The sequence below is a fragment of the Sinohyriopsis cumingii genome, chromosome 4, assembly GCF_028554795.1.
Source record: "Sinohyriopsis cumingii isolate HCF-2022 chromosome 4, ASM2855479v2, whole genome shotgun sequence".
Taxonomy (NCBI): domain Eukaryota; kingdom Metazoa; phylum Mollusca; class Bivalvia; order Unionida; family Unionidae; genus Sinohyriopsis; species Sinohyriopsis cumingii.
The window spans coordinates 126,655,491-126,786,102 of record NC_142964.1 but is presented as its reverse complement, the minus strand read 5'-3'; the positions used below and the strand labels follow the sequence as shown (position 1 = coordinate 126,786,102).

The window sequence follows — 130,612 nt, the reverse complement described above, 5'->3', positions numbered from 1 at the left end:
AATTCAAATTTAAAAAGAAAAAAATACAGTGTATTGTATATTTTAGAGTGTGTTTACACTTCTCATTAGGCGTATGGTATGTTCAACTGTTCGTATTGATACTGATACGTGATAGCGGACCAAAACTTGATTATTCAAAACAACCATGAGGATTGTAATAAATGACAAATATTTATTTATCTGGTTTACGTATAATACTAATAAATATTATGATAACTAATCAGAAGTATAAGCTGTGTAAAACAGACGATGTTTCATAGACATAATTAGATGAGTCAAAGTGGCTGAACACACAACACTGTGTATCGTGGGCTTCAAAAAGTCTCTCCGTATAGCTACCATCCAAGATTTAACCCAATCTTTTTGGGACCAGGGAAAATGTATGACCCCCTCTGTTTGTGCACTGTAGGCATTATTATAATATGGAAATAGCTAACTACTTCGTGTAGCTTTCTTGATCTTATAATAGTTCCAACTGTTTACAAGAAACAGGCATTATGGCGAAAGTCTGTTTTAGTCCATACATAGTCAAACCAGTGCAAGGTAAATTTACAGCGCATAGCTCAAGAAGAAAATGACCTCTATTTGCATTTATTCAGTCAATTAGCCACAAGGAAATATATACATATACATATGTTACATAAATTCTTGATACATTTGGCACAGACAATAAAATTCAAATTTATCACTATTCAGTTAATATATGTATGCTTATATATGCACACACACACACATACACACACTATACATACAACAAATGGTGATACAGAGATGTATTGGATTTTTAACATAGCTTTAACATTTTAGTCACATTGCTATTATGTCTAGCACTGGGGGCATCATGCCGCAGACATGAAGCATGATGTCCCACCCAGTCACATTAACATGACACCAGGACAACCAGTCTTAACAATAACTTCTTAATCTTGAGAGACAAGCGAGGAAGATGCTAGTATCATTTTTATAAATCTTTGATATGACTCGGCAAGGTTCAAACCCGCGATAGCCTGCAGTTATGCCGCTGGATCAGTCAGAGACATTGGTAAAATGAAGATTCAGAGATATTAACAACCTGGGGATATATATGTATTAGTAACATGGAGATATCTAGATATTAGTAACATGAGGATACATATATATTAGTAACATGTGGATACATAGATATTATTTACATGGGGATATATATATATTAGTAACATGGGGATATCTAGATACATGTATTAGTAACATGGGGATGCATATATATTAGTAATATGGAATATGGGGATATTATGATATTAGTAACATGGGGATACATACATATATATATATATATATATATATATATATATATATATATATATATATATATATATATATATATATATATATATATATATATATATTAGTAACATGGGGATAGATCTCAGTAACATGGGCATACAGCGATATTAGTAACATGGGGATACAGAAATAGCAGTAAGATGACAATACAGAGATATTAGTAACATGGGGATACAGAGATATTATTAACATGGGGATACATTGACAATAATAACTTGGGGATATCTAGATATTAGCAACATGGGGATATCTAGATATTAGTAACATGGGGAAATGTAGATATTAGTAACATGGGGATATCTAGATATTAGTAACATGGGGAGATCTAGATATTAGTAACATGGGGATGTATGGATATTAGTAACATGGGGATACATAGATATTAGTAACACTAGGATATCTAGATATTAGTAACATGGGGATACATATATAATAGTAACATGGGGACACATATGTATTAGCAGCATGGGAATACAGAGCTATTATTAACATGGGGATACAGAGATATTATTAACATGGGGATATCTAGATATTAGTAGCATGGGGATATCTAGATATTAGTAGCATGGGGATACATAGATATTAGTAAAATGAGGATAGATAGATATTAGTAACATGGGGATAAAGAGATATTATTAACATGGGATACAGAAATAGCAGTAAGATGATGATACAGAGAAATTAGTAACTTGGGGATACAGAGATATTAGTAACATGGGGATACACACACTCACACACACACACACACACACACACACACACACACACACACACACATATATATATATATATATATATATATATATATATATATATATATATATATATATATATATATATATATATATATATATATATATATATTAGTAACATGGGGATATCTAGATATTAGGAACATGGGAATACATAGATATTAGTAACATGGATATACAGAGATATTATTAATATGGGGATACAGAGATATTAGTAACGTCGGGATGCATATATATTAGTAACATGGGGATATCTAGATATTAGTAACATGGGGATACATAGATGATAGTAACATAGGGATGTCTAGATATTAGTAACATGGGGATACAGGGATATTATTAACATGGAGATACAGAGATATTAGTAACATGGGGATATCTAGATATTAGTAACATGGGGATACATAGATTATGGTAACATGGGGATATCTAGATATTAGTAACATGGGGATGCATATATATTAGTAACATGGGGATACAGAGATATTAGTAACATGGGAATATCTAGATATTAGTAACATGATGATATCTAGATATTAGTAACATGGGGATACAGAGATATTAGTAACATGGGGATATCTAGATATTAGTAACATGGGGATACATATATATTAGTAACATGGGAATACATAAATATTAGTAAATGGGGATACATATATATTAGTAACATGGGGATACAGAGATATTAATAACATGGGGATACAGAAATAGCAGTAAGATGACGATACAGATGTATTAGTAACATGGGGATACAGAGGTATTAGTAATAGAGATAGTAGTCGAAAAAATTCAACATGAAAGGCCCTCTCATACTTTTGAATTGCTACTAAAATCCATACCTAAAGATATGACAATTTATATAAGTCTGAAATAATACCATGCTTATTGTAGACAAGTAAAATCAACACCACTTCTGTATAAGTATGAGTGTATGTGTGTAGTATCGATTGTTATTCGGTTCACTAATATTTGTACGTTTTTTATGTTTGTGACTCAAAGTTTATTAAATAGAACATGTAGATTAATTAACACAAGTTTTGAAATATCATGTCAAAGAATTTTAACGGACGATTACAATACACGCGCATACCGACACGTAACAGCATATATCTGGGTATCATGCAACAACCTGCACAAAATTATATTATTTTTAGACACCAACATAGTGAAACTAAATATTATCCACAATTCTATTTCCGAAGGCTTTCTTTGGTTTCTATTATTCACTATACAGTCAATTAGCATGTTTTTAAAACTCGCATTTTGCTTGCCCTTTGGGCAGACAAGGCAGCTGCCCAGGGCGGCAAATCTAAGGAGCATACAGATTTTTAAGTAAAAAAATCTAACTTTGTTATAAAATTTAAAAAAATATTTTCCTCAAAATAGTGAAAGAAAGGAATAACAGTTAAAATTTGGCCATTATTTAAAGGGATAAAGGCTTTTGAATGATCTGGTTTTAAGGTGTGTTACGGGCAGAGGGAGGGTGGGGGCAGTAGATTCATAAATCCGTCATAGAGTTGCATCTAGGGAATACCTACAATGATTGCCGTGCAACATAAAATGTTTTCTTCACAATCAGTCATGCATATGATAATTAGTCGTATAATTTAAAATTGTTGCCTTTGAGATTTCATTCCTGAAAAGTAATTTGTATCATCTGTTGCCCTGATTTTTTTAATCACATCAGAAAAAAGCCTACTGGGGTTTTGATCCCATTTCCGGGTCAATGAAAACATAGTTCTTGATCATATTTAATGCTTGCTTTACCTGTGCGCTTCCACCACACTGAATTAACAACCACAATAAAAGACATCTCAAAATAAAGAATGACTCCTTCCGCATCAATCCACGATAAAAGACAGCCCATGTCATAGTGACGTCACAGTGAGAAGTGCAACCAAACAACACCTCTAAATGGAGATGGGACTAGTTTTGCTCCACACCCAACCGGAAACATTTTATTGTGGTCTTACCCCATGTTTAACAGTCCAAGGATTTCAACTTGGAACATTTTCGGGAAAAATATTTTGAACATGTGAATAATGGAATAAAGAAAAATGTGATCCCTAGGCATTAATTTATGGCACATGTACAAAATAAATATCTGTTATAAAAATAAGGTGTCACATATTTAAATACTTAATATTTTTAACCAATTTAAAAAATATAAAGATCCCTTCCCTTTATGAAACTTACAGTTCATTAACTAGGGTGAAATATTCTTTCTGGGTATCTGTAAAAACTAATGATAACACCGTCACCCTACTCTCATATATACTAATGATAACACCGTCACCCTACTCTCATATATACTCGAATAACACCGTCACCCTACTCTCATATATACTCGAATAACACCGTCACCCTACTCTCATATATACTCGAATAACACCGTCACCCTACTCTCATATATACTCTAGAGTCAAAACGTTTGGAGAAGAAGGACATGGTATAAATTAAAATCACAACGTGGTGTGTGCTGCCCAAACATTTATATTTAAGTGAATTAAACATTTAACCCCCTACTGCGCTCTGACTGAGAATTGCATCACTTGTACTATTAAGGATTGTATGAAAAAAAAAAAAAAAAAAAAAAAAAAAAATAATGATCAATTGTAAGGGACCGCCTATTTAAACGTCTATAGGGTTTGGGGTGGTATTCTATTTAATAAAATTTATATTGTCAACTAGCGTGAAAAATATTAGCTCTGAATTATAATAAAATCTTATCATATTGATTATATTAGTTGAAAAAAATAAATTATCTTCAGCGAAAATTAAAATTAAAATTCCTGGCTCAAAACAAGCCCACACCCATCCACCCCGCAAATTAAATGGTCGGTCTCTAACACAGTATGAACTGAAATAATCATTTATCATTTCGTTCGTCTATACGTTCGCATGGACGTCCGAATATATTTAATGCAACCCCAAAAACTAATAAACCTACAGCCATCAATTATGTCAAGTTCTTATAGCTGAAAGTAGATTATTATAATTACAGTTAGTAGCAGAAATTGTTTTAAAGTAACCCTTTTATATCTTAAAACTTGGCCTTTTATTAACAACACTTTCCCCCCTTTTTAATTCTGGAATTAGCCTTTTATTGGCAAGAGTATTGTTTGCATAACTGAGGAGAAAGCTCAAATTCGGTATGGTTATTTCTGTGTACGTGCAGCTGCCTTTAATGGGGTTTCAAACCAAAACAACCATTTTTTAATATTTCACAGTTTGGTTTAACTGTTTGGACTTATACTTTCTGGATAAATATCTTGTTTACTTAAAACATACACGAGTTAGACAAACGAATCGTAGTATGCATGTTTCTATGGATAATGTGACCTATATATGTTTTCATGTGGTAATAGCCATTATCTTACTTATGATGACAATTTACTTCTTGACATATAAATCTATAAAAGCTTTCCGACTTAGAGAGAGAGAGAGAGAGATTATTTGGAAGCTGACATCACCACTGCAAGAAAACCTAAATTCATAGCTTTACTAAAATATATATTTTCGGTAGTAAAAACCTTATTAATACGCAGTCTGACTCTACGTGTATTATGTGCAATCAGGTCAACATAGTCTTGCACTTACATCGTAGTATATACACAGAAATACATTTATCTTGCAGTTTCCGACATTATTTTCTTCCGAGTAAAAGGCCACATTTTTAAAAGGATTCTGAGAATTTCATGATTGAAGGGAACAGTAACCAAGGTTTAATGACAATGTTTTGGCTGCCCCAAGATATTCCGGCTTCTAAGGATGTCGGCCATACAGAACTGTTGAAATACGTAATCATGAAAACATTTCCAAATGTGAGAATATCTTTTGTGAGAATTGATTACATCAAGGCGATGAGTATACATGGTATAAATATATATTTGTCAGATGATTCTAATTCAAGCACTGTCTACTTTGAAGCCATCAAAATGGTTATTGTTTGACAAGTATTTGAAAGACTTGGTACGTTTGGATGTTTGTAAAGATAGACTTTTAACGGTAACTCGATGATTTAAATCTGAATTAGCGAGGATGGCATTGTACGATTGTTTGTACCTGGAGGATCTATAGATCTTTTTTGGCTCTATATCAGCTCCAAGCTGGTATTCAGGACCAACTCAGTAAGTGCATTATTTCGTTGTCTCAGAATTATTTCTGTATGTCACTGATACCTTGACAGCAACGAGGAACAGACATTTAAGTCTTTTAATAACAAATGTGTCAAAATGTGTGCACAGCGCTTAAGGATTGTAAGGATGCTAATTTCTGTCGATCTATAACGAGCACATTGATTTGGGCCAGAGAACAATTAATTAGATTTATGGGGACAGGTGCTTATTAAATCGCTATAGTGTAATGATTTCTAATGTATGTATCGGGAGATGTAGTGATTCTTAATTAAGCCTTCTTTACTTAACCGTTAGACTACTAGAAAAGGGAAGGTTAACTTCGATTTTATATCGGAACTGTCAGAAGCTGAGTTTCTCCAGTTCTATTGTTTGGAAATCTAGAAGTCAGGCTGACTACAATTTTGACGTCTCGTTATAAAAGGCGGTATATATATTTAATCCTGATTGGTTACGCTAAATAAGGGGCATGGTTCAGACACGTAATTTATTGGGGTTAAATTGCCCTCATCGAAAAAAAAAATCTAGTCAGCCTGCTTTTTTCCTGCAAGAGTCCGAGTTTGAATTTGGAAGAAATTCTCTCGAAAAACATTGTGCAAAGGGACCGAATGTATGGAAAGTCAACGGACACAATTCTGGCGGTAGAAGCGAACAAAGCTTGAAAACACAAGGCATTTGCGTCAATCTCATGTAATTCATTGATACCAATATAATGATTTGCTTGAATTTAATTGTTTATATTAGCATAAATTTATTTGTTTAAATCCGTAGATCAGTTCTCTTGATATGAGTGTAACTGTGTTTGAGGTCGTCTATCTGAATTCGTACAATGATCTTCTTTATATAAGTTTGTCGAATTGTTTGAATTTGTCGTCTATATTGTTATAGGAATCTAAGAATTTCATGCATTACTTTAGTTGATATGAGTTACGAGAATCTGCGTGAACTCTCCGATCTTAACTGATTTCACGTATGATAATGACTTGAATGTGTGTATTCGCTGAAAATAACGTAGTTAAGACATGTAATGAATTCATTCATTTTGTGTAATTGAGACGAGAACGGAACTGTAATGTCTCGTGTAATGTTAATGGGAATCAGTGATGATATAGCCATTAGGAAGTACATTAATCTTATGAAACTGTTTGTTTATGGTCTGCCATGTTTAGCTTGACCAGATGGCCTTTGGTATCTGTTTGACTTCCGATAGAACGATATCTGACATGAGAGAAGAGCAACGATCTGCTCCCAGTAGGACAACCTACAGAAAATTTAGGTTGCTTCTCTGTTGCTGTTTTTTTTTAAGGGGAAATAGCTCCACGGACGTATCTACTGAAGTATCCACTTACGTATCCAACTACCCACCAAAGGTTTGAGGGCCGAAAAGAGGCCAGACAGTAGCGGGGTTGGAAAAGGGAAAAAGCGAAAGGACTTAGAGGAACCACCACGGTGAAGTTGGAGTGGACTGGAATAAGCAGGTTATGAATTTGTACAAGTCAATCACTTCGATCGTTCACTCGATTATATGATGAACTAATTCTATCATTTAAAACAGATCGGCTATTTATATAATTATATTTGTGTTTGAAATTCGGTGAAAGATTTATTTCAAAAAGAAGTGTATCTTCCTAATGTAATGTATTATCACAGTTGTTTATGTAATTGATTTTTTTTTAAAATTGTTTTTCCATGTACGGGGGCTCGTGTCATTCTGTTCTATATATCTGCTCAGATCTCTGTTTATTCCATCCATAAGTTTCACACCTTATTTTAATATTTACTCGATCCGGGCAACAATACCGAGGGCGATCACTCTCTAGATAACGATAGCCAAATAAAGTGGACACCTTGTAAGAAGATACAACCTCACAACACCACCACAAGTAACACCGCTACAAGGATATTGAACCGAAAATGGTGGTCAGACAAATCAATGGCAGAAAGTAGTTCCTACAGGCGATGCTTCTCATACGTGTCACATATACGCAAGAGCATGTGTGAGAGCCGAAGGAATATAAAAATAAACAGAAGAAATCATTTACCTGATTGCCAGCATTTGACGAGGCATAGCAGGTTTTCAAAAATTGTTGCACCGAATCTAACTGAAAATCAGTTTACAATCCTATCTTCACAAACCATGGCTTGCAATTTACAAAATAATAAAGAGATGATATGGTCAGTGGGAATTACTAAGTTTGTCAATAACTCTCAATAGAAAACCCTCAGTTTACGGCGATATTACTAAAAATGTTTGGTTAAATTTCTCATCTGAGCAGTTACTATCACAATGTGAAAATTCATTATGATATGCTACGACCATGTTATAATACCACAAAATTCATTATGATATGCTACGGCCATGTTATAATACCACAAAATTCATTATGATATGCTACGACCATGTTATAATACCACAAAATTCATTATGATATGCTACGGCCATGGTATAATACCACAAAATTCATTATGATATGCTGCGACCATGGTATAATACCACAAAATTCATTATGATATGCTACGACCATGGTATAATACCACAAAATTCATTATGATATGCTACGGACATGGTATAATACCACCAAATTCATTATGATATGCTACGACCATGGTATAATACCACAAAATTCATTATGATATGCTACGACCATGTTATAATACCACAAAATTCATTATGATATGCTACGGACATGGTATAATAACACCAAATTCATTATGATATGCTACGACCATGGTATAATACAACAAAATTCATTATGATATGCTACGGCCATAGTATAATACCACAAAATTCATTATGATATGCTACGACCATGGTATAATACCACAAAATGATTGAGTCGATGTTGAATGAGGCTCAAAAAGAAAAGGTGACAAAACGAAGCTTTTTGATAGGTTAAATACTGGATGAGCGAGTCGTTCACTATAATACCTTATTGATCAATCTAGTTAATGCCGATCCTGTTCACCATAATCTGGTAGCTCATTGTTTGGTCTTATTTAATTATGTTCCAGAGTTTAAAATTACGAATTACAGCCTGAAAATTAAATGAATCCATCTATGATTATGGCTTTAAAAAATTATACTTCACACTGGATGTGTACAGCTATAACAGTGTAATTCTCCAACTGCACTTTCGTAATAAAAATCCAGTGGAGACACAAATGGTTGCCAAGTATTACGGAAACCCAATATAATAAATTATCTTCATGGTGGTCACATGCCATTTACTTAACAATATCAGGAATAATTTTGAAAGTAGCAGTTTGAGGACCTTTATAAAAGACGTATCATTGTAGGTGGCGTTTTGATCATCTTAAAGATGTGGATAGCAACCTTAAGAAGTACAATCGTCTTCCCAGTTCATGACAGGCTGTCTAATGAACATGATTTTTCTCCAAATGAGCATCGTAAGATGAAAACAAACTTGCTTTTGAAACTATGAACTAGGGTATGCTGAATGTTATGCCTGCACCAAAAAAGTCTGCCTGAGGCAGTGCAGTAGAAACTAATGTCAGCAGTGAATCTTTTGAAGCATACAAGTTTCTTAGCTTCTTTCATTAGTGATAGTCGAATTGTGAAAGCTATAACATATGAAGTGTATGACTGGTATACGTCCTGGGAGAAGCAAGCTACAAATTAGACAGTTTCAAAAAGAGATGCCAAACTTAAATGACAATAGAAACTATAGAGCTTCTTGGTTTCAAGCAAGACAGATTCATGTCTTCAAGTTGTGTGTTTAGAAAATAAGTAAAAGGATTGTATCTTCCAGCACCAACAGTGACATTGCTGAAACTGTGCTCTGCGAAACAGAGGTCTATGTAGTTTCATTGTGTTAATACTAACCCAGCTTATAAATGCTATCGTGCATGGATAAATTGTACAGTGCTAGGACAAGCAACGATTTCACGCACATCGAATTCCATTGGAATGCATCCTGGATAGTATGCAGCTGCAAGGTCAGATAAACTGTCAATTGATGAACAGACCACGGAGTTGACATAATTTTTTCTACATGATGGGGATACAAACATTAAATAGCATCAACTCAGAGATTCCAAGGATTGCTGGAATCGCTTCAACATAAGTCCAGCAAAATAATCCCAGGGCACATTAAAAGTCCTAATGAAAATTATTCAGACCAAAATATGATGAACCAATAAATTGTTCCAGATGTCGTATAGATGAAAGGACTTGGCGTGTTTTTTTTAAAATCAATCAATAATATTTTGATTCAAGAGACCAAATTTCAAATAGTTTTCACATTAAATCCCAATTATGCATGTGGTGCAGAAAAGATGGAAAAAGAAATACTTATCCGCTGTATTAGGCAATAACGAGTAAGGACAGCAAGGATACAAAAGTTATTACATAACATAGGCAAAGTTAGTTTAAATATGATATACATATCATATCATCATCGGCAAAAGCGAACACACAATATTAATTAAGTAGACATAGCACTTATAAGGATTACCACTTTCTACTGAAATCCTTATATAGTTTATGTATATTTAATTTATGTTGTGTGTTCGCTTTTGCCCATAGTTATATGTTATGTATGTTATGTATATTTAATTTGTATTATGTGAGTGACCATTGTCCATAACTGAGGGTGGACGTTTTGGCCTACCTGACTAATGTCTTTTTTTCATAAATAACATATTATATAGCTTTTTTCTTTGATTGTAGATTATATTTTAAGAATATTATTATTATTTGCAGGTAAACATGTTTTCTAGGATTTGAGATCAAGACATTGGTTTACCCCTCACGAATTCCTGATGTACCCGATGTTTGCCATGTTCTTTACTAATTTTTTAGTAATAAACATGATCTTGTTTATGACTTGGAATGTGTGTTCTGGAAATGAACTTTTGACCCTGATCCTGGTCCTCGTATTGCGTTTTAAGTTTCATTACATGTCTGAAGTAAACAAAAATATATTATTCTTATCTTAACATCCGAAGCGAGTTCAGTCTTTTAGTTACGTTCATTTTTAATTTGAGATGATTTATTTATTTAAATTATCTACTGGAATTAAAAAGTGCTCATTAGTACTTTCGGATAAAATCAATACTTTTGAACTTTTGTGATATCATTTAGAGACATTCTGGATCATAGCATTGTAATACATCAAGACTGTTAGCACATCAACACAATTCAAGACTATTGGTACACCAGCACATTCAATATTGGAATTCCTCCAGAACGCCACTGCAATTCATTAAGAACACTCTGTACCTTTTTTTTACTTGTGACCGAAGTTTTATGAGTATTGGGGATTTAATTCACAATAATGTAATTTATTTATAAAAATTTCACTTTGTATTATAGTAACCTATATTATACGTTGACTTAAAAGCAAACAAAAATAACTTGTTGGTTTTCGCTCTTTTCTGTTAGTTAGTTTAAGACCATTGAGTCGTAACATAAGTCACTGGCCATTGGACACTAAGAATATTTTGGTTATATATAAAGGTAAATAAGATAAATGATTTTATGGCCCCACTAATTGTTGGCTTGGAAACATATTATATATCCCTCACGGATTCAACTTCTCCTTCGCATTAAAACAGGGGGAAATGGTAGGAAAGTACTGAAAATTAATTTACATTTTAAAAAAGAATTAATATTATTATACAAAAAACAAACCTTCTGAAGTTATCACTATACATCAAGACCATATTTTATTAATAAATATTTGTGTTTTGTTTAGATATGCAAAATCACTGGTTTACAAACAGGCCTTAAATGTTTAGTAACCTTTTTTCTTTTTTGATCCGAAAGTTAGGTAAAACTTCCATTCTTCTCACCCTTCCATAACAACAAATTTCTGAATATTTGGTCCATAGAAAAGGATATGATTAATACATCAGTAATCTTGACAAATGTAACTTTTGATAAAAGATAAGTATGAAGATTACTACAAATTAAAGTACATTATGATTGGTATTAATCTGATTAAATGAGTATTGAGTAGAATTTGTGTCTTGATCCCCACCTGATCCCAACACTCACCCCCACCTAAGATCCGTGTCCCAATATTATAAAGAGAAAACAATGTTCCTATCAGCACTCTCTCTCTCTCTCTCTCTCTCTCTCTATATATATATATATATATATATATATATATATATATATATATATATATATATATATATATATATATATATATATATATATATATATATGGGTCAACGCTCCTTATGTTGGGAAGGTTTTGTAAACCAGCCAGTGTGGTATAACTTGTATACCGTATATCAACGAAGTGAACAGATATTATTTTTTAGAAAAGCCATCCAGGGCCGGCGCCAGACCCGGCCAGACTATATGAGGCCCTAGGCAAAGTTAGATTCTGGCGCCCCCACCCCACCCCCGGAAAATATCAATTTCAAAATTTATAAACAATATTTTTGTTTCAAATATGCGCCCCCTGAAATCAGCGCCCTAGGCGGCTGCCTAGTTTGCCTATATGGTAGCGCCGGCCCTGAAGCCATCACCAAAGGATGAAACTAAAATGGATCAGAACCGTAATAAGCCTTGCACATCATACAATTCTGATGTGAAAGAGAATAAACATAATGTGAAGGATATCCTCTACAGATTCTGGCTTTGTATGTCTTGAGATGTTAATATTTCGTCCGTTGCAAACAGATTCGGTTTCGATAGATTTACTTGTGAATCCTGTATGCGCATGTATTCAAATATCAAACAGTTGGGCGTCATAAGAACTAGTTGTGAAAGTGTAGATGAATTTAGACCTTTTTTTAAATTATAAAATGCGTGTAGTGGTAATGGTCCCAATGTTTGCTTAGTTTGGCGCTTGCAACATAATAATATAAGTTGTATGAGAATTGATTAATATTTACAGTGCAGGGAATTTAGTTCATTTGTCATCAAGTATACGGTCCTGTCGAGGATGAAACCTACCACAGTAACCATAAAACAATTTGTCGGTAGCATGGTAACTTGGGAAAAATTCATGTACATACCCCAGTTTATTCGGCCATTTTCAAGAATGTTACTGCTAGTGAGAAAGCGTGCTTAATATGATGCAGGTGCTAGACATCTGTTATAGCTAACTTACGCCCTTTTTCTCGTGCTTATTTTGCCTGCTTCTCCAATATCAGTAAAGGTGTGGTGTACACAATTACACTAACCTCCAGCATTCATTGTTAACGATCAAATAATGTGGCGAACTTGTCCTAGTTCTCTTCTTTAATTGGTTCAGTACTGGAATTTGTATTATTCAATTGGACGCTGTTATATTTCTGGATGTGATACCTTTCGAAAAATCAGTTTAGACCTAATGCAATATAATGCACTATACGTAGGTTTTATTTTCCAGTAGATTTAACAAACCAAAGGATTTCGAAGACCAAATTGGAGTGTACAATAAAGTGTGTGAGACACTCGCTGTGCAATTCTAGAATCTATAAACTTAGTTTCCATGGAAAATGCTTTTGTCTCAAATTTTTTACTAATATCATCAGTACACTCAAGCCATTCTGATTAGATCGTCATTGATTTTAATTTCTGATAAACAATTTTAGATTAAAACGAAATATGAATGCTGCCTAAAGTTTAGGAATACAATATTTTGTCAACCAATCAAGAAGATGACTATTACGTTCATCGAGCTATCTAGTAATTGTGTATTTATAATAATAAAAAGATAAAGTCCCCAACTACATTTTCACACTTTAAAAGATTCGGAGTTCTGATGGCAGTGTCAAGTACTCTGTATATTACGTTGACCGGTATAACATCTTGTTTATCTGTATTCGGATGTTCCACGTTGATTGCAATGTACATTGTATATAAAGGTACGAGGACACCTGGACGTTTGTTGTTGGTCTATCTGTGTGTGGCTGATCTTCTAACAGCATTAGGAAATCTTCTTGGAATTACATGGTACTCCACAAGAGACTCATTGAGCGCACGCGCATCCATTGCATTTTGTTGCGTGCAGACGTCATTTACTATCTTCTCAAGTATCGCATCCTTTTCGTGGATGATGGTTATAGGGGTATGTCTGTACCTGAGCATAGTGCGAAAGAATCCGACTGTTATGCGGGAGTACGTAGCCGTATTTCACGTCATATCCTGGGGTCTTGGAGGTGAGGCAAACATAGCGTATATATTAAGATTGCTGTCTTTCTCTGTTGTAGCAATTTTGTCACACAACTTTAAAATGAACATCATTTTTGCAATTCATTTTCACACCAGCATAATGTGAATCATATATCACAAAACAAGATTTCATAAAATAACAAAATGATAGGATGTCATTTTGATGCCGATTATGTTACATTATTTGCATACATTTTGTCTTTCTTTATAGTACTTATGACAACTTGATTATAGATATTCAAAAAGATCAGTTTCAAAGCTCCAGCATAAATTAACTGTTCTATATCCCTAAATTGGTGAATATAAAGATGAAAAATACAAACCATAACACACCATTAATGAAGTTTTCCATTGCTATGGTGAATATAAAGATGAAAATTACAAACCACAACACATCATTAATGAAGTGTTCCATTGCTATGGTGAATATAAAGATGAAAATTACAAACCATAACACACTATTAATGAAGTTTTCCATTGCTATGGTGAATATAAAGATGAAAAATACAAACCATAACACACCATTAAAGAAGTTTTCCATTGCTATGTAAAAGTGTATATGTTTTGAGAACACAGCTAAAAGAGAACTCCGTAATCATGTCAGTATTCAACACATCGGGATAACGTTTGATGGTCATGTATTGAGTTTGTTGAAAGATTGCAAACTTTGTTTCTAACGGTATTTTGTACATGTATAATCTACTCTTAGAATCATATAGCGAAATATTTTGTTGTCATTTCTTCCCATTCATTGTGCAGTCACTGTTTCAAAATACATTGGAAACTAATTATAATAAGTGAGAAAAAACACAGTGATTGCTAACCTATCTCTTTCTCTCTCTCTCCCTCTCTCTCTCTCTCTCTCTCTCTTTAAATGAATATAGTTTCTAGGTAATGTAGTCCATATACCCATAATAATATGGTTGCATAAGACTTTTTCAATCAATTAACCCTGCGAAAGAAAAAGGGAAAGCAAGAAAGACACAGCTACCACCATTTTTATTTACCTTTATATTACCAATATTCATTATTTCTCAAATCTTCACTGTTTCTGAAAAGCGTAAATTAGTTTTGTGTACATAAACAAACATTCAACAATTTTCACAGAATATCTCTACAATATTATCTTGTATCCTTAAAGAACCGACTGTCTCAGCACAATTTGCAAAGTCATCAGTTAGTCAGTCATTTTACATGATCGATAGAGTCAAAAGCCATTTTAAAATAAAGTCTATAGACAATATAAGCAACCCACATTACAACCAAAATATTTTTGATCCATTGCTGAAGTTAGAAAATATAATCTATTGCTGAGTTATCTTAGCTGAATCATACTTGATCTTCTTCAATTATGTTATTAACTCCAGACCCTTAAAATACTGGTAATAATTTTATTCAAGATGTCAATGTGAGGGATACTTTTGTAATCGTTTGGGTCAACTGTTTAACGTTTGTCCGTGATTGTATGTTGTAATGATCAATAGTAAGCAACACATTACAGAACTAATTATGTCCATAATTCTAGATAATAATTTAGGACAATGATTTTTCCCTTGGACAAAAGGGTGATCTGCTTGATGTGTGTCAGGTTGATTCCCTAAAATTTAGGTAAATAAATCTGACCTTATGTGCAGTTTGGGATAATTTTCCATTAAGATGATTGAGATTTTTCAGAAACGTTTATTGCGACATAGGTCAAGTGGATGGGTATGTAAAAAAGGCTGTTTACATCAAAATTATTCATTCGCATTTTAACATCAGTCTAGCTGAATCACTTTTGGTTGTGTTCAGTTTTAATTTTGAGGGGATTTACTTATTTTAATTTTTCATTTGAATTACAAAGTGCTCATGGCTGATGGATTAAAATACTTTTCGGGTTATTTTGAATTCAGTCAAGGGCATTCTGGATTATGTAATTGTACTACATTAAGATCGTTGGCCCATCAGCTCATCAAAGACTATTGGCACATCAGCACATTGAATACTGGAATTCATTCAGAGCACTGTTTACTTTTGTACTTGTGATAGATCTTTTAGGACTATTTGGGATTAATTCACAATACTGTCATTTCCTTTTAACTTTTCGCTTTGTATTCTAAGGAAATAAGTTATTTGTTGAATTTTACTAAACTTGTTGGTTTTTCTTTTATCCGTCACTTGACTTATGACATATAGTCATAACACATCATATAACTGGTTGAATTGTGATACATGTCAATGATACATGGTACAGACTGATCAATCGCACGAGTCAAATAATGATTAAAATTAGATCGAAAATCAGAAAGTTCACTTTGTAAAGAATTCATAAGTCGTTCTTTTTATTTTCATTCCATCTGTAATTTCAACAATTTCATCACTATACCTTACAACAGATATACATGTCTTCTAATGTCGACAAATGGAAAATTGATCTCACATATGATCGGGAAGTGTACAGATTCAATCGGAACAATTGTTGAAGAGCCTGTTTAAGGTAGAAATAATCAGCACGCTAGCCCCATCATTCGCAATACATGTAAACTTTTCCCTCTCGATCTTGGTGCATTCTGTCCTTTATGATATTGATATGGATTGATTTACATGTATCAGTCAGTGCGGTAATGAATGAAGTACCAAACGAATTTTCCATTTTCTTTACGTATCAGTCTCATCTGGTAATGAATGAATTACCAAACGAATTTTCCATTTTCTTTACGTATCAGTCTCATCTGGTAATGAATGAATTACCAAACGAATTTTCCATTTTCTTTAAGTATCAGTCTCATCTGGCACATATAAAATGTTTTCTTGTAACATAAAATCATCACTTTGTCAAACGTTGTTAAGACTGCTTATTTGCTATTAATGACCCTGGCCAAAAAAGAGAAAAACACCAGGATACGAAGTTATCATTCGTACAGAACACTTTCTTTAAATAATTATATCCCTTCTTTTCAGTGTCAGTCGAATCATTTATCGAGACCTTTGTCGTGATAAACATGCAAAACAAAGATTCAAATCTTTATCTAAATCAAAATGATCTCCTTTAAAGTGAAGACATAAATGGTCTTCTTTTAATGTGGAGACAGACACAGTCCTGTCTCTTCTTTTTCTGAATAAATTGTTTTCATAATATTTTCTTCTACTTTACAAAAACAGTCACGCTTCCTTAATATCTGTCAAAGGCCTGTGTGTTTCCTTTTTCTTTAATAACGGTAGCGTATGCTTTTGAAAAGCCGTTGAATTGAGTTTCTGACTTGCCCCAAGTTGAACACAAAAAGAGAAACACTGATGTCAAATCTTGTGATACATGACAGAAAGTTAGTTTCAAATTTATTTTTAAACGAATCTTCAAATACACGTGGATATTTTGATTTCCCCACGTTGTGCGTGAGAACCAAGGCCAAAATCCTATTTGTGTATTGGTTACTGTGGTGTTCTCGTTGGCTGTTTCTAGCCAATGGCTGAACAATATTGTCCGTGGGCGTTCCGCTGTCATCACGTGAATAGAGGCGGTACATATAGCCTTGTGCACCGGAATTACAGCATAAAAGGAAAGAAAAATAATACCTTTCTCAAACTAGAAATCTACAAAAAAGCATCAGAACATACCTCAAATTTTGTCGTTCTCGTGCTTACTTATCCCATCAGTACTACCCCATTCACGCTTCTACCGTTTGAAGTAGCAGTAGTAGTAGTAGTAGTTTTCACTTGAATATTTGCACGGACGAAAAAGGCAAAAATCTCCGTACAATGAAACAAACTTAGCAGGTAAACGCATTTAAATTCAGGTAAATAGATACATTTCGTATAAATGTTAGACCAGAGTTCAAAGTATTTATGGAATACCTCACGACGACAAAAAATTTTAACATTTCCAAATTGAATATATAAGGTATTCGAACACTCTGTGGCTCTGAAAGAAATAACGGCCGCCCTGTTTCTAACCTCTCATTCATTTCAAAAAGCTTTGAAAAAGTTGTTTTACCCATCTCAACTGAATTCAGATAGTCTTTCTATCAATATACAGTCTGCATATCACTTTTGCTTTGGTAATGAAACTGACCTTCTGATAGTAGTCAAGGAACTTCTATCTGATATGGATAGTGGAAACATTAGTCTTCACCCTCCTTGACTTGTCTGCGGCATTTGACACAATCTACCACGGTATATTTCTTCACCGTCTCCATCATGTATTTTGGTATTCACGATGCAGCCTTACTACGGTTCAAGTCCTACTTAGTCTAAAGGAAACAAATTGTGTCCGTAAATGGAAAACATTCCAGTGCAGCCAATCTGTGTTTTTGATGTTCCATTAGGATCTGTTCTCAGCCCTGTTCTCTTTAGCATATACACTTGTCCGCTCTCAAGTGTCATAGATCGACATGCAGTGTCTCACCAATTGTGCCCTAATGACACTCAAATATACAAACCTAGATGACCCAACTGAAGGTTGAGGCTGCCATCCAAGGCGTAGAGAGGTACATTTCTGATATGAAGTCATGGATGACATGTAACAAGCTACAGATGAATGATGATAAAACCGAATCCATCATGATCACCGCTTTCACATTCACAAATTTTACCTCAGAAAATAAGTACCAGCGATACCATCATTACGAAGCCTAAGTGTCATTCCCGACAGTACGCTCTCATTACACCAACATGCAATTAATTTTTAATTATTGTCCGCAAGCTTTTGTTTTGTTTTTATTTAATGGTGTTTGTTTTTGTAACCTTGTCGTTGTTTTATGTATGTAATAGCGTAAAGCGGGTAGAGGTTCTAAACATTTGGCGCTGTGCTAAGTCCACATTATTATTATTATTATTATTATTATTATTATCGTGTGTGTGTCTGTGTGTGTGTGTGTGATTAGGATTTTTAACGTAACTTTAACAATTTATTCAGTCATATCGCTACGATGTCTGCATTGTGGCAGTTTATAGTGATGTCTAGCACAGGGGCATCATGCCGCAGACATGTAGCATGATGTCCCACCCAGTCACATTATCCTGACACCAGGCCGACCAGTCCTACCAATAACCTCTTAATGCTGAGCGCCAAGCGAGGCAGCTGTTAGTACCATTTTTGTAAGTCTTTGTAATGACTCGGCCGGGGTTCGAACCGAGGCGGACGCTCTAACCACTAGACCACCGGAGCGGTCATTTTTAATAGTAGTAGTAATAGTACATCTATAAGGCCCCCTATCTTAAGTGTCCTGGCCCTCCAAACATTAATTCGGCAATGACTGGGAGTTGTCGAAAAGCTTCTTATATTCTAAAAGTCTACATTGTACTGATTTGCATTCATATACATGATGTATTTACACTAATAAAGAATTCAACTGGGTCATGATAGTGAGGACGTGTTTGCGACAGACGCTAGAAACATAAACTTTACCTCAGGTGGTAGAGAGTTATACTCGTAATCCAAAAATCGCGGTTTCAGTACCAGCCTAGACCAGCCATAGTGTGTCCTTGGAAAAGGTACTTAACTTATATGTCCTCTGCAAGACAAGGCCAACAATGTGCTAAAAGCGCCTTTCTCTCACCCCCCCCCCCCCACACACACACTAAAGAAAAATGTCGCTACGAGAGGTATCACATTAGTTCTGCCAGTTTGAATCCTATTCAGAGAATGTATATTTCTATGACAAATGCCTTTTTTGATTTAGGCTGATTCTACATATTGAAATAACTAGAACGTATCCTAATTTTGTTTTACTCTCCATACTCTTATAGGTCTATGAAATCATTATGGTGTTTTGTTAGATATTAAGTTTATAAAGAGACATATTTTTAAAACCCATTATATAAATTTTTTATTTCTTGACCATTTCATTTCAGTCATTTTATGTCAGTAAATATATTTAAAAGAATACATTCAGTTAGTTATCACATTATCTTTTAAATCATTTAACATTGATTATATTCCATTACATTATCGGTTATTATTAAAATACATTGTTTTAAATAAATATATAATAATATTGTAAATAAATTCTTTAAATTTGCTATTGCATAATATATAATTAGTAAATGTTTGTTGTAACACGTTCAAAGAAATGTGTGTGTTTGTGTGTGTGTGTGAGAGAGAGAGAGAGTGGAAAAAGTTGTCAATCTGTGGGGCATTGAGTATGTAGGAAAGCTTGCCAGTAGTTTCCCGTGGATGGTGCTTCTTCCAGGTGTTTTCCTCGGTTCTTCCTCCACCAAATGTTATGCTGCCGTGTATAGCCTATTATGTGCTAAAAATGGCATTAAACCACATAACTACTAACACTAATTCAATAAAATAATATTTTTAAAATTACAGAGTCAAATAGAATCACAATAATTTTATACAGTCTCATCCTACAATAAACCATAGCAACCAAGATTTTGATGTTCACAGGAGTAACTTGTTTGCCATTCTAAAATGTAAACGCACTTTAGAGATTATTTACTTTATCTAAAAGTAATTAAGAATCTAACTTTGGACTCAGTCTATCCAATTACTGTTGTAATATCCGCTAGATAAACACTCCAGCTATCGGTTTACGTTATATGATTTCTCCAATCATGTGAGTTTTTTAGAATAGGATTGACTCTAGGCAATAAAGTATGTATGTATGTATGTATGTATGTATGTATGTATGTATGTATGTATGTATGCATGTATGTATGCATGTATGTATGTATGTATGTTTGTACATATATATTTTTATGTATGTATGTATGTATGTATGTATGTATGTATGTATAGGATTGAATGATACATCAGATCAATCATGGCTATAGTGTCAAGTAGAGGTTACGGAGTTAAAAAGGTAAAAGTGTCAAAAGCACTGTACTCATCAAGATATCGTGTTGCTTGCAAGGAGTTGAAAATAAAGCGAATTGAAAAAATTTACTGATACACACGCAAACATTTAAAATACGTTTGATTTAAAATGTGTTTTCTGTTTTTATATTGTTACAATATTATGCAGTTTGAGACTTGGTAAGAATAGTTTCTTTATTTATATGGTATTTTTACCGGTAAACTTTCCAACAAAATCATGAATACCACGAATTCATTATTTTGCTTCTTAGTAGGGGTCTGAAATAAATAAATAAATAAATAAAATAGTAAAAAAATAAATTAGTCGTCTATTTCGCCCTGGCACTGAAGAATTGAAATTAATATTTCAAAATTTGATTTTAAAAAATGTCTGAACAGTCAAGAGACTATTTTCTTTTATTTCAAGTATGTTTTTTTCTTCTTTTTTTCTTGACGATTAGAAACAAAATGTTGTGTTTAAACACGATTAAATCGTTTCTCGTATTCCGAAAAATGGTTTGACAGGTGCATGTATGTGGTGGATACAATTTCTCTCTCAAATACATCATCGTGTCCAACATCAATGATCCATAACACTGAACGTGTAACTTTCTGGTAAATCATCGTGTCCAATACCAACGATGCATACACTGAACTTATTTTGAAAGATACTACAATTTGGCCAAGGCTGATAGTCTCCTGCTCGTGACTGAAAAACTTTTAGACATATTTGCAAAATCTGGTACTAACAGAGTAAAACATAACAAGTTTTCTTTCTTCTATGCTTGTAAAGTTACGTTAGGCAGAACGGCAGATGAAAACTAGCTACGGTGAGGTATCTTAAGCAGAACATCAGGTGAAAAATAATCAAGGTCAGTTACATTAGGCTGAACGTCAAATGAAAATTAGCTAACAATTTGTCACGTTAGGCAGAGTGTCGCCTGAAAAGTATCCTGAGTCGGTTTTGTTAGGTAGAACGTCAGGTGATAACTTACATAAGGCAGTACGTTAGATGAAATTAGACAAAGCTGGTTACAGCAGGCAGAGCGTTAGGTGAAACCTAGCTTAAGTCGGTTAAATTAGACACAGAGTCAGATGAAAACTAGGTAGATCTGGTTACATCATTCATCACATCTAGTGATGGTTTAGGCACTCATTTCGGTTGGTGTTCTTCTCTTCACACTTCATTGTGTACATTGTATACAATGTTACGTTGCAAGTTCTTTTCAAGCCCCTGGTTTGGTATTGGTAAAATACTCGAGCACAGCTCCAGATACAATGTTGTGTTATCGTACTTTGGCATCACGTTGCAACAGGATAACTAACGTAATTTACTGCATTAGTGCTTAATCCTGTGTATTGCTGACATGACATCAGTTCTGGACTGGAATCGATCGCTTTTCATGACATAAAAAGTTATCGGCAGGAGTGTCTTCTTATAATTCCTTATCTCCATTCCAACTTAAATACTAAAATGCCCTTGACTTCTTTAACATCCGTTTCCACATCTTTGCCAGTAGTATATAGGGGCTGTTTAGCGACAATGAAAAATACATTACAGTGCCCCCCCCCCCCCGCCCCCGGCTGTTTGGCGACAACACTTTTTAGCACACCCTGGGAAAGTGAAGGCTTCCCTCCTTCTCCTATGACACACGTTTGGATGATGAGGCCTCCTTATTTCATTTTCCCAGTTTTCCGAAGGAAAGAAACGGTTACTTGACAGAGATTTTCAAGCTGAAAGGTCGGATTGAATTAATGGCTTATCATTACCTGGAAACTTTATTACCTTTTGAACCACAGTTCGTGTTCGAACACTGTTTCTTGGAATCCTGTCGTGTGTGCTAAAGATGAACTTCCTCATTGCAAACCTCAAGACCATCAAGTTTGTGTCATCAACACAGACGACAGTCATCTCCCAGGAACGCACTGGGTAGCCGTCTACTTTCCTAAAGAAGGTTGTGTGGAGTATTTTGATTCGTATGGATTGCCACCTTTGGAAGACGACATCACTGACTTATGAGAAGAAATGCCCAGATGACACACTTCAGTACTGTGAAATTACAAGGCACAGATTCCAGGGTGTGTGGACAATATTGTGTTTATTTTCTTCATCAACGCAGTCTTGGATATTCTTTAGGACATTTAGTGACTTATTTTGATCGTCACTCTTCTAGAAACGATGACAAAGTAGTTCGATGAGTTTGTGACCATTATGGTTATCTTTGGTCTTTAGCTAGGAAACGTAGTATCAATGGCCCAATGACTTCCATCAGTGGAAATCTAGCTTCATTTCACAACGTTGTCAACCTTGTTAAAAATAGATGTTTATTTGAAAAAATGATTGTTTATTTGAAGAAGAAGAAAAAAATTGTTGCTAGTTATTTGAATAAAATTCTTGTGTTTTGAAACAAATTGTGTCTGTCGTCTGTTTTCAATTTTTATCATGATACGTGCTCTTTGACTTCTCTCTATCCCTCACTTTAAAATCAACAATCATAGCATTCCAACTCTAAACATTGTAGGAATGTTTTCTATCGCGTCCGCGCTTGAACAATGTAAAGTGGTGTTAGGTATATTTGATGTATTTATATTTTATTTTATTTAATTGTTTGTAAGCTTTAAAATTTTATTTTTAATTTCATTATATGTCAAACTAACTTTGTTTTGCTTATTAGGAACTTGACATTTTTTCAGAAAATAGTTTGACATCGACTCTTCAGTTGCAAACACCTAAAACTGACCTAGTTCCCGAAGTTGATTTCAGAAATCACTGAGACAAGTAAACAACTTTTTATTGTTATCGTATTCTTTGAGTAAAATGATTGTTTTTTGTCAAGGTCATACTTGGACTACGTGCTTTTAGACGGAAATACCACTCGAAGATTCTAGAGAGTTGATCCTTATCTGGGAATCTGTTTTGCGTTTCAAGTATAATCTTTGTTTACAGAGATATTACTCATTTTGGTCTTCTAAACACTGGGACTTAAAAGAGTTTTCCTTGTTCTGTTATTTTGGAGTTATTTTTAATTTTCCTTTAGATTATTTAGATTCTAAAGAATAACTATTTTTCCTGGAAATATTTGAGTGCTCATACAGAATTTTTGGACAAAAACATTTATTTAAATTATTTTCGGAATTCAAACACTGGAATATTGTTTTCTGTGGTTCACAAAGGACTGTAATCGAAAGCACTATACTGACTACAGTACACGTCATCGCCTTCCATTTTTGGGTTTTTTCGTTGGAACTCGAATTTGAATTCATTAGAACATTTCATTCCTAGGACTTCTAAAATTTAATTCGCGGATTATTCTTGGACTATTTTTGGATTTGATTCTTAAAACTGTAAGTTCTTTTTTTTTCAATTTTTACAGTGTTTTTCCAGGGAAATAAATTGTTGTTAAATTTTCAAAGCTTGTTGTTTTCATGCTTTCTTTTGTTACTGTTTATTCGAGCATAAACAAGTAACATAAGAGTGGGGTAGTCTTCAGTCTGACCGTTCAATGTTGACTCATCCTCCTATGAAGATGTGTTCAAGATTAGCCAAGCTGAACGAAGCTTACGTGAATTTACATCTTGTCAGGCAAAAGCCTGATACCCAAACCTGAAGAGAGAATGTCAGAATGTTGTAAGTGACCGAAGACCTGATAGAAGAGCTCTTCAGAGAGGAAATCAAGAAGGAGAAAGAAGAATGGACGGAGAAGTGCAGACTTGAGAAACAGAGAGAGCAGAGAGAACAGCAGCAACAGCAACAATAACAGGAACCAGACAGAGGTTTTGTCGACTGCTGTGTAGACACGAAAGAGTTCTCCTTATTATGTTTCCGAAGAACCAGGCCCTATCATGTAGGAAAGCCTGAAGCCAGACGGCGATGCAAGATGGTCATAACTCCCCGTCCACAAATAAACGACCCTTTTCGAGGCTATCCCAATAATCTGGAAAAGAGATACTAATTCAATTGCCAATTGTATGTTAGTAAGTTTTAAAAAGTAGAAGTGTGTGTATAAGCACTTCGTTTCTTTGTTTTATGTAGGAAAACAGAAGTGTGTCTATAAGTACTTCGTTTCCGTAGCTTGTCAAAGAATAGTCTTGTGTGTTTTTGTTCGCAGTTGGTGATTGTAAGTAAACAAAAGTGGGTGAGTGTGTTTTTAGGTCAGCGCGTTCCATGTGTTAGGGTTGATGATATGGGTCTTGTATGTTTTGCTATCAGGGGATGTTTCCCTTTACGTCCGTGCATGACAAATATAAAAGGAAGCGCTCGTCAGTCTGGCTACCAGATTCGCGTTGAACAAGCAGCAGCACAACAGCGATGGAACACACTGCAGCATCAATAGGCGTAGAATCGAGAATTTTATCAGCCCATGCAGTTATCCCAACTCCAGCACTGAGGGCCATAAGAGCACTTGGTAAGAAACAAGCAACTAACTGGAGCATACGGGCAGGGAAAACCAGGACAACTCTATTACTGGTCTGGACTACCAATGACGAGGGTGAGGACCTATGTGTCGAAAATGAGCAAAGCTACTGTATGACCAAAAGGAAAAATAGCAGAAAGTACAAACAGAGAGGGAAAACTGACCAAAAGGTAACAGATAACCGCTGTGATACACCTGCTACTAACCAAGGCAATATACAAAAGCAGCAACACTCGACAAAGGCTCCCCTGAGAATTGAAACAGCAGTAACAACAGCTACAATATCAACCCAGACCATCGATCGGCAACAGAATGACGTGGAAACACAAACAGAGATACCCGCAAGTGATGCCACAACCCTAACTAATACTGAAACGAAAATCCAAGAACAAACACTGGATGAAACAGCTACTACCACTACCACGACAACATCGGAAGAAGAAACTACAGATGAGGAAAAAGAACAAGGAATGACGATTGAGCAATTCGCCGAACTCTGGGGACTAGAAGAAACTTTAGGTGACCCAAAAAAGGCCAAGAATTTTATCAGCACGATAAAATATATGGCATGGAGGTCGCTTAAACCAAGGAAAAAACCAAACACACAACAATGGCTCTTCGCTCAACGCATCCTGACTCATCACTACAACAAAGCCTACGTAGAAACACAACTTACCAGCCTAGTGGACTACGCTACGGCTCTAGCAAAATACTATGAATACGAGGCATTCCCTACCGAAGAGTATGAAGAGACTCACACAGCGGAAGAAACCTGGTACTATGAAAAAGACCGCAACACATTCAGGCTGCCGACCTGAATAAAATAGCCCTTTTAAGGGCTTAAAGAATGCCTATTACCAAGGGGTTTCATTTTGGCTTGGAACCCCGTTTCGACACAACTAGCTGAACTAATTTGATCCTTTATCACCGCTACTAAATACAACCAAAATTTACCTAACAATGACTTCAAAAAATCATTAACTTATTTTTTACTTTGAAAGTCGCTAAGACAGAACGCTAAACATCTAGGGAAAAAAGTAACGTGCACTTTGTACTAGAACATTGGCAAACTAAAGAAATAGAAAATAGGAAAATTTTGAAACTTGAACAATTCAACACAATTACAGAGGTGGCTAACACATTATTGGGAAATTATTTTTATCCATTAGCACAACTGGACTTGATTTGATAAATAAATAAATGCGACCTGGCGTTTTGGAGCGTAAACAACAGCAATGGCAAGACGTGGGAAGGACGACGGATTAACAACATGGATCTGATTGGGTATCAGCAAATACAATTTCAATCCTAAGGTAATTCATATAACTCAGATTGGAAAACGGATTGAAACTGGAAAAACTGGACCCGCAACTTTACGCGGACAGCTATGTTTGTTAACTCGATTCTGATTGGCGGTTGGATTTCAGTCCTAGGGCAAACTCATACATTGAAGCTTGATAAACGGATTGAAACAAAACGGATTGAAAACTGAAAAACTGGTCTAGCAACTTTGCGCGGGATAACCAGGAATGTAAACATGGTTCTGATTGGTAGTTAACTATGCTGGATATTAAACTAACAGGAGAACAATTGAATTGGGGAAACAAACTGCATTTAGCGGATTTGATTGGCATATAACTCAATAGACTATTCCTGTATATTGTAAAATTTAACAACTTGATTAATTATAATGTATACACTTAACTAATAGCGGTCTTAATCATATTTGGTTTCTTTAACCTTGCTTGGACAATTTTTTTCACTTTACCAAGTCCAGACTAATTAAAAAGTGCGGTCATCGCACAGTAAACACGGGATTGTAGTGGCTCTAATACCTACAACCGACCAATTAAGTAGCCTAGTCATTAGGCATTAACAAGACGCAAAAGCACTAGTTTGCGTAAGCGTCTATAATTTATATTCATTCAGTCTGGCTACTCATTCCATTCCATTTGGGCAGTGGACAGAGAAGAAGCAGGAGCGGCTTACCAGGAGCGTTGACTGGGAGGAAAATGCAGGAAAAACGTGCAGTAGGAACACAGAACAAAAAATGTGTCCATAGCACCAATTAATTACCAAACGATTAACATAATTCTGCTTGAGTACGAACTTTCACCAAATGCTGCTGATATAGAATTCACCGAAACTGACACAGAGAGACGGGAGGAAGCAGTCTACACGTGGAAGCCCACAGAAATGGAGTACAACCAGTGAAAGACGCACCACCAGAACCACGTCTGCTAGCCGGTGAAGACCAATATTAGCTGAACCGAAGAAAGATGTGGCACCATAGGATTTCAACGGGACGGCGTATCACTAGGTCAGCTTCTGAGAAAGGGAGATATAGCTCCAGGGACGCCATCGGAGAAACAAGATGTGGAAGCCCTCTTATACCGGAGCAGCTAACCAATTTTCCGATAGACACCTACACCATAATATCAGTCACTGAGAAGACCGAGGGATAAAAATATTACTACCATTGCCTTAATATACATGGTTTTCATTTGGCTGAAACTCGTTTTTGATAATATCTTTGTCTTTAAATCCTAATTTGATCTGTTTTGGTACCACCATCAAAATTGTATTATCTTATTTAGTGATTCAAACTATTTTTAAGTCATTTTGACTTTACTGAATGGTATTTAATTAGTATATCGAATGTACAATCTGTACACTAAATTCCAACTCTAGAATGACTCATTTTTCAAAATTTCTGACTCAATTAATTTTAATAATTGCACAGGTGGCTTACACATTATTTGTATATCATTGTCCTATTCCATAACTGGTCTCGATTTGAAATAAGTACGGGCTGGCGTTTTGGAGAGTACACACGGCCAGCTTACAGAGTCCCTTGCTTTCCTTGCCTCTCTTGGACATCGTACATTGACGGAGATGTTGATCTATTTCCACCCGTCAGAAATCAGGTGTCCTAATCTGACGTCATTGCTGCCGACGAATCGTAGCGGACGTTACATACTGCTTGGGTTGACACCTGGTGCGTTCAATCGCAAATGAATACCAACTTTTTATCATGAGTTCGTGTTGGGTTCATTCCCACTCATGACGGCCCTACATTCAGGTCGTTATGGACTAATTAGTCCCAAGACCTGGCGGCCAAATTAACAAGTGTTCCTTCAACACATAAATGCCTAGGGGATGAGTTACTAATTCCTTCCCCCAGGATCAATTAATAGGCCAGCTTTGCTGGCAAAAATCGCCAAACATGCCCTAACGGGCGAAATCGACGTTAATTTAATAAACTAACTAACAGTCTGGCTACCGATTCGAGGCAGTGGACGAATCAGGCAAAGAGAGACAAGAGGAAGCAGTCAACATGTAGCAGCTCACAAAAATTTAGGGCAGCCAGTGATACGACGCACCACCAGAACCATGTCTGCTAACCGGTGGAGAAAAATTATTAGCTGTACTGAAGAAAGACGTGGCACCATAGAAGTTTTAAGGGACGGCAGAACACATGGTAGTCTGCTAAAAAGAAAAGAGATGTAAGTCCAGTGACGCCAGTGATGAAACAAGCTATGGAAGCCCTCTTAAACCGGAGCAGACAACCAACTTTCCGGAAGATGCCTGTTCCTTAATAGCAGTCAAGTGAAGAACCTGGAAGCATAAAAGATTGCTATCATCGCCTGAATGTATACGGTTTTCATTTGGATGAAAACCGTTTTTGATAATATCAACAGTTTTATCCTCATATTTTATTATGAGTGATACAAACTATGCATAAGCCATTTTGTCTTCGCTGATTGGTATTTATCAGTTTATTGTATGTACACCTTGTACACAAAATTCTAACTAGTAATGAATCATTTTTGAATTTGTTTTAACTTAATTTATTTGATTAATTGCACAGATGGCTTACACATTATTGGTCTTTTTACTGAACTAGATTTGGTTAGTACGGGCTGGCGTTTCAGGGCTCTGTGTCGTTTGCGCCTGTTTCCGTGTACCTCTCCAACCTTGCCTCCACCGGACTTCTGTACCAAGACGGAGATATGGAACCATTTCCATCCTTCTAAACCTGGGTGTCCCATTGTGACGTCATAGTGGCGACTAATCGCTACTGGAGTCAGATATTACTTTGGTTGACACCCTGCTCAGTTGATGGCAGACTGAATTACTTTTTGTATACATTCAGGTCGTTAGGGACTAACATAGTCCTACGATCCGACAGCCTAATTAAACAGCTTTCTTTGAACACATAAATGCCTGGGGGAGGAGGTACTTATTCCTTCATCCAGGAGTAATTAAACAGCTTGCTGTGCAGGCATAAAACCGTCGTACATGCCCTAGTTGGGCGAAAACAACGTTAATTTAATTAGTCAGTCATACTGACAACCCATCGTTGACTCATCAACTGTGCAAAATGAGCAGACTCACCAAATTGCTTGAACTCCAAATGCACCTGGAGTATGCCAAGCGCCTCTCGGATGAGCTGGCCATGGAGGAGATCCAGGAAAGTGCCAGGTTTGAAGAAGAAGAGAAGGAGAAGAACAAGAAAGAAAGAAAAGGAAGAAAGGATCCTACCTCACCTCATGCTGGGACCATTGTGTGAGGTCAAGCCTGATGTGAGGACGCCTCCACAGTCAGTACCAGCACAACAGCCATGTCATCCACAGCCGCAACCTCTGCCACCAGTACCAAGAGCCGTGATCCCCCAGACGGAAAACTGCAAAAATGAAATTAGGAGGCCTTATCATCCAAGCGTGTGGCAATGGAGAAGTGGGGAAGCCTTCAATATCCCAGAGACGGAAGATTGGGGTGCTGAGGCCACTCACGCTGTCTCCGCACTCTCACTAGCTAAAGTCGATAGGGACAATGTCTGGAGCCGACGTTGTGTCTGTGACGCAAGACCAGGGAGGTGCCACCATTAAGAAAGGTGTATTTGGAGGTTAAAAAAAAGCTGCCCTTCTCAGGGCTAACTAAATCTCTAAAAAAGAGACTATTCAAGTTGCCAATTTCCGTGAGTGTGGAGTAGTGTGATTATACAAACTGACTCCTTTCCTGATATGTACATGAGTGTGTGTGTGTGTGTGTGTGTGTGTGATTCTGCGTTTGCACGAGTTATGTGGATAGTAGGTATTGTGATTTTTTCCTTTTCCTGTGTGTGGATAGTATGTTTGGGTTTTTTCCTCTTCCCGTGTGTGGATAGTATATTTTGGAGTTTGTATGAGTTAGCGTACGTTTGTGTGGATAGAAGATATTGAGGGTTTTTTCCCCTCTTACAGTGTGTGGATAGTATATTTTGGGTTTGTATGAGTTCATGTACGTTTGTGTGGATAGTAAATAATATGTGAAGTGAGTGTAAGGGATGTTTTCCTTCACGTCTGTGCTTGACAAATAGTCAAGCGGTCATCAGTCTGGCTACCCAGCATTGACTAGTCAATGCTTTTGGAAAATGGATTTGTTCAACAACTTGAAAGACATTTGGTACTGGATAGACATTTGGTACTGGATGGTGGATGCAGCCTATGTAGTGGAAAGGCTTGAACATCAATGGAGGTATCCAGTTACCAAAGGCTTTGTGACAAGTCAAGTGACCATCCTGAAAGTAGCCAGGGATCTGGTAAAATGCATGATAGATGAGGATGTAGAAAAGTTAAGAGGCTTCATTCAGCTTAAGTATGTGAGAGTGGGAACAGTGAAGCAGACTCTTGATAATGTAATCAAAGTGATGTGCTTTTTACAAGACATACTGAATTTCACAGAATGATCTTTTGTAAAATGGGGGCTAGATCAATTAAAAGAAAGAAGAAATGATGAGAAAAGTGCTAGAAGAAGAAGTGAAAAAGATTAAAGATAACTGGGCTAAAAAAAGTTTGGCCAAAGAGATAAGAAAAATAAAAGAGGACTTTGAAAAAATGAACCAAAACTGGATGAAGGTGCAGGAAAAATTTAGATCGATTGGACTTCCTGACTGGATATCAGACGATGAAAGAAGAAGAAGAAAGGAATCATAGAGACGGTGAGAAGATGATGGGAGAAGTGGATAATATAGAAGAAGAAACCCAAAGATCCTTTTCAGGGCCACTCATATGCCTCGAAAAGATATGCTTTCTTGCCTAACAAATTTTTTCTCGATTTTATAGTTTAGGTATGATAGATTGATGTTCATCAATCTATGTCTGTATGCTGTATGTGTTATATATGTCTATGTCCCGCCAGTCCTGTTCCCGCCAAGCGTTCTAGGTATTTTTCCCGCTATTTGGTCCGATTGAGGTCAGCCCCTTGCTACATTGTTACCAATCTTCAGTACCGTGACGTCACCTCACCTGTTCCATTCCTATTGTCTCCACTTTCCCTTGTCGCTATACAGGCCCAATATTCCCCATGTTCAATCCCCTTGTCGCTAAACAGCCCCATGGTGTGCTAAAAAGTGTTTTCGCCAAACAGCCGGGGGGGGGGGGAGCTGTAATATATTTTCCATTGTCGCTCAACAGCCCCCATATACTTTTACCGTTAAGAATATTTTTATTACAATTAATTAAATTCGTTCCGTATGGAATCATGCTCTGAGATTCTACATATTAAGATCTGCCAGTTTATGTACACACTCACAAAATACACGTAATGAAATTGTGTACAAAATCATTACCCACCAGTTCACCACTGCATCCACTAGCTGACCACTGCATCCAAACATTTTGTAAAACACTAATGCATGAGAATTAAATTGTTGTATAAAGGGCACAATTTGTCTGACAAAATCTATCTCCTATTTTTATTAACGAATTTTTAAAACGAAATGTACAGTTCATCAGGTTAATATCATCACTAAAGTTTAGCTTGACGGATAATGGCTATTCAATAGCCGTTACAGATTTCAAACTTCAGCGAAAATTGGTTTATTTTTCTCTTGTGATTTACCGACAATGTGAGTCAAACAAATTCGACGAGATCTAGATCACTCAGTATGACCGACTAAAGAAACATAAATGCTACTGAATCGGAATCTCATCATAGATACTAACCTTGACCCCAACGGTCGACCAGGCAATGAAATATTAACTTGAACGCGCTGTTGTTACTTTGAAATATGTCGTCTACGCTGACTAAAACAACAACAGGAACACTTAAAAAACATAATCAAGATAATTGTTTATAATTTGCATAAGAAGACTCAACATCTGGAAAGAAAAATATTTTCGGCAGACAAGACCTGGTATTTTCTGAGAAAAGAAATTTGTTTGCGCCATTTTGATATCAGTTCTAATTTAAGTTCTACCACAATCTGATTCGTTCGGACTTGTTGCCTATTAGTAGCCGTGCAAATATGTCACCATATGGTGAAGCTAATTGATATTTTTACAAAAGCTTGACGAGGGAAGCATATAAGTCAAGTATCCATCTATACAATTACAATTAATACCATGCCATACCATGCATGTGTTAATTTAATTTGTGCTGACTGATCGAACTTGTTCGATAATTAGATTCGATTAATATACATATAATTGCAAACCCTGATACAAAAGCGAACTTAAGGTTACGAATTTAATTTAATTTGTTTTTTCTTTTTAAATTCGTTCACTTGTACGTCTTCTGATGGAATATAGCTTTTTGCTAGATCGCATGACACGACATAATGGCATGGGTTCAGTTAAGTCCGTGTCTGATAAGAAACGAAATAAACATCAATATCCGCAGCAGAATCACACATTATTAATAATCTGGCATTGCAGACAATTAAAAAATCAAACAAAGTTTGGCTGCAGCTTATCTCTAAACAAATACATATAATAAATCGTGTAGTCTGACAAGTACTGGATATTTCAATAAATCAGATATTTTTAACAAAGATTGCTTCATCTGAATTGGTGACTTAGAGATTGGAAGTCCATAGAAAAATAATCTTGGACAAAAACTGAAGTATAATATCACCTAAAATGAATGGGATAATTGTACGCATGACTATATTCTGTACACGGTGGCAGGTGCGCTTGATTCATAAATTATGAGACGGAAGTTATGTAAGAGCGAATTGCTAAACAGTGGAATAGATGTAAAAACCGTGTGAAACTTGCTATGAATGCTGATCGTTCCATTGTGATGAAGCACAAAGTTATATAGACTGTGGTTAAGGAAAAGAAACTAGAACCAATACTGCTAGTGCATATGCGTCTCCAATTCGCATATGCACCTTTCTTTTTTTTCTTTGCTGGGCATTGTGCGACATATTACGTATCTTATTAATGAAGGTTTTGGTAGTCTTTTGTCGTTGACTTTTGTTATATTAAATCCTGATTAATATCCAAACGATAAGATGAAGACAATTGTACTTAATAACGGACACTGACTCACATTAAATTTTTTTAACACCGATCAGCACTTTGCTGAAAGGAAATATCTTATCGAAGGAAGATACCAGAAATTGAATTATCAGCACGAGAAGATGTACGGTTTATCCGAATACTTTTTAAAAAAACAAAATATAATTCCAGCTATAAACTGGAAACAAAGACAATGAAAAATCTGAATGACCTAGATTATGCCTACGCCATCTTAACTGCGGTTACTTCCGGTCTTTCCGTGATTGGAGGACTTTGTATCTGTTTCCTTTTCTACCTGTACAAAGATATCCGGACTCCAGGGAGGAAACTCCTTATGTTTCTGGCACTGGCAGATGTTGCCACTGCACTAGGAAACCTGCTTGGTGTCGTTTGGTATTTTTACAGGGACTCGCCCTTAATTAACAAGAATATGGACTATTGCAAGTTTCAGAGCGCGTGGACGATTTACTTCAGTAATGTTAGCTTCGCCTGGACAGTAATAATGGGAGTGTGTCTACTACAGGGTGTTGTCATGCAGAACCCCGGGTTTTCACCCACATATATGAAGCTGTTTCATATCGTCAGCTGGATACCGCCAGGTAACTTACTGTATCGTGATAATTATACAAAAAATAATTTAACAATTCTATTTTAGGAATTTCTCATTTCAACTTGAATGTTGACTGTCTGCTCTATGAAGTGTATTTATTCAAGTGTAAAATATCGTCTCTGTTACTCTGTAAAAAATGAAGTAACGTCTGACCCTTTGGCAAAATGACCATACCAATAATGACTCATACGCTGGATATGCTTTAGAGCTGACTGCATACGAAGGATACGCTTTGGAGTCGAATGCATACGTAGGATACGCTTTAGAGTCGAATGCATACGAAGGATACGCTTTAGAGTCGAATGCATACGTATGATACGCTTTAGAGTCAAATGCATACGAAGGATACGCTTTAGAGTCGAATGCATACGAAGGCTACGCTTTAGAGTTAAGAGTGCCATCTTATTTATGTCTCAGCTTTAATGAAGCTCAGACGAGACACATTTAAATTTCACTTTCGTCAAGCATAAGCTTATTCTGCATTTACCCGTACTACCGTACTAGGATGAAATATGGATTAAGGTGACGTTAATAACAGTAATTTTAAACCATCTTAAACTTGTTGCTAATTCACATAAACGTTTTCTTTTGTACAGGAAGCCTATCTTGTAGTTGTGATCCTCCATATACTATCAATTCGGACTGAGCGCTTCTTTTCTCTCGACTGCGCCCATTTACTACATCGCCAGTGCAGTTATATCCAATAGCAGGTTTATGAAATTTAGAGCGACTATCAGATCGCCCAATAGCAGGTTTATGAAATTTAGAGCGACTATCAGATCGCCCAATAGCAGGTTTATGAAATTTAGAGCGACTATCTGATCGCCCAGTGGTAGGTTTATGAAATTTAGAGCGACTAAATAGATCGCCCAATAGTAGGTTTATGAAATTGGAGTGACTACCAGATCGGTTTTTTTGGGATTGTGTCAGCTCTGGTCTATGGTGTACTAAAAGGGTCAAAACTACCGAAACCGTTCCAACGATTCTCAAGTATCGTTGCAACGTTACATTTTTTCAGTGCACTGGCAATTTAATATACTGTTGCAACTATATTCCCACTGTGTGACGGATTTGTTTTCTTTTCTGCAGCGTCATATTTAATCGTTACAACAGTTGATATTATCGTCGCATCGGTCATGTCACCACTGCAACGGTAATTTATATCGTCTCTACTTTAGAATTACCATATTAACTATAAAATACACCGTTGCAACAACAACAGAAATATTCCACGGCACCGATACTTGATTTTCGCTTCAACCTTAGGTGAACATCATTGCGGAGGTATGCAGATACCGTTGAAACGACAACAGTGTTTAAAATACTGTTGCAACAGTAGGTCTCATTATTGCAAAGGCAAACTTCACCTTTGAATAATAATAAAAAAAAATAGTTCTGAATCGGTAATTGCATAGCTTTGCATCGGTTATTGCATAACTTTGCACCTGTAATTATTTACCATTGCAATGGCATCGGCATATTGTACCCTTTTAATCCAAGCTGCACTGTATCAAAATGGTCATAACATTGGATACCATTGCGACGCTATACAAGTATCGTTACAACACATCCGATTACCATTTCAACGCTAAATTTTGGCAATATAACGGTAAATAGACACATATTGAACGTTGTTTAAGTGAAGGTTATCAAACTAAAACAAAGGAATAATAAAACGAATGTGATTTTAGAAGGGCTCACATATTTTCTATTTAAAAGTGAAGATTTAAGTTGGGAGAGAGAGAAAAAATATTATCTCTGACAAACTAATATTTTTTCTAATGTTTAATGCAAAGTATATAATCTAAGAGGCAACTCTGTAATTTATTAACTTACAAAATGGTACAAGTGTATTTATGTTTCTAAAAGCTGAAAATGCAATGATATAATTTTGTTTACTTTGTGTGCTAGTTATAACTCAAAATTTCAGATAAAAACGAAACTTGTTTTATTAAAAATTGCGCTCATCAATCAACGGTTTTATTCCTTTTGTGTCATGTATGTGTCAAGATGTGTATATTGGATTTGTCTTTTTACTGATGCAATTTAAAGTTACTTTCAAAATATTATTTTATTATTATTCAATTTTTATTACAGCACCGATTTTCACCATTTGTAAATCTCTTCCATGTTGGTTATAAAGGGCATACTTTGTGACTGGAGTCTTAGTTTCGTGAATCAATAGCGAGTCGCACATATTCAGAAAGGGCTTAAACGCCAATCCCTGTGTAATTCTAGTTAGTCCCAGGTATGATTCAGTATCATCACGCGGGGCATATTTTTACACCGTTCGTTCGTCCGGCCGTCTGTACTTTAACCATATCTCTTAAAACTCTTGGAGGAAATTCACACAGGATTGAGTGCTGCTGCCTTTGGGGCAACCATTTGAAGCTGTGTAAGCGGAAGACATTCTTGGCTCCAACCCCCGGAAAATCAAATGGGGTATAAAGGTCAGGCTACAAAATAATATCAGTTACCATAGTTACCATGCAGTCGTCAAATATTTTCTGAGTAAACTTTACAGCTAAAGTTATATCAGAAAAACACGTTATATATTTAGCAGATTTTCCATTATGATCCCTGGTCACTCGCTATCTAATGGTCGGGGCGAACATGGGGTGAGATATGGAGGTTGGATTGGAATATGCAATAAAAATCGTGTTAATTTTCAATGGCGCGATTTTGCAGTCACTCAAGTCTGGACGTGCGATTAACGATAGAAGGAGAATTTCGTTCACTCTGAAACACGCTGTAATAACCATGTGGGTGGCAATGGTCTTCAGATGTTGTATATTTCGTATTGAATAAATACAATCAATGATAACGCTTACTCCTTAACGGAAGCATACGTTTTTCAACAGAAATATACTAAGCAAATTGGAAATAAATATCAAATCACAGTCAGGCTCAGTACTGTTTGCCATGTGAGCAATATGAGGTACACTTGGATCTCTTCTGTGATAACAATATTTAGATTGCATCATTTTTCTGGAAAATGATAATTATGAATGTTTTAGTGCTTGAATGCTGAAATTTGAAGTGATTCCATTTTGTCTGATATAAGGCGACAAGCTGCATCTGTATTCCAATGTATGCACTTATATTGACAATTATAAATTTTGTATAGTTAAGGTTGAGATTTTCACCACTGTTTCTTTTTCTTCGTAAAATGTATAACTATATACTCTTGACGTGTCCAATCGTTTCTCTATAGCAAGACATTTTGCTATTTAATAGACCCCTTGTTACTCTACTGTCTGCAGGTATCGTCGTAATTGTTGCTCTGAGTATGGACGTTTTGGGGTACGACCAGGCTCTGGACCAGGCAAGCTGGTGTTGGATTGACCCCCGGGTTCCAAATGCCCTGTTCTGGCAATTCCTCACCGGAAAGTTCTGGGAAATCCTTGCCTACATCACAACTGTCATCCTGTACCTGACGGTCACGTGCTACCTCTGGAAACGGGTGAGTACAGACAATATTTGTCATCAGATTGTAGTTTCCTCTTTATGAACGATGATGGCTTGCATTAAAATTATAATACAACAATGCTCTCGGCTTATTCACGGCCTAAGTACTTATAGGTGACGATATGGCAAGTAAGGAACATGGGGGACCGGTCACTTTGGATGTTCTAGACATTTAACGTCTGAGGAAAATGAAAGAGGTATGTTATTTTTATTTCGTGCAAAATTCAAATCAGTTCAACTCATAATAGCTAAAATTCGAGTAATGATAGTTATGTCTTAAGTTTTCCTAGAAAATGCAAAGAAAACCATATTAAAAAATTAAATTATATTAAGAATTTTGTTGTTTTTACAATATTAGTGCCAGATGAATTTTTAGTTCTATTCTCAGCTGTTTTGCTCTTCAACTGAACTGTTTGAGAAACGCGAAAGCGGTATTTCTACACTTCGTCAAAACAAGGTAATTGGTTATAAATTCGCCGAAAACTTCCTGTTCTTTTTCTGTTAAATGGGAATTACTTTCTTTTAAACAGCAGCAGTGGATTGTTGTTGTGAAGATTACGATAATAGGCGAATAGTGTCTATACTTGTAAAGAAAAGAAGGAACCACAATGGGAAAAGAGGGATGAGGGTAAATATCGCCCACACAATATATTTTTAGCAATATTCTATAAACGTTTAAAGGAAAAATGTCTCAGACAATTAAATAGATCTGAATTTATGAAGAAATAAAAATGTTTTCGATCAAAACGCAAAATGTTTTCAACAAGTACGACATATTAGACTTTCAAAGTTGCAGTGAAACAGAGCAATATGACGCAACTTCATCGTAAAATGATTTCGACGTCATATTTCAAGGTACGTGTGTGTCTGTCCGTGTGTGAGTTAACAGAGGAAAGAATATACCAACGACGCAGACGGCTTTTACCACAAGTTGATCGCCATGATTGACGCTCAATCAGATACGCCTGGCTAAGCAACACACTCTAGTTTTATATAAAGTAACTCTATGGTATTCGCGCGGACAACCTGCAAGCTTAAAAAGTTCCTGTTTGGGGGGTGGGGTGGGGTGGAGTTGTTGTTTTTCAAACCAATTATATATACTGAGACAAATTGTTTGGAACTATTTAGATACATTAGCTGGTCAACGTAGAGATAAAAAGAATCTCAAATGGGTAATGATTTAATATTGAATTTATAAAACGAGTTTAATAATGTCCAGCTCTTGCGAGTTTCATAAATTTAATATTAAATCATTACCAATTTGAGATTTTTTTTATCACATAGCTTTTATTTCAGTGGAAATTTTTTCGATGGAAAGAAGAACGAATAATTTCGTTCATTCCGACAGACTTTGCACCTTTCATTTGTTGTGCGCAAAAAAAATGTCCCAAACAAAGTTAAACTAGTATTAACATTTAAAAGTAGATTATACTTTTCTTACAATCTATATGTCAAATAACAAGCGTCCTTCCTAATAAACAGAACATTTTGCACAAACAAAATGATTTTTCAACACAGAACGTCCGATTCGCGTGATGTCGCATTATTTGATGCAGTATCCTATTAGACTACAGTGGTCGATCCATGTTTACGTATACGCAAAGTCTACCGATTATGTGATAATATCCAAAATTGGATAGTAAATCGACAGAGAACTGAAGCGCTTACTTTAGCAGTGATGTGCAGAGTAGACACCGTGCAAAAACGACGCATCTCCGGAAATGAAGATCTAACAACGAAGTGCTTGAATGAAAATGGACAATTTTACGTTTTGCAACGACTAATGCTAACATATTTTATGAAGAATTTTACTAAGTTCAAATTACAGTCAAGACATATATTAAAATTACCGAGCAAGTAATCACCACCAACATAAAGGGGCCAAGTATTTAGAACTATTTGTTACATTCGTATCATATATACATGTCCGCCAAGCTGGTCAACGCAGGGATATCAACAAATGGATAGTAAATCGTCAGACCGCAGAGGCGCTTACGTCACGAGATGGTGCAAGGTGCGGAAATTTGGGGAAAATTGTAATGGCTTCCTCCATAGCAAACTAAAGCTTTTATTATTTCTTCCTTAACACGTAACAATTCACTTTACCTATTCAAATATACAAACTTCTTCCACTCATACGTGTGATTTAAAGCTTTAGACTAATGCAAAAAAAAAAAAAATATATTTTAAGACCTAAGAACTTAGTCCTTCCTTCAGCAGTCGCTATTTAAGAATGTGATTAGGTTAAGATTCCAAGTTTGCGCAAAATTTAACTTTCTTACACGTATGTTATGTGATTAAAGTTACTCCATTGCAGTGAATTCTTACTAAAATTGGGATTTACTTAATCTCCTATGATCCAAAAGTAAATGTTCTATCAGTGTAGCTGGTAATGTTATCGTATTTATAAGTGAGACTCACTCTGTGCCCACTTAAATCCACGGAATTTGCAAAAATGCTATAAAAATAGCCGAAATTCGTTATATTTGCCCAATCCTTATTTTGACAAACGAACGTTCCCACATCTGTGGAAATTTAAGTACTTTAGTTTAAATTTATCTAGACGAAATTTAAAGAAATTCTGATATGAAACACTTTTAAATTTCATCTTAACCATTAGGTCCACGTTTGTTTTCTAAAACTGTATGTTCACTCGGAGCGCATTGTTTCATTCGAACTCTGTGTTAAACACATAGAGCTAGATATCCCCAAAACAGGTTACAGATGGAATGCTGAGATGGGCTCCTTTACGCCATGTTAGGGAAGTCCCAAATATGAACCTCAGGTCGCGGAACATTTTCTTCAGCACATAAGAAATAACTAAATGCGTCCTAGAAAGGGACATTTTATCTCTATAGTCTAAATGCAAGACGGCAGCACTATATCCGTATATTGCTGAGAGTGACCTATATAGTACTGGGTCGTAAAAAGCATACATTTGACTCTCGATTACTTACAAATTAATTTGTTTCGTAAAATGTTTGGTTAAGTATTACAGAAAGTTTCCAAATGCGGAATGGACCTTTAAGGAAGATAACTGCCTGAGGCATACTTCTAAGACGACAAAAACAGTAGATTTTTTTTTAAAATCCTTACCCCGGCCATCACAAACCCTGAACGTCCACATTTTACAGAACATATGGTAAACAATAAAAATTAAATGAAAAAGAATACACGAAATAAAATCTAGGTCTGTCCATATTTGTGTTATTCTTGAGACTTGGGAGCTTTCTAAAATGTACCATATGACTACATGCATCTATATCTAAGAGGTCACAAGCTGTGATGTGTGTGTGTGTGTGTGTGTGATTTGGATTTTTAACGTAGCTTTAACAATTTTTCAGTCATATCGCTACGATGACTGCAGTGTGGCAGTTTATAGTGATGTCTAGCACTGGGGCATCAGGCCGCTTTGTTGTTGTTGTTGTTGTTGTGGGGTTTAACGCCATTTTTCAGCACACGATAGGCTATACATGGCGGCCAGTATTAATGGTGGAGGAAGAACCCGGGAAAACCCCGGAAAGAACCACCGACCCACGAGAAGCTACTGGCAAGCTTTCTCACATACCCACATTGGCTGAACATCAGGCCGCAGACATGCAGCATGATGTCCCACCCAGTAACGTTATCCTGACATCAGGCCGACCAGTCCTAACACTAACCTCTTAATGCTGAGCACCAAGCGAGGCAGCTGTTAGTACCATTTTTGTAATTCTTTGGTATGACTCAGTCGGGGATCGAACCCACGACCTCCCGCATCCGAGGCAGACGCTCTAACCACAAAGCCACCGGAGCGGTCCAAGCTGTGATAAGAACAAAGAAATCATTTACCAACTATTTTTAATGTGTAAGTACTTATTGTCTTCGTAATTTGGTCAAGAGATTCTTTAGGAAATGTAATGGCGCTAATTTACATCATATGACGTCAATGTAAGTGGCTATTCCCTTTTAACCGGTAGCTACGTTGTTACGAAGAGGTCGGGTTTCATCAGGCGCCATCTGTTACGATTATTTTTCGCCTTGAGCTTTATATTCCTCTTTTCAATCTGTGTAACAAAGATATGAATGCATTTACATCCCAAAGGAGGGTGATGGAAGACGTAACAATAACAGCGTTATGTTACTAAAGAGAGTGATGCTTAACAATTGACAGGAAAGAAACGGGCATTTTACATCAGTTTCTTTCTGTCAATTTGGTCAACTTGGTCAGAGTCACTCAGGTCCTCTGACAATAAATTATTATTATTATTATTATTACGTCGTTCCAGCTATTTGAGATGCATTTACAAGTACACTGAAAAATAAGAATCCAGTGCAGGGGTGCACAACCTTTTTCGTCCATGGGCCAGATTGCATTTTCTAGGACCACTCGAGGGCCGAAAACACGAATTTCTTACTGTTCATGTGCCAGATTTTTGTGTTGTTTTAATTTGCCCCGAGGGCCGGACAGAACACGTTCGCAGGCCGGATCCGGGTTGTGCACCCCTGATCTAATGGGACTGATTACGATCACTGGTAAGTGCAAAGTTATGCATTGACAGAACTGAAGCATTCCTAATGAACTTGAGATAAACAAAAAGCAACTTATAATGCAAAAGTCGAATAAACTGAGAGATGTATGGAAAACGAAGGTCCTATCACAAAGATCCACTTGGCGATGGAGGTTCGTGTTCGTGTCCCGATTGCTCAAACATCGTACATACCCACCCACCCTAACAATTATTTTACTTCTACACTTTTCTGTGCTGCATGGCCCTTTTGATGCCCATACGTTTACCATTCGTAGATTAGTCAAACGATTCCCACTTCTCATTTTCTCAAACATAAACCTTTCTTTCAAAGCTTTGTAGTAACTATGGTCATATATAAAGCATACGCATAACATATACTAGTAAGAAAGTATTTTAAAAAATCATCCAACATTGATTAGATCTCATTTTGTCTAACAAATACGAGAACTGTTTTTCTTGTCCATTGTTAATCTGATGACACAACCAGAATACTGCTGCTTTTTTTTGCAGTCCAAACCAGGAGACAGACAAGGTACAAGAAAATCCCGAACAGCTGTGATCCATGAAGCTAACAAGAAGTTGACATTTGTCCCTCTGGTCTTCATTATTTTAAGAATCTGGGGGACACTGCGATTCCTTTTAGGGTCTTTTGCCCATGAATATGCAAATTCCACAGCTGGTAATTGGATAGTTCCGCTACAGGTAATTGCACTGGTTATGCCAATTCATACCTTCTGACCATTTTGAATGCATGCAATTTACTAATGTTAATAGTATGTATGGTCCATACAAACACTCATATACAAGACGTTTCAGATTCATACAACTGTCCACAATTTTTTTTTCTTTACCAGATTTTACATTTTAAACAAATATTTGACTGTATAATAGCTGAATTTTTTTAACCACCATGTCCTGAATTGAGTGATAACAAAATGGGTTTTTCTTACAGGTTACTGTAAAAAAAATACTGCAATGTCGTATCTAAATTAATTTTGTTACATCACGCTTTTCCTTTCGTGTGATTCGCGCTGCTGTCATCAAGAAGAATGGTCTAACAAAACAACAGAGCAAGTCTCTCTAACATGATCCTACAATACGGTCATGAAGATTCTATTCATTTAATGACGTCAGTCATATAATTTGAGAATATCTAGCCTCAAGTTTTCAACTATAAAATGTTTCTATCACCGACCTCATATCTGATAGCGATGGCAACCAGATTTCCTTGGCTGGGGCGTAATAACTGAAGTATTATGGGGCCCCGGGTGGCTGAATATTCTAAAGGGCTCGCCTTTACCGATCACTGCCATCTCACCTCTGCTTGTGTGGGTTCGAGTTTTGGGTTTGGTTAATGTAGGTATGCAAGAATTGTAGCAAGCAGCTTCCCATGGGTCGCTGGATCTAACACCGGAATCTTCCTCTTCCAGTTATACTGGCCGCCAAGTTTATCCTATCTCTCGCGAGAAATATCGCTACCCCCCCCCCGCAAAAAAACCCAACAATAATTCAAATGACATGAACTGACATTCATGTTGTAATCGTTTTTCAGGCCACTTCTGGTACGTATCGGACATTCCCCTTCACCCTAACCATGACCAACAAGCAAAATAACTAAATTAACTAAGCTAAAATATATGTCTCTAACTTTTTCAAGCCTTTCAACCTTCCCTATTTCCGATTTCTCTTTTTCTTCCTTAAAGTCAAATAATAAATTTAAAAAAACATTAAGCGTTTCGTCCTACTAAATACGTTTAAGAATAGTGCTAACGATTATATACACAAATTATCTCCTTACTTTCAGGGTATTGGCGACAGTGCTCAGGGATTCGCAAATTTCGTGTTCTATTGCATATCCACAGAGAAAATTCGTCGCCGTCTTCTGTCAATGTGCATGCCGTCAAAGAGACGTAAAGAGACCGCAACGCTAGAGTTACAGTCAAGAAGCGTCAAAAGATCAGCAGTCTGCGCTAGTTCCCCAAACGATATAAACCGGACAATAACTGAGCAACATTAAACTACACTGGACTGCCCATCCTTCAATTCCAGCTTGTACAAGACGTTGCCATGTTTAGTGACTAACGTCCTTGCAACAAGAGTAAACGTTTGACGTTTGTGATTTATTAAACTTTACTATAATTTACTAAATCTTCACATCTGAAAGCAGCCGTGACCCTTTAACGTGGATGAACCGACATTTGTATTGACTTCTCTCTCATAGTGGATATTTGTTTTCTTTCTTTAATTCAGTCTTATTGATATATCCTTCTATACAAAATAATTAAAGCCGTGCGAAATTAAACTAAAAAATTACATCGCACATGTTGGACAAAGACGCTTAATAGAACGACGTGGCCTGACAATTACGTTTATCAAAAAAAACACAAACAGTTTAACCAATTTTTCTAGGAGACGCTTGATATTTCGGTCTGAAATTCACATCCAACTGACATTTTTCAAAGAAAGAACTGACAAAGATGTCATATTTGATATATCAGACAGTGGAGTACATTAGGTGTGTACATAAGATAATAAACCCATGTAAAGTTGGGATCTTGGAGCAAGTTCACTACGTAACTTCTGCCAACTGATTATCACACTAAGACATTTAGAAAAGAATCATGCCAGCAATGAGTACTCACAAGAGTGAATCTCAAAAGAATCATGCCAGCAATGAGTACTCACAAGAGTGAATCTCAAAAGAATAGTGCCAGCAATGAATACTCACAAGAGTGCATTTCAAAAGGATCATGCCAGCAATGAGTACTCACAAGAGTGAATCTCAAAAGAATAGTGCCAGCAATGAATACTCACAAGAGTGCATTTCAAAAGGATCATGTCAGCAATGAGTACTTGCAGCAGTGCATTCAAAAGAATCGTGCCAGCCATGAGTACTCACAAAAGTGCATCTCAAAAGAATCCTGCCAGCAATGATTATTTGTACTATACATTTTAAGTGGAATTACAGCAAAAATGTATATATCACAGAGAGAGAAAAAGAGTAATGAGCATTGAGTGATGCAATTTCCAACAAAATATTTACACAAAAATATAGTACATTCTTTGACAAAGACCTCACTGTGATGGATAATTAAAAACACAAAAATAGCTAAAATGGCAAGTGAAAAGGCATATATCAGTTTATAGAATTACTGGCTTCTCAAATTTTTCAAAGGGCTAAACTAAATTTAGTCTAAAACTAAGGTAGTACCATTGTATGATGATTACCATGCGGATGTGAAAAACTGAACTGGTTGAGAATGTAAATAAATTGATATTAAGTAGGTATTTCCTCGTTACTCTTTATACCAAATGTAATTTTTGTCATATGATGTCAAGGAACTATTAATGAATGAATATTTACATCGATAACATTGTTTGGTCACATGCGAGTCTTGACTCGACTTCCTTTCAAATTAGAGGAATGCTCGTTATTACAAGTCGAAGATAATTTTGGTGTAATGATGGTCATAATACTAGCTGGTTACAAATTGTGTTATGACAATTCCTGTGAGATGTTCTTATCACTTCATGACTCAATGTCACATGATTATGTGACATTTCTTCATTCACTTACAGAAAGTTTGGAAATCATCATACCATTTGGTTTTTGTAGCAACTAAATCATGCTGACACCATCATGTACACAAAAACTTATCTAATATATGGTTTTAACTGGTGATTTAGTTCCTGTAGGTCTGGCATGTTCAATGCATTTTCCTCTGCAAAAACACTCATTAAGAAACCAGTTACAACTGCAGCTTTTCCTTCACGAGTGCTGGTATTTCCTTCTTTATCTCCCAAGTCACCTATTGTTACTGCATCATTTGCTTTTCGACTGTAGTGAGAGGGCTAGGTGCTTCCAGACAAATTTTGTCAACTCTTGGAACTATTTTATAACACAGGCCTGCACAAGATTTCCAAAAGAAAGAAACTGTCAGGGAACATATACCCATCCCACTATTTTTAACTATTCAAATTAATGTATTGAATAGATGAAAAAGTGACAGAGGCAAAAGACAGAATGTATTAGAAGAGATGAAAACATGTAGAAGACACAAGATGTAAGATGCGCTCATACAAAATGTAAAAAGTGATATTGGTTAATTAATGGCATATTATGATATAATGGAAATAGCTGATGATGAAATATTCAAATGTAAGCATTCAAGGTCAATACATTTTTATCATTATGTAGTGTATATGTATTGCAAAGCAAAAGTACAGTATGTCCATGCATCTGTGCATCTACATAGCTACTTTGTTCATGCAGTCTCTTTTACTGCAAATTTGCAGTGCAAGTACACGTGCAATGAATATGTCCTGAAAAAAAATTAAAACTGACCTAACTTCCATTCTAAACAATTTTGCAAGCCTCTTAATTCTATTTTTTTTTTTTTTCACCTCTTACATCTACAAATGTAAAGTGGCTTAATCATGGCGGGTTAATGTGACCTACATTTCAGGCTATATTCAACATTGCTTTAAGCTAGTGATTGGGTCATAGATTAAAGTGTTATCTAAATGGTATCAGTAGTTTCCATCCTTTACCTGACACAAACACCAAGTAAGCATCTTCACAGAAGGAATTAATTTATTCTTCTACTAAAACATGATGATGAAACACTGTAATGACAAAATAACATAGCAGAAAAATGAAGTCATGTTACCAACGTGATAAAGCTATTACTTGTATGTTGGTATACATTAATTTTGTTTACTGCCTATACTCACCTAAGCCAAGTCCAACTGGAAACAACACATCGATCTGCTCTTGCATAATGTGCTGATCCGAGTCTGTCTGTTCTACTGATTAATCCGAACAAACTATACAGACCGGATCTGCCAGTGCATTCTGTAATGGCAATCTAGGTCTCTGCAGATGGAAGTTGACTAAATTTTATAAGTGAGTGCACATGGTATAAAGTATTACAAGAGTCCCTTTCAAAATACATGAACTAGTGTATTACAACTGAACACAATTGATTATTATTAAAATTATAACTCACTGCTTCTTGACATGTCTATCCAGAAGCAATGGTCATATGCTGCATAGCTTTCCAAACTTTCCACACAGTCATGCTTAGTAAAGTTGTTGCCCTTTTCATAATTGTTAAAGGTAGACAGATCTACTAGTACTGACTATAACGTGGAAAGTCAAACAGTCTCTGCTGAACACTGTGCTTGGAAAATAGACTACAGTGATCAGCCAAATTTTGTTTCAAACTTTGAATAAAATAACATTCATTTTAATATTCTGTCAGAAGAAACTATGTGAGAAAAAATTGAATAATTACTGTAAAAACTGAATAGATTAAGTCTCTAATGCAAGAAGAGACATATCATGCACATTTATCTTGGAAAGCAAGCACAATAATTTCAACAACATGGAATTTATGTCAAAGATAGATGTCAACATGACATACAGTGTCAAAAACAAGCTTATATATAAAGATATTTATATATGAAATTATGAATTAGTCTATGGGATTGGAATTTATGCAGTCTGATCCAAAAAGATTAACTTCTCTTTAGTGTTTGTGTGTGATTGGACTGTGGTGGTAGGGGGTGTAGAAAGAAATAAAACTGCTGCAAGACAAGGTGGTTTCACATTATGGCAAGTTCTGTCAGAAAGGAGAGACCACTGTATAATCGACAGTCCAGTCATGAGTGCCACAAGAGACGTGCCACTGTATAATAGCAAATTCTGTCCTGAGAGGGACAATTGTATAATGACAAGCCCTGCCATGAGAGGAGCCTCAAGAGGAGGACTACAATATAATATATTTATATGTATAACCTCAAGAGGAGGACTACTATATAATATATTTATATGTATAACCTCAAGAGGAGGACTACTATATATTTATATAACCTCAGGAGGACTACTATGTAACATATTTATATGTATAACCTGTACTCAAATGCCAACAATGTAGACCCATATGTACCACAACACAATTCTACCAATTTCTTTGTGTGATGAGTATGTAACCATTATCTGACAGCATAGTATGAATTAAATTTGGTAAACAGCACATTACTATACAACGTTTTTGCCTAAGAGTGTTACAAGATCTAATAACTTGTACTAATTATAAATTAGAGTATTTAATAATAAAAATGTTATTATATGTGTACTGTCTGATATCTTTGGTGGATTCATAGTTTTGGCATAACCATTTCACACACTCATCAGCCATTCAAAGTGACTCGTCCACTCAAAGTATCTGACAGACCCATATCATAACCTATAATTATCTGCCAGCATATTATGTGATGGACAGATCCATGTTTACATTGTTCGCAGTTAAGTGTAGGATTTACATAGCTCAATTTAATAAACATTTTTAGCAGGAACAGACTGTACACTAAGACATGGTGACATCTACATTAAAAAGTAAATATGCACATAATTATAACAAAAATACAAGTAACGCTAATAAATGTCATACTTGACAATGAATGAACATAATCAAATTGAGGCAACATCTGCTGTTGATACCAACTGGAATGCTATCATCTCCTCTCAATGTGAACTGAACAACTATGACTCTCTGTAAAATATTTGGAGGTAACTGCATTGATTCTTAAGTTTTTGGTTGATGAATGAATGGCTAGACATGAAAAGAATAGCTCCTCATAAAAGACAGGTATTGAAAATAACATTTAACAGTGTTTCAATCATGAAAAAGTATCAGCACCATTAAATTTAAATGTTATTCCTGCACCTTTTAAATGAAACAGATGAAGAAATCATTCAGTTTCAATTGCTTGAAACAACTGATGACACATCAATGAGTGAGTAGTTGCGAGGTCAATCAAATTATGATGTGATAACATCTGTGGACATGACAGCAGTTCAAAATGGCTATTTATACCTGAGATCTTGTTATAGCAAGCCACAGAAAAGGCTGAGATTGTTCCAATTGCTGTTGATGCATGTATCAAAATGTAAGGGAAGTAACTCACACATAAACTATACAGATATAATTTACAAGCAGATCTGGTGATCTTAGTTTTGTGTCAGCTAAAATACTTGATTTAAGCATTAAAAATCAAAATCCTTATTTTCCAATCATTCTAGAACACTGTACAAATTATTTTCTAAAAACATGACTTTAACACTGCTTTTATTATTTCCTTTCATTATTTTTTGTCAAAAACATTCATTAGAATTAAAATCATCACATAATATACATCAACAGCCAGTTCATGACATCATTAGCCATCATGCTTGGGAGGGACTGTCTTAAAAATTCAACAACTTAATTTGCAAACTAAAACAATGATAAACATACTAAAAGTAAAACATAATAGATTCCGATTAGCTAAATAAATTAAATCAACAGCAGTAGTCTAACCTTGACTCTAGATTATTACTCAATTGTTATTTTTACATTTGTCCAATTCTTTTAGTTTACATTTACATGGTTTACATTTTTTTGATATCAAATGTCATCATACTCTTTCTGCAACATTAAAATTTCACAGTTCATCAACATATGCACAAGTTAAAAATATAAATTGATCTTGAAATTTTGCCCTTTGCTGTATTAATTATGTCATCCTGGTGTGATTTATATTTCATTGTGCTTTGCTTTTACATATTACATTAACATTAAAGTCTACATGTTATAGAAATAAAGATCATGCTCCAATGAATGCTGCTAATGCTGGCATAATGCGAACATGCAGTGCAAAAGATGTCAGCTTCAGGATCTTGTTACTTTTTCCTTTAAAACTGTTCTGTTGACTCTTTTTTTTTAAGAATTAGGTTAAAGATAATTTATAAGTAACTGACAATTTGGATACAACCTGGATGGCAGAATAACAATGACTGGATTTAGAACCAGATATTCAATTAACATCAAATAATGCATACACAGTTACAAATTAATGAAAAGGAAACTCACGTGGGCTGCTTACCTGGCTAATATCTACCTATAAGTCAGTTGGCTAAGAAATCTGGTTTAGAGTGATAAAGATTTTTCTATTTGCGCATTGCCAGCCATACTGAATGGTAGATTGACATTTGTGTCAACATAAGAAACTTTTTGCCAGGATGCTGTGAAATTTAGTCAAATTCTGTTTATCACTTATCTGAAGTAGCAATTATAAGGTTTTGTAACAATATCATATTGAAACGTTGATCAGTATCATCTGTGCAAATCTGAAAAAGCTTCATGCCAATATCGTTTCTGTCAAATGTTTGTACAAGTCAGCTATTTTTTTAAAAAAGTTTTATTAATGGCAGTCTTACTTTATGGCAGATCGACATTTATACCTGACAACACAAACAAGATCTTCTCAATAAACCAGTCAACAGTTTTACAAACGTTAGATCCATTTTTTTTAATACATAAGTTAGATCCATTTTTTCAGTAAGGTGAAGAATATCATGTACTGCTGTTGCTGACTTCGAAGACATAAATTTGAAAAGTTAAGAAATCTGACATGATGCATTGAGGGCAATATAATGATCAATTAGAAAGTTTCCAAGGTACACTTAGACCTTAATTACCACCAGTTGAGTTTCAGAAACTGCACTTCCAAACCCAATGGAGGTCAATGTCTCCTTACTAAATTTCTCATTGTTGTTTTTATTTTAATTTCATGTGGTGGCAGCAATTATCTCTCTTGCTGTTAGCAGTACTCAAACTGACATGACATGATGTCCACTAAAGGCAATTAGTGCCTTCCTGCCATTTTTCCCAAACACTGCCAAGAATCAAAACATTTCTTTTTATACTTTTGTGCTAATTATTGGAAATTCAAAGCCATTCATTGTCCCTTTTGCATTGAATACATTTTCATTTGTGGGAAATTTCTAGATTACATTACAATGTAAAAGGAAAGCTTGATCATGCACACATTTTGCATAGAAAAACTTGAGCAGATTAAAGTTTTGAGGTACTCCTGTGTAGTTAATGACAGTTTTACATTTACCCCTAAATGTAAAATTCATGTAGAATTGAAGACTAAATAACACTGAGCTACTGATTGTTTTGGATCATTTATTCCTTAAAAACAATGCTCAAATCATGCTTAAAAACAATCGAAGCATGAGAGAGATACATGCTTATGAAAATGATACCTGTGATAGGCACATGTGAATAGGAAATGGACATACACCTCAGAGTATACTACAACAGCTTGGTGTAAAGTTATGATGACACTGGATGGCACTGAATGGAATGCTAAAAATCTACACTGGATGGCACTGAATGGAATGCTAAAAATTTGTCCAAAAAACTGAATATTTTCAAAACACAAGTTGTCCAAAATGTCTGATGAATCTCTGACAGCACAAACACACAAAGATGTACAAATTATAAAGGCCTTAAGATTGGTTCATTGATGTGATGTAATGCCCCTAACATTTCCAAATGCATAACAAGTTTTACGACATTGTAGAAAAAAAGGTAAAACAGAACAAAATAGTATGTTCAATTGCTGTTTCAGCTGACTGCCTTTAGCTCCACTTCAAATATCAGAGTGCTGTTTGGAGGGATTTCACCTTGCCTTTGGCTGCCATAGCTGCAATGTAAATCAATCAATAAACAATCTACTGACCTACCATGAGTCATAAAAATATGTTTGACACAAATGAATAAATACTCTTTTTAGAGTAAACTGCCAACCTAACCACGTAAAAAAATAAACTGGTAAAACTGTTCTCTAATTGTGCTCACACACACACACCAGTATTCCTCTTGATAACATGTTTTTGAATAACAAGTAATGAATCATGAATGTGTAATAATAACAAAGAAACTTCTGTGCATGGAAGAGAGTTACTTTCTCAATTTTACCAGTATAGCAACACATGACTAAGATGGTCAAAGTTACATGAAACTTAAATTCTTCCAGCAACATTAATCTCTTGAATTTAACCAAACGTTTTTTCTTTTTTTATAGATCTGACCAATACATTTTTTTTGCTCTTTGTGAATGTGGATGGATGTAAACAATAATAGCATCCTGTGTATAAAAGTGAGAAAGGTGAAAAAAATAATGTGTGTGTAAGAAAGTATGATGGATAAATCAATGTGTTTATGAAAGTGAGAGATAGGTGGATAAAACAATAATGCTCTGTGTATAAAAAAAACCAATAATGCAGTGTGTATCAAAGTGAAAGGCGTAAGCTGATAAAATAATAATGTTGCGTTTATTAAAAGTGAGAGATATGGATAAAACAATAACATTGTGTGTATGAAAGAGAGAGAGAGATATGCGTATAAAATAATAACATTGGTATGAAAGTGAGAGAGATAGGTGGATAAAACAAAAATGTGTGTATTAAAGTAAGAGGTAGGTGGACAAAATGATTACATTGTGTATGAATGTGAGAGAGTGTGTGTGTGTGATTTGAATTTTTAAAGTAGCTTTAATAAAATTTCCGTCATATTGCTATGATGTCTGCAGTGGGGCAGTTTACGGTGATGCCTTGCACTGGGGAATTATGTCGCAGACATGTAGCATGATGTCCCACCCAGTCACATTATCCTGACACCAGGCTGACCAGTCCAAACACTAACCCTTTAATGCTGAGCGCCAAGTGAGGCAGATAGTTGTTAGTACATTTTTGTAAGTCTTTGGTACGACTCGGCCAGGGATCGAATCCACGACCTCCCGCATCCAAGGCGAATGATCTAACCATTATGCCACCAGAGCGGTTATGAAAGTTAGAGAGATAGGTGGATAAAACAATAACATGTATGAAAGTGAGAGAGATGGATAAGACAATAACATTGTGTGTATTCAGAGTGGTATCTGTAGCAGTGTGTTACACTGGCAATGTGATTAAGATGGTTGATCTTATATATATAACTTTTTTCTAACCAGATCATTTTTTTTAAAATCTCAGGATAATTTTTGTAACCAATATGATGGACAGAATTAGTTCTGATCTTTCTCTACAAATCGGAGCAACTTTTTTTTTCTCAAGCTATTTCAGGAGCAGAATCGATTTTTTTATAAACAAAAAAGCATGTCCCTCCATTAAATGGTCAGCATTTTATGTTGTAATGGTCAATGTTCCAGAAGAATATAGTCTTCCAAATGTATAAAGGCACTATTATATTCCATTGTCAATCAGCACCTCATGTATAAAGACACTATTAAATTCCATTGTCAATTAGCATCTCATTTATAAAGGCACTATTATATTCCATTGTCAATCAGCCCTCATGTATTAAGGCATTATTATATTCCATTGTCAATTAGCACCTCATGTATAAAGGAACTATTATATTCCATTGTCAATCAACACCTCATGTATAAAGGCACTATTAAATTCCATGGTCAATTAGCACCTCATGTATAAAGGTATTATTATATTCCATTGTCAATCAGCCCTCATGTATTAAGGCATTATTATATTCCATTGTCAATTAACACCTCATGTATAAAGGCATTATTATATTCCATTATCAATTTACACCTCATGTATAAAGGCACTAATATATTCCATTGTTAATTTACACTTCTGAATAAACAGTTCACTTTTATTTTAATTACAACAGATATTATCACATTACATCATGATCCACATGGATTGAGAGAGGTATTACATGCTAAATATGTCTAGAGCTTTAGTGCAAACCAAATTTAATGTCCAGGTAATTCCAATTAAGATTGGAATGAGGGTACATTTCCATTGAAGACTATCAGTAAGGCTATCAACAGAGAAAGGAAAATATGTCTGTGCTGTAAAGGCCACTATATCCTGATGTTGAACTTTGTATTGCCTTTTATGACAATCATGGTGGATAAGTGCTTAAGGTGCTGGACTCCTGACCAGAAGAATGTATGTTTGACTCCAACCATGGGATCAGACTCGAACAACTACCATGGTGGCACTGTGTCCATGGTAAAGACACATTACCTGCTGCAGCATGATATACCCTTCGAAGTGCTTGCAGTGTGGCAGTTTATAGTTTATAGTGCTGTCTAGCAGCCGCAGACATGTAGCATCATGTCCCTCACAGTCACATTATCCTGACACAAGGCCGACCAGTCCTAATATTAACCTCTCAATGCTGAGTGCCTAGCAAGGCAGCTGTTAGTACCATTTTTAAAAGTCTTTGGTATGACTGGCTGGGGGGTCAAACCTGCAACCTAATCCATCCAAGATGGATGCTCTAACCACTAGGCCACCAGAGCAGTAGACTTAAAAATTACTCTGTAAATATTGCCTAAATGATCAATAGCATGATGTCTATATTAACCTTTTCAAACTTTGTTTCAAAAAACAATACTAACAGTTTCTTAAATGTAGCAGACACACCTAAAGATAGGAAACTGTTCAAGAAAATCACCCGTCCTCTCATCCTGACCCAGTAAAAATTAGCTGGATTGAATAAAACTTTACTACATACTCATCTCTGGGCCAAGCAGATGCCAATTCACACCATGCCAATTCACACCAAGCCAAGCAGATGCCAATTCACACCATGCCAAGCAGATGCCAATTCACACCATGCCAAGCAGATGCCAATTCACATCATGCCAATTCACACCAAGCCAAGCAGATGCCAATTCACACCATGCCAAGCAGATGCCAATTCCAAGATGCCAAGCAGATGCCAATTCACACCATGCCAAGCAGATGCCAATTCCAAGATGCCAAGCAGATGCCAAATCACACCATGCCAAACAGATGCCAATTCACACCATGCCAAGCAGATGCCAATTCACACCTTTTGAATAAATCTGAGTGCATTTTCTACCCTTAACAAGGACAAAAGTTCTACACCACGTGTTTTCAATCTAGTACATGTCACAAAGGAAATGATTCCATTTTCTTTTACAGTTACCTGATATAAGTTTGATGCTAAAATTGGTACATATTATGAACTTATTATGTTGATGTTTCACATCTAGCCCTCGATTTCTTAATGGTGTTTGCATTTACGATGACACTTTTAAGTAAAATATGCAACATTCTGATGCACATAAAAATTTCCTCTGAACGAGCTATCATGCATCTTTATGAGCCAGACCTGTGAGAGGTTGAGACACTGAGAATGTCAACATTTTTGTGATTTTCCATCTGGTCAGGCAATGTTACAGCTAACCGAGGTTACTAGTATTGTCAAGACTGAAACTCTATTGACACATAGTCATGCCAAAGGGAAGATGCCAGCAGATAATTCTATAAATAAGTACTTTCACAAGGGAAATGTTGCCAACTTACATTTAAAATGAGTATTCTAAGTGACAGTCAATTCCCAATAAGGTTGTAATCTATTTATAACTTGGATAAGGTTGTAATCTATTTATAAAGCAGATAATGTCAAGACAACTGCTAGTTAAGGTAATGATCTAAAAATGTTCTAAGTATTGTAGCCGATCGGCAAACTTCTTTTCATGGTGTGCACGTGTATCGTTCGAGATTGGAAGGTTACTCAAAATGGATCATTTAGTACAAAAAGTTTGTCAAATCTGAGACCACTGGAATTTTTCAAGCTACTGCCATTTTTCTTGTGAAAAGTAATCACATACTACTGACATCTTTAGTCTGACATGACAATAAAGTTGTACAGTCTGGAAAATACTAGTGATCTAGGGTAAGCATGACAATGTACAGACATGATTTTGGTCTTCCATAAAAAAAGCTGAAAAAATTGTAAGGGGGGTGGGGTTTGGGAGACCTCCCTCAATGGGGTCTTGCTGGGCAGCACCCCAGATCTGGGGGTCCAGGTGTCGAAGGCCCCGGCCAAAAACGCATTTACACTCATAAAAACTGCTCTTGGTGCACTATATGATCGTAAAATAAACCAAAATAATCATTTGAAAAACTAATAAACTTAACAAAAATGTTCAACTTGACTTAAATAATTTCACATTATTCATAGTCACATGAATTTGTTCTCAAATACTGTTGATGCTTAAGTTATTTCATGTACATGTCAGTATTCACATCATAATTAAGTCATAATACACAATTTCACAATTTCTCAATTTTTGCAGCAAATATATTATATTTCTCTCTTTTCATAACAAATCTGTAAAATAAACACCCACGTACATCAACTGTATACAAATAATTTCTTACATTCACTTGTCTTTTTCTCCAATGGACACAACCTGTTGATATGCCAGTCAAGCTCTTTTTGCGGCTTTGGCAAAGATTTATTTAGCCTTCCTTTTTGTCACCATTGACTTTTTTGGCTCAATGTGCAATTGTTTCTTTTGCTTCTCAACAACAGCCTTTATCCTTTCAAGCTGGTGCTTGTATTGGTGACATGCAGTACACATATTCTGACAGAGGGTTACATCTATTCTCTCATGCAAGAAATCTCTCTTCTTACAGTAATTAATTGCACTTTTTCAAGATGCCTTCTGAGCTTCAATTTTTCCGTATGCAGCTTCTTTTGTAGATGCTGTTCCAAACTCTTCCAACCGCGATTACTGTAATTCAGAGCTTTCTTGCAGAGGTCACAAAATGCCAGTCCTCTAGCGTTCAGTTTTCTTATAAACTGACCAACTAAATTTCCATCAACTTTTCACTCCAGCCATTCCCATTTCCATACGTTTTTTCAAACCTTTATCTAAACTTTTCATGTCATGCTCTCTCTCAACAACTTGGGATGCCATGATTTGCAAGCATGCATCTTCTTTCCATTGCCATCAGTTTCCATTACACAAAGATTCATTGGATGAATTTAAACCTTTGACCAATCAGAATAATCTTTATGAGAGTCGTGTGTTAATTAATATATGGAACAAATAATTTACAAGGGTCATGGTGGAATGGGACCAGACAGACCATTTTTTAAAACCGGATCGGAAATGATATAAAAAATGGACTATATCAAGAAAAATCTGATTCAAGTCAGAAGAAAATTGGAATTCCACTTTAAAATGGAGAAAAATCATGTCTGAATGCATTAGTAAAGTTGTACAGTCTGGAAATACTAGTGATTTACAGTAAGCATGACAATGTCTTGCCAGATGACAATCATATAATTTTGATATTTTGTGTCTCATAACTTCTCCCATATCCAGCTCAAAGATGCATGGCAGCTCATTGAAAAGGAAAATTATGACAACTACCTTACAAAATCAAGGGCTATGTATGGAATTACAATTTCTCAATTTACAATTTTTTTTCTTATTTTATGTTTATATAAGGAGCCATTTATTAGAATGTAATAGTTTCTTGGATTTTGACCTATTCTAGTGCAAACTGGAATTTGGTTCTTCAGTAAAAGTGTAAGCAGTGTGTGTGTGTGTGTATGTGTGTGTGAGATTTGGATTTTTAATGTAGCTTTAACAATTTTCCAGTCATATCGCTACAATGTCTGCAGTGTGTCAGTTTATAGTGATGTCATGTGATGGGGCATCATGCCGCAGACATGTAGCATGATGTCCCATCCAGTAACATTATCCTGACACCAGGTGGACCAGTCCTGACACCAGATGGACCAGTTCTGACACCAAGTGGACCAGTCCTAACACTAGCCTTTTAATCTCTTAATGCTGAGTGCCTAGTGAGGCAGCTGTTAGTACCGTTCTTATCAAGTCTTTAGTATGACCCGGCCATGGTTCAAACCCACAACCTCTGTAAACAGTGTAGTGGAGAAGTGTGTACTATGCTGAGAATAACAGGGACAGAGATGAGTAACTCTTGCAACTCACTCGCCAAAGGACAAGCACTTGGGGAAAAAAAAAATTTCCTCAAGCCCTGATAGGCAGTTTTTTTATATATATGCATTTGGTAAGATATAAACACTAAAAGATATATCATCTCCATGGCAACCTAAAAATGAAGGAACAATTTTGTTTAAATAATTGTTCTTTTACTACAGTAGGATATTAAAATACCAACATAAGAAAACTTAATGTAACTTACCCCTGTTGTGGTGGCACAGTGAGTCGCCTTTTCCCTCCAACCTTCATTCCTAAGAAAAAATGAAAAAGACACATCAATCCAGACCAATGAAATTTTGGTCATGTAGTTTTAAATCTACAGCAGGGAGAAATAACTACATGGTACATCAAGAAGATAAAATATTTCATTGGACCTTGGGCATAACTACTGGTAATGTTAATATTTATGGATTTGTTTTGGCAATTTTGCCCTCAAAAGATCTTTACATCAGAAAAGAATGCATATTTTTGCAGGTGCAAATATAAAACAATGCTCTAGGCAATTATTATCTCACAGGACTGCTTTTGCATCAATCAGTTATTTCAATCGGCTATTGTTCCTTCATGAAAATGGGGCAAGTCAAATCTTGAATTAAAATAATGTTACAAAATAAAGGTAATAATAAAATGAATATTCTGAACATAAATTTGATTTTTGTAAAGACATATCTTTGTTAACAATTTCTAATGATGATGTTCATTCTTTGGTCATTACACTATCATTTGGCCATATGACATCTAATGAACCCAGCAGAAACTAGTTGTTGCTGTTGTTGTTGTAAGGTTTAATGCCATTTTTCAGAACAAGATAGACTATACATGGTGGCCAGTGTAAAAGGTGGAGAAAGAACTCAGGGAAAACCCTGGAAAGAACCACAGAACTATGAGAACCTACTGGTAAGCTTTCTCACATACCCACACTGGCCGAATCCAAGAGTCAAACCAACAAAGACAGAGGTGAGATGGCAGTGATCCGTAATGGTGAGCACTTTAGACCAATTGGCCACTCGGGGCCCCCCAGCAAAAACTAGAGCTATTAGCGATGGGTACATTGGGTACGCCAGCAGAAACTAGAACTATTAGCGATGGGTACATTGGGTAAGCCAAAGGAAACTAGAGCTATTAGCAATGGGTAAACTGGGTAAGCCAAAGTTAATAGTGGCCTTGAACCCCTGAATGATGTGAAATGTTTGAAATTTTTTTAACCCAATTAAGGTCTTGTCAATACAAGCAAATTACCACAAAGAAAAAAACAATATGAAGCAGACAAGGACCACAGCTCCGTCCAAAATGAAGTAGACAAGACACAACGATCTATGAAACAACGTTTATATTAAATTGCATAATATGGTGAATGGTTCTTGCACAATGCAAATTAAAAGCATCATTCAATATAAATGTTTGTTGTTGAATGACAAGGGCATAACTCTGTACAAAGAGGTGCTGACAAGACAAAACACATAAAATGCACATGAAGGTCTAGGGAAGTGTTTTAGCAAATTCAGTCAAAATATACTGAATGGCTTTTGAATTATGCTGATTCCAAAGCAGCACTCCAATTTTCCATGTGACAATAACAGTATGCTTGACATGGGTCCTAATTCTATAAGTACTGCCTTAAGGAATTTGTATGTATGATGAAGTTAAAACTAGAAGTAGGTACTGCCTTAAGGTATTTGTATGTACAATGAAGTTAAAACCAGAAGTAGGTACTGCCTTAAGGTATTTGTATGTACAATGAAGTTAAAACTAGAAGTAGGTACTGCCTGAAGGAATGTGGAGGCTGATTAAGTTTAAACCAGATGTAGGTACTGCCTGAAGAATGTTGAATTTTGCCGAAAAAAGGACAATTTTGTTAACTTTTTGCTTTACATTGTCTATTTTTGGTGAAATTCAACATTCTTCAGGCATGATATCAACAACATGTTTTCATTATTCATAACCAAATAGTTACGAATAATGAAAATATGCTGTTGATATCATTAAAGTTTTAACAAGATTCCTCAGGAATTTCCATACCTTCCTTACTAGTGGAAACTACCTGTACGGTGAAAAAGTACCCTCTTATGTAACACTGGAAAAAATACTGCGGTAAATTGATATACCAGTAATCCCACACACCTCTGATTCAAACCATAGTGGTCATGTATTCAAACCATAGTGGTCAAGTATTCAAACCATAATTGTCACACATTCAAACCATAACTGTCATACATTCAAACCTAAGGTCATGCAATTAAACTATAGTGGTCATGTCTTTACACCACAGTGGTCATGAAGTCAAATAGTGGTCTGTCAGTAAGTATGCTCAACATGACAACTACATTTCTGAGGGGTCATTGAAGCTTTAGAAAGTAACAAAACCAGATTGTTTTGTTCTAGTAGAAGCTGATTAAAAATCTTAACCTTTTACTAATCAACAACATTTGGTACACCTAGCAGTCTGAATTATGTACAGTTTCATGTACTTTCGGTACTTACTAGCAGTCTGAATCAATTATAATGTACAGTTTCATGTCCTCTTGGTACTTACTAGTAGTCTGAATCAATTATAATATACAATTTCTGTACATACTAGCAGTCTGAATCAATTATAATGTAGTTTCATGTAGGTACTGCCAGCAGTCTGAATCAATTATAATGTAGTTTCCTGCAGATACTACCGGCAGTCTGAATCAATTATAATGTACAGTTTCATGTAGGTACTACCAGCAGTCTGAATCAATTATCAGGAACAGTTTCATGTAGGTACTGACAGCAGCCTGAATCAATTATAATGTACAGTTTCATGTAGGTACTGCCTGCAGTCTGAATCAAGCATAAGGTACAGTTTCATGTAGGTACTGCCAGCAGTTTGAATCAATTATAATGTATACTTTCCTGCAGATACTACCAGCAGTCTGAATCAATTATCAGATGCAGTTTCATGTAGGTACTACCAGTAGTCTGAATCAATTATAATGTACAGTTTCCTGCAGATACTACCAGCAGTCTGAATCAATTATCTGGTACAGTTTCATGTAGGTCCTGCCAGCAGTCTGAATCAATTATAATGTAGTTTTCTGCAGATACTACCAGCAGTATGAATCAATTATAATGTACAGTTTCATATAGGTACTGCCAGCAGTCTGAATCAAGTATAAGGTGCAGTTTCATGTAGGTACTGCCAGCAGTCTGAATCAATTATAATGTACAGTTTCCTGCAGATACTACCAGCAGTCTGAATCAATTATCAGGTACAGTTTCATGTAGGTACTGCCAGCAGTCTGAATCAATTGTAATGTACACTTTCCTGCATATACTACCAGCAGTCTGAATCAATTATCAGGTGCAGTTTCATGTAGGTACTACCAGCAGTCTGAATCAATCATAAGGTACAGTTTCCACTGTGCTCATCTGAAGTTGTATGGCCAAAATTCATGGTGTAGTGACCAAAGTAGGAATGTGAACCTTAATCGAAATGTTCTAAAACATGAATCAGGGGCAAAAGTGATGTTTCAAGCTGTGAGATGTTCTAATCCCATGTTCACGCTAATGTAGATTTCCTGAATACTGACACCAATTTTGTATCAAGGATGCGAATTTCACAAGTAATGTTGTATCCATAGAGCACAGCTTTTAAAATCTGTAAACACTTCTTGTCTACAAGCCAATTTTGCAGTCTGGAAAATACCTTTTATAGTCAAACTCTACATCCACGTTTGTTTGTACCCCCCTACCGATTTAAAAAATGAGAATGTTTAATGTGGTAAAAAGTGCACAGAACTAAGTCAATTGAATCATTGATTTATAATTTCTAACCTGACTGTAAGCAGAATGGCACTAATGCTGGCATCCCCTGCACCATTTCATGCTAAACAGACTTTCCATACTAACATGGCACCATACTGCGTACACTATAGGCTAGTCTATTTCCATCAGACAACATAATGACGTAGTTCATCCTGTTCGGTAACTGCTGAATAATTGCGTAAATTACATAATGTTGAGAATTTGGAATTATATTCCTCTGCATATATGAACATAGAAATTAAACCTCTTGTTAAATCCACATGAAAAGCAAATTTGTAGTTGTCATTATTTTCCTTTGCTTGATTTGACATTGTAAATATCAGAAGCAGACGACTTATGTATGTACATCTGTAGTCGTGATACACCCCTTTGCTGAAAATGGACTTGTCCAGAAACTGGAAATGGATTTGAGCATGTCCGTCTATTACATTGAAAACTTACATTAAGCATGAAACGCACATATGATGATGGTGTTAGGGCCACTCTACTCAGAGTCAGGTTAGAAACTATAAATCATTGAATGAATTGACTAAGTTCCTTGCACTTTTTATCACATTAAAGATTTCCATTATTTAAATAGGTAGGGGGTACAAACAAACGGGTATTATCAGACTATAGTCCATATGATGCATGCTAAACTGTTACTTGACAATAGCCAGGAAAAAAATTACTGCAAACAAGGATGGACTTTATTTACCAATACTGGATGTATTAACAAAGGAATATATAGGTCAACCAATAATTGGTGCTATGTTTTCAGGATCATGTTTCTTTGCTGACAAACCATTTGAACACAAGATCAGCAATGGCTGCTTTGTTAAAGTACTGTAAATTAAAATAACTGACACTTTCATTCAATCAAACTTTTTCAAAAAGAGCCCACATTTTTGGGAATAATAGAGCCCCTGGGACCCCATTTTTAAGACTTCTATGTGAACCCTACGTTCCATCAAAATATAAATTATTCAAAAAATTCAAGTCCTACATATGGTTATGTTAGGTAAAAAAAACAGTTTCCCGTCAGCCAAGCATCCCTGTTTTGATTGCCAACCCTAGCAATTTCTGCCCCCCACCATAAAAAAAATAAAAATCGGCAAATTGATTTGTGCATCTAATTGAGCTTGTTTGGCCCTGTACTTGAATCACTTAGTACATCACAGATACTAGCCATTATAGCAATGTTTTAAAAACAAAACTGCCTACCTACCAATCATAACTGTAAAACCAGATTAACAGGAAACATAATTTTGGTGGGGGGGGGGGCCTTATGGCTTCTAAACCATACATGGCCTAATAACTTCATCTGTCAAATGTAATATATCCAGGAAAGTAAATAAATTTAATACTAATTCCATAAATTCATGTTTGTTATTGTAATGGAATTCAGTAATCTCATAAACCTTTTATAAAAATCTACCTTCTATTCCAATCTCCCAGCCCTTGATCACCTCATTTTTGCCGAGACGGAAGCGGAATGGTTTTCCAGACTTGCAGGAATCAAACTCCTTTCCATTATTCAGTCTTCCTACATAGTACACATGCACCTGTAATGGCAAAAATTACAATACAAAGAATTTTTCTTTCCTCTCCTTTGCTCTGTATCAAAGCAAAGAACTTTAATCAAGTAAGCAAGATGTTCATTCAACAAACTTACATTCGTCTTCAAACCAATATGAATAGCTTGTCAGCTAACGTTTTCAATAACACTTTGACAACACTGTTTCTCCTAATGCAAGTAAGGTAGTATCAGCATGTCAGTTATGAAACATTTTGCATTGAGAACTTCTGTACCAAGGGATACAGAAATACTTTGCCAAAACATCAGTAATATTATGCAAATGCATACGGTCAGTAGCAAGGTACCAAGACTAGTTTCCCATAGGTCATTTTAGGTTGAGGTCGCACAATACTATTTTATTTCTGCCCCAGGCCATCTTTCTTTTACATTGTGCCAAGGCCTTTTTTCCAAGAACTTTCTCAGCTGCAAAATACCTCTAGATACTGTGCTAACAAAAACAGTGACCATTATGCTTGATGTAATTTCTATGGTCATAAGTGGCAATACCTCTAGATACTGTGCTAACAAAAATAGTGATCATTATGGTTGATGTAATTTCTATGATCATAAGTGGCAATACCTGTAGATCCTGTGCTAACAAAAATAGTGATCATTATGTTTGATGTAATTTCTATGATCATAAGTGGCAATCTATGCCCAAGTTCAGGTTATTTCTCGTGTCCAGTGATTAACACTATGTGGATACATGAGCAGTGAATAAGGAGGTCTTTGCTTATTTGAACTGCTTGTGGCAGCGTGTCACTCAAAGTTCCCCTTTGCATTTCACGTGAACGTTGCTTATGTACTAAACTGAATTTCAATATTCTTTATGATCATAAGCAGCAATACACAAGTGCCAAAGGCTTAGACTATACACTGTGTAGCAGGTCAATGCTAATTAACAACATGCAGTGATGCATAAAAAAAGGTCCTTTATTATTGGAACTAAACTATTTGTGGCAATGTGTATGCTCACAGGATAATATCTTCAAATGCATTGGTGTCGATGATTAAAAGCATCATCTTTTCCAACATCAGAGTTTTTATCACAAGGGGTAATCTCTTGTCACCAACGAAGTGGGGTGGGGTGAAAGTAGACAAATGCAGGGGGCGGGAAACAGACATAATTCAATACTTAATTATCCATCTCTCTTTCTTCCTGTTTCTGTTAGGGCTCTATCAAATTTACAATCCTTTTAACTTCTTCGACGTCGGCCTTGAGTACATTAACCTATAATGCCTGCATATGACCATATGATTTGGCACGTTGTGCAAGAGTCAACATCCTAAAAATCCTGTCTTAGAGTTGTGTTTTAACCATTTGTTGTTGTTGCTGGGTTTAACGCCATTTTTCAGCACAAGATAGGCTATACATGGCGGCCAGTATTAATGGTGGAGGAAGAACCCAGAAAAACCCCGGAAAGAACCACCGACCCACGAGAACTACTGGCAAGCTTTCTCACATACCCACACTGGCTGAATCCTAGACTCGAACCGGCGCAGACAGAGGTGAGATAGCAGTGATCCGTAACGAAGGACGCTGTAGACCACTTGGCCACTCAGGGCCCCTTAACCATTTGTACTCTGCAACCAATAATTCTGAAACTTTGCTACAAAATTCTGGTTTATTCTTCTTCTTTTTCAGGTGTTTCATTCAACTTTGCATCTGACATCACTGTTGAAACATCGTCCTCCATTTCGAGAGAAACTCTACTACTTTCTTCACTCATTCACTTTCCACTTTCATGCCACCACTGACTTGATATTGAAAATAATCATTAATTTTACATCCCACCAAGGTTGATTTCACTTTTGGAATTGGACCAGAGTTCATATGTGTGCATCAAATGACCCTTAATCTTTGATATTTTGACCCATAAATCAATAAGCTTCTTTCTTATCCAATTATACAAGTCTTGCACAAAGGTTAGTAAAAATAGATGTATGTAGTTGAGAACTGACATTTGTCTTTTCTCAGTCAGTGACCTGACCTTTGACCCCCCCCCCCATCCCACCCACCCCACATAGTTGGCAGGCTTCTTCAGTGATCCACAAAGTCTGGTCTAGGTCTATGATGTATAAGTAATGTTAACAACTTTTCTTCTTTCTGTCAGTGACCTTGACCTCCTACCTTTTGACGCCCAAAACCAATAGACTTTTTTCATCTAAGTGCAAGTCATCAGCAATGTTTGGTTCATGCATTGGGTGCAATGTTATTGTACCAAAAAAATTCTACTTTCAGTCAAACTTTGACTTTGACCAACAAATCATCCACTGAGCCACCATGTTTGTTTCACTTGTCCTATACAAGTTGACATTCTTACCATTCTGCCCTTCTTGGCATCTGGGCCATTCCCAACCTTCAATTCCTCCATTAGTACCCCACCTGCTAACACCTGTTTTTTTGGAGTCTTCTGTTGTTGCTGCTGCTGCTGCTGGGGTTTTGGGGTCTCCTGCTGACCTGCTGCAGTCTAATATAAACAAAATTACATACTTTAGCATCATGTAATACTTGTGACAGTTTTAACTATGACCTTTATTCCCTGTGCATTGTGAATGAATAATGCCAGCATCCTCCATCCAATTTTTTTGTGGGAGATGGCAAGCATCAAAATGGTTTTCTTGATGTGCTTCACAGTATTATGTAGATGAAGAATGCGAGAGGGTAAAAAGAGCAAAGGTGGAATAATATGAAAAAGATGCCTTGTTGTAAATTATTCTGTTTCTTGAAGCCTTCTAGAAAGAAATTAAATTTATAAAACAAACAGGCCTACATCCATGTCAGTAATTTGGTTTTCTAAACAAAACTCTTTTCCTGAAATTTGTCATGCTTCCATATTTTAAAAAAAAAAAGAGAAGAGTAATACTTTTATATATGTGTTCATCTAGAAATCAAAATATCACTAAAAATACATAGCTGCTTTGAAAGTTGTACCTGTTGATTACTTCCAGCTTCTTGATCCTTATTCTTTTTCTTTTTCTTCTTTTTCTTTTTCTTGGAAGTAGCATTGGCATCCCCTCCTGCCACTAATGAGTTCTGAGGTGTCTGGACTGTGGTACCCTTGACTGCATCTAATGTTGCTTTAGTCTCTTTAGACTGTTTCTACAAAATATAGAAAATATTCAAAGAAACCCAGCACATTGGAACAAGAAGCCCACGTAGCCCTGATATCATATAACTATGATTATGTTTAACAGGACAAAATCCAAAATCTGGAGATTAACTGATGCAACATTAGAAAACGACTTCTGTTTGCTCATGCACATTGCCAGAAATGCCAACTCTAAACAAGACCTTCTCTGTACGGCAGTCAATATCTTTCTGCAAATTATACGAAGTTTCAGTAAGATATAACGAAATATCGTTTACTAATATTGTCTACTTAAAAACAATACAAAAACTCGGAACTGAGTTCTGAGACTGATCATTGATGGCAAACTATGTTCAGTTGATGTCGTTGTTGTTGTGGGGTTTAACGCCATTTTCAGCACATGATAGGCTATACATGGCAGCCAGTATTAATGGTGGAGGAAAAACCCGGGAAAACCCTGGAAAGAACCACCGACCCACGAGAAACTACTGGCAAGCTTTCTCACATACCAACATTGGCCGAATCCAAGACTTGAACCAATGCAGACAGATGGCAGTGATCCGTAACGGAGAGTGCTTTAGACCACTCGGGGCCCCCAAACTATGTTCAGATAAAATGTTTTGCAAAGTACATTTACACCTTAATACCTTAATTACAGCTTCAGAAACTGTAGATCTAAACCCAATGGAATTTGATGGTTTCTCACTAGATTTCTCAACCTGATGTAATCTTCCAGGTTTAGATATTTCATATTGCAACAGCAATCACCCTTCCACCATGAGACATACTCAAATCAACACATTACGACCAATAAACATAACTGTCACTTTTCCTGCTCCCCACCAAAGAATCTAAATATTCCTTGACATACTTGTGTAAGAAGCTTATTGTCCCTTTTATTCAATGAGTTTTCAATTGTTGGACACAATTCAAGCAAAACCAATAAGCAACAGCTTGATCATGCAAGCACTTTGCATGAAAAAAGATGGGTAGTTTAACACATCAGAGGTATTTCTGCAAAGTTTGTCTGTTTCCCTGACCAACTCCTGTGAATCTAATATGAAATCCAGATCTGGTTCAAAAACGAATAATCCAGTATCCAGATTTGATTGCAACGATGGTACTTTCATAATTTTTGCTATTATTCTATAAAGACCAAAATTTAAGGGTCAGCTCAGTAAGGCTTAAAGTCAAATCGTAAGGGTTTGTGGGGTTGGGGGGGGGGGCTATCATAAGTTCTTCTGTTGAAAATGCCTGGTTTGGAGTTGTGATCAATAAACTTAGGAGGAAACAATTTCATTAAACACCAATGACCATACCTCATCATCTCTTTTATCCTGCTTGTCTTTTTTCTCGTTTTTCTTTACTTTAGCTGACTGATTTTTGCCCAGAGGTGTTTTTGACTCAATCGTGTCCTCTTCATCTTCTGCCAAAATAATTCACAAATATATAATTAAAATATACAAGTTTTTAACAAATGCTGACAGTTCTTTGGATAAAATATTTTACATGGCATCCAGAACTGCACTTTATACCTGTAGTACACAGGTATGTTGCATGCTGTCAGACCAGTCAGAACTACTTTTGATCTTGTTCTAGTTTCAACGAATAACAATGCACCGTGCAAGGTGCCTTAAAAATAGACATTCATAATTTGTCAAAAATGTATTAAATGAAACAATAAACAAAAATCCCTAGAATGACAAACACTCTTCTGGCTGAAAATAATTTCCACAAAATCAAGATAAGGCCATTTCTTCATTTTAACTGGTGAGTGTTTAAAGTATTTTCATATTCTTGACCAATAACAAGATTTTCACATTAGTTCCTCTGGTGACCATATTGGATGTCATACCATTTTCACTTAGGACCAAGGAGACATTACAAGTGTTTTGGTGAAAATCCCATGTTAATATGACCATCCATTCTGGGGGAACAGTGACACATACAAATTTGAAAGGTGGTCATTATGGCAATCATACTGGATTCACAATTGGTACTATTTAAGATCAACTAGGTATCATAAGAAATCTATTGGTGAAAATGCCTCCATTTCAGTAAAATAGAGATAAAAATATTTTCAAAATAGCCACCATGTTATCCATATTAAGAGTTAGTTTGCATCATTTTCACTTAGAACCAACTAGACACATAAAGAACTCTTCCAATGACAATCTTTTCACTTAACAAAAGCAGTGATAGGAAGATTTTCAACATGGCCATATTAGACTTCAGTTTGGAATGATTCTAAATTTTCTAGTGAAAAACCTATGTTGCTCGAGCTTTCCATTTTGCAGGAATAATAACAAACGTTTTAAGATGGCCACCAAGGTGGCAACAATGGATATCAGATGATTTAGATATCATTTAAATCTTTGGTCAAAGCACAGCATCAATATGACCAACCATCTAGAAGTAGTGACAAGATTTTCAAGATTGCCATTCTGTAGGTCAGACTGGCATCATATGTCTTTCAGTGAATCCCTATGATCATACGTCCATTCATTCAGGAGCAGTGGTACAATTTTCAAGATGGCCACAGTGGCAGCCATATCAGACATCAGACCAGCACCAATGACATTTAGAATCAACCAGACAGCATGAGAAGTCATTTTATTGATACAATTATTCATTCAGGAGCAGTGGTACAATTTTCAAGATGGCCACAGTGGCAGCCATATCAGACATCAGACCAGCACCAATGACATTTAGAATCAACCAGACAGCATGAGAAGTCATTTTATTGATACAATTATTCATTCAGGAGCAGTGGTACAATTTTCAAGATGGCCACAGTGGCAGCCATATCAGACATCAGACCAGCACCAATGACATTTAGAGTCAACCAGACAGCATGAGAAGTCATTTTATTGATACAATTATTCATTCAGGAGCAGTGGTACAATTTTCAAGATGGCCACAGTGGCAGCCATATCAGACATCAGACCAGCACCAATGACATTTAGAATCAACCAGACAGCATGAGAAGTCATTTTATTGATACAATTATTCATTCAGGAGCAGTGGTACAATTTTCAAGATGACCACTGTGGTTGCTATACTTGATGTCAAATCAGAACCATTTTCATTTAGGACCGAGACATCATAGGAAGTCATCTGGTGAAAACCCCATGACAATATGGCCCTCAGTTCAGGAGGAAAAGCAATAATAAGATTTTGAAGATGGCTGCTGGATATCTAAGTAGCACGCTTTTCAACTAGACCATAAAGTCTCAATACTCTATGTAATTTAGGAGAAGCAGTGATTACAAAAGTTTGCTAACAGCTGGACAGATGACAGACAACAGATGATCCTATAAACTTTCTTAGTCTATGGCCAGTAGAGCTTAAACTTTATTGTTTATAATCCCTAAATAATGTTTTCTCTTTTGTTGGTTTTAACCAAACATTTAACACATTACTGTCTGTATCATGCCAAGCAATGGCAGCGAAGTGCCTCTCCCTAGGACACACTGGTCCAGGCTGGCCTGGGTGGGTACTGAACCTGTGACCCTTGGATTACAAGTCTAATGCTTAACACACTAAGCTACCACAGCTCCCTCCTGAAATAATCAACAATATGAATATCCAACTGACCAATGATACATGTGTTTTCATCATGTCACTGACCTAACAGTTCACACAATGAAATGAAGAGAGAGTAATAGAATCCATCATATGAATTGGTGTGGGATTGGGAAATTTCACTAGCAGCCCTCAATCTGTTGGCAGAATTGAGGCTTTGGAGTCATGGAACTGATTGCACAGACAGATTGTGCCATAAGTTCTACTAATCTACAAAACACAAAGGGTAACAACACTAAAAGAGAAGAAAAGAATTGTGGAAGCAAAGTAATTTGTTGATTTGCACATCTTCAGGTTATGATCACTATATTTACCAAGTTTCATATCAAACCACCAAAAACCACAGGACTTGCTGTGCTAAGAAGATTGTGTCACATGCTGAATAAGGCCAAAAGACAAAATGGACAACAACTCTAACAAAAACTGGAAGAGCAAAGTGATTTGCTGATGTGTACATACTAAGGTGATGACCATAATATTTATTATGGCAATCCAATAAAAACATGCAGAACAGCACTAATGAGTGGTGGACAGAAGGATAACTATACACACCCGCCTCTATCAATGGAGAGTCTCAATATAATCTGGTAATTTTCATACGTATATAAAAATGCATGTATCAAATTCTATTTGTCAACATCAAGTATTTGTTTGCACAATTTTGCTATTATACATCCCAAGATGGACAGAAGCATGCATCGGAATAAAGACAGAACCAAATCATGATTATCCAACTGCAAACACACACAGATAGGATCAAATCATAATGCCTCAATTGCTAGCATGTACAGACAGGAACAGACTACATCCCCACTGTCAGCATGTACAGATGGAACTAAATGCTAATGTCACCACTAAGCACGTACAGACAGCACCAATCCTGATGTCCCCACACTGCAAGCTTGTACAGATAGAACCAAATCCTGATGTCCCCACACTGCAAGCATGTACATAAAGAATCAAATCCTGATGTCCCCACACTGCAAGCATGTACATAAAGAACCAAATCATGATGTCCCAACACTGCAAGCATGTACAGATTGAACCAACTCCAGATGTCCCCACAATGCAAGCTTCTATAGACAGGACCAAATCACAACCTAACCACTGCAAAAACATAGACAGGACCAAATCCTGATGTACCCTGCTGCAAGCATGTACAGAGAGGACCAAATCATGATGTCCCCAACTGCAAGCCTTCCATGACAGGTCAAATTCATGATGCCCTGTATACACACACTGCAAGCAGCAGATGTAAAGAAATATGTGCAGTATTTAGGATCTTCACAGGTAAAGAAATATATAATCCGAAAGAACAAAATCTGAATTTTTTTTACATCATCCAAAATGGAGCTTTACCTTCTTCATCACTCTCCGCTTCCTCTGCTTCATCATCAATAAACTACAAAAAAGGTAAGGTCACTGTCAATTCTTTTCAAATTTTATTCTGCTGTACAAAGTAAAAATCTAAAGTATATTGCCTTGTTTTGCTGTGACTGTATTGTAATGTTATAAATATATTGTAAATATATTATAATGTCATAAATGTAATTCCATCTTTTAAATGAAAATTTTAGGCAGATTCTTGCTTATTTGTTTCACTATGATGCATTGTCTGGCTTACTAGCTAAACTATGATGTACTATGTCTGGCTTACTAGCTGTACTATGATGAACTGTCTGGCTTACTAGCTGTACTATGTCTGGCCTACTAGCTGCACTGTGATGTACTATGTCTTGCTTACTAGCAGCACTATGATGTACTATGTCTTGCTTACTAACTGCACTATTAATGTACTATGTTGCTTACTAGTAGCATTATGATGTATTGTCTTGCTTACTAGCTGCACTATGATGTACTGTCTTGCTTACTAGTAGCACAATGATGTACTGTCTTGCTTACTAGTTATGAGATGAGAAAATTATCAAAAGCTGAATTCAATAATTAAATAATTGTTCAAAACAACAACTCACATGCAAGGGGCAGTAACTTATTACACCAACAAAAATATGCAAAGGACACTATATGAACATGCAAGGGGCAGTAACTTACACTATATGAACATGCACAAGAAGAATCATACTGAAAAAATGCAGTGGGGTTAAGTATTTCATAATAAATCTGTACTTTACATTTTTCTGATCAAAAAATGCTTCTTCAGTAATACTTACCTGATCATAATACCTTAGGAGAACTACAAATCCAGACCAACCAAGATAAAACTTCTTATCTAAAAATCTAAATGTTATCTGCCAACCTTGGCAGCAAGCAGTTAGATAGTGAGCTCCCAATGATACACAGATTGGTGCCGAATACTGTGAATGCTTCAGTTACTACTAGAACAGAAGGCACGCTCTCCATATGAATGGAGAGGAGGAGGCTGGAAGAGTGTATGTGTATTATTACAGGTTAAGTATAGTTTACTGGAAAATATCAGCTTCTTCTTCAAATAAGTTATTCCATGAAAATACCTTTTGGAGAATACATAAGTGGAGGGAATTACATCCCCTTACCCCAAAGGGGCCATCTCCAGTTCCCTAGGGTACAGTTTCCAGATAACCCAACTCGAGAACAGACTCTATCTATATGGGGAGTAGCATCGAAAGGAACAATGTTTACCTCCTGCAAATCCAGCAGAAGTCGTGAAGCCACAGCCTAATGAAGCTGTTGAATGACCCGGTAAGGTAAACTTTTTTCACCATGGCTATGGGTTCAGCCAAGCTGAGCTGAGCCTTTGGGTTGAAAGATCTCAGAGATAAAGCTGAAGAAAGTGGACTATGACCTCCATCCTACAACACAGATAATGTCATGCAATGTTTGTCGCAACTGCCCTAATTTCAAAATAAAAAATGTGTTACATATTCATTTGATTTGAGATTATTTCCTGATATGCAGAATGAATAACCCATGTCTGTGCTGATATGACATCCTTTCCCTCTTTGTGTTGTAAACTGAGTCATGACCTCACTCAATACACAAGCTCGATTCTTTTAAGTATCACTTCAAAGTGCAAACTGGGTCCTGTAGATGACCCTGAGATTAAGTGTCCAGATTCGACAGGGATTCACTACAAGTCTGATTCCCTATGAACAGAAGCCTGTTCTTGGCAATGAAAGCAGGGATGGTCATGAGTCATACTGTTCCATCCTGTTGGTACTGTAGATTGTTCAGGTCAAATGATAAAGCATGTGTATTGCTAATTCCAACTGCTGTCACTAGTGCAGGTAGGAAGCATGTCTTGAATGATAAGTGAACCAATGAAGCCCTAAAGAGCAGTTCAAACAGCTTATTCAGCCAGGTTAGTATGTATGATGGTCCACTTCAGGCACATTTTATTCTTGTGAACTCAAAATCTGAGAGATCAGATAGGTCTTGTTTGATATCCTATCCTGCATGACGACTCATTAAATCGGAGATCTTGTTAACAGTAGCCTTTATCGTGACTGTAGCTGTTTCTCATCAAAGGGCCAAAGTAGTATGTGAACTATTGAGGTAGTGCTGCAATCAGCAGCCCAATGTGTGAAAATTCTCCCTTTCCATCTTATGATTAGGTGGACAACTGTCTCACTCCAGCAATTTTCTCCAACACTTGACAAGAAAACTGTTTCTGAGGGCTCGTTTAATATGATCCAGAGATGCCGGTTCAACTCTGGGCTGGGATGCAATATCTACCTTTGTGGCTGCTTGAACAGACAAGGAAATATCTCTTTTGGCCCTTATATTGACGAGGTCATTGAGGCAAGATTTCTCCCATTTCAGTGAAGGAATTAGGACGAGGAGACACTCCGATTCTCTTGCTTTCAGTATGATGTTCAAAAACAGATGTATTACAGGGAGAGCACATGGGTCTAAACCGTTCAATCTATGGAATGAACTTTGACTGCCCTGGCATTCAGATCTGTGGCTGGTGAGAAAAAGGTTACAGGTTTTGCAATCCCCTTGTCACCAATAGATCTGACAGCTGAGGGATGAAGTGACCATTATGCTATTCTTCTGAGACATCAAGTCCACTGACACCAATTTAGAAATTCTCAAAGAAAAATGCAAATGTATGGGGACTGTGTTCCCACCATTGCTTCTGAGATAATTCACCACAGTGGAGCAGTTGCACAGAATGAGAATGCACTTCCATGAAGATTCTCCTAACACCCATCGAATGCTTTCCATGTGGCTTTCATCTCAAGGCTACTGATATGTAATAAGACAATCCTGAGTGACCTACTGTCCACCTGTAATGGTGGTGAAAGATGTGAACCGCAGCCCATTGTGCTTGCATCCATACAAACCATCAACTTGAAGGTTGCATCTGCATGGTACCACCTGACTTACGCCAAACAAGCTTGTCCCAAAATTGTAATTCATATACATTGTTTATTCCAATGAGCAAAGTTTGGGTCAAAAGTGGGACAAGAATATCATTGTAACTGTCATAAATAGACAGCCAAGGACAGTAATGTTGCTACTGCATGAAGTAAAACCTGATGGCAAAAGAATCTATTGACAGTCCTTTGTAAGAACTGAAGCTATCTGCTGCCCTGGGTCCATTATAGGAACTGGGTAATATGGCACTAATTGGCCACAGAGTGGCATGGAACTGTTATGGTACTACACAGTTCATTTCCACCAACTGGATGTCTTTCCCTAATGTGAGTTTATGAAAAGATGCAGGGATGAAATACATTATAATTGGTTATAGTCCCATTGGACATATTTAATATCTAGATTGGTCATAGTCCCCTTGGGCACATTTAATATCTAGATTGGTCATAGTCCCCTTGGGCATATTTAATGTCTAGATTGGTCATAGTCCCCTTGGGCACATTTAATATCTAGATTGGGCATAATCCCCTTGGGCACATTTAATATCTAGATTGGTCATAGTCCTCTTGGGCACATTTAATATCTAGATTGGGCATAGTCCCCTTGGGCACATTTAATATCTAGATTGGTCATAGTCCTCTTGGGCACATTTAATATCTAGATTGGGCATAGTTCCCTTGGGCACATTTAATATCTAGATTGGGCATAGTCCCCTTGGGTATATTTAATGTCTAGATTGGGTTTAGTATTGAGCATGATCTACATCAAATGGCATGGAGAGAAACAGGGGGTGTGGAGCAGTCTCTCAACCCTTCTCTGTGCTTTTATCCACAATGATTGTTGAGAACCCTGGACCACCCTCCAAAAGAAGCAACCAAATTAGGTAGATACTGTGGCACTATGGGTAGAATGAGCCTGAAGAGTGCCAATGCACTGAAGCCTGGAGAGGATTTTTATCAACATAAGATGGCACTATGGGTAGAGTGAGCCAGAAGAGTGCCAATGCACTGAAGACTGGACAGGATTTTGATCAATGGCACATAATTCAACAAAATAAGCAAGAGGATCTGCTTCGTTATTTTCCTCATGTGGTCAGATTCAGGTGGCAAAGTCCGATATTGATGGAACAAACCAATGTATCCTAGATAACTTAGAATATTCTTTACGTTGGCAGCAGGTTTTAGGATTTGTGTTTGTGTATGATCTGTATCTTTAATGTAGCTTTAAATTTTGTTTAGTCCTATCGCAGTGTGGCAGTTCATAGTAATGTACAGCATTGGGGCATCATGCCACAGACATGCAGCACCCAGCCAGTCACATTATCCTGACACCGAGCCAACCAGTCAACACTAACCTCTTAATGCGGAGTACGAAGCGGGGCAGCTAGTTCCAATTTTTATAACTCTTTGGCATGAAACAGCTGGGAATCAAACCCATGACCTCCTGCTTCTGAGGCAGACTTAGGTCACCAAAGCAGTCAGTTATAGGATTTTACTCTATATAACCAGTCCCTACTGCATCATGCGAGTCAGCATGAGGTGCTTATTGACAAGGGCTTCACCATTCCCACGGCTGCTATGTGTCTGTAATGCTCTCCAAGTCTGCCACTCTACCCAAAAGTGATAACAGTACAATGGGTAGGTCTTTGTTAATTATCATGACAACAGATGCTCAAACTTTGAACCGAGCTGTTGATTGAGAAAGAGCAGGAAAGAAAAACTTTAACCTATTTAAATCTACCTTTAATCATTTTGCTTTGAATATTAAAAGGGACTATATCGATTTACTCCGTTTCTTATGCATGTTGGAGAATTGACGTCACATTTAATTAGTCTTGCAGACTGTACATAATGTATTATATATATATATATATATATATATATATATATATATATATATATATATATATATATATATATATATATATATATGAATGAATATGAACATTCTTTCAACTGCAGACCTATAGATCAATGATGAATTTCTGCTCATGCATTAATCATAAATGACATATGAAAATAATGATAGAAATTATTAATAGTCCCTGTTTTCTACATAAAATTAAAATGGTACACAATTTCATCAGAATTGTATCTTTTTCCATTCCCATCTCCCCTTTCGTGTGTAAGGGACTAAATAAGCAAAAATCTGGAGTGATAGAGAAAAACATATTGCGCTGGATGAAAACATTAAAAATGAACTTGTACCAAGTAACCTACAGTCATCTGGTTCGTCATAACAGTATGTTTATGCTTTCCTTGGTATCTATCTACAGTGTTTATAATATCAATGATACATAGTTGCAATAAGCAGTCAACACTAGGCCTAGTATGTTAAATTCATCGTTTACGAGGCACATACACTGTAGCATATTTAATGCTTTGTTGTTGTTGTTTCTTAAACCTATTATAATGTTCTAAGAATCGATTATTAACTATTAAATATAAAACGGTCCCAACCATTCCCATTTCCATACGTTTTTTAAACCTTTATCTAAACTTTTTGTGGCATGATCTCTGTCAACAACTCTGGACGTGCCATCATTTCCAAGCATGCTTCTTCTTTTCATTGCCATCAGTTTCCATTACAAGATTCATTGGATGTATTTAAACCTTTGACCAATCAGAATACTCTTTACGAGAGTTGTATGTTAACTAATATATGGAACAAATAATTTATAAGGGTCATGGTGGAATGGGACCAGACAGACCGTTTTTAAAAAACTGGATCAGAGATGATACAAAAAATGGACTATATCAAGAAAAATCTGATTCAAGTCAGGAGAAAAGCGGAATTCTGCATTAAAATGGAGAAAAATCATGTTTGCAAGGAAAGCATAAAGATACTATTACGATGAACCAGACTACTGTAGGTTGTACCTACAAGTTCAGTTTTAAAGGTTTTGTCCAGCACAATATGTTTTTCTCTCTCACTCCAGATTTTTGCTTATAGTTATGCATGAGAGGGTAATGGAAAAAAGAAACAATTCCGATGAAATTATATATCATCTTAACTTCATTTAGAAAACAGGGACTATTAATACTTTTTGTTATTTTCATACGTCATTAATGATTAATGAGTAGAAATTCATCATTGATCCATAGGCCAGCAGTTGAAAGAATGTTTATATATTCGTATTATTGCGCCATGGGTGGATCACAATTTGTTATACCAATAGTATTAGTATATCAATTTGCTTTATACCAACACTTTAAATGCCATGTTACTTTGAATGTATGTGGTCTTTTAATGAGCTTTTTCTTTTTAAAACAATTTGTTTTGATAGATACTGATAGTAAAATTTAGAAGTCATAAATACATCAGCACTCTTGCATCTTTATTGTTACTTAAAAATCACTGAAATGTGATGAACATACCAATCCTTGATATTAAAATTGCTTCAAATTAGAAAATATTTGTTTGAAGCAAAGGATTAAAAAAAACTTTGAGGAAAAGTTACAATATTCACAGCACCTGGTTCGTAAAGAGCAAATTTTTCTAAGTTTTGCAGTGTTCCAAACACACTGTGTACTGGTTCTGTCTGACTAATTACATAAAGCTCGTGCTGTTGGATATTATCATGTACATCTAACTTTTAACAGTAACATCCAAGCATTTTTATTTTTAATCTTATGGAATTTAGAATAAAACATAAGCTATTAATGGACAGACTGAGAGGGAAACCACACCTGTAAAAATTACAAGTAAATGCATCCCTGACATTATGTGGCATGTAATAAGAATGTGTGTCCCCTCGCAAAGTTTCAACGTTTCCAGGTATAAGAGTGTCATGATTCCATGTACAAAAAAGTATGTATATGGAATGAAAAAAGTAGACATAAGCTAACTAATAAAACTTAACCTCAGCCAGTAAAATCTGAAATTTAGGTAATCTTTGTTGCAAGGGTGTAGTGCTAATAGCAATGAATATGATCATCAGTTTGATGATTCTATCATGAACACAGCCTGAGAAATAAATTTAAACCAAAAAATTTAACCAAAGTCAGTGAAATTTAATATATAGGTTACAAATGCAATTTACTTTTGCACTGAGGGGGTACTATTCATCATGATGCATCCTCAGTTTCTTGAATCTAGAAATTACAGTATATATTACAAATGTAGGTCACTGACTCCTATAATGTATGGGTCTGAGGGTTCATCAATATGCATCCCCTCTTCAGTTTCAAGAATCTAGGTCTTGCAACATGGTGCACAAAAAACTATAGTCATGAGATAATTGCAAAAACTTGACCTAAGCCAGTCCAAAAATGTTAAATGTAGGTACAGTGACTTTTTTTTGTAAGAGTGATGCATATAGTCATTTAGTTTTAACTTGGGCAAATAAAATTTCAAGCACAAATGTAACAAAGTGAAGCATAACATGTGGTTACAGTGACACACTTTTATGATGAGGTGTAGTACCTATTAAGAAACATCCCATCAACAAGATTAATGATTCCAGGTCTAACAATATGTATATACTTTGTCCAAAAGGCTATACTTAACACACAAACCTAGTAAGAACTTTGCAACTAATGTATACGTACATCTCCGGAGGTAAAGTGCTATGAAACCTACTCTAGATTTTTGCCAAGGGAATGGGACATGTAGGAATATTAAATAGCAATGAAGCTGCACGTGCATTTAGCTAAGTGGATACCAGTCCCAGGGACAAGACACTAAGTCTCTTCAACTCTGTAGAGGTGAGCTAATAAAGCTACGTCATCAACATGTATTCATTTTTTAACCCACAGAAGAACAGAAACACCATCAATATACTTATAGTGAACAAAAAAATCTGCACAGAAATTGTCCCCTTGTATATGCAGTAGGAAATCATGCATTCCAGACTCCACTGCAAATATCCAATACAAAATCATGCACCAATGTAAATAACAAATATGAAATCATGCATTCCTGATACCACTGTAAATAACAAAGTAGAACCATGGATATACATATGGAGCCGCTATAAAATATAAACCTCACCCTAATTTTACGAGTATGTTTTTCATTAAGATAACCATCTTTGGAAAGTATAAAATGTGCTGTACTACTCAAAAATGAAAATTAAGCACATAGCATCCCAACAAGAGCCAACAAATTATCCCACAAATATAGGATGTTACAAGACTCTTCATCCATCAGAAATTTATGACATCTGTATTAGCCTTAGTCAATTTGAATAAAATCAGATCTCCATGGTCTTTTGTGAAGATCTGACCATGACCACTTAGGGGTCATGTTCTGGTGACTTTTGAATTAGCTGATGGAAATGCAGCTTTCAAACATCTGAAAGTGAATCAAATTGTTCGGTACATATCCATGCTCTTCATCCACACTGCTCAGTCTCCAAATGCAAAGATATATACAAGACTTCATCTGACTGGCTGATAAAATTAGCAATTATGGTGATAACATAGGTCATGAGAACATGACCCCAAAGTGGTTGCTGTCAGCTCTTCATGTATAACAGTGGAGATCTGATTTTAATCAGACTGAGCCTTAGTCAGCGAAATATTTCTAATTTTCCAAATGTAATAAACTTCACAGGAAATAAATACAAATTCAAGATTATATTAATCATACAAGATTTGTTTTCTGTTGAATTGTTCGAAAAAAGCCAGCATTTATTCTACACTTCAATTCAGATGACATGAATGTCAGTCTGTTATCATTAAGCACATCATTTACGACACTGAATGAGTTTAGGAAATGATATCAAGAATTTGATATCATTTTAGATCAGCCTTAAGAAAAGTTCCGAAGAAGACTTACGTCTGCAAATCCATCTTGATCTAAATCATCATCTTCATCAGAGTCGTCATCTTCATCCGATTCATCCTTCAGAAAGGAGATAACAAGTACAGTTTAAGGGCAAACATTTTTCATACTGTATGCTGAAATCTCTGTGAAATTATGCAAATGTCACAATTTTATTACATTATTATTCATTTGCCAAATATTTTCTATTGGTAAGTTGTTGTTGTTGTAGGGTTTAAGGCCATTTTTCAGCACACGATAGGATATACATGGCGGCCAGTATTAATGGTGGAGGAAGAACCCAGGAAAACCCCTGAAAGAACCACCAACCCACAAGAAGCTACTGGCAAGCTTTCTCACATACCCACATTAGCCGAATCCGAGACTCAAACCAACGCAGAGGTGAGATGGCAGTGAACCGTAACAGACAGCGCTTTAGACCACTCGGGGCCCCCTGTTGGTAAGTAGACTGCATATATTAAATATAAAAATTGATCCAAATTTCCAATATAGAGTATTTATAACTAGTGTTTTCATTTTCTTTTTTCTGCACAAGTACACATTAAATCTTTAGAATTTACAAGTTAAATGCAAAGCCACTTCAAAAGTGCAAAGGTTTCCAACTTACACGGACATCAATATGACTGTAGAGCTGAATATTTCCTATATACAAGCTTTTTTACAATGTTCTGTACAAAAATCAATTTTGTCAAGACTTGTACAGGAGGCAAAAGCTATCAAACCACGACTGCATCTCCTATTCATTTACCACTCCAAATTGAAATTTATGGTTACAATAGAACTTTTCATGAATTCAGAACAAAGAATTAAAACTGAAATTTTGACAGGAAACAATATAAAAAGCTAAAGATTTAAAGGCTATATGAAACTGCAACTCTTTACAGAAATAAAACGAAACTGCTGTACCTTGTACTCAATCGACATTATTTCCCTTACTAACATTTAAAGTTAGCTGATTTAGTGATGTCTGTAACTAGTCCACTTGCTTCCAAACACTATATGCATCTAACATTTCTACTGGCACAAAAACCACATTCTTGCTTTATTAATTTGTTTTTAATCCATTCAATCACCAGTTTGTTCATCTAGTATCAGCCTGTACATATGTGCAAGGTTTAACAGCATGTCAGCACAATACTGACTATATATTGTACATTAAAAGTTATATTCTAAAGCAATAAAGATAATCTATGGCAAAGTTTTCAGAAGATAAAACCTTACAAATAAATGTATACCTATACTATAGTATTAAAGATAAAGATTTTGCAAGCATGTGGAAACATAAGAATGTCATAAGTAACCACAGTCATACAAACAAAAGAAATAGTTCTTTGCTGCAAACACCAAAAAAAGTTGCTTTTGAGAAGATTATAGGCTATCAGAAAATTAATTCTCAAACACTCGTCCATGGGAGGAGTGAGATGCAAGTCACTTGTCAAAGTCTTCATTATACTCAATGCAGTACACTTCTTCACCATAAAACTTATGATTTTACTAAAGAACTACAGGTACCTGATGCAATTTTGATACTAAAATGGGTAAAAGTCATGGCTCCATAGATAAACATTTGATATGAGAGCAGAAACTGCAGTTCTACACAGATGTAACATACCCTTGGATTTCTTAAGTATTGACATTTACATGAAAATTTCAGTAATCTAGTGTCATAATTTCACTATCATATGAGCAAGTACACATTTTTATGAGTTAGGTATGGGAGATGTTAAAAACTCAGAGGATGTCAAAAGTTAGATTTTCATCGTTTCCATCATTGCTACATTCACCAGTATAATCCAGACTGTGCAGCGTTAATAAAGTAGAGATGTTATCAGATATATTTATATAAGTATGTAATTACTTTTTACAAGAAACAAGTCGGTTGCTTGCATTTGAAAGAAGTCCAACCATCTCAATTTCCACTAATTTTCATACTAAATGATCCATTTTGGTTTTAAAAAATCCGCTCTAGAGAGCTACACACTGGTGCTAAAAGGAAGACTGCTGATTGGTCAAAAGAATTGGAACATTTCTAGGTCATAATCCCTACTAGATTTTGACCAATACCTGTTGTCCTGACATTATCTGCTTTATAAATAGAGGACAAAAACATGCATTGTGTGAAAGTTGGTGGAATTCAACTGATTCATTCTAAATACTTATTTTGAGTTTAAGTGGGCACCTTCCCTTTGACATGACAATGTATAAATAAAGCCTCAGTCTTGAAAATACTTGTGACCTGGACAACTGTACCAAATTAAAATTACCCAAATTTTGACATTTCTTTTTCTCTTACCTTCTTCGAGGTTTGATTTGAAAATGTATGAAAACTAATTGAAAGTAAATCTTTTTCGTGTTGAAATGATTCCTAAATTACTGAAATATATTAATGTAAATGCACACCACAGCAAGAAATTCAGGCTAAGAGTGAAACAGCACATGATATGTACCCATTTTTGTACCAAGCTTTCATGTAACTGTAAAAAAACAGGGCTAAGTCATTTCTAGACAGACAACACTACATGAAGCTAAACTTCATCGATGGTTAAGGGTAGAAAATGCACTCATGTTTATTCTCAAGCTCTGAATCTGCATCTACTCGGCTCAGGGACGAGTATGTGGTACAAGTTTAACTCAGCCAAGCTAATTTATACTCAGGCAGGATGAAAGCACAAGTGATTTGCCTTGACCATGCAATTTCACACTGATCTACTGCATGCATAACATACAAACTCAAAGACAATTTGTTTTAGTGAAGCATATTAAATAAAGGACTTTTAAGAATTGCTTTTACCTCATCCATTTCTTCCAGTTTTAATTTTTTCTTAGGAGTGCCTTTATCAGTGGCTTTTCTCTTTAACCCTGAAAAAAAAGCATATTTGATAGTCACATGTCAGTGCATTCCAATCACCTGTTTTATACAGTCACCTCCTCATAAATACAGAACCATAACTTCCTCAAATTTTTTTTCTTCACTTGTATTTCACACCATTAAAAAAATTACCTCACTTAGAAACCAAACCTATTCCATTCCACATGCGACTGTTAAGGTACAAAGTCCAAAGCATGTGAATGTAAATGCCTACGAAACTGTTATATACAGCAATTGTTTAACACAGTTCTCAAATGAAGGGATTGGTGCTCTAAATTATGTCCCAAAAATTTTCCAGGAATCCAAGATAAAAAAAATTGTTTTCTTTCAGACTGCCAAGTGTTTAAACCAGCCATACTAGATGTAAGATCAGCACCATTTTCATTTAGGACAAACTAGACACCATCAAAAGACTTTTGTTGAAACCCCATTTTGGTATGACCATCCATTCAGGAGTGTAAGTGACAAGATTTTTAATATTTTCCTTGTGGCCGCCAGATATGATGTCAGACTGGTACCATTTTCATTAGACCAACTAGACTCAGACATCATAAAAAGTCTTTGCCTGAAAACCTCATTCTGACAGGAGTAGCAACAGCAAGATTTACAAGATGGCTGTGGTGCTGACCATACTGGATGTCTGAAGGGAGTCATGTTCACTTAGGACTCACGGTACTTATTCAGTTCCCATAGTAAACCTATGCAAACACCATGATATTAAAAATCCAAAACTTAAAATGCATGTGTTTGAAACATGTGCTTTCAATTCTGCCGCAAAGAGTTGGGTGCTAATTTTAGTAATGAGTGTTCCAAACTCAAGACTGTTAAATGACTGAAATTCCATCAATAAAACAATGTCTCTATTTTTTTCACTTACAACTAGGATAAGCTCTCAAAAGATTCTTTTCCCTAAAACATAACTTGCATTATTAACCAATCCTGGTCAGCCAAACCCATATATACTCTATTTTATGTTCACCCATTTCCAAGCTGGTTCCCATTTTTCCATATCATTAGTACCATTTGTCCTTTAGGACCAACAAGACATCACAAGAAGTCTTCTGGTGAAAATACCATGTCAATATGACTTTCTGTTCAGGAGGAGAAGCTACAAAAAGATTTTCCAGCTGGCTGACATGGTAGCCAGGTTGGGTGTTATATTGACACCATTTTCATTAGGACCAACTGACATGGTAGTCAGGTTGGGTGTTATATCAACACCATTTTCATTAGGACCAACTGACATGGTAGTCAGGTTGAGTGTTATATTGACACCATTTTCATTAGGACCAACTGACATGGTAGTCAGGTTGGGTATCATATCAACACCATTTTCATTAGGACCAACCGACATGGTAGTCAGGTTGGGTGCTATACTGACACCATTTTCAATAGGACCAACTGACATGGTAGTCAGGTTGGGTGTCATATCGACACCATTTTCATTAGGACCAACTGACATGGTAGTCAGTTTGGGTATCATATCAACACCATTTTCATTCGGACCAACCGACATGGTAGTCAGGTTGGGTATAATATCAACACCATTTTCATTAGGACCAACCGACATGGTAGTCAGGTTGGGTGTTATATTGACACCATTTTCATTAGGACCAACTGACATGGTAGTCAGGTTGGGTGTTATATTGACACCATTTTCATTTGGACCAACTGACATGGTAGTCAGGTTGGGTGTTATATCAACACCATTTTCATTAGGACCAACTGACATGGTAGTCAGGTTGGGTGTCATATCAACACCATTTTCATTAGGACCAACTGACATGGTAGTCAGTCTGGGTGTTATACTGACACCATTTTCATTTGGACCAACTGACATGGTAGTCAGTTGGGGTGTTATATTGACACCATTTTCATTAGGACCAACTAACATGGTAGTCAGGTTGGGTGTCATATCGACACCATTTTCATTAGGACCAACTGACATGGTAGTCAGGTTGGGTGTCATATCAACACCATTTTCATTAGGACCAACTGACATGGTAGTCAGGTTGGGTGTCATATCAACACCATTTTCATTAGGACCAACCGACATGGTAGTCAGGTTGGGTGTTATACTGACACCATTTTCATTTGGACCAACTGACATGGTAGTCAGGTTGGGTGTTATATCAACACCATTTTCATTAGGACCAACTGACATGGTAGTCAGGTTGGGTGTCATATCAACACCATTTTCATTAGGACCAACCGACATGGTAGTCAGGTTGGGTGTTATACTGACACCATTTTCATTTGGACCAACTGACATGGTAGTCAGGTTGGGTGTTATATCAACACCATTTTCATTAGGACCAACTGACATGGTAGTCAGGTTGGGTGTCATATCAACACCATTTTCATTAGGACCAACTGACATGGTAGTCAGTCTGGGTGTTATACTGACACCATTTTCATTTGGACCAACTGACATGGTAGTCAGTTTGGGTGTTATATTGACACCATTTTCATTAGGACCAACTAGACCTCATTAAGACATCTTTCAGTGAAGATCTATTTATGAGTAGTGATAACAAGATTTTCAAGATGGCTGTTGTGGTGGCCATCTTGGATGTCTGAGCAGCACCATTTTCATTGAGTACCTGGAGTGAATGTATGTGCAAATCATGGCAGTGACCCAAATAATTTTGGGACAGTAGAGATAACAAACTTCTGCTACCAGATGGACATATATTGGATGATGAACAACAGGCCATCCCATAAGCTCTTTTAAAGCTAAACCCAAGTTTTGGGTGCTTTTCATTTTTATTTCATTAGGTAAAATCTTGAAGAAGCCTATTAAAAGAAACAGACTTAAGCAAAGGTAATCAAAAATGTTCAACAAGAAAATGCTAAATTTTTCACCATCTGCGAAAAACGTATCCGCTGGGTGTAAATTGCCACTACTCATAATGATATCTTGTATCAAAGCTGCTATGCCTTGGTGTACCATTTATGAGTTACCTCCCCTTCCATGCCTGTTAAAGTTACTTAAGATTCCATGTGACTTTACAATAGATAAAGTCATGATTGTATATGCATCAATATCCATCCTTGATGTAAAATATATGACCCATTTCTGGACCAGGCAACACGTGACGTTTGAAACATGCATACTAGGAGACAAGGTTTACTTTATGTAATAATAATAATAATAATAATATAAATAATAATAATACTTTGTTCCTGTGAAACACAGTAACACTCTATTCCCTGAAGCCCTCAAAGAATAAAAAACACTTAAGTGATCTAATGTACAAAATAAAATCTGCTACTAAATAAAGTAACCTTCAAAAAATAAAGAAAAAGAGAGCATTATTTAGAACATAGCAATTGCGAAACAACCGTTCACAAAACAAATATTACTTCAAGTTCAACCTGTAATAAAAATGGTTATTATTGACTACATTTAAACTATATGTATAAATGACACAATGAACCCATGTCGCTCTAAATACAGTTGAGCAGACATAGACCTTTCCCACATGATGTCATTGGCATCAATACTGGTAGAATGCCGACATATTTAAAATTCATTTTATAAGGTTTTTAACAGCTGAAATAAATTCTTTGAATCTCAACATCAGCTAATCACTTCACACCTAATTCTGACTCTCTAAAGAATATACTTTTTTATTCTGGATATTGTCTCAAAAATGAATTAATGACTGATTTGAATTATACAGGAATCTTAGATATGTTCAAAATGAAATGCATTGCAAAACAAGCATTTCTGGTAATCCTTAACTACTTTTAAGTCGATTTTAGCCCATTAAATAAAAACTAATATCTGGAGAAGTATTTTTTTAAAAAAGACTTACCTGATCATAAAACAATAGAAATACAACCAATATCCTACAATTCCAAGCTTGTATTTAGCAACAAATGTGCTGAAAGTTTTCTGCCCACCTAGGTGGAAGTCGACAAGAGTGATCTCACCTTGGATAGATAAAAAAGGTGCCAAATTCTGTCCATACATCTGTAGCTATTGAAGCAGGTGTGCAAACTGTCTGGTTGGTAAGTATTGCTTAGAAACATTTATTGCTTCCAATTTTTTTCTTTTTCAAATATACTAACTGTAAATAGGTAAGCAGTGGAGAAAGTCACATCCCCATACCAGATAAAGTCCAATATCTAATATACTAATGTAAATAGGTAAGCAGTGGAGAAAGTCACATCCCCTTACCAGATAAGGCCCAATATCTAAGCCCCTAAGTAGGCAAAGCAGCTTTAAATCTCATGCAAGATATGGGATCGAGTTATCAAAAAGATATTCTTATGTTAAGTGTTTAGGCTCGAATAAACAGTAACACAAGAAAGAGTGAAAACAACAAGCTCTGTAAAATATAATAGTTTATTTCCCTGAAAAAATTCTGCAAAAATGAAAAAATGTAAACTTATGGTTTTAAAAATCAAATCCAAAAATAAAATTTTAGAAGTCCTAATAATAAAATGTTATAATGATTTCAAGTTCAAGTCCCGACAAAGATTCCAAGATGGTAGACAATGACATATGCTGTAACATGTAATATGAAGTCTACAGTTCCTTGTAGAAACAAGGAATTTCACTCTGGTTTTGGAAATCTGAATTAGTTTTTATAAGAGCTGTCTTTGTCAAGAATTTTGTATGAGCACAAGTATATCTCCCCCAAAAAAGAATTAATCCTTTTGAATCCAAATAATTTGAAATAACTGCAAATGACACAACAGACACTTTCCAGTGTAAGAGCCCATCTGAGAATATTTCTACAAAACAAAGGTTATATCATATTCTAAAATGCAGTTTCGAAAATCCCCAAGTTGAGAAATCGAAAAGGGGGTATCACATATGCCTAAATATGACCCTGACAAAACCAATCATTTTACTCTAAGAAATAAAATTAAAAAATTGTTTACATCTTAAATCACGTAGACTCATCATGACCTCGACAACAACCAATCATTTTAAAATAAAAATAGAACCTATTTCCGTGGCTGCTACTAATTTTGAATCAAGGTCAATATTTAGTGTTAAAATGAACAGTCATGGTCAAACTATTTTCTGGAAAAAGTAAGAGTTCCTAGCAAAAAGAACTACATTATTTTGATATATAATGAATTTAAAAAAAATAAAAAGATTTTAAAACTTACAAGCAATTAAATTAGATACAATTAAATCAAATATACATAACAATATCCCTTGACACAGCTTCAAATCCCATGAGAGGTATGGGCTAGAGTTATCAAACAGATATGCCTTGACACAGCTTCAAATCCCATGATAGGCATGGGCTAGAGTTATCAAACAGATATCCCTTGACGCTGCTTCAAATCCCAAGAGAGGTATGGGTTAGAGATATCAAACATATCCCTTGACACAGCTTCAAATCCCATGAGAGGTATGGGATAGAATTATCAAACAGATATCCCTTGACACAGCTTCAAATCCCATGAGAGGTATGGGGTAGAGTTATCAAACAGATATCCCCTGACACAGCTTCAAATCCCATGAAAGGTATGGGCTAGAGTTATCAAACAGATATGCCTTGACACAGCTTCAAATCCCATGAAAGGAATGGGCTAGAGTTATCAAACAGATAAGCCCTGAAACAGCTTCAAATCTCATGAAAGGAATGGGCTAGAGTTATCAAACATATATGCCCTGACACAGCTTCAAATCCCATGAAAGGAATGGGCTAGAGTTATCAAACATATATATCCTGACACATCTTCAAATTCCACAAGAGGTATGAGCTAGAGTTATCAAACAGATATGCCCTGATACAGCTTAAAGAAAAAGGTCCTCCTGCAAATACAGATGTTGTTATGGAGTTTAATGCCATTTTCATCACAAGTTAGGAATTACAATGCGGCCGTTTTTCAGCACAAGATAGGCTATACATGGCGGCCAGTATAACCAGCAGAGGAAGAACCTGGAGAACCCCAGAAAGAACCACCGACCCACAGGAAGCTACTGGCAAGCTTTCTCATGTTACCACACCGACTGAGCCCAAGACTCGAACCCATGTAGACAGAGGTGCGATGGCAGTGATCTGTAACAGTTAGTACTTAAGACCAATCTGGGGCCCATTTTGCAAATCCAATAGAGGTAGTGATTACATTGAAAAACTGCTGAAAGATACAGAAAGGTACATGGTTACCCCACTTATCTAAATATAAATTTCCAGGTCTTTTCCAGGATGAAATTAATTTTTTCAAGGTTAACATATGACAATTACTGAATGGAATTAGAGAACATGTTGGATAATAAAACATGCATTTTCCAAATCTAAGGACATTTCTCTTTCAAGACTCCAAATCATATATGTCAGAAAAGATGATCACGTGTTCCAATAAAATATCAGACAAGATTTTTCAACCAAGCTAAACTCCTTTGGACGATTTGGTTACAAATTCCATCATTTAAATATATTTACAAAAGGGTTGATTTAAATTTTGACAAAAGACCTTAAAAACTGTATATTGTTGTATAAACAATAACTAAATTTTCTGTAAAATCAACTTGTCTTCTTGTAGTTCAATAAACCAGTCCCAAAACCTGTATTGATACAAAGGCTATAATGTTTCTTAAAATATAATAAAAGGGACGACAATTTCCCATTTCTACTGTGTTATATTTAAGATCTGAAACCAATGTTTCAAGGTATTCGAAATTTTTCTAATCTGGGTTTCCTCCAAGTATTACAACCCCATTTTTCACATTAGGACATTTAGGATGGAGTGTGGGTTCAGAGCCATTACATATAAAAAATGTGGAATCTGCTGCCACTGTAAAATAGCTTACCAGCGGGCCTAGCAAACGTAAACTGTTATACCGACTCATTCCTGCATGAAATCGATAGTAAAATTATTTATTTTCTCAAAAATGGCAAGTATTATAATCGTTATTTCTTTACTCCGCTGACAGACTAGACGGAGCTCAGCAAAGATGAAACCTGATCCAGTACTCGCCATTTGCGTTAATAGTTACATGACTTCACAAATCTCAAACAACATCAGAAGTCCAATAGTCACGTGATATCAACAACAAACTCCTTTTGAATGTTGTTGTACAAAATTTTAAATTATATCAAATGAAAGTCAGATACCTTTTGTAAAAACCAGAAAGAACATATAATTCTCAACATATTTATTTCGAGAACAACTACAAGAAACTTGGCCAGTCTGAGTCATCAAGCAGAGTAGTCTGGTTCAATGCTTTGTATGCTCCCTGTGTGAGATATCACATGTCAACGTGGTAGTCACGTGATACAACAAAACACCGGAAGTTGGTCTTGGAATAAATATAGACTTTTGTGCTCTTTCGTTTTTGTATTTTTATTACAACCAGTATACGACTTCCATTTAATGTTTTTTTCTACAATATCTGAAACTGACGGTTGTGAGATTCTGTGTCCGAGTGCACACTAACAATCAAAATCGCTAGTACCAGCTCAAATTTCATCAACGCATTAGTTATCGTCTTTCAGAAGATTAACGATTTTAATACTCGCAATTTCTGAGAAATTAAAAAAATTTCATATCAATTTCATGCAGGTATAACTCGATTTACTAGCCCATCCCCTAAGTGGCTATGCTTTAACACCACCATGCTGGCCTCTTGTTATGCTAGACTGGTTTTCATACCTCCATAAAAAAGATACCGCTATCGAACTGTCTGTGAAACAAAAAAGATCATCTGCAGAGGTCTCATGAAAAAGTGGCCCAAAAGAAGAGGATTCATTATCATAATGAGGTCACCCATGAGACACAGAAATTCCCAGGCTGAAATTATATTATTAGAGCAAATGGTAGACAACATTAAGATAACTCTAAGGCACTTTCCTGAGAATGGCAGACTCGATTCAAGTGGGTTTAAACTTCCATTCCCAGCTGAATAAAATGATGGTATGAGCATGGCATTGTCCTTGTTGTCAAGGGATAAAAAACCCAACAAAAAAGCAATTGTATATATTGGTATAAAATTGACTGGATTGGTGCTTTACAAAATGTCAACCAGGCAGTCTGATTTCAAAAACATGGAGATGCATTAAGAGGAGTGACAATGTTCATAATTCTCATTAAACCCCAGGGACTGTGAAGGCAAGGATTTGGGCTGATGTGCCCATGATTCTCATTAAACCCCAGAGACTGAGGGCAAGGATTTGGGCTGATGTGCCCATGATTCTCATTAAACCCCAGAGACTGAGGGCAAGGATTGGGGCTGATGTGCCCATGATTCTCATTAAACCCCAGAGACTGAGGGCAAGAACTGGGGCTGATGTGCCCATGATTCTCATTAAACCCGAGACTGAGGGCAAGGATTGAGGCTGATGTGCCCATGATTCTCATTAAACCCCATGTAGTAAAATACCCAATTTATTTTGTTCTTATCTGGAGTTCTGGTCCAGACAGGCTACCATACCATGTCAGTCCTGGCCCACTGCACTGCTGTGAAAATATTAATAGACTGTGAAAACAGTGAGTAAAGTATCAATAAAGGTGAGTGGTGCTGTCCAGACAAATTGAGTCCACACCCATGATCAAACATTCCCCGTTCTCTCATTGTTCAAAGCAGGCAGTAATAATGGTCACCCATGCCTTGTCAGACCAGCCATGCCTTGTCAGGTCACGTCTGCTTTGTCAGATCATCTATGCCTTGTCAGGCTATTGTAAACATGTATGCCATAAATTACTTGAATTGCACCCCATACAATACAAATATACAAACAAATCAATCAAGTGTTTCAGTAAACTTTCTGTGAAGAGATCACAAAAAGTGTGTGTGTGTATATATATATATATATATATATATAATTGTTTGACAGAATTCAAAAATGTGGTCGAGAATTGTTGGATTCTTGACAGATATCAAAAATGTGGTTGAGAATTGTTGGATTCCTGTCTGAGAAACTCCACATAATCACTAAAATGATAGATAAAAGGCACAAGTTGAATACTGATTTTGTAAGAACGAAAAGAACGAAAATAGTAGTGCCTGGTGCATGGTCAGGATTTGGTGCAGATTATTCTAAGGGGCAATCACTCTCATCTGACTTCCAGGGCTGGATTTATGAGGTCATAGTGTACTCTTAATACTCAGGTAACATATCTATTAATACTATTATCAGGTAACATATCTGATGAAGAAACGTCTATTCCCAAAAAAATACTGTCTGGAAAATTTCAAACTTTCTTCCAGAAAAATAACATCAAATTTATTTATCTGTACTCCTGATTTAAAAAAATAAATCATTTTACCCAGGCAAAATGGCCCTTAGAAAATACTTACCATTTCATTTCATAATGGAGGAAAGAGGGAGAAAACATGTAGAGATGCTACAGAACCCAAATGTTTTCTTATTATTGTCTGTATTGAAAACTGATTCTGCACTTTTGACAAAGTAGGTAATAGCTGCAGTAAAATCTATTTTAATTGCAGTTATATGCATACCTGGTGTGAGTTCCAATTTCTTCAATGATTTCTTCTTCTTGACATTTACCAACTCTGGGGCTGAAAGAAAAGAGCGAACAGTTCCAGTGCATTATCGAAAAATATTTAAGAATTATAAAATATCATTTTCTATAAATATACATGATTACATATGCAAGAATTGAATCATCTCTTACTAAAAAAATGACCCTGACAAATCATACATAAACATATGGGGGCCACATGTGGCCAAGTGGTCTAAAGCGCTCACTGTTACGGATCACTGCCATCTCGCCTATGTCTGCATGGGTTTGAGTATTGGGCTCGGCCTTTGTGGGTACATAAGAAAGCTTGCCAGTAGCTTCTCATGGGTCATTGGTTCTTTCTAGGGTTTTCACATGTTCTTCCTCCACCATTTATACTGACTGCCACGTAAAGCCTATCTTGTGTTAAAAAATGGTGCTAAGCCATATAACAACAAGATAAAACAAGAAAGTGGCACATTTTGCATTAGACACTCTTGAAAACCCACTATAACATGTATCATTATAGCATGTATTTGTATATAACACAGGTGTTACATGGCTCCTGAAATTCTGCAATAACTTCACTAATTTCTTTAAGTACTACAAAACCTTAGAACCAAAACAAATGTTTTTGATTTAATAATTTGGTAAGATGTGCTGTATCGCTTTTTATTACTTATTGCTGAAAGCTGTTAGCACCTTAATAACTTGACAATTGTTAATCTAATTATTACTGAACCACGATCAACAATAAAAATATTAAGTCTTTGTGTTTGTCTTCAATGCATCCAGCACACAATCACTGCCCAATTCTAGGTAAACAGCCAACAAACAGACCTAGAAAAAAGTTTCACAGTGTAATGTATAACAAAATTCATTTATCTACTAATTTAAAGGAAACAACAGAACACAAATGCCTGCTCAATCAATCATATACACACCCATGCAGCAAATAATGTCTTTGTTGAAACAAGCGGATCACCTGAATTGTCAGGATCAGTTTTGGTCACTGCCACACATATGTAACCCCTACCTTTATCTTACCGTAGTTAATTCCATAAATATAAATTATATAACCCAACAAAATGCTTTTCATGTACACTATGAAGTCTTCATATGGCTATACATGTACGCTTAAAATCTGAATTGATCCATTTTTGAGTCACAAATGCAGACATCAGCTTCAAATCATTCAAAAACTTACTGGCCACTTGTCACTGTGACATTCAACTTACATGTATTGTTGCTGAACACTGGAAAAGGGATTTATTTTAATCAAACATGCTACAGTGTACTCCCTTTGTTGCATTGCAGTGTTGCAAAATCATAGTTACCAACACAAGCTCCAACAAAGCTTCAAGCACATTTAATTTATTGGTCACTGAATCGCTACCAACTTAAAAATAAAGTCACCATTTGTGAACATCTGCTCATCAATTATAAAAAAACTGGTTGATGTGAAAAAGTTGTTGTCATGGTGTTTAATGCCATTTTCGGCACAGGATAAGCTATTCAAGAAAGCCAGTATAACTGGTGAAGGGAGAACACGGGTAAACCCCAAGAAGAACCAATGACCCATGAGAAGCTACAGGCAAGCTTTCTTGTGTACAATTAGCTGAGCCCGAGACTTGAACACATGCAGACAGAAGTGAGACAGAGTGATCTGGAACAGTGAGTGCTTCAGACCACTCAGGACCAAACAAAAAAAGCAATTTATTTGTGCTTAAGATGGCTACCAACAGCAACATAAAACACAAATTCAATTTACAAAGTCCTGAAACTAAATATCTGTCCATTAAGGAAACTGAAGGTGGGGCATGTTGCAAAGATGTGTGAAAATTTTTCACTTAAACATAAAACTTTGTCAGGACTGCTAAAACAGAAAAAGCTCGCACAAAATTCAGAACGATTGTTATCCCCATCTCTGTCCCATTTGCTAAAAATATTTAATTTTAATTTAAATTTTACTTAAATTCCAGTTTAATTTTGTATACTGACTATGCTAATGATAATCATTGTATCCGTTACCCTGTTTGTGTGTTCTGGAATTTGTGAGTGTTTTAGAAAGACACAAGTTTTACTTGTGCTTAAATAATCCAAACTTGGTGATGTTTTCTTTTCTAACAGTAGCCTATTTCCTTTGGTAGCCTCATTAAAAAGTATATATTGTCTGGCCTAAAATCGAGGCCAGTTCAAGCACATGAAGTATGTAAATAGCAACTAAACAGCCAATGCAATTCCTAGTTTAGTGACACTACTGGTGGACAACGAATATTTGTATATATATGTTTATACACTTTATATATTTTCTAATGGAAAGTGCCTGATCTGCTAAATTTTGCTTTTTTTTTTAAGCTTCCCCACCCCCGTTGTGGACCCCTAACATTGTGTTATAGTAGGGTTTCACTTTATGAACCCCAACATAGTGTTATAGCAGGGATTCACTTTGTGGACCCCCTACACTATGTTGTAGCAGGGTATCACTCTGTGGACCCCTAACATTGTTTGACAGAGTTTCACTTTGTGGATCCCCAACATTGTGTTACAGCAGGGTTTCACTCTGTGGACCCCCAACATTGTTTGATAGAGTTTCACTTTGTGGATCCCCAACATTGTGTTATAGCAGGGTTTCACTTTGTGGACCCCCAACATTGATTGATAGAGTTTCACTTTGTGGATCCCCAACATTGTGTTATAGCAGGATTTCACTTTGTGGACCCCCAACATTGTGTAATAGCAGGGTTTCACTGTACTTGCATAACATGGGTACATTTTTGAGAAAGCCATGTACATGCATATCAGAGGAACAACAATAAAAGAAACTAACACAGTGGTATAGAGTACTTTACAGTTTAATGGCAGAATGATCAATCTGGTTGGTAAGGACATTGAAACTGCTGATTCAGGCCTTAGTGTGACTGGTTTACAGTACCCACTGAAAAACAACACTTTTTCTATAGCGAAACTGTTATGTCCTTTTTAACAGCCATACCACCACCAATGATCATCATCATCATCCTTTACTTGGGAAATTTTAAAACTTTTGCCAAAGAATGATGAGTAATGTCACATTTTTTATTTTTTTTAATTAAATTAATGATACAGCAGTTTTGGGGATTTTTTAAGCTCTCTATTTATGTCATATGTTCAAAGGCCACTTGAAGCATACTCTGACATGTAAAACTGACCCTCTGATTGTAACATATGCCAGACAGATGCATCAAACACCTAAAAACAGGGTGGGTTATGTCTGTAAATAAAGAACCAAAGGGTTAAGTAATATGTCTTATTAACAGTGCATATTTAGTGCCTTATAGCTCTCAGATGTTGCTATCATCCCATTCAAGACACAAATAGCAATATCACCAAGGGAAAGATACATGTGTACTGTGTAGAAATTGACAGTAGCACAATTTGCAAGGACAGGTTTGTTTTTAATTCATCAATCTATGGATAACATAGACAAGATTTGACAGTTAAGAGATGTAAATGTTGCTTCTTCATGGGATTATTATATTTCAAGTATGAAAGTCAATTGTAAGCAATTTCTTATATTTACAAAAGGGATGGGTGTGCATATTTAGATGCTCATCCATCATTTCAAATGTTTTAAAAAATACTGCCTAAAAAAGTTCATCTGCACAGCCCTTAGAGAGTAAATCAAACTTTATAATTATTTAACTTCACAAAACTTTCTGGAAATATAAAATTTGATTTCAAAGTCATTCAGTAGGTCCTGATTGGTTAACAAAGCACGAGTACTGACCAATATCTCTAACTTTCAAAGCAATGAACCACTACCTTTAATTTTAAATGCACTGACCATTACCTTTAAATTTCAAAGCACTGACAATTACCTTTAACTTAAAAGATTGACAATTACCTTTAACATTTAAAGCACTGACATTATCTTTAACTTAAAAGACTGACAATTACCTTTAACATTTAAAGTACTGACCATTACCTTTAACTTTCAATGCACCAAACCACTACCTTTAACTTTCAATGCACTAACCATGATCTTTAACTTTCACTGCACTGACCATTACCTTCAACTTTCAATGCCCTGACCATTACTTTTAACCTTCAAAGCTGACCATTACCTTTAACTTTCAAAGCACTGACCATTATCTTAACTTAAAAGACTGACAATTACCTTTAACATTTAAAGCACTGACCATTACCTTTAACTTAAAAGCATTGACAATTACCTTTAACATTTAAAGCACTGACCATTACCTTTAACTTAAAAGCATTGACAATTACCTTTAACATTTGAAGCACTGACCATTACCTTTAATTTGAAAGCATTGACAATTACCTTTAACATTTAAAGCACTGACCATTACCTTTAACTTAAAAGACTGACAATTACCTTTAACATTTAAAGCACTGACCATTACCTTTAACTTAAAACCGTTGACAATTACCTTTAACATTTAAAGTACTGACCATTACCTTTAACTTAAAAGCACTGACATTTACCTTTTACATTTAAAGCACTACCAAAGTCTCATTTAATTAAGGAATAATTATGATGTTTAAGTCACAATAAGAGGCCACATGCCCATGGGAAACCTACCCATTTGCATCCTTTTGCATCTCTCTCTATCTTAAAAAAAGTGTTTATGTAACACATTAACATAGACACTATTAAAGCACATTATGTAAGGTGGAGATAAAACTATGCATATAAATTATAGTTTTATCTCTTTAACAACTGAAATTTGATATGACTTAAAGCAAAATCGTCAAGTATACACAAAAGTTTAGGAATACTTCTGTAAAAACTTTTAGGTCATTTTGCAAAAATGTGTCATTACTCAATTTGATATCAGTGCTATACTGTCACAAAATTATTAATTCTGAATAAAAGCAGAGAAAGGTAATAAAGAATTTCACTATAAACCAAAAGATCAAGAGCCAAGAACTAAACATTATCATGTGAAAGTTGCTCCTGTTGACTAGCTTTAAATAAAGGAATAAATAATAGTAATAATCAAACCAATCACAATATTGATTGATGTTGCATACAATATTGGCTTGCTGGGTAATAGCTAAGAAAAGTCCAGATAGCTTACAGTTCTTGGGCAGTTCAGACCAAGGAATAATAATAGCAGCAGGTTAACAATAACCTGAACTGTAAGTTAAATAAGATGAAGATTTCAGTAAAATATGTTTTTCAAAGAATATTTACTTCATCACAGTAATGTGAGGAATGCAAGCTTCCTGAAAAGATTAAAAATTTGTTTTTTCTATCTGCATACAATAATAAGGGAAGAAACTCTTATCCATTATCTCCCCTATAGATGCCAGTTTTAAGCTGAACATTGCATGGTCTAGAATGCTCACATTTGCTGGGAGAGTTTTATCATAATTTGATTGGTTAGGCATTCTTGGAGAACACATTTTACCAAAAAATTTGCCTTCTCCAGTTTTATACAGTCCCAATTTGCATTGACATTTGGAGAATAGGTAGACGAGGAAATAGAGCCTGTTTTTCTAATTTGACAGCAGCACAAATGAGTAATGCAATTTCTGATAATTAGAACTGGCTAAAAAGAAAAATATTGAATTATTCCAGAACTGAATGTGTGGGAGGTCAGACAGCAGTACAATTATATTATTATTATAAAATATATGCATGATAAGATCAAAAATTATTTTTAATTAATGCCTGTTGTGAATTTTGGCAAATATTGCAAATGATATCGAACCAAACCAGCATAAAAGAACACCATGAAAAAAACTTGCACATATGACCTACTCCAAGTTCCCTCTGATCTTTCCCATCCTATGTTAGACATTTGGACATTTATGTGGGGTGGGTAGGGGCTAAAATGTATTACCATGAAATTAAACTCTCGAGTACTGTCCTTTATCTTAATATGCATTCCTGCTTGGCTGAATTTATGCCAACAAATTTTATGCATGGTGGTGCTTGAAGAAATATATATATATATTTCATCCAAGAAGGTAAGGGTGTTATTAATTATATTTTATGCTTGGTGAGTGAAAATACAAAGTGCCCCCTAACCCCACCCCCCCACACACACAATACCATTATTTCTGGAATAGCCCTGATAAAGGTTTGTGGGTGAATCCAACAAAAGTGCTAAACTACTGGAAGCGAGAAAGTCGTGCTGACATCAACTGGGTCTGGCAGTCTTTGTGGCAGCTGCCATTGGACCCAACAGATTCAAATCTTGTTTCTGCAAAGCTAAATCCCGGAGATAAAACTTGAGAAGACTGATAGCGCATGCCAGCCAACAGCTTCTTTTATATCCCAACTGTTACGTTAAAAAACAAAGCATTTTATAGGACGCTCCAACTCAAGGGCTGAAATGTTCAAAACAGCAACTATTTTTTGAGGCTTCAGAGTATGCAAAGCATAAAACCCACTCCAGTTTCTGTATTATTTTCAGTACTAGGAAGTGCGAGTAATGACCAGATCTCCTAAATAATTTTGTCTTGGAACATCCATCATAAAAGGAGAACACAAAAGGAGAGGGAGCTTGGTAAATAAAATCCAATGCCCATCTGAAACTTTGATCATACATTTGTTCTGCAAAAATAGGTTGATCCAACATGGACAGAAATGAAGGAGTGTGATGCCAGCTGGCAGGCTGTCTCTGGTCAGTCAAGGTCGTGAATCAAAGGTGATCGTCAGCAGTCTTATGAAAGTGTACACCAAGTTGTACCAGAAACATGCAATGTCCTGCTGTCGATGGAGGCCTCATAGGCTTGGCTTCTCCCAAAACTACTTGCTGCTTGCCAAGGATGGCCACTATGTCACCATCATGCGCCTCTGTGGCAGAGCCCCCCCCCCTCGACAAGACATATCTCAGCACAATACTGAACCTCAGTCACCATGACAATGCCATCTCATAAGAAGAGTTCTGACTCTTCATCAATCAGCACAGTGAGTAAAAGGTCAAGCTGCATGCCAAGTTCAAGGTCAATAATGAGACCTAGGTGTACATGCCACTCTTACATTCAACGAGGCAGTAGAAGGACAAATCTCTCATGGAGATTGTAGCAATGCCACTTGTGGCTTGGCAGTCGTCCTGAGTAGTGTGCTGTGGTACGTGATTGCCCACCAAAGCGATGTTCCTTCACAAGGCTGCAGCTTGTCCCCATAGCACCTTCTCCATGAGGTGGGTTGACTGTAACCTGGTGAGAGACATTTATTTGGTATGGGGTCGTGCTAGGTAAGGTGATTGGTGCTGGTGCATTTTCCACTTTCAACCTTCCAAGCCATGGCCTACTAGTCACATAAAACTTTTGGCAACTAATTCAAACAAGCCTGCAGCCATGTGCCAAGACTGAGATCTGCACACATGTGCATTTGTTTTGGGAGTATGATGTGAAACTCTAGAATGACAGCTTTTCAGACAAAATGACTGCATCATGTACATCATAAGGTGACTATGACTTCATGGTGAGATGGACTCTGACAAACCAGACTTTTCCTATTTCCAGTGGATGTGAACTTCTACCTTATCCATGTTGGCAAGACCAAACTAAGCATGTACAAATGGTCAGCAGCCATGCCATCAAGTGGCTATGAAGGGAACATGACAGAAAAGTCCTCTAATATCAAACCTTTGTATATTTTCTTTAACATGCATGCACATCAGTTTATGGAATAATCGATGTGACTGTGGACCCATATACCTCAAGAGCAACTGAAACAAACCAAACAACTACATGCCTGCTTGGATGGCAATCATTGGGCTGGGGCACAGCTCAGTGTAATTGGGGTGTGCTAGCCACCACATGTCAGTGTCAATGAGGTGTGCTAGCCACCATGTTTCAGTGTAATTGAGGTGTGCTTAGCCACCATGTCTCAGTGTAATTGAGGTGTGCTAGCCACCACGTTTCAGTGTAATTAAGGTGTGCTAGCTACCACATCTCAGTGTAGCTGAGGTATGCTAGCCACCAAAGCTGTTATGACCAACATTAACACTAGTCTCCAAATGTTACTTTTGCATGTAACAAATAACAAGCTCTCATTACTAGTAGCCAAACGTTTTCTATCACTAGGATCAAAGCTTGTCACCAAAAGTTTTCTATCACTAGGATCAAAGCTTGTCACCAAAAGTTTTCTATCACTAGGATCAAAGCTTGTCACCAAAAGTTTTCTATCACTAGGATCAAAGCTTGTCACCAAAAGTTTTCTATCACTAGGATCAAAGCTTGTCACCAAAAGTTTTCTATCACTAGGAACAAAACATTGTCACCAAAAGTTTTCTATCACTAGGATCAAAGCTTGTCACCAAACGTTTTCTATCACTAGGAACAAAGCATGTCACCAAAAGTTTTCTATCAAACATGTATTTGTATGTCCAGTTGAGAAAGAAAATTTAGTGATAAATAAAAGAAAAATTGGACCCAAAACAGAACCATAAGGAACACCTTGCAAAAGGACAACGACCTTTGGCTTCCTATCACACAAATATCAACTGAAACAATTTTGTGCGTGTATGTGTGATTTGAATTTTTAACGTAGCTTTAAACATTTTTCAGTCATATCGCTATGATGTCTGCAGTGTGGCAGTTTATAGCGATGTCTAGCACTGGGGCATCATGTTGCAGATATGTAGCATGATGTCCCACCCACATTATCCTGACACCAGGCTGACCAGTCCTAACACTAACCTCGTAATGCTGAGCGCCAAGTGAGGAAGCTGTTAGTACCATTTTTTGTAAGTCTTTGGTATGACTTGGCTGGGGATCGAACCCACGACTTCCCACATCCAAGGCGGATGCTCTAACCACTAGGCCACAAGAGCAGTAAATTTTTTTGTAAGGTCATGAAATCTGTAACATTGCAGTCTAGGAAAATACCATAAGAAACCAGTACAAAAGCTATCCTAAATTTGAGAAACAATATGCCAGCTTGGTTGCCATCATTAATTGTTTGAGCCACAGATTAGTTAAATTTGTGAGAGTTATTTGACATGAATGTTCTTTGAGGAAGCCAGACTGTTCTTTGTGCAAAAAGGCAGGAATAGGTTGCTGGTTGGTTGTTGTGGTTTTAATGCCATTTTTCAGCATAACATAGGCTATACCGGAGGGCCAGTATAACCAGTGGAGGAAAACCCAGTAACAATCACCAACTTCCAGAAAGCTACTGGCAAGCTTTTACACATCCACATTGGCTGAGCCCAAGACCCAAAACCACTTTGACAGAGTTGAGTTGGTAGTAATCAGTAAAGGTGAGTTCATAGACCACTCAGACACAATGGGCCCCATCAGGAATAGGTAATTGAGGAATCATAAACCTCTATTGTTTATCAAAAAAAAAAAAAGCCGATAAAGCTGATGGTATAGACGTGGACCTGTAAAATTCCAGGATCACTTGTACAGCTTTGTTTAACAAATTTAGTTTTAGCGCACTTCAGTGGAGATGTGAATACGCTGTACAAATTCTGTGGTTACCAAGTAGGCAAGAGATCTTGCTGTAACTGGTGCTGGTAACTGTACAATTTTAAGGTCCCACATCATTTACACCACATGATGTCTTTGTGTTGACCATCAGGATCTCTCGTCTTGACAACTGTTGTGAATGAAACCATGGGTCTATTCTAATGCTGATAATGTGGTCCTGTCTAAAAGGAAATCCATTTATAGTCACATTTGTCTGCTGGCATATTGATTAGTGTTAATCCTCCTACATGTGTATCACACCATGGATTTTAAATATCTCTTTACCATTCTGCTCTAAATATGCATTTACTTATATCCATTTTTCAAAGTGTTCCAGATTACCACTACTGCTAGTACTATTACTACATCATGTTTAGAAGAAGGTAACATTCTATGCTGGATTTTGTTTTAAATACAGTTGATTCTCTCTGGTAGTCTAGTTTTTGCATCAGATACTGATCTTTGAGATCCAACTCATTAGTTCATCAGATTCTGCACAACAATTACCCCATCATGGTTATTTTCTCATTATAACACTTTTCATTCTGTGATGATAACAACCTATTTCTTTCAGTCTAATAACCATCATACTGCCTATAAATTAAACAGCATCATCTTGAGAGACTGATACATGTAAAATCTGATATCCAATATCCATACACATTCGCCAGTAAGTTGAGCCCAACTGCTAACAGCACATACCCAGACCTGCTGGCAAATCTGAGTCTATGCAGACTGTTAGGAGTACACAGCTGAACAAACAACACTGACTCTGATCTGCCAGCGCACTAATGGACTGCAGATCATGTCTATTTTGTTTGCAGTGGTACCTGACATGGTAGCCTGCCTAGTTCTGTGGTCTTAGCATTGATGTATTTAAACTCACTAAAGCACTGAATGGTGCTAACTGACAAATGCTTTCTCAATTGCACATTTGGTTGCTTTTATCTTAAAAAGCTGCTCAAAATGGCAAGCACAAATATGGGACACTGTCCAATTAGGATGCATTACAGAGACCTGCTAGTTGGCAGGACCATGCATCCACTTGGAAGGCCACATGATTTTGACAAGGAAGAGTAAATCACTGACAGCTTGAAACGGGCTATTTTATTTACCCTGTCAAACCCAAATGTGGCTGATACAAGCTTGGAATTAATAATTAAGGAGTCTAAGGGGATACTTCCACTGTGCCATTCAATATTCCGGGTTTGGTGACTCCATACCTTCATCTGAGTCTTCGTTGTACTCATCTGACATCTCCTCCTCATCTGACATCTCCTCCTCATCTGTACCCAAAGTAAAGTCTTCTTGACCTTCATCCATGTGATCTTCCAGCAGGTAACCTGTCAGATGAACCACCCCTGCAAATTTAATAAACCAAGATCAATTAATCAATCTAACAATTAATTAGTCCGATGGAGCACATCAGATAGATCATAATAGTCCAAGACAAACCCAACACCATTAAATGCAATACATCCATGGTATTTCTTAGGAATTTGGTACTGCAGGTCTAGTATGGAGTCTAAATGAGGTGTTTATAGAACGTTTGAAAAAATGTAGAGTCCCAACCTGATCTTCACACATTTCTGAGAGTCAGGAACTCGAAATAATGTATGAAAAGTTTATTATAATTCTGGTGAAGAGATCGCATATGAATTTTAATAAAACATAATATGGGCATGGTTCCTGAAAATTTGTACATTTGTTTGTTCATGAAAAAATAAATTTTTTCTTCAAGGTAAGAAAACTAATGGGTAAAAAGTTAATTATTTTGGGGAAAAGGTCATGTATGAATTGGATATAATACGACTGTAAAGTGGCTCACAAGATTTTACAATAATTTCACCAATTTGTTAAAGAAGTACCAAGTTTTGTGCCAAAATGAATCTAGCTTAGTTTTGAAAGGAAACTGATTAGTCTTAATATTATTATTACTGAACTATTAACAATAAAGCCAGCAAGTCTTCTCTGGGTATCTGCAATGCATTCTCTGTACATTTTTTGCTCAAATGAAAGAAAAGATTTTCATCTTTATTTATAAATCAAATAATTTCTGTATTTGCTACTGATCAAAGTTAATCTCATTACTAAAGCCTATTCAAAAAATGAGACAATTTATTATTTTAAAAAATCATCTCCAGCATATAGCTTTGTGGTGTAATCATGAAGTCGGTTGACCAGTGAATACTATTCTGCATTTCCTATAAAAATGACCCCATCGTTCATTCACAATTATTCTTGCTGTATTAATTCAAACAAATAAAGTTCAAAGTATTAATCAGTGGGTATTTATAATGGATAATGGGATACAGAACATAAAGCCTGTTAGTCATAAGCCATGGGCAGGATTAAGTTAAGAGTTAAAAGCAATTAGCTTCGAGATTAGTGTTCACAAGTCAAGTAAACAATGTAGTGGTCTGAAAAAAACTTATTACCCAAATTAATAATTTTATCTACCATTTTAAGGGAATACAACAGATTATTAATGTCAATAAATTTATCAACCAATTTAAGGGAATACAATAGATTATCAATGTCTGCTCAATCAACCATCATACCTACCCACTGCAACAAGTTCACAAACCAAATTGTCAGCAGTTTTGGTCGTTGTCACACGCAGATAAAAAAAAATCACTTCATCTTAACCCTTTGTATTTTCTAGCTTCAAATCATTCATATATAGACCTTTCCTGCAGACAGTGCTTACATAGTTATCTCCTCTTAGCTGATAGGAGTCAGCAATAGCGTCAGCCATTAAGGTGCTGATGAAGCCTAGTTAACAAGCATGCAAATTTTATATATTTGACTAGTTATGATAACAGACCTGTTAATCTTACACACTTATTTCAAACTACTTAATAATTCATCTCATGTAACTAACACCACCAATACGATCCATGTGTCATTTAAAAGCAGATTCATAATGCACAAATTGATAAATTGTATGCATTACTTTTTGTCCTCCACTGAAAGACCACCTCTCTGGAGATTCAGTTGTAATAACTTAGAGCTATAAAGAGTTTCACTTCTTGCTGTGTGCATCAAAAAGGAATAAATTAATTTAAATATTTATGGTGTGATACTGTTAATGGATATCTCAAAACAAATAACATAAACTGCGATGGATAAATCAATAAAATATAACATTGCTTTATTACATGTGTCTACTGGATTTATCTACATGGAATATTTGCACTATAAATTTTTTACTTATATCTGCTTCATTGTTTCTTCCATTTACTTTTTCCTCAGTGATCATAATTACACAGTCATACTGATGCACACTAAATACTCTAATTGATACAAATATTACACACTGAAATAACAATTAAATAATCAAGTATGACACAATGCTGTGGTTTCGACAATAATTTAGCAATCAATAGTTTTGATTTGCTTTTTAGAGAATGTGTGTTTTACAGGAAGGGGTGATGTTAATAAGAATATTTCAACTGGCGGCATTGTTTGTTTCTTTAATTACTGAGCAAACAAGGTTACAGGAAGATAGAAGCAAATATCTTGTCTCTGGTAATCAAATTTTATTGTACTCAGAAAGGGTAGTTTTGGACAAGAATTTAGCAGGTAAAAAGGTTTTATTGTACGAGTACTAGATTTAATAGGACCAACAGATCATGGTCCTAATTTGCGCAGTAAGAAGACTTAAAAAATTACATAAATGATATTGTGACTTGTTGACCTTCTCTTTTTCATAACTCCAATATAAATAACTGTGACAATTTAATCTCTGACTTTTTCTCCTTTGACCTTCAGTCCTACAATTGGGTAGCATCTTCTCTCTCCCACCCATTGCACCACTGCAGTAATTCAATTGGGGGTGGGGGGTAGGGGTTGGGTTTACAATACTTTTAAGTGTTCTCTTGTCAGATCAGCTAAAACTGCATCATTCACAGCTTTAAGGTGTTACATGTGCTTTAAATGCAAGACCATAACTGACTGAGGATTGTAATATTTGGAGCATGTGTCAAAACGATTCAGTTTTAACATTAAATTTGTATGCATCTGGCTGACAGCTACTAATTACAAATGGTTATGCAATCAGCAACAAAACATTAATTTTTATTGATTATGTTGGCTAAAACAACTTCTGAATAAAGGTCTCCACTGGTTAAATAAAACATGATTTTTTCCTCCATTTCATTTGATAACTGTCTAAACTTGCGCTCATCCAGATGGGTAAATGTAATGAAAACTCACTTGTCCTTCCTCACCTGAAAGTCTTTGAACCTGTGTATGTATCTATGAGTGTTTATATGTATCTATGGTGTATTGGATAAATGTATGTATCTATGAGTGTATGTATTATTTATGGCAATGTATCAATGAGCGCATATATCTATAGTGGTATGGATAAATGTATCACTGAGTATATATGTATCTATAGTGGTATGGATAAATGTATCACTGAGTATATATGTATCTATAGTGGTATGGATAAATGTATCACTGAGTGTATATATGTATATATAGTGGTATGGATAAATGTATGTATCACTGAGTGTATATTTGTATCGATGGTGGTAGGGATAAATGTATGTATTAATGTCTCTATGCATAGATGGATGGATTTATAGGGTTTAACATCATGTCAGCATAATACTGGCTGTAAGCTAAAGAATTTTAAAAAATGTTAGAAAGATAAACCCTTCCAAATAAACATAAACATGAAGTTCAACAAGATAAAAGGCAAAATAAAATCTAATAGGTCAAAAACATAAAATCCTTAAAATGTATTTTCAAACTTTTTTATAGTCTGCATTCTCCCAAAAAGTTTCCAATTTTTACAGGCGATAAATCATTGTAACATTTTTCTAACTGAGTTTACATAAAAACTTTTTCTCCACTGGAGAAGTCAACTAACTCAACAAGAATGTATTCCACTGTGAGTATATGTACTCTGGTCAAGGTCAACACAGGCTAGGCATGTGTGTCCGAAGGTTAATTGGCACACTCCCACTTCATCTCTACAGTTTGTTCCATACAAGGGATGCCATTTTCCAATTAAGGGTCTGATGTTTGTGGAGTTTTTATTCCATATATTTTGCCAAGTATATAGAATGTGCTGAGTTACCATATACCATCTGAAGTTACTACAGGGTTCATACAGAATTCTTAATGATAAATTCAAAGAATTTTCCCAAACTTTCAAAGACCACAAACATAGATTTCCAAGACTATTATTGCTAACATTTTGTATAGAAGTTATGTTATATGAGAAAACAACGAATGCAAAATACTACAATAATGTTTAATGATGAAATTCAAACTATAGTTGATCAAAAGAAAGAAACTAGGAAAGCTCGACTAATCAAAATCTAACAACCTTGGACAATTTTATTTGTGATTATGGAAAGAAATTAAAAAGTTTGGGTTTATTTAAATTTTTAAAAGACTTTTAAAGACCTCTGGGTAATTTGCTCAATTTTCCCAAACTTTCAAGGCCTTGAAAATGCCACCTCATTTTCCCCAAACTGTCAATGACCATCAAAGACCGTAAGAACCCTGTAGTATACAGGAAATATTCCATTATACACTGAATATTCAATTTAGAAATGGATAAATGCTGGGCAGATTTGTCTCCTTTATCTACCATTGCATAATCCATAACACTAATAAAACTAGGCAGAATAAAGAAGACTTTTTTTAACAGCAAGGAACAAACTTTTTCTAAATTTTAGTTTTAAAATATGCAAAGCACACAAGCTTGTACTTATTTAATTACATATATGTCAATTCAAGTTAGGTTATAAAATATTACATTTCTCCTGTACTTTGCAAATTTTTGACTTTATACACAGTCAAGGTGCATTAAACTATACAGTGAGCAAATAACGTTTCAGCATGAACACAAGAATATACACTTGTAAAAAATATCAGGATGCTGAACAAGATGTTGAGAAATTTACCTTGTCCATTGAGGAAGAAGGTGACTTCTTCACCCTCTGTGAAGCTGAGGTCCAATGGCTGCTGTAATAAATGTTTGTGGTTCAGTGTACACAGAAGGAACTCAGCTTTGTCATGATTGATCATCACTGACACCTGGGAAAGGTGCTTGCTTGGGCTATTGCCTGAAAGACACATGGTACATTTTCTTTAAAAACCAATAAATGGATACTCAAATGTATATGCCCAAATTGATCTAACCAGCTAATCTGAATAGAAAGTGGGTCTAATTTCTTTATAAAAAGTATTTTATCTTGCTCTATTTCCAAATTGTATCTTTTTACTCACTACCATGGCTATTTTTTTTATCATTGATATAAAGGATTCAAATGTATTGAAATTGCCTGTAATAGGATTTCGCATTGTCACTAGGTTCACTTATAAAATAAGAAAAGTTCTTGTCTCTCAGAAACATGTAAACATTTTTCCTTGGGGCAATATAACATGTAAATGTACAATATAACATGTCCTTCAAGGATATATCCAAATAACAACCAACAAGGACATCAAGCAATCACCATATAACAATAAAACCTGTCCATCAAGGATGTATCCAAATAACAAGGAAAAGGTCCATCAAGCAATCACTATATAACACGTAACCTGTCCATCAAGGCATCTCTATGGTAACCTGTATATAGGAGTGACTCTTATAACAAACAGCATGTCCATCAAGGACATCTCTATAAAACAAGCAACCTGTCCAGCAAGGACATCTCTGTATAACACAAGCAACATGTACTTCAGAGACATATCTATATAACAAAAAGACATCCATTAAGAATCTCTCTGAATAAAAAGCAACAAGCAGGGATGAAAACAGCCTCAAAGTATGTTGTTGCTGTTGTGGTGGTGGGGTTTAACACCATTTTTCAGCACACGATAGGCTATACATGACAGCCAGTATTAATGGTGAAGGAAGAACCCGGGAAAACCCCGGAAAGAACCACCAACCCATGAGAAGCTACTGGCAAACTTTCTCACATACCCACAATGGCTGAATCCGAGACTCGAACCCACGCAGCCAGAGGTTACATGGCAGTGATCTGTAACGGAGAGCGCTTTAGACCACTCAGCCACTTTGGGCCCACTCCACAATATGTGTCAAGTGCAATATTTCACAAGTAACTGAAAACATGCATAACACTTTCAAAATCATCAAAGCATGTAAGAAAAGATAATTATTATTATCATTTATTAACTTGAATATTCTTTCGTTGTTTTGATAAGTCGCTTGTGAAGAACTGTTGACACCCTTTCTTTCAGCTTGCATTAAAATATTTTCCAAATGGCCTGGGGTACCTTCTGTGAGGTTAACAAAAATGTGTTTCTTACTGCACTAGCTTTAAAATTAGGGCAGGTAGGTTGTTTTTTTTAAAAAAACATTATAAATGGTTAGTATATATAATGTACTAAACACTTCAAGTACTCAGTTAAACCAGCTCAATTAGTTGCACATATCAATTTCGGGATTTTTTTTAAATTAAAAAAATAATTTTTACCTTGGGGTTATAAAGATGCTAGGGTCAGCAACAAAAAAAACTTGTATCATCGACTGACCAGAAACGTTTCTTGGGGTCAGAGGCTATGAGTGCCATTTTCAAAACTGAAAGTGACTGAAAAAATGCTGGAAGTTTCTGGGTATTTAAACATGCTCCTCCCTGACTGTTTTTTTTTTGTATCATCATGGAGCAGGGGGCCCCGAGTGGCCGAGTGGTCTAAAGCGCTCTTCGTTACGGATCACTGCCATCTCACCTCTGTCTGCGGCGGTTCGAGTCTAAGATTCAGCCAATGTGGGCATGTGAGAAAGCTTGCCAGTAGCTTCTCGTGGGTCGGTGGTTCTTTCCGGGGTTTTCCGGGTTCTTCCTCCACCATTAATACTGGCCGCCATGTATAGCCTATCGTGCTGAAAAATGGCGTTAAACCCCACAACAACAACAACAACATCATGGAGCACTTTTCAGACTGCTGATCCAGAATTAATTTTCTCTTAGCAGCTCATAGACCAGGCATGTCCAGGTTCCTCCAATTTCTGAATATATTCCAAAAACATTATTGTGATCTTTTTCTTCTAGCCAGCTCCATCTGAACAGATTTTCTTTTTTACTGATTGGTCCAAGTTAGTTGTATCCAAACATTTTCCTCTTTCAACAAACTTCAATTCTGTAGAAGCTGCGAAAAAATCTGAATGTGCAAGACATTTCTCAAAACTGCATAATGAACTACTGAAATGATGAACAATTCTCGCCTGCACAATTAACTTCCAGTATATGGCATCTTGGTGTTTTGTTACCTTCTTTCCTATCTGAATTACATCCAGAAACAAATATTCCAATTTTTCAAGAAAAAAAAGAAACAAAGCCCACTGGTAATTTTTCCAAACAAGGAAAACTGGTCTAGATTAAAAACTGGATTTTCAACTAAAACCGGAAAATTTCCATCTCTGAAAGCAATCTCCATAAAACAAATATCTTGACATTCATAGGCATCTCTATATAAAACAAGTAAACTCCATTGTGGGTACCTCTGTATAGCAAATAACAATCTACCATAGGAATATCCGTTTAACAAGCAACCTGTCCACCAAGGACATCTCCATAAAACAAATAATTGGTCCAGCAAGGACATCTCTAAAAAATAAATAACCAGTTCATCAATGACATCCTTGTATAAAAAGTAACTTGTCCATCAATGACATGTCCAAATAGTAAGTAACTTATCAAAGCCATCTCCATTAAGACACATCAATGAAACAAGTACCCTGTGCATCAATGGCACCTCAATATAACAAGAAACCAGTCCATCAAGGGCATCTTCATATCACAAGGAACTAAATCTATAACAAAGGCATCTCCAAAGCACAATATGTACATCAAGGACATACTGATATCATATATAACTTGTCCATCAAGGGCATCTTCATATCACAAGTAACATATCTATCAACGGCATCTACGCATAAAAAGTAACTTATCAAAAGTACCTTCATAAAACAGGTATAACAAGTTATCTATCATAGACATCACCATGGAACAAGTAACCTGTCCATCAAGGGTGTCTCATCACAAAACAATTAAAATTTACCAACAAGGGGATATCTGCATAACAAGTAATCTGTCCATCAAGGGCATCACTATATAACAATCAAATGTCCATTAAAGATACCTCTAGATAAGTAACCTGTCTATCAAAGACAAATCTATATAAGTAACCTGTCCATCAAAGACACATCTATATAAGTAACCCATACATCAAAGACACCTCTATATAAGTAACCTGTCTATCAAGTGTCTCTCTATCATAAAGTAACTTGTCCATCCGATATTTCTATGTATAACAACATTTTGTCCATAAGAGGAATGTCTGTACAACTAATATCCTGTCCATCAATGGTCATCTCTTTCATAAAAAGGAACATATCCATCAGTAGGCATCATTTTTATGACAAGTAACCTGTCCAACAACCGGCATATCTTTTATAACAAATAACCTATCCAACAATGGACACTTCTTTTACGACAAATAACATGGCCAACAATGGGAATCTCTTTTATAACAAGTGACCTGTCAATTGAAGGGCATCGTGGGATAAGTAGTAGTAGCTGTTGTTGTTATTTTGGGTTGAACACCATTTTTCAGTGTAGAGTAAGCTATACACCGCCAATAATATAATGGCTAGAAGAAGAACTCGGGGAAAACTCCAGTAAGAACCACTGACTAACAGGAAACTACTGTGAAGCTTTCTCAGATACAAACATTGACCAAGCTCAAGACTTTAACCTACATAGACCTACATGAACCGAGGTGAGATGGCTCTGATTGGTGATGGCAAGCGCTTTAGACAACTCTGCCACCCGGGGTAACCTGTTCATCATGGGTAAATGAATTCATATCAGATCATTAGTTGTTTCACCTTCATGAACCTAAGCATTCAGTGACAAAAAACTGCTACCTTTCATCCTTATTATCTGCTCTCTCAGAAGTCCATTAAAACATGAAATTGTTCAATGAGATCCCTGCATATAACCAGAGTGTGACAACACTGCCTATTGATAATTTAGAGGACCTGCCTAATAGTCACAGCATGGAAGAGAAGCTTGAAATGATATACATTATTGCCTTTTATAATCGGTTACCTGCATTTATGGATGAGCTCTAGAATTTTACTGTGCTAAAAACCACAAGGTGAAAACACTGCACATCTAGGTAAGAAGTCTTCTTAATGCTGAAATATGCATGGTTGGTTTAGTTTCTTTGGCGCTTTACAGCACAGTAGGGTATCTATTTAATTGGAGTAAATGCCTTGCCCAAGGACATGCCATGGGAGCTGACCCTGGCTGTTCCAGTAACAGGATTTGAACCCTCATCCTTTCAATCAGAAGTAAAACATGCTAACCACTGAGCCACTGTAGCTCCTATGTATGGCTGGGCTGAAAATGTACATGTCAAGAGTCACCACTACAGTTGGTAGTATCGATATCATTCAAATTAATTATACTAGAAGAGGAACCCAAGTTCAGAATATCCTAACATTATATCAGTCGCTGTTACAGTCAGACAACTATGTCAATTTAAGTTACTGTCAAAACTTCATATTAGAACAGACCTGCCAACCCTAATAAGACCTTCTCAGTAAGGCAACAGATGTTTTCCTTAACCTGTATCAGTTTTCAGTAAGGAGTAACAAAATATCATATACTTCTATTGTCAAGCTGGAAAACATGCAATTAAAAGTCCAGAAGGTTGACTGAAGACAGATGCAGTAACATTGTATTCAACTCAAAAAGTTTGCAAAGTTTACCTGAACATTAATTACCTCCAGTACAGTTTACCTGAACCTTAATTACCTCCAGTACAGTTTCAGAAACTGCAATTCCAAACCCTACTTAGCTCAACTGCTTTGAGATATCACTCAGCTTTATGCAATCCTTATACAAAAATTAAATTTCACAGGCTGTGGTGACAAAATGATCTTCCTTGCCATGTGACATACTTAAATCAATATATATATATCAACTAAATGCAATTATTGCCCTTCCTGTTTTTTCCCCAAGAATCCGAATATTCCCTTTTATTCTTCTGCACTGCTAACAACATTTTAGGAGGTTTACTGTCCCCATTATCCTGACACATCACTTGATGGACGCTGTTATTAAAAAATAATGAATAGCTTGCTCATGCTGCATCACAAAATATGCAGTCTAAGGTGTCCTGTAAAGTTAGTCCGATTCCCTGACCAATTCCACTAAATCTATATCAAACCCAGATCTGCATGAAACACTGACAAGTCAGTATCCAGATTATATCACAATCATGTTTCTGTTATTTGTGTTTTTTTCCCCAAAAGTCCATATTTTATGGATCATTTCCATAAGACTTAAATCAAAAACATAAGGGTTGGCAGGTCTGTTATGAGCATGAGCTTGAGTTTCATGCTTTTAAATACAGTCTAAAAAATGCAGTGCCTGATCTTGTACCTTCTGGCACGGCTTCCAGGGCTGCCATTGAGATGTGGAAAGATCTCTCCACAGTCTGCGTGTATCGCTTACCGCCATCTATAGTCACACCTGCAAGAAGCAACAGAGCTCAGATATGACAAAGCAAAAGACAGTTATACTGAGTGAAGAACATAACTGAGTATACAGCAGCAAATGATGCTACCATAAACAGACACAAAACATTCCCTACTGTTTGGTTCATGCACAATTTAACTAAATAAAACAACTCGCTCCTTAAAGTCTATTAAATTATATGAAATAGTAATAATAATAATACAGTGCTAAAATTATGATAGTCCAATGCCCAAGGTCCCTATCATTTTTGATCGGGCCCATCCTGTATTCTATGTGACATGTCCACCTGGCTTTGTCAAAAAATGTTCCAATTTGCTTGAGGAAACTTGAATTGTGCTGATGAAATGTGTAAATGTATTTTAAAGATATTAACATATCTGACATAACATAGTGCAATCTAAATCAGATCACCACTGCCATACATGAAACTGAGATCTGATTTTAATCAGATTGAAACATGGCATGCTAAAATTACGATTTGTACTCCCAAACTCCACGATATGGTTGTGTTTCGAGAAAACACAATCTTCAGTAATCTTCCAAAAAAAGAAAAACTTTCACTACACCTGTAGCATGTATAAACAGCAAACAGTCCTGATGTAAAAATATCCCTTGGGTAGTTTAAATAGCAGCAATTAAAGACAAAGAGGTCTGGATTAAACCCACCATTTCACATATTAATTAACTGGCTGATAATAGCTAGTGAAATATGAAGGCTGCAGTGGGTGAGCCCATTGTGCTAATTTGCATAGGAAGGATCAAGAAGCAGAACAACCCATTATAGCTAAATCAAAGAGACGTTAGATGCACGAATAAGAACACAAGTTACTACATATTACTACCTTGAAGAGTTGTCTAAAGTGCTTGCCAGTGTGACCCACCATAACATGGTAGTTGGGACCCCGACCGTGTTATAGACCGAACCCGAGTTTAAGCAACCAGGTCAGTTAGCTAAAGAAAATTATGCATGTACCCCAAAAATTTGCAAGGGGTGGGGGTAGGTAATAAAAGTGGGCAGTAAAATATGAGCTTCATCAGCACAGTTACCACTGTAAATTGATGCATATCAAATGATAAATACACCTGTAGTAAAAACAGAGAAGATATATAACAGTTTAATTTATTTAGAGAACTACGAACTAGTACATTTACGTGAATACTGTTTATATATACATGTCTAATGTATAGCATGAACAGAGTACTCATCCACGAATTTCATCATAAACATTGAATCCACAATACAAGTTATTCTATCGAAAATGTGCACACACAAATTTAAAATATTCAATAATTTTATCACAGGTCATATTGGTCTGAATTCAGTGGAAAAACATAGCACAATCACGTAATGAATGACGAAGCACATTTACTTTTCAGTACATCCTAAGTCCATACAAGTTAGTTTGCATTTTAAGCCGCCATTGGTAGCGTTCGTAATCATGAGTTTTTTCCCTGCAAAAAGGAAATTTTTACAGCGCAGTTAACATGTTCCAGACACGTTGGAAAATGTAAAAATCCATTAGATTCCATTACTTTTATTTAAGTCTGGTACTGACTTCCTTCTAAGGAAAGTTCTTTGCTTTTATTGAAGATTGTAGTCGGCTTTCTTTGATGAAGGGAGCATGTGTTTCTGAAGTCAATGCTAAAGGCCAACTTTGGAGAACCAAACAAATGCCCATTTCTTATTGTGATGGCAACATCAATTAACTGTATAGCATGATTGAAACTGATTTTATTCATTTGCTGAGTACGCTTTAATAACTGGTGCTTCAAAGGTAATGTTTCCTTTGAAATTTCAGCAAACTATTTTATATGGGTACATTTTTAAAAAGGAATTGTCTGTCATTTAGACTATTCTAGTTACTGTTCCTCCCTGCCTATTGAATAAACCAATAAGATGTTATATATATATATATATATATGGTAGCAGCATTATGCCGCCTTCCACACATGCAACAGAAATTTAACAAAGGGTCAAAGGACGATAGAGACGCAGGTGTTCTGGTCTTATGACAGGGATTACTACAGAAAATGTTGGTGTTCTGAAGGATTTAATTCTGAATGAAAAGAGGAATTTTACTTACCATCCACATACAAAAGTCAGTCTTTGTAAATATATTAATTACTAGCAAGCGGCAAAAAATCAGATGAAAGATAATGCCTCATCATGCTAGATGTCAAGATAAGCAGATTATGATATAACAATGCACTGTTTAGATGGTTTGTCAATATGGACATAGAATTTGTTTATGTAACACAATAGATAAATTTGAGTGCATTTTATATCCAGTTTGTGGCTTCCTTTCATGGGGCCTCTGAATTTCTGCATTCCAAACCAATGGTTGTAAATACAAGTTTAAACAGCCAACAATGTCGCCAAAAAAAAATATCACCAGATGGTATATTCTGCCACCAATAAAGTAAAAAAAAATCCAACAACGGCGAAGCCCTATGCAATCCCAGAATACATTTTTTTAATGTTCTTTTTCATACTTTTAAGAAGAAAAAACTTTTTTGTGTACAAGAAAAGTAAGTATAAAATTTCAGGAGCCACGCCATGATTGTTTTGTAATATTCATACATGATCTCTTCCCCAAAATGATAAACTTTCTTTTTATGATCTTTTTCTCAAACTTTTATGAAAGAATTTTTTTGTGTACAAGAAAACTACATATATATGAAATTTTGAGAGCCACACCATGACCATGTTATATCTGAAATCATATTATAACGGTGAGTGCTATAGCGGGGTCACAATGCGGCATGTTCAGACATCAAACATAGCTTGTACTAATACCTTAGTTTATACATGATTTATGAACTGGCATTGAGCAAATGTTACATCTATCCAAAGTTTGACTTAAGATCATACCTTTAAGGAATGCCAAATCATTTTCCCACACTAATGCTTAACATGGCTGTGATCGCGCCTGCTTAATATGCAAGTGACATCCCGCTGAATGGAATACTGTCCTCTCATTGGTTAAAAGAAAATGATGTCCTGTATTTATTTATAATTTATTTTCATTTCATCAATGAGAAGGTAGTATTCCATTCAGCGCATTGTTCTTTGATATTAAGCTGTGCGATTAGGGCCATGTCGAGCAGTAGCGTGGAAAAATGATTTGGCATTCCTTAAAGGTATGATATTATGTCAAACTTTTGATAGAGTTACACAGTCGAATGCCTGAGCTAAATATCGGTACCAAATTTATTCTTAAATATGTCTTGCGAGCAAGGAGACAAGTGTCCTCCCTCGTAGTTATTATATACAGTAGTCCCCCTCTTATAAGGCCACCCCTAATGCAGCAGGGAAGTGGCCTTATAATGCGGGTGGCCTTTCTAGAGGGGGACGACAAATGCGAATAGTAAACACATGAAAAAAGTCACAAGTACATTTAATTTTAAATATTTAATATTTTAATTAAAAAATCACATGCATGATGTGAAATAAATGTAAAACAAACTTTGTCATCATTTGCAAAAGAATGCATGAATAACCAATGATACAGTTTTAAAACTGTCTTTATAATTATGTTACAGTTCACATCACGTCACTTTGTTGGTAATAGTCTAAAAAACAAACCAGTCTCATCACATTAAAAATATCCTTGCTGTCATATCCCCTGCATATATCGTTTAGTCTTTTGTTCCAATCTTCGACAACTTTATTATTAACATCAGCTGATTCGCCGCTAATGACAGAACACTTGATATTGTGTCTCACTTGAAATATGTGCAACCATCCGTTACTTGCGGTAAAGTCGTCATATCCCAGTTCAACTGACAAAATTTTTGCTTTTTCTTGTCTTTCAAATCAGGATACAAACGTCTCCTGGCTCAAACAATCTTCCTTTCTCCGTCCATTTCACCTTTCCACTTCTGCAGAATTGTTTCATTATCTTTCATGATATTGTTTATCTGAGTCTTCCTGATGTTAGTTTTCTGCAAGGATCCTCGACGACACCCCCCCCCCCACGGTCAGTTGAATTACTTTCACGTATGTTCTCCTCTAAACTGAGAATTTGTATTTTCCTCCATGACATGTTGATCTTTTTGCAGTAAGTTATTCATGTTGCCAACTACAATACTGATAAAACAATTCTGTATGCATCTAAACAAATTGCCCTGTGTTTTTAAAGGAAGTGATCTTGTCACGTGATTCGTTAGTCGCAGTCTGGTACCCTATTGTTTTTATACATTTCTTGAAACTAGGTGAGAAGCCAAAACGGCTTCGATATGTACCATTAACATCACGCAGATCTGACCTCGCGGCCGCTAGGATTCGTAATTTTGACAATTATTGTCAGTAGTAATAGCCACTGATTATCAAAGTGAACAATCTCAACATCTTACTTAGGAAGCCATAAAGGCTATTAAACCATTTTCCTGCTGACTTTGGTATTGTACATCGATACTGCCACTTCTCAGCTGTTACTACTGTATTCTTAACAATTATCAGAGTGACTAAACCGGACATCTTATGATAACACAGCAATAAGGCTAATTGGATTACATGTAGGTACCCTTTTGTATGGATTAAAATTTGAGTCTTTCTCGGTTTTTATGGAATAAATTTGGCTTCTTGTGAGGCGTAAATGATATAATATTAACTTTAGTGGCAAATGTACTTTACTCAACACTTCTTTCAGTAACGAAAACCTGACATCGGGAAACAGAAATCGGATTACTTAACACACGTTATGAATACAATACTGGTTCTGGATACATATTCAAATAAAATGCGGCCACTTGTGAGGGGTAAATTTTATGATTTTGCACTAATATGCTGGCCGCTGGTCGCGTTGGGCAGGTGGCCTTTCGCGAGGGGTACTTTTGAACACAAACTTGTCGGTGCCAACGGATTCTGGCCGTAAGGAGCGGGTGGCCGCTGGTCAGGGGGGCCGTTCAAGAGGGGGACTACTGTAATACATGTATGACAGGTCGATTGTACACAATGGTACAACCCCGGTGTCCACCATCACTATGTTGTGTGGGGTTCCAAAAATACATGTGAGCAGTACTGTACTTTTCTGTACACTAGTACAGGTTGCCCAGTAAACTCGCAACGGAGCTTGAAAACATGTAAATTTGCTTGTGTGAATTTATTAGAAAAGATAGATCAGAGTAAGTAAATTCTGACTAAAACATTATGACCTGAATTTGTAGAAAAGTGCAGGTACAGGCTGCCAAGTGAAAATTCCTTAAAATTTAACTTATTGCTCCAATGTTAATTGACATTGGAACATGCTACACAGTACTGTTATTTGGACAGTATGACCTCAACCCCAAAAGCATAAATATCAGGGTCAATGTCTTACACTGTAGGACTAGGGGAAAAAAAGCTGAGAACTTGTTGGTCTATGTTTTATCCTAATCCTACAATGTAAGACAGAATGTCTTTTTTGTTTAGTATGACCTTGTATAGCCTATTCCAATGTCGCTTGACATCGGAATGAGTAGTCAAAATTTCAGAAATATCTGACACACTTGGCCGCCTATATCGATACTCTTCCACTAATTTATGTGTAATTAATATACTTACTGTGCTGTCTTTATCCTGGAGGAATGAAAATATGACACTAGCAATTGGATGCATTTTTATGTTCAGTTGACATACGTTTCAATTAGTTGCAATGTGATGGTACTCAAGGTATGCCGAAGTATGTTTAAGTAGGTTCCTGTGTGCGATATGTTTCTTGAACAAAACGTTGCTTACAGTTCCAATAGGCATAACATATTTTTATTCACTTCATTCAAGAAAAATATTTCAACTTAGCCCCATTTCGGCATTCCCAGCTTTCATTGCTTTCCAGCCAAATGACATGTAGGTCAACAAAACTTGAAAACAGGTCCATTTCTTTTGTGAGAATTTGAATTTATAGATGACAGACATCAGGGTAAGTCTGGCAAAAACATAACTTTACTTTGTAGAAAAGCGTCGTTATTAGTTGCCAGTTATGTGTGATATTCCTGAAAATTTGACTTTCGTTGCACTGTTAGTCGACATCAAAACACGCTACACAGAGCCGTTAGTGAGGCAGTGAAGACCCATCGCCCACCACAGGTGCTCGACGCGAGCTTGATGTTAAGAAAAAAAAAATAATCTAAAAGAAAAAAAATCATACAGAGTGACAAAAATACCTTGAATTGCCCTGATGACCCGTTCTGACATACGACCCTCTCTATCATAATATATAAGAAAGAAGGTACGGAACTTCCAAATACTTCGCTCCACCCATGACCCTCGATTTCCTTCTGCTATTTCCGTCTTTAAAGGCATGCGACCATACTATATGGCTTGTTTTACTTCTGAGATATTTTTCTATCCATCAAGCCATCATTGACTTTTCTGCATTGTACCAAACTGAAGTTATGGGCTCCGAAACGTGCAATTTTCATGAAGTTTTCCTTTGTGGACACTTCCGTGCTCCTATGATAATATGAATAACCTTTTGAGCCAATCATATTTCAGCATTGACGTTAGTGCCGCCTATTTTGAAAATAGAGATGCATGTATATGGTGTGTTGTGCAGTGAAGAAGACAATGTATAATACTTGCATGGAACAGGATTCCTAAAGTTGAATCGAGTTAATGGTAAGTAAAAAACTTACTTTTGCATCTACCGCTGTTCTGTAATTCAAGAAGGGATGCACCATAGAGTTAAAAACATTGTCAATATCGCTCTTGTCACCGGTTTTCGGATGAGCACGGAAGTGTCCACAAAACAAGCCATATAGTATGGTCGCATACCTTTAAAGACGGAAATAGCAGAAGGAAATCGAGGGTCATGGGTGGAGCGAAATATTTGGAAGTTCCATACCTTCTCTCTTATATATTGTGATAGAGAGGGTCGTATGTCAGAACGGGTCATCGGGGTAATCTAGGGTATTTTTGTCACTCTGTATGATTTTTTTCCTTTAGATTATTATTTTTTTCTTAAGCTCGCGTCGAGCACCTGTGATGTCTTACGTTGTAGATCTACATAATATTCAGTGTTATCTTTCAAAACTGCTCACACCCCACCCCTTAAAAACTGAAAATAAACGCTGCAAAATGTCAGTGGGGTTCTTCTGAGCTCTCCTGTGGAGAAATAACCCAACGATGAACCCCTGGATGTTACCTCCCTTGGCGTGGCCATTTAAACTATCGTGCAAACTACAGATATTGCAAAGAATATTATTGAAGGAAACGACATAATTATGTATTTTTACCCATCTATGCGTAAAAACTTAAATGAACAAATTATATCAAACAAAAGTGGCAATCAACTTTTCGAAACATTCAAATATACCCCAAAACATGCTTCGCAGTTCTCTCAATACAACCATGTGTAACTTTGATATCGTAAAGCAATCTATCTCGGATTCGAAAATTTCGCATTGAGGTCGTAAAATATAATCCGGTTTAACGCAGTTTTTTTAATAATAAAAAAGAAAGTAAACATTGTAATCATCTGCAGATGAAATACAAATTAAATTTAATTACTGAATGCACAATTTGGGTACTTAATGTTATCTCATGACTTTGATGTACTTAATACCATAACCCATAAGGGGGCGCTCACCAGATAATATGTACTTTTGAGAGAGTGACGTATGTAAGGTGAAGTAGTTTGCATTTAAAACATGCACAATGGAGAGAATGGCATACCTCTTTGCTACATTAATGTAATGTGGATGATATTTCTTTTGGATATTGTACTTTTGGAAATTTTACATGATTTAAGCACAATGCTAACTAAAATGACTGTTCCCTTGTGTTAAAAAATCAGCCTGAATTAGTCTAAAGGACACTATACATAGCAGCTATTAAAATAGGGAAAATGAATTTTGCCAGACTAGACAATACCAGCTTCTGAAAGTGCAATGAATGAATTACCAAATATGTAAAATGTAAAAGAAGTTATCGGCTCTTTTTTATACAATTTACCTCTGAAGTTCAGGAAGTAAAAATGACCAAGTAGAGCTAGCACTTTTTTGAAAGATTCATATTTGAAGTAAGGCCAAGCTGTATGCTCTATAACCCATAGTACACCCATCAATCATACATCAAAATAAAGGAAATTAAAGGTTCTTTTAATTATACCTAAGATACACAAGGTCCTTTTTAAATAGCCAGTATAACCAGTGAGGAAAGCCGAGGAAATTATTTTTCTTTAAAATCCTAACTTGTGCAAAATACGAAACTGTAGAGCGCCACCTAATGCGAATCAAGTAACGAAAAAGGTAGACTGGTTCCCTGAATTATAATCACTGTTACGCAATAACCAAAGTAAAAAAAAAGGCGGGTTCAACCACTCTCGTGGCTCGAAGACGGGTGTTATGAAATGATGAAAGGACTCCTTTTGCAAAACAGATCCCTTTTTGCCAAAACTATTAATTTCTGTGTTGCAGAAAATATTTCTGTTGCAAAAGTACTTGTCGTCTGCTACAAGGAGTTCCCGGCGTACAAAATGGAACATTAAAGTTCATACTAATGATTGAAACAAATACCACAAAACAACCCAAAAATAACCCAAACAACAACATATTTTTTATAATATACGGAGTACAAATTTCGTAGTTTTCTCTGTATTTATTTTTATCGAGTTTGTTTAGGAGAGTAAATATGAATTTACTAGTGTTTTATTTGTCTATATAAATCTAAATGCATTAACAGAATGTTTTATTCTTTAAAAAATAATAATAAAAAAAATAACAAGGGATTCCCCGAGTACAAAAAGGATCTTTTATTTCGAATACTAAAAGGACTTCTCGTCTGCAAAGAGGATTTCTCCATGTACAAAAGGCTCATAAGATAACGTTTTTGGTGGTTTTTTTTTAAAAAAAATACTTAATAACGATCAAATCAGTTCATAAAAGTGATTTCCCCTATACAAGTAGGACCCTTTAGAATAATACTAATCAGACATTTTTTTTTTATTTAACTTAGGAGATGACATGATATTTGGAATGTATAAATATTGCTGCCTTTGTTTCATTTTTGTGTCAATTACAGTTTGAATTTATTCTTCTATTATTAATATCTAAATTAGTAAAACACAAATTCAGTCACTGTCAGATACATTCGGCAAAACGTCATCTTGATTATCATGCTTTAGTTAGGTTGTTACACGTGAAACCAAACAGCTGATAGTTAAAACGGCTTATCACACCTTTACTGATCTTTTGTTTATTTGAATCATTGTGTTGATTGCTTTTTATGGGATCCATTTAGCAGTCAAACTGGATTATCACAACTTTATTGATCACCTAATCATTAGAAGTACGCATTTGATTCAATTAACATCAATTAGTTCTTAATAACAGGATTTTTTTACGTAATAAATAACATTAAAGATGTGCGGGGGTTGTTATGGTTGGGGTGTGGTGCACCCAATATTTATTTAGACTTCTATAGAAGTCTCACCCTGGCTCGATTTTGGTTGGAAGTTAAATTAGTGAAAGATAGATGTAAAGTTCCGAAGCCCCAGTCAGCAATGCTGACGGTTAGATGCTTAAATATACAAAAGGTTGAATTTCAATAAATAACAATTTAATAACAATTAAATAATCAAATGATTCAAATTCCCAATTACACTCCTTTAATAACCTATTGCATCACTTGATTAGCAGTGTGAGATCGATTTCCACCTGTCCTTGTATTCTACTCATCTGTGGTATTCTTCTCGCTCCTATTTCTCCAAATTCCTTCTCCTCCTCCTCGAGTTCTCAATACTCCTTCTCCTCCTCTCCACTTTCTACTCCAGACTCCTTTTCCTCCTCCTCCACATTCTTTCCACCGACTAGACTTCCGTCGACTTGGACTGTTTCAGCTAGTCTCACTTCCGTCTCCAACTCTTGCAGACTCGGGACTCAATCGAACCCGAAGTTCTATGGCCCCTAAAAAGCCTCCTTTTTGAAGCTTTTCTTTCCTTAGAATTTACCTATAGGTTTTTCCGCCATATTACGAATGGCTCTCTCGGAGTAACCCTACTGCTAAGCAATCTGTCTAAGCGAAACTAACTTCGTTTACGAGTTATGAAAGTTATCTTTCGGTTCGCATTGTAATCACACCCTCTATCTCCATTCTGATTGAATATCGCTGTGAACTGATCCAATCAACTTAGCGGAAAATATCCTCTCGCTTTCTGTAAACGTGGGTACGGATAAGAACACGCCTCCTTCACCCTGCGGACTTCTCTCTGATCTTAGAATTAAACTGTAACACATAGGTGTGATACGGCAAGCTTTTGTGCAATCATGAGAGCGGTCGCCTTCGCCAACTCAAGTTTCCGGTCTCTGGCAGGACACGGTAACATTGCGTAATAGTTTAACATTAGCCTGCGGCAATCGTTAGACATCAACCATACGGCCGTAGTAATATTTCCAAGACAGAAGATTATAGCTTATACATGACTTTATAGCTGGAGCTTAGCAAACGTGAAAAGAAGTTGGTCGAAAATAACAATATAATTAGTTTATTTAATAAAAACAAATTTTGCCTAGGCGTATATATTAACGTTTTTACGAAGATAATCATATTCGTCCATTGCCAAAATGCCAAAATGCCAATATACACTTGCGCCGAGTGTTCCCAAAACTGCAACTCTGATTGTATCCACTGTGAGGTAAGTTGTTTGTAGGATATAAATACTGCATTGTTCATATCTTTGGTAAAGTATAAAGGAGTGTTCTTTGTGCATGTATATGGTCTTGATATGTCAGGTTGGTAGATAGAGCATTATTATATTACTTTGTTGATTTGACGTGTTATTATAGAACTGAACGATTGTGTTTTACGTTGGAGTCTATGCGTACAAGAGTATAGTTATCTTGATATCAGAAAAAACAATATGGTAGAATACCCATTTCTACTGTTTTGAGAAGAAGAAAAAAAAACCACCGTCGATCGAATTATCCTTACCATTTCAACAACATTATAATCTTGTTACATAGCATGGTTAGTTCTTATTTGTTATTTAGATAATATCGCCTCGGAAGCGGGAGGTCATGGGTTCGAACCCCGGCTGAGTCATACTAGAGACTTACAAAAATGGTACTAACTGCTGCCTCGCTTGGCGCTCAGCATTAAGAGGTTAGTGTTATGACTGGCCGGCCTGGTGTCAGGATAATGTGACTGGGTGGGACATCATGCTACGAGTCTGCGGGATGATGTCCCAGTGCTAGACATCGCTATAAACTGCCACACTGCAGACATCGTAGCGATATGACTGAATTTTTTTTAAAGCTACGTTAAAAATCCTAATCACACACACACACACACACACACACACACACACACACACACACACACATTTAGATAATATAGGGGCGTTTTTAATCTTATCTTTATCAAGACAGATAATGTTGTGGGCAGGGCTTAGCATTTATATGATAAGTTACGGCTAACAATATTCTTCGTTTAGTAGTATTAAATTCTTTGGGTTTAACCACGTAAAAAGTGTTACGAATCTATGGTCTTAAATTAGGTAACAGAACAGATCGAAAACCAACAAGTTTTGGAAGCTCAACGAATAATTTATTTCCTTAGAATATCCAGTGAAAATTTTAAAAGAACTTACCATATTGTGGAATAAATCACAAATAGTCCTAAAAGTTTTATCACAAATCCAAATGTATCACGTTTCAAATGAATTTCAGTGATATTCAAAATAAGTTCCAATATTGAATCTGTTGATGTGACTGTGATCTGAAACGTGGTAATGTCCCCATGACCTGAAGTGTGAGGATGTACTAACAATCTTTTGATTGTATCACATAATATAGTCCAAAATGTTCATGTCTCAATTCACTATAATTCCAAATTAATGTTCCAGTCCAAGAATATATTACATGAGCACTTTGTATTTCAAGTGAATAATAGTTTGAATAAATAATCCCATTCAATGAAATTTGAAATCAACAATAAGACTCATTCTGTTTCAAAACGTTAAAGCAGAAATAGGTAATTTCTCAAATAAACAACATTATATAAAAAAACTAAGACACAAAAGAAGAACCAGGATTTGGGTCGAAAGTTCCAATCTAGAATACCGTAAGTTGTGAACAAGATCATGTCTATTACTAAAATAGTAACAGAGAACATGGGAAACATCAGGTAAACACGGTTTATCATGGGTAAATTCAGATGTCCTCGACTCAGATTAAGATTAACATATTTACTTAAATTAATAATGATCATAATATTTCATCCACACTCATAAAGTAACATTAGCTATGTATTATTTGTTTAAATAGAAGTCACTGGTCAGATGTACAATTAACTAAGTCCAAAATACAAGTATGCAAAGCATAACGTCAAACAAAGTGAAATAATTTAAAATAGCTTACAATATGGCATGAATTCCTAGAATTTCCTAAACGTGAGTTACCATCTCGTACTCTTCAACAAAAACATCTGAGCATGCTTTGATTTTATTTCCAAACTTTGCAATACCTTTTCACGTCAAATATGATTCGCCTGGAATATGTCGAGTTAGTGAGAACTGAAAGAGGGAAGTTGGAAGAGAGGAGTAGGTAGAGTATGTCGAGTTAGCGGGGATAGAATGTATGTAGCTTGCAGACAGGAGGAGGCAGAGTATGTCGAGTTAGTGGGAATGGAATGGGTGGAGTCAGAAGCGAGGAGTAGCTAGAGTGTATCGAGTTAGTGGGGATGGATTGAATGTAGTTACCAGAGAACAGTAGGTAGAGTATGTCGAGTTAGTGGGAATAAAATGGGTGGAGTCAGAAGCGAGGAGTAGCTAGAGTGTATCGAGTTAGTGGGGATGGATTGAATGTAGTTACCAGAGAACAGTAGGTAGAGTATGTCGAGTTAATGGAGATGGAATGGGTGGAAATATAACAGATGAGTGGGTAGAGTATGCCGAGTTAGTGAGGATGGAATTGGTGGAGTTAGAAGAGAGGAGTTAATATAATATTTCGAGTTAGTGGCGATTGAATGGGTGGAATTAGAAGAGAATGGTAGGTAGATTATGTCGTGTTAGTGGCGATGGAATGGGTGGAGTTAGAAGACAGAATATGTCGTGTCGGTGGCGATGGAACGGGTGGAGTTAGAAGACAGGGTAAGCAGAATATGTTGAGTTAGTGGCGATGGAATGGGTGGAGTTAGAAGACAGGGTAAGTAGAGTATGTCGAGTCGGTGGCGATGGAATGGATGGAGGTAGAAGACAGGGTAAGTAGAGTATGTCGAGTCGGTGGCGATGGAATGGGTGGAGTTAGAAGACAGGGTAAGTAGAGTATGTCGAGTTGATGGCAATAGAAAGGGTGGAGTTAGATGACACGGTAACTAGAGTATGTTGAGTTAGTGGCGATGAAATGGGTGGAGTTAGAAGACAGGGTAAGTAGAGTATGTCGAGTTAGTGGCGATGGAATGGGAGGAATTGGACGAGATGACTTGTTATAGTAAGAGCAAACCCAAGCTGAATTTGAAAAAATCTAGGATAGGCAGTGAGGAAACCTTGGAAAATGTTTTTCTTTGCAAATTAAACCATAAGCAGCTCCGAAACAGAGCACAACCTTTGCAATATAAACCAATATGTGACTCTAGAATATCTGCAAAGTATTTTTCATTTTTTTAATTTCCAGGGTTCTTAATTGATGCAATAGTTTAATTAAAAGACAACGTATTTTTCTTGATAAAGCATATAGAAATTGAAAATTTGTACACTGACGATCATTGCATATGAATGGACGCGAGGACTACACTATATAACAAACTTTATGGTAGAAGTCTTATATTAACCAATGTGTAGCACGGAATTCACTTTCAAATTAAATGAAAAGTAAATAAAGACGAGTACAAAATATATATTTTTTTTTCCTGCCTGCAGATCAGGTGAACATTACAACATTCAATTTGTAGCAATTGTGTTTGAAGCGCTATAAATACATTTTATGTTGTTGTTATAGGGTCAACGCTGTTTTCAGCTCATGAAAGGCTGTACATGGCGTCCAGTATATCTGGTGGAAGAAGAACCCAGGATGAACCAGAGACCCACGGGAATATATTGGCAAACTTTCTCACATAACCACGCTGGCGAGTCTGAGACTTTATCTCAAGAGGACAGAGGTGAGGTGTCAGTGATTTGTAAATGTGATCGCCTTAGACCACTCGGCCACCCGGGGTCGCAAATATGTTTGTACCTCATAACCTTAAAATTTGTGGAGTAACTCATTTTGAGAAAATATTGTTTACACTAAATCTGAAAATGAATGCAACGGATTTTTTTTTGTTATCATTCGTCCAACATTTCTGTGCAACAAGACTTACGTTAGAAAGTAGCTGATAAAAGATGAAAAGGCAATTGTGATAAATCCCGAAGATAAACCAGAAAAGTGGTTAGACACACTGGCTGTTTATATTGTCTCTGAGCTCTTGAGCAAAGTTTCTGTACGATTAACAAGCGTAATTTCTCTGTTTTTTGTTTATTTTTAGAATAAGCTTACTGTGTTGCAGCAACACCAGCCGTGTACCACCGCTGAATATCCATTATTTTATCAGGATGGCAGCGCTAAAAATATGAAATAAGCGAAACAGAGAAAGAAAGTCGAACTTGATATTGTATAACTTTTCAATATCCCCTTGACTAACTGATGTAATCCCCAACACTGTCCGCTTTCTGATTCGAAGGACTTGCAATTAATAACTTTTACAATGTGGTAAATGTTCCTCAAGTGTTACAATGACATTTGAAAGTGAATCCTTGTTCGAAGCACTCCTTCATACCTGTCCTTCAAGCAGCATTATCATTAAATAGGACATTATAAATGTTACCGTTCTGAAATTTGGATAAGTATAGAGATTCATCAAAACGTCAAAAATCAGCTGACATTACCCTATATGTTATTGGGTTTCTAAATGATACATGGTTCAGATAAATGACGGTGAGCATATTTAGGAAGCCTGATGCTTGTCTTGACGTTTTATTACACTTTTAAATGAAGCAGCCATCTTTTTATCACGTGATATTACGCCATTACGGTACTGATACTCCTCAGCGCATTGTACTCTAATTGTACATGTGTTTATACACATGTGATGTAAATGTTTTATTAGTATGAGTTTTAAGTAAGAAATGCGTCAATGTGAAACAGAATTTGGTATACTGTTTCATCATTTTTATAAATAGAATCTTCCAAATTAGTTCATTTCTTAACCGAAGGCTGTAATTAATGGACGATTGTTTCTATTCATCGATTAATTTGTATCATGATCACAAATTGTGAAATTTGTAACTAATTTTATTATATTGTACGCAGCGTATATTTCGTTATGACATATCTAATAAAAAAAATACTCCCACTTTCGTTGTGACTGATTTTCCGAATGTTTCAAAATATTCAATGCCAACTTTGTTGTTACTACATCAGGAATCTTTATAACAACGAAATTCAAATGTTGTGCAAACAAACAAGAGAATGAAAACACTGGTGATCCCAGAATTAATATGATCCTTTTCATTCAGTTTATCGAATTTATATGGTGAGTCAGTAACCGTAAGTGATCGAATCTGAAGTAAATATATGATACTGCAGTCGAATATTTTCCAGTTCATAATCATGGCTATCAACTTCTATCACCTCAAAAGCTTGTTAAAGTATAATAGTAAAATTAAAATCATGGGAGGGGACTAAAGTATACGATAAGCAATAATTTGCCAGTATCTGGAAATGAAGTGACATTTTAAATATTTTTCTGTATATTGCATAATTAATAACTTTTGCTGCGTGCATTTGTGGCTCAAGATCTAAACTTTATCAATTTATCATTTATGACAGCGTGTTCTATTTTTACTGTTCTATCAGAGGCTGGAAGCAACAACTATTTGAACGTTATGGAAATGGTACAGTTATTCTACTTCAAACTTCGTACGAAATTGTTATGTCTTTGACCCTAAATTACTTTAGCAATTGTTTACCGCTGCATTATTAGCTTTCTTTTATCCTTTAAATAAAAATATATATAATGTGATTCAAGTAAAATCATGACATTGAGTTTTAACTTGAGTATTTGACAGATACAACTTTTGTTCAGGCATACTTCTACATAATGTACGTGCGTGTGCGGTGTGTGTATGGTGTAATACTTTGCGGGGTTTTTTTTAAACACCGTGTTGTATTTCTTGTGTTTCTAAGGAGTTATGCAATTTACGTATGCTATCGATTTTGTTTCCGCTGTTTAATATATAAAAAAAGAGATAAATGTTAAATACACTTGTAACCAAAACTAACACTAATTATAGGTTACTGCATTTGTATGGGAAAATATGAACGAGTTTTTCGAATGGAAATACTGCACGACCTTTCTATTATATGCTTTTTTTTAAAAATTCTACCTAATGCTTAATTATATTAACAAAATGCACTACACGAAACAAAGTAACTGAATGTATGCCGCATTCCAAACTAAATACACAAGCGCATATTCATCATTACACAACAACAACATTATTACTGCGCATATAACTCCGCCCAGATAAATTTTAACTTAGTCGCGCGCTCGACATAACTTTCGAAAGAAAATGGCGTGTCTAGTTAAAATTGAAATTTGGAGTCATATTGTGAATGAATGTGCATTGCAACAACTTTTCCATTTGATCTGGAATGAATAGATTTTGGTATTTTTTCGATTCTACGAAATTTTGTGATTATGGACTGGATTTATATGTGACAATTCCACATGAAATACATGCGATTGAAGAAGCGAGGGAGAAGCTTGTTGACATCGGCAAATGTGTTTCTGTTTCTGTCATTGAATGTTTGAAATCATAATGTGGGAAAAATATGAAATCTTTCAGTTGCAATTATAAAAAAGACGCTATGGAATTTAATGCTTATTTCATTTGGAGTGCAGTAAGGAGGATGTAATTGCACTTATCATCGAAATTACAGTACAATTTCGAAATGTGTACTCAAGATTGAGAACCTATGGCATGGCTCATGTAATTCGGATTTGCAGAACTAAGAAAGTACATTTTGAGGAAGTTCAGGATGAAAAACTGTAAGTATATTGTTTTGCCATTCTTATCACCAGCTAAATGACTTGTCATTTGTATGTTATTTGTAAGGACCACTTCTTGCGTCTGTTTTATAATGTAGCTAGCCTAAATCGGAAACATT

At 36.0% G+C, this 130,612-nt stretch overlaps 2 protein-coding genes across 3 annotated transcripts; one reads left to right on the top strand and one right to left on the bottom strand.

Moving 5' to 3' along the window:
• The first annotated feature begins 33,885 nt into the window (after positions 1-33,885).
• LOC149802064 (G protein-coupled receptor 157-like) lies at positions 33,886-46,397 on the top strand. The gene is made up of 4 exons (XM_089954378.1): positions 33,886-34,428; positions 37,703-37,902; positions 42,929-43,120; positions 44,223-46,397. The coding sequence occupies exons 1-4, from the start codon at positions 34,023-34,025 to the stop codon at positions 44,433-44,435; spliced, it is 1,011 nt and encodes a 336-aa protein (XP_089810504.1). The 5' UTR covers positions 33,886-34,022; the 3' UTR covers positions 44,436-46,397.
• Positions 46,398-51,421: 5,024 nt separating this feature from the next.
• On the bottom strand, positions 51,422-120,864 carry LOC149802063 (46 kDa FK506-binding nuclear protein-like). 2 transcript variants are annotated; one of them, XM_089956466.1, is made up of 14 exons: positions 120,784-120,864; positions 113,393-113,482; positions 107,879-108,040; positions 103,175-103,312; positions 92,515-92,574; positions 83,004-83,071; positions 80,207-80,272; positions 71,465-71,507; positions 67,840-67,946; positions 66,364-66,531; positions 65,753-65,899; positions 63,288-63,414; positions 58,281-58,329; positions 51,422-51,958 (listed from the first exon to the last, which is right to left on the bottom strand). In XM_089956466.1, exons 1-14 carry the CDS (start codon positions 120,818-120,820, stop codon positions 51,880-51,882), a joined length of 1,341 nt encoding a protein of 446 aa, XP_089812592.1. In that variant the 5' UTR covers positions 120,821-120,864; the 3' UTR covers positions 51,422-51,879. The 2 variants fall into 2 exon arrangements, with proteins under 2 accessions (XP_089812592.1, XP_089812593.1); XM_089956467.1 differs by lacking the exon at positions 120,784-120,864 and adding an exon at positions 119,034-119,162.
• Positions 120,865-130,612: the final 9,748 nt, after the last annotated feature.

Bases quoted from the DNA above. Each gene is read 5' to 3' on its own strand.
- LOC149802064 (XM_089954378.1), top strand. From the start codon at position 34,023: ATGAAAAATCTGAATGACCTAGATTATGCCTACGCCATCTTAACTGCG. The intron at 34,429-37,702 runs GTAACTTACTGT...TACTGTCTGCAG, and splicing joins CGTCAGCTGGATACCGCCAG to GTATCGTCGTAATTGTTGCT. The intron at 43,121-44,222 runs GTAATTGCACTG...CCTTACTTTCAG, and splicing joins ATTGGATAGTTCCGCTACAG to GGTATTGGCGACAGTGCTCA.
- LOC149802063 (XM_089956466.1), bottom strand. From the start codon at position 120,820: ATGGTTGTATTGAGAGAACTGCGAAGCATGTTTTGGG. The intron at 83,072-92,514 runs GTATGCATATAA...CTTTTTTTTCAG, and splicing joins GAAATTGGAACTCACACCAG to GGTTAAAGAGAAAAGCCACT. The intron at 51,959-58,280 runs GTAAGTTACATT...TTTACATTGCAG, and splicing joins ACTGTGCCACCACAACAGGG to CTATGGCAGCCAAAGGCAAG.